This window comes from Furipterus horrens, unplaced genomic scaffold (genome assembly GCF_987537825.1).
Source record: "Furipterus horrens unplaced genomic scaffold, mFurHor1.1.pri manual_scaffold_5, whole genome shotgun sequence".
Taxonomy (NCBI): domain Eukaryota; kingdom Metazoa; phylum Chordata; class Mammalia; order Chiroptera; family Furipteridae; genus Furipterus; species Furipterus horrens.
In genome coordinates, this window is record NW_028327175.1 from 80,534,030 (window position 1) to 80,660,481 (window position 126,452).

At 38.2% G+C, this 126,452-nt stretch overlaps 2 protein-coding genes across 2 annotated transcripts in view; both read left to right on the forward strand.

Moving 5' to 3' along the window:
• Nucleotides 1–37,343: 37,343 nt before the first annotated feature.
• On the forward strand, nucleotides 37,344–96,910 carry LVRN (laeverin). Its single transcript, XM_090279034.1, has 20 exons — nucleotides 37,344–38,127; nucleotides 47,612–47,754; nucleotides 49,508–49,647; nucleotides 52,878–53,004; nucleotides 56,565–56,719; nucleotides 58,140–58,253; nucleotides 66,338–66,481; nucleotides 67,250–67,315; nucleotides 67,407–67,472; nucleotides 67,885–68,057; nucleotides 69,891–69,967; nucleotides 70,295–70,434; nucleotides 72,404–72,459; nucleotides 75,285–75,438; nucleotides 77,080–77,174; nucleotides 79,015–79,122; nucleotides 79,753–79,920; nucleotides 80,357–80,494; nucleotides 92,827–92,902; nucleotides 96,436–96,910. The coding sequence occupies exons 1-20, from the start codon at nucleotides 37,430–37,432 to the stop codon at nucleotides 96,574–96,576; spliced, it is 2,979 nt and encodes a 992-aa protein (XP_090135160.1). The 5' UTR covers nucleotides 37,344–37,429; the 3' UTR covers nucleotides 96,577–96,910.
• A 26,575-nt stretch (nucleotides 96,911–123,485) lies between these two features.
• ARL14EPL (ARF like GTPase 14 effector protein like) overlaps nucleotides 123,486–126,452 on the forward strand; it is a 13,690-nt gene continuing 10,723 nt past the window's right edge. Inside the window, exon 1 of the mRNA XM_090279035.1 lies at nucleotides 123,486–123,581. Coding sequence (XP_090135161.1) covers nucleotides 123,486–123,581 — 96 coding nt within the window. The remainder of the gene's footprint in view (nucleotides 123,582–126,452) is intronic.

The window sequence follows — 126,452 nt, forward strand, 5'->3', positions numbered from 1 at the left end:
TGTTGATTTTAATAAAAATCTTTGCACCCAAGCGTCACCTCAGCACCTGCTTCTGGAGAACGAACCTGGCCACAGTCAGCTTACAGTATTGCATATCCAGAATGTATCAAATTTGTATAATGAATTGAAAAGTTAGGCCATCCAAAATCTACAACTTGGATTTTACATCCCACCCCTGGCCCCAACTAGCCTCAAGGAAAATAGTCCTAAATCTATTCCAGTGGTGTCAATGACAGCAGTACATTTCTGATTCTCACATTGGTAACACCACACGAACCCCAGAAATTTCTGCTATTCAGCACACAAAACAGTGTCTTTGAAGCATCACCATACATGTTACCTCATGTATACTGAAAGATTAGGCATATCCAAAGTCCAGGACATAGCGGTACATTTATGTTTAGTAGTTGGTAGCTATAGAATATCTGAGCCTTCATTTTTCCTCTCTAGATTGTTTACCACTGTCCTGGCTCCCATATTTATTAGACCAAGTGAAAGATAGAGAGCCCCATATCCTTCTTTTCTTCCCCATTTCTGCTGCATTTGTATTCCAGTGGCTTAGGGAGCCATGGGAAGCTTTTGTGGTAGAGATCGAGATGATAGGCAGTAATAGAACATTTGAACTGATGATTTGTAATTCTGCTTGCCCACATCGGACACTGTGGGGTGACATGATAGGGGACACACCTTGTACAGAACCACACTCTACCTCCTCCCATGAATGAAACTCACACAGTACATGAAGGGCATGCTTATGTGCTCTTGCATCCATACATTCCCACATACTCTCCTTAGGAGGGTCCTTCTTTCCCTCAAGTTGTACCTGAACTCTCTGTCAGCCTTCTCTCCCAATAAAAATAATATATCCTCCTTTAAAGAAAAAAGGAATAAATAGTTGAGAACTGAGCATCTTTTGGAACCACCTCTTCTCAATTTCCATGTTACTCAATTCAGACTTAGTGTAAAATGATGCAGAGACACTGACAGGAAGCTCCCTGTTTGCTCCATATGATAGGCTAGGCCTGATGTGATGTGTGTATTCCTTCCATCTCCTGCCCTAACTGTTGATTCACTTTTTGGAGTTGGGAGCTGTTGGGAGATCACCAAATTAATTCAGTGAATTAACAAGAAATGAGGCCGACGAGACCCAAAGGAAGACAAAGTAAAGGCACGGGTAAGTTATGTGCTATGGCAGAAACAATTAGGGCTCACCAACCATCCATGTACTTCTCTACATTTCCTAGTCTTCCTTGCAGTCAAATTAGGTCTCGTAACTAATTCTGCCCAATAGACTATGAGCAGAAGGTATAGGTGGCACTTCTGGGTTGAGGTAGTTAATAGCTGATAGACCTCCAACCATAATCTCTTCCTTTTACTCCAGTGAGCTTAAAGACCACAGCTTCCAAGTGGTGGAGCAACAAAACATAAACACCACTGTGCCATGATAGACATATTTTCTCTTCCTCTATCCCTTGGTTCCTAGAGTCCCCTTGGGCTTCCTGATCTCCCTACTCTCCTGCCCCCATTCATTACATTGCATCTTTCCTTGTTAAGGAGGCTAGCAGTAGCAGTTGACAGAGACATACGCTTATGTGTGAGTAAAGTGAGACTCAGAGACATATCAACCAATGTAGAATTTGTCTATGAGGCAATAATTTCGTGTTCTATGTCGCCCATGTCTCTGTGAGTCCCATGCTGTCACAGAAAAAGCCCATTATGCCTTTTTTTTATTGTTACTTTTGTAACTAGTCCTTTAACAAGAAATCGTGTAATTTTAATTTTTGTCCAAGAAAATGCCCATCTAGTCAGATTTCATATAGTACTCTTTGTCTTCCATTACCTATAATTAATGATAGAAAATATTTATATTTCAATAAATTGAAGAATAATTTATTTGCTCTTGTTTTTTCAAGCTAATCAAAATATTATTTTCATTTTTCTGATGGTTATTTACAACTGAGAAAATTCTTTCTAAATCAAGATCAAAATAAACATATAATAAGTTACTACAAAATATAGGTCTCATCAAGAGAGTTATTGTTTAATCCACTGGTTATGAAAAATTAGTTTTCTATACTATCTTACTTGTATCCCAGACTGAGATTCTGCTATAGCCCAACAGAATTATAAATATTTTCATATGATATTTGAACAAATAGAAGCCTCCAGGCCCAGCCACAGATTTTTAGTTTTTATATCAAATATGGATGTAAGTCTTGGCTCTTGTTTTGAACCATGAATTCCCTCATGGCTCCTGGTGTGTTCTTCTGGCTGCTACTGCCATTGCTAACTCCACAACAAGAACATCAGGATTCCAAGGACACTGTGTCTCCTTGATTTGTCAAGGGACTCTGCCTGGCCTGGCTTCTTGATGGCATCCACATCAGTCATTGTCTTCTCCTCTCATTCCAACCTCCCCACCCCCCTTTTCCAGCTGTTCGTGCATTACCACTTGCCAGAGCCTTGTTATTATTGTTCTTTGGGGGTCCTTATGGAATAAAGAGTGGGAAAGTTTACAAGTTGAACCTTATGGGATTGCATTTTCAAGTTGTAAACCTAAACCTTTTAGTGATTTTTTTTTTCAAATGCAGCTTCCTGCCCTCACGAAAAACAAAAAAAATTGTTTCCTAAGACATTTGGACATCTAGTAGCTATTGCAAAAGAATGTATTGTTGGTGACTTAAGTGTAAAGAAACCAGAAACATATAGATTACATTCTCTTTTAAATGAGTGAGCATGGTCTTCAGAAGGAGGGGAATAAATGAATTATTTAGCAATATCCAGTTTAGAGGTGGTGAATATCAAAGAATTTGAAAGGTAAGGCAGAGAGCCAGGCCTACTTTCAGGATTTTACTTCCTTGAGGAGCAAGGAGCTGCAATCATGGTTCTGCTGAGGCCACTCCCCAGCTCTGAGACCTGTCATGCAGCACAACTACTGGTGTGGGCTAGGAAACTGCCACTGTCCAAAGGCATTATGAGTGATGGCTCATCACTCAGATGCATGTAATACTCATAAATACATGGTTCATAACTGCAGGACATAACACTAATGGAGGAATTAAGCATTTGAGGCCATTATAATATATCAGTTACCAGTCTAGTCTTTGTAAACAGAAAGGTCTGGTTTCATATCCCAGCCAAGTGACCTTGAGCAAATCCCTTTGCTTTTCTGGGCCTGTGTCCTCCCTCAATAGGAGCATTAAATAAGACAATGTATGCAAAGTGCCAGGTTCAGACCTTGAAACATTCATTACTCTGCAGATTTATTTGATCCTCAGTAGAGGACAAACTGAGTTTTTGTCACTATAGCAGGAACAATGCATATAGCATTTCTTATATCAGACCCAATCTGACGTAAGTGTATGCTTCTAAATTTTACACAGTGTATAGAGGTTGGTCAGTGATCTGATGTAACCAGCATCTTTAGATCATCAGGGTGTTTTTTTCAAGCTAACCAAATTTTATTTTCATTTTCTGATGTTTATTTAGTTATCCTCAATTATAGGTTTTCCTTAGATTTTTGTCACACACACACACACACACACACACACACAAAAAAAAAAAAAAACAGAAACGAGACAAAAAATGCCACAAACACAGGGGATGAAGTCATCCAAAACATATGATATTGTTCCATGAATACAAGTATCTCAGAATAAGTAAGAACAATTTTACAGAGGATGTAAAAATCACAAAAAGGCTACCAATATGTCTGTGCAGAGTTGTATGGAGACACAGATGGAGTTAGTGGGTGAGAGGTATAGGCTGATGGTGTGGGCTGTCTTTGTATTTTAAACATTTGGTCGACTAGTGAAAGTTAAAATCTAAATTTGAAGTTATTATAAGAATTATTGAGCAGCTCTTAAACGCAGGACAGGGAGCTAGCTAGAGTGGGGAGTGCAGACATTGAGATGAACCACCCAGCACCTGCATTCAACAGACAGAATTCAAGAAAGTCTTGTAATAAAAGCAACATTATATTATGAGTAACCTGCCATCTAGCCCTGGTAGGAAAAGGGAAATGTTTCTTCAACTTCTAAGCTTGTGTGAGTTGGCAGCCTTTTTGACATCTGGTCTTGGTGCATTTCTCTGTCGATCTAAAACAAGCCCAGGTCTCCAGCAAGAGGGACCTTAGCTGGCCCCAAAACATTCTCACATCATTTCTTTCTTGGTTATTTTAATTACCTATATAGTACACGGCTCTTTTACAGTCATTACAGACTCAACACGCATAACAGGCAATATAATATTTCTTTCTGCTACCCAACCAGGTTCTTTCTGTCTTCCTTCTCTTTGTCATTATGCTATCCTCTCCTTCTGACCCAAGCAGGAGTCTAAGGTGTGCCTTACAACTATCTTGGACTTATTTCTCTACTTCATTTCCCATGATGCTAAATTGCCCCATCCTGTTGACTTTTTAAAAAAGTTTTATTGAGATATAATTCACGTATACAATTTGCCTATTTAAGGTGTACAATTTAGTGGTTTTTAGGATAGCCACAAATATGTGTATCCATCGCCACAGCCCAGTTTAGAACTTTTTCATTAACTCAAAAAGAAACAGTTTCTTTCTAGCTATTGCCCCTGCACTCTCGCAACCCCTATCTACCCAACCCCAGGCCCTACCCCCCAACTCTAAGCAACCACTACTCTCCTTTGTGTCTCTAATAGAGTTGCTTATTCTAGACTTTCACATGAGCAAAATCATGTAATATGTGGGGGGGGGGGCTGGCTTTTTTCAACTAACTTAATGTTTTCAAGGTTCACTCACGTTGTAGCATATGTCAGTAATTCATTCCTTTTTATAGCCAAATAATATACCACATTTTGTTCCATTCCTGAATTGATGGACATTTGGTTTGTTTCCCCTTTTTGGCAGTCAGGAATAATGCAATTATAAACATTCGTGTGCAAGTGTTTGTGTGGACATATACCTTCATTTTTCTTAGGCATATTTGTGGTCATATAGTAACTCTATGTTTAATTGGTTTAGCAGCTGCAAGACTGTTCTCCGAAGCCAAAGCCGCTGCACCCCCATCCATTCCCACCAGCAGTGTATGAGGGTTCCGTTTTCTCCACTTCCTGTCCAGTGCTTGTTACTGTCTGACATTTTTATTCTAGCTATCCTGTTTACTTCCAAAATATTCTTTTCCTCTAAAAAATGTCAACATCTCCCTTACCTAGTCCTTTTTGTTCTTCCCCAATGTTGCCACTTTAGTCTAGCACTTTGTCACCTCATGCAGAATTCTGGAGTCTAAACTGCTTTTTATTTCTCCCCTTTTCAAAAAGTACACTGCCTGGTCCTACCAGACTCTACATAGGAAGCGTGCATTCATCTCTCTTTAATATTCCTCAAGTTCTTTTAGTGGCTTCTGTTTCTATCTTATGAACTCTGACCTCCTGTTGTTGACTGTCTGGTACCTGTGGAAAATCTGATCTTACCTCCACCTACCACCACCTCACCGCAATCCTCATTTTCCCTGACCAGATTCTCAGGCAGCTCTCACTCTCTTGCTAGCAGTGCTGCTGCCTGCTCAGTTTTGCCTCCTCAGCCTTAGACTTCTTGCTGTGAATGTCCCTTTTTCCCTTTTTCCTGACCCCAAACACCAGAGCTTCCAAGGTAATTTCTCTTATTCTTTATTGGGTTCCTTCCCATGTTCAAGAGGTGGGTGTGACCAGTCGGGTTTCCAAGATGTAAACCCCCCTTATACTTTCTCCTTGGAATGTACATCTCATTCAAATGATATTAAGATTGAAAAATGGTGCCAGTGATCTTCTCAAAAGGCTCTTCTTTCATTTTTATTAGGCAGACCCCTTATTCAGCCTTGAATTAGAAGCCTGTCCCTTTCATGAACTGATGCTTTAACTCTTTTCTTGAGTCTATAATCTATCCCCTTGAATTACCAATGCATACCTTTATATTTATTTGCTTATGTTAGCCAAAGTCAGCCTTTACTGATTAAACATGATAATCCTAAAAGATGCATCAAGCACAATAATACTAGTATGAAACATTTCTCCAGCACTTGCTCTGGATCAGGTACTGTGCAAAACTCTTCACGATCACACTCTGAAGTAAGTAGCATTTTGCCTACATTTTTTGCATGAAGAAATTGTATCAGTGAGTAGGCAAGAAACCTGTCCCGGGTGATACAGCTGATTAGAAGACAGGTTGATGCTCACTTCCCAAGTATGTGCTCTGACCTCTTATGCAGTTAGGCTGCCTGTGCCATTCATCTGGCACCCATTGAGGGCTCTTCTCCACTGAGTGCCGTATACAGTCTTTGGTATTTAGGATAGTTCATATTGTTCTGATGGCACTTAACCACACTCTATCTTGTATTTTAATTATTTGTGTACATGTCTCAACTTCCTTAGCCCAGAATCTAGTATACATGAGAGGTGAACAATAAGTAATTCTGAATGAATAAATAAACATATAGTTGCATCTGGAGAAGACCAAGTGAAATTTTCAGTTTTAATTGAAGAAATAAATTACTTCAGCAGAGCATATATAGAGACCTCACCCTGGCAAAGATGACAGCAACCGCCTTTTTCCCATGAACATATTTATATGTTTTTACTTAACAAGTTTGTCATGTTATTACAAAATAACTGATCTCCTTTCCAGTACTTTACACACAAACCTTTAATAGTGGATTGTGGTTTTGGTCGCCAAAGTTATTTTAATTAAATTCAGGAGTTAGCAAATAGTTATGACAAAACTTCTCCCAAGTTATATAATCAGCTAGTGGAACAAACTGTGTTTTACCAGGGTCTCTAACCTGGGATGCTTTTTCCTTTAAAAAAAATTTTTTTTCTATTTTCTTCTTTTTCATCTTGCTTCTCCTAGAGCTGAACCAGCTGCCTTTTTTCTTGTGACCCTAACATTATGACCTGGAAAGAACTGGAGGAGAAACAGTTCCCCAAGTAAGGACTGTTTGGCGAGAATAAGAACAGAGGGAGTGAGCAGCCCAAGTGGACAGGCTGATGTCAGATGGGCTGGTTGATCCCGGGTAGAATTAAGCAGATGGCACAGGCCAGCACAATGTTGGTAATAACCTTGTAATGTTCCCACAAACCATATGAGTTGTCTAATTGAGTCAGTTTTTTAAAACTTCCATGGAAAAGATGCAAAATCTAACTTTTCCTTTTAAGTATTCCCAACTGCTACCATTCATTCTCCAGGCTTCAGTGCTCTAGGATTGCTGCCTCTAAGGCCATGGAAATCACTTGCATGTTTCATGTCCCCTATGTAATATAGAATGCTTTAAGATGCTCCTATCAGATAAACTATGTGATAGAAAACCAACAAGAACTCTGCAGAGATGAAAGTGGAAGCGATCCTGTAACTGGAGACAGAAGCGAAAGGCTGATGGAGACCATGGAATCTGGTAACTTCAAGGAAACATGAGATGAGTTAAAGATCAATAAGGAGAACTAAAGAACTGAAGATAGCAGGAAGTATCCTTCATTTCAAAAAGTGAACCTATTATATAAACTGGAAAACTTTCTTTTTGTTTCATTTAAAAATTTTTTCCAACATTTATGTAAGCAGAGTAGTTCATAAGAGAGGCATGCTATATATTAGAAATATCATGTACTTCAGGGCACAAAGACCTAGATTTTAATCCTGACTCTGATACTCCTTAGCTCTGTGTTCTTGAGCAAATTGCTTTTGTTTATTATATAACAGAGATAAAAACAACTGCCTGCAGGGCTATTATAAGGGGTAATAAGGTACATGTACACAAAGTACTTGATTCAGTGAGTAGCAGATAGTAGTTGCTCAACATATGATAGCAATATAAGTGTCTTCTACCACTACTGTGTTGACTTGCTCACCGGCATCTCCTTCGTGATCAGTGAAATGAACATGATCAAGTAACCATGTCTGATGCAAAGAGAGATGGTAAAGGAAGTTTAAAAGATTAGGTAAAAAGCTCCTATGACAAAGAAAATGTTTTTTAAAAAGACATTATATTTCTCTAATGTTAAGTATTTATGGCACTGCAAAAGTAACTGAACATGTCTTTTGTAAGATTTGATGCAACTATACACATTTCAGACACAATTACAGATCAAGTACATCAAATAAAGTAGTGGCCGACCAGTTTGTAGGTATATAATGACCTCATACAGTTCTAACAATTTTAATTCTTGCTAACTTAAGCTTATTTGATATTTATGAAAGCCAACTTGAATCTCAGAAAGAAAAAGAGTGTATGAAGCAGTGGTGAGTTTATGTTATGCTGAAAATAAAACGGACAGGGTAAAATGAACCAATTATCTAAACCAAAACAGTTGGAGGAATCACAATACCTGGCATCAAACTATACTACAAAGCCACTGTAACCAAAACAGTCTGGTATTGGCATAAGAACAGACATATAGATCAATGGAACAGAATAGAGAGCCCAGAAATAAACCCAGGTCTATATAGACAACTAATATTTGACAAAGGGGGGAGGAACATAAAATGAAGTAAAATAGCTTCTTTAACAAAGGGTGCTGGAAGAACTGGACAGGGACATGCAAAAAAATGAAACTAGACCACCAACTTACACCAGACACCAGAATAAACTCAAGATGGATCAAAGACTTAAATGTAAGACATGACACCATAAAAGTCCTAGAGGAAAACATAGTCAGGAAAATCTCAGATATCTCACATAGCAATATTTTCACCGATATATTTGCTAGAGCAAAGGAAATAAAAGAAAGAATAAACAGATGGGACTACATCAAACTAAAGACTTTCTGCTCAGCAAAAGAAAACATCAGCAAGATGAAAAAGGAACCAACAGTATGGGAAAACATATTTGTCAATTATACCTCAGATAAGGGTTTGACCTTCAAAATATGTAATGAACTTATAAGACTCAACACCAAGAAGACAGACAATCCAATTAAAAAATGGGCAAAGTAACTGAATAAACATTTCTCCAAAGAGGACATACAGAGGGTCTATATCATACAAAAGGATGCTCAACATCACTAGCCATCAGAGAGATACAAATTAAAGCCACAATGAAATACCACCTCACACCAGTCAGAATGGCCATCATCAACAAATCAACAAGCAGCAAGTGCTGGTGTGGATGTGGAGCAATGAGAACCCTAGTCCACTGTTGGTGGGAATGCAGACTGGTGCAGCCACTATGGAAAACAGTGTGGAATTTCCTCAAAAAACTAAAAATGGGAACTGCCTTTTGATCCAGCAATTCCATTCCTAGGATTATACCCAAAGAATCCTGGATACCAATTCAAAAGAACCTATGCACCCCTATGTTCATAGCAGCACTATTCACAATAGCCAATTGCTGGAAACAGCCTAAGTGCCCATCTGCAGATGAGTGGATCAAAAAACTGTGGTACAATTTCTGCAAAGGAATACTATGCAGAAGAAGGAAAGAAGGAACTTCTGCCATTTGCAACAACATGGATGGAACGGGAGAGTATTATGCTTAGCAAAATAAGCGAGGCAAAGAAAGAAAAATACCATATGATATCACCTAACACAGAAAACTAATGAACAACACAAACAAATGAGCAAAATAGAACCAGGGGCAAGTAAACAAGAAGCAGACTGAAAGTGACTGGGGGAAAGGAGGAGGGAAGAAGGGGAGAAAGAAGGAAAATAGTTTAGTCAAGGAACTAGTATAAATGAGCCATGGACATAGACAAGGGGGTAACAGGGTGGCGATGGACTGGAAGAAGAGGTGGGCAGGGTGGAAGGGGGAGCAATGGGGGGAAAAGTGGGATAAATGTAATAGAAAAAATTTTAAAAATAAACCAAAGCTCTTTAATAACCTGCAATATAAATCAACAATCAACCTTATGAGTTATGAAACCACTAGATAATAGTTGGAAAACTGGTTACATAGTCATAGCCAAAAGTCATAGGGAAAAATATAGACCTTAGATGTTATCTTGAAAGACCGATTTGAGTTGGATTTGCATATTTAAATTATATGCAATCATTTCATCTTCTCCAGCCCTCTAGTGTTTAGAAATTATTCTTGACCTTAGTAATAATATTCTTAAAGCTGGTTCTATGTTAGTAAATATAACTTTCATGGAAATAAGTTAAGATGAAACATAGAGGAAGAACCAGTACTCTTCAAAATTGTTTATCAAATTTGCAACTTTTTTTTACACGATAATTTATGGAGGACCCCCCCCAAAACCCAGAATTATCTTCTGGAAGGCAGACTCCTTATAGTACAGGCTTCCCCCACTAGGTGAGTATTCTAAGAACCTATCTGTATCAGTGTACCAGCTGGTGTTGTGAGAGGCTGCGTTTGGCCTCAGTGAATTTTTTTTTTTTTTCTTTGAAGACTCTTTCAACATATTTACCCATGTCATGATGGGTGATTTATAAGCACACCTGCCCACACTGTGCTGAGGGTTCAGCAGCTTTTGACCAAAAATGGCATGAACCCTGTGCCCCACCCTCCCTTTTCACCCGATCTCCCCCCAAACAATTTTTTTGCTTCCCCTGATGAAAAAAAGTCCTCCAAGGGAAATGTTTTGCTGATGTGGAATAGATGAAACAAAAAAACAATAGAAGCACTAAAAGGCATCAAAATTGATGAGTCTAAAAACTGTTGAGCAGTGGAAAAAAATCTCAATAGGTGTATTGCATCAAATGGAGAGTACTTAGAAGGCGACTGAAGTTTAAATATGTAAGAATAAATACACATTTTTTAATTTAAAAATTCTGTTTGGGGGGGGAGTCCCCCTGGATGATTTATCAGGTATTGCCAGAAAATGAGCTGCTCCACCTAATTTTGTAGGCAAAAACCAAACAATTTTTTTTTAAAAACTTAACTACTTATTGAGGAAATTTGTTAAATCTGTTGATTTTGACCTGGATGGCTCAGGGTAATCATTTTGAATATCTAGAAGGTAGAGAAGTGATACATTAGAAAAAGCACAGGACCAGGGGATCTAGTTATAACTAACTCTGTAAACTTGGACAAATCATTCATCTGGGTCTTGATTTTTTCACATTTAAAATTAGGGGTAGTTTTCTAAGGTCTGTCAAGAACTGAAATCCTTTACTTCTGAGATCAATTATGAGATAATTCTCTGAAGTTTCGTGCCGTAGCTAAATCCACGTCCTCATTTTACTTGACTCATCAGCAGCATTTAAAACAATTTATCACTCTCTCTTCCTTGAAACACTTCATGTGGATTCCAGGACTCTATACTCATCTGGTTTTCCTCTTAACTTTGCTGGCCTCTCCTTTTCTGTGTTTTCGTTTGAATCCTCCTCTTCTTCCAAAAGTCTAAATATTGGAGTGCACTCATCTTTCCTAGCTTATTTCACCCAGTTCTATGGCTAAAGCAATAAAAAATTATCCCAGCTGTTGACAACTCCCATATTGATATGCATAGTCCTAAGGTCTCCCTGGAATTCCAGACAACATACTCAACATATCCATTGGAATATTTATTAGGTTAGCCAAGATGTTCATTTGGTTTTTCCTGTAAGATGGCTCTGGCAGCTCTTAGTTGTCTTTAACTTCATTCAAAACAATTTTATTAGATTTTATGTGACAATGTCATATCAGTGCACATTTAAAAAAACTTAAAATTGGTGAATTTTTGTGTAGCCATTTCACATTGAAGATGGAAGAAAAATACACAACATTTTCAGGGCATACCAAAGTCTCTCCAGAAAGTATCCAGCCTCGTGCTATGAAAAATAGAGACACTTATTGAAGAAGATACAAAGTACAAGAAACATTGTTCCTAGGACAATGATGCCTCAGTCCCCTTCAAAGTAGGCACCTTGGGACCTTACACAGTTCTCCCAATAACCATCAGCTGTCCCATTATATTTCCCTGAATCTCATCGATGATCTGAAATCTCTTCCCTTTCAAAGGTGATTTTAGTTTTGGGAAAGGCCAGAAGTTACAGGGCACCAAATCTAGGCTGTAGAGGGGTTGAGTCACCTGGGTGACTTGATGTTTCACAAAAAATCTCTGCATGAGATGTTATGCATGACCAGGCATGTTGTCGTGATGAAGCTGCCAATCACCAGTTGCCCATAGCTGTCACCTTTTGAATTATTCAAATAGTTTCCATGGAAGAATGTTCAAGCTTAATGCAAAATTTGATGCAGATTCATTGCTCTACTCTCTTTGTCATTCTGAATGTGATGGCCACACAGTACACATGCTCACTCAACAGCAGCTACTGTCTTGACTGACTAGTACAGTGAAGTCATCATTGTTCATGCACGGGCATTCCAGTCCACTCTCCTTGGCTGCAGGTTACATCGATGTTGCGCAAACCATTCTCGCTATATTAATAATGGCTGGACTTTTCATGGATAGACCACATATTATGCTTTATTATTTTAAGAAAGGTAAAAACACAACTGAAACTCAAAAAAGATTTGTGCAGTGTATGGAGAAGGTGCTGTGACTGATAGAACATGTCAAAAGTGGTTTGTAAAGTTTTGTGCTGGAGATTTCTTGCTGGACAATGCTCCTTGGTCTAGTAGACTTGTTAAAGTTGATAGTGATCAAATCGAGACATTAACTGAGGACAATCAATGTTATACCATGCAGGAAATAGCTGACATACTCAAAATATTCAAATCAATAAAGTTATTGGTGAACATTAAAAATGTGTGTTTTGTTTTATGGAATCCTATAATAAGCATACCAAAATCAATGATCTAAAGAGAACTTGTGATTTTCCTTCACACAGCTGATCTTACCGGAAATTCTAGATGTCAGTAAATGGCACCTTCTTTTATCCTGTTTCTCAGGTCAAAGGTTTGGAGTCAGTCTTGGCTCCTCTCTTGCACTCACATTCTGTATGTCCCCCCATTAGCAGATCGTCTTGACTTCACTTTCAAAATATTATAAATCCAAAATCCAACCGCTTCTCAACACCTTCAACTAATATGACCCTAGTCCTAGATACCATCATCTGTTGCCTTAATATGGTCTCCTAACTAGTTCCATCAGCAGCAGAGTGAAAATAAACCTGATTATATCTTTCCCTGCTCACAACCCTCCAATGGCTTCCTGTAACAAATAGAAGAGGATCCTAAGTCCTTACCTAGCCTAAGATGACTCCATTCTGGCAGCACTCAGCTCTACCTTCTCTCATCTCTCACTCCACTCCAGCACACTCACTTCTTTGCGGTTCCTTAAATTCAGTGAGCAGACTCCTTGCTCTACCTTCTGCCTGTCCCTCCAGCTCTTTGCATAGTTTGCTTCCTCACTTGTTTAAATGGCACTTCTTCAGGGACATCTTCTCTAGCCATTATATCTAAAATTGTAACAGTCCCAATTACACCATTCTCTTTCTTTACTGACTATTTCTTTAAAAAATTATTTCTACCCAGTTATTGATTTGTTTGTGGGTATACTATCTGTTTCTCCTGATTAGAGTGTCATCTTCATGAGTGCAGGGACTTTGTTGTTTTGTTCACTACTATATCTCCAGCACTTCCATAGTGCCAGGCATTAAGTAGGAGCTCCATATGCATTTGTTAAATGGATTATGAAGATATTGGACTGTTTACATCTAACTTAATTTGTCCCAGAATATTTGTAAGCATGTTTGACAGCTCTGCAAACTGCTTACATCCCACTGTGCTAGCTTCTATTCCTACTCCCACCTTTTTATAGTCTGCTTGTGAACTGTGGTTATAACCTACAAAAAAAATCCAGTGTTTCCAGGGAATAGGCAAATAAGCTTGTTAGGACAGTGAAATTAATTTTATGTCTGATGCTGCATTAATAGGTTCTGTTTGTGGCAATGTGGAAAAAGGGATTTGAATGGGAGCCAGAAACTTGGAGTTCTGGGTATTACTCTTTGACCAACCAGCTGTGTGTTGGGGGAGAGTCACAATATCTTCCATTCCCTCCTCTGACCTGAAGATACCTCATATGGCTGATGACAAGCAGAGTACATAAATTTGTGACATTTATTTCTATCACTATTGGGAAGGCCTCTTTTTTTTTTTTTTCTTATTTCAGATTTTGGGATGAGTGAAAGATATGTTTGCTTGAAGTGATATAGTATTTGATTGGAATTCATAAATCTTATATTCATTAATTTTATAGATTTATTAGGTATATATTATGCCAAGCAGCCTATTAGAAATTATAAATAAAGTGGTGAATAAAACAGTCCTTATCTTTGCTGTCATGGAGTAAACAATCCAGTGGTAAAACAGCTTTCAAACAAGAAGTCACAGCCCAGGAGACCAGTTAAGAGGCTTTTGCAATGCTCCAGGTCAGGGATATCAGCCTGGCCAGGGGTGTAGACAGGAACTCAGGAGAAGGATATTAGAGAGATATTTTGGAGGCAAAACTGATAAAACCTGGCAATTGATTGGATGTGAGGAATGCAGAGCAGGGGCAAACCTGGGTAACTCCCCAAATTTAGTGATTGATTGGATGTGAGAAATGAGGAACAGGGAGGAAACATGGCTAACTGCCAACTTTCTGGTTTGAGCATCTGGGGTTTGGAGTGGTGATGCCATTTCCCAAGACAAGAAACACTAGAAAAGGAGTAGATGTGGGGGCAGGACAAAGAATGAGTCCAGTTCAGGCCTGTGAGACAGTCAATGGGCATGTCAAGGAGTAGGTAAGCACCTGGGTTGATATTGGGGACACAAATGTAGCATTCGTCAGCATATGTGTGACATTTGGGCCTATGGGACAGGATGACATCACAGAGGAGAGAGAGCACAGAATCAGAATAGAATAGAGCCCAAAACCATGCTTGAGGAATACCTATACTTAATATTCAGGTAGCAGAGAATGTTGAGCAAAGGAGTCTGAAACGATCAGCCAGGGCAGAGAAAACCAAGGAGAGCTGGGTCCCAGAGTGGTCAGCTGGAATGTGTGCTGCAGAGAGAGAATGTGGCAGCAATCATGTTGAAAACACAGGTGATCGTAATATGCAGCCAGTGTTGAAACCACTGCTCTGATTCTTGTATATCAGGCTTATTGACTGGGCTCCTGCTGAGTTTAGGTTCTGATGCATTTCAGTCCACATCTTCAAGTTAACATATTAAATATGGAGTCTTAACTTAGAGCATCAAAATAAAATTTGACCTGATTCGATCTTATATGTGGTCTAACACCATTGAATCTTTTCCCTTCTATGCTCCCCAGACTTCTATTGATACAAAATAGAAAGATTGTAGGTGTGTAGGCTCTCTTCCTGGAGGAGACCTGTTTTGGGATCTCATTTTGAGCTTAGAGGCAATGAGTAGTGGGTGAGTGAGACCTGATAATAAGTATCCCTTTTCAAGGCAACTGCTTCAGAAGAGGTAGAAAGGTTCTTTTCTGCAACAGTGGTGTTTCTAAAATAGAATAGAGAGCTCCTTCCACAGGTTAAAAAAAAGGGTGGGGGGTCAGAGGGAACTAATAGTTTGAAATTCTCAGCTTTGTGTATTTCTGTTCAAAAATCTCCATCCCTACTCAGAAAATTACAAGACATTGAAACAGAAAACCGAGAAGATACAAATAAATGGTAGCATATACCTTGCTCCTGGGCAGGAAGAATTAACACTGTTAAAATGTCCATACTACCCAAAGAAATCTAAAGATTCAATGCAATTCCTATCAAAATGCCAATGATGCATTTCACAGAACTAGAACAAACAATACAAAGATTTATAGGAAATCTCAAAAGACCCAAAATTGCAACAGCAATCTTGAGAAAGAATAACAAAGTTGGGGGAATCATGCTACTTGATATCAAACTATATTACAAGGCCATAGTGACCAAAACAGTATGGTACTGGCATAAAAACAGACATACAGATCAATGGAATGGAATAGAGATCCCAAAAATAAAGCAATGCCTTTATACTCAATTAATATCTGACAAAGGAAGCAAGAACGTACAATGGGATAAAGAGAGTCTATTCAATAAATGTCATTGGGAAAATTGGACAGATACATGCAGAAAAATGAAACTAAACCACCTTCTTACACCACACAAAAGAATAAACTAAAAATGCATTAAAGACTTAAATATAAGACTCAAAACCATAAAACTCCTAGAAGAAAACGCAAGCAGTAACATCTTGAACATTTGTCATAGCCTTTTTTTTTCTGATATTTCTTCTTGGCTAAGGGAAACAGAAGAACAAATAAACAAATGGGACTACATCAAACTAAAAAGCTTTTGCACAGCAAAGGAAATTATCAACAAAATGAAAAGACAACCCACTAAATGGGAGAACATATTTATTTGCCAATGATACATCTGATAGGGAGTTAATTTCGAAAATTTATAAAGAACTTACACAACTCAACACCAAAAAAACAAACAATCCAATTAAAAAATGGACAAGGGGCTCTGATCTGTATGACTCAGTTGGTTTGGCATCCTCCTCAAAAGCACAGGGTCCCCAATTCAATTCCCAGTCAGGGTACATACCTGGGTGGCAGTTTTGGTCCCAGGGTCGGGGCAAATACAAGAGGCAACCTATCAATATTTGTTTCTCACATCAATATTTCCCTCCCTCTTTTCCCTTCTCCCTAAAAACAAATTAAAAAATATTTTTAAAAAATGGACAAAGGACCTGAATAGATACTTCTCCAAAGAGGACTCACAGAAGGCCAACAGACATATGAAAAGATATTAAATGTCACTATTCATCAGAGAAATGAAAATTAAAACCACAATGAGATATCACTTCACACCTGTCAGAATGGCTATCATCAATTAATCAATAAACAACTAGCGCTGATGAGGATGTGGAGGAAAGGGAACACTTTTCACTGTTGGTGGGAATGCATCCTGGTGCAGCCACTGAGGAAAGCAGTATGTAGTTACCTCAAAATATTATAAAGGGACCTGCCTTATGACCCAACAGTTCTAATTCTGGGTATATATTCAAAGAAACCCAAAACATTTGGAAGAATATTTGCACACCTATGTTTATTACAGCATTATTTACAATAGTCAAGACTTGGAAGCAGCCCAAGTGCCCACCAGTAGATGAGTGGATAAAAAAGCAGTGGTACATTTACACAATGGGATACTACTCAGCTATAAAAAAGAAGTAAATCTTACCTATTGCGACATCATGGATGGACCAAAAGAGTATTATGCTAAGTGAAATAAGCCAGTCAGAGAAAGACAAGTGCCATATGATTTCACTTATATGTGGAATCTAATGATCAAAATAAACTAAAAAAATAGAAATAGACTTATGATACAGAGAACGGACTGACAGCTGTCAGTGGGAGGCAGGTTAGGGTCTGGATAAAAAAAGTAAAGGGATTAAGGAAAGAAACCTCATAGACACAGACAACAGTTTGGTGATTACTAGATGAAAAGGGTGGGGTGGGGAAGGCAGAAGAGGGTAAAGGGAGGATAAATGATGATTGAAGGAGACTTGACTTGGGGTGGTGAACACACAATACAATATAAAGATGATGTGTGTGGCATGTCCAGAATGTATCCAGCCATGTGCTATGAAAAATAGAGACATTTATTGAAGAAGATACAAGTGACATTGTACCTAGGACAATGATGCCTTAGTCCCCTTCAAAATGGGCACCTTGGGACCTCACACAGTTCTCCCAATTGCCATCATCTGCCCCATCATATTTTCCTGAATCTCCTCAATAGTCTGAAATCTCTCCCCTTTCAAAGGTGATTTTAGTTTTTGGAAAAGCCAGAAATCACAGGGTGACAAATCTGGGCGGTAGGGTGACTGAGTCACCTGGGTAATTTGGTGTTTTGCCAAAAAACTGCACAACACATGATGCATGAGCAGGCATGTTGTGGTGATGGAGCTGCCAATCACCAGGTGCCCATAGCTGTCATCTTTTGAATTATTTGAATAGTTTCCACGGAGGAATGTTTGAGCTTAATGCAAAATTTGATGCAGATTTATTGCTCCACTTGCTCAGTCATTTTGAATGCCATGGCCACACAGTACACATGCTCACTGAATGGGGTCTCGCACCCCCACTGACTAGTACAGTGAAGTCATCATTGTTCACACATGCACATTCCAGTCCACTCTCCTTGGCTGCCAGGTTACATTGATGTCTTGCAAACTAGTCTCACTACATTAGCAATGGCTGGCTTCTCCTGGACAGACCTTGTATTATAGAATTGTACATATGAAACCTATATAATTTTATTAACTATTGTCACCCACATAAATTCAATAAAAAAGAAAAAATTTTTTTAAAGATTTAACAGTGATTCAGATACAAAAAGGTGTTGCTATAAATACTCTTCTATATGTGTCTTCTGGTATAGATTTTTGTTGAATATGTATCTAGGAATTAAATTATTAAAGCAGAGGAATTTTGTGTTCCTTCAACTTAAGTAGATGATGCAAAGCTGTTGGCAGTACCAGTTTGCACTTCTACCAGCTGTGTATGAGTTCCCACTGCTCCATAACTTTACCAATACTCGATATTATCAATCTGTTAAATTTTAGCCATTTTGGTATGTTTTTAGTTTTAATTTTCATTTCCTTGATTTATAATGAGGCTAAGGGTTTTTCACATAATCACTATGTCTTTGGATTTCTTCATTTGTGAAGTGTTTATTCAATGGTTTTGTACACTGTTCTACTGATTTTTTAAAGATATTTTGTCTTGTATACTTTCTAGATATAAGTCCTTTGTTGGTTATACATATTGGAAATACCTTTTCTGATATTAAGGCAGGATAGAGACAGCTGAAGAGAAAATAGTAGTAGCCTTCTGGGAAAAGAAAAATTTCCTTTAAATATTTTATTTTGAAGTTTCAAAATGTAGCCTTCTCTTCTAGAGCCTGGTTAGGAAAGCAATCTCTATAAACAACTTTTTTGTTTTGTTTTTTGCTGTCCTCTACTAATTCTGATAAACTTTTACAGTGAGTAGATACTTATCATTTATGGAACTCAAGTTTAAGGGTTTGGCTGATTGCATGTGAGGACCATGAAAATTATCATTCAGATCTCTTGCTGGAGTACAATTGACAGCCTCTCCGTTGTGCTCTGAGTTCACCATCCTGTTCACGCTGAGGCCAAGCATCCCATGGATTGCTCCCGGCCAATGAATGAGTGAGTGTGGCAGAAATCTTAATCAAGATCCTAGGAAAGGATTCTGCTGATAGGCATCTTTGGTTGGAAGACTTCCCATTGGCCTGCCAGAAACTTTCTTAATACTGCACTGCAGTCTGACATCTTCTTATCCAGCTCTCCTCTTCTCCCTCCCTACTACACAGTGGTCAGACCAGCATCACAGTGTCACAGCACTCCCCACCCCCTCTGGCTCCCTGCCCTTTTCCTCTCAGTCGTTTCCTCCCAGTACATCCTTTCCACATCTAATCCCATCCTGGAGTTTCTTCCTGGAAGACCCAAACTAGCATACTACAGACAAAGTACTGTTTGAAATTCTGTTACACTCTGTCAGGATACATGAATAATTTTTTCTTTGTCCTTGTAATTCAAAAATTATTGCTAGGATATATTTAAAAGCAAACCTCTTCCATTGATTTTGTTGTTGTTGTTGTTAGAACATATGTTCTTTTGAGGTTTGTAATCAGTTTTTTTCCAGTTTAAGCAAGTTCTTTAGACTTATGTTTTTAATTATTGCTTCTTCTGTTTCAATTGTTCTTGTTCTTTCATCAGATATATCCATAATTCTTAGACTGAATCTCTTTCATTTGTCTTTATTATCTGTTATGCTTGTTCTCTTTATTTTTTGTAATTTATCAGGGTGACACTGGTTAATAAAATTATATAGGTTTCAGGTGTACAATTCTATAATACATCACCTGTATATTGTATTGTGTGTTCACCATCCCCAGTCAAGTCTTCTTTGTTACCATCCCCATTACCCTCTTCTACCTCCCCCACCCCATTTCCCTCTGGTAATCTGTGTCTATGAGCTTTTTTTTCTCTGCTTAATCCCTTCACTTTTTCACCCAGCTCCCAACCCTCTTCCCCTATGACAGCTGTCAGTCTGTTCTCTGTATCTATGAACTTTTAAAAAATATTTGATTCTTAGTTAATATTATTTTTAAAATTTTTATTTACTGATGAGAGGGATGAGATTGTTCCACTATTTACACAATCACTGGTTGTTTCTTGTATGTGCCCTGACCGAGGATCGAACCCACAGCCTTGGCATATCGGGGACACTAACTGAGCTACTCAACCCAGGGTTCTTTATTTCTATCTTAAGTCATTTTTCTCTGTAGTTATTGAAGAATTTATCAAGTGTTTCCTCCCCACAATAAAGCTGCACAAAAGGAAAAATCTATTAAGTATTGACTTGGGCAAGTACAGTAACCATGCTGAGTAGTGACAAAGATATTTGACCAAGTAGATAGAGAATGAAACCAAGAGTCCTGCATACCTGTGGATGGTGAGATTGGGTCTAATATAAGGCTGTATTCCATATGACCAAAATGACATCTCCACTCCTTGTGCCCACTGCTGTCAGCACCTGACACCGAGTAGATGGAATATAAGGTAACGCTAAGGCCCAAAGGCTTCGCTGTCTTTTATTTCCATCCCCACTTAAAATAAGTTATTTGGGAGAACAATACCACCTCGGATGCAACATGTCACTCCCTGGATACCCTCCTTGACTATTGTGGAGTTGTAATTGCTCTCTTCCCTTCTATATATTAAAGGTATTTGTCACAGAAGCCATGGCTTCAGTGTTAATGAAACACTGAGCACAGCGCACTTGCAGCATATTATGTTCAATGAATGTTTGTGGAATGAATAATAGGATTCAAATGATTATTCCCAAAGATTTTATTTCTTCTTCTCTGTCATATTACATATAGTATTTTAGTTACTTTCACTAAGTTAATGAGTTTAAAATGAAGATCAACTGTGTGTAAATCAGCACTCTTTCCTAAATTAGAAAGCACACTACCTAACTTTGTCAGTACATTTCATAATTGAAAACGAGCGTTAGAGAAGAGGATAGTCTTGTTTTCTTCTCCATAATACCTTGCGCATAATCTCACATAGGAACCATAAGTATGGAAAACAGTATTGAAAAAGGAAAGGAAGAAAAATACAGAGGAGAAAACCATCCTAGATGTAATGCTAGAAAACATACAATAAAATATGTGCTCGTTTCTTTTTTCAGCTCTTCATTTAATTACATGAAGTCAAATCAAAAACCTGATTTTCAACAAAATATGTTGTTTGGTTACCTGTTTGGATGGGAAGTTAGGAGTTATAGAAGAACCTCAGACAAATTTGCACAAAACGGTCAGTTGGGATAGGCATGTTACTTCCAAAATGAGCCTTGACGTAGTAGTTAAGGTTTAGGCTTAACTGTTGTGACAGAGAGATCTCAAAAAAGCAGAGCTGCAGCAAGACAAAAAGTTCATTTTTTTCACATGATAATCCAGAGGCAAATGGAGGATCCAAGACACGCAGGTGACTCTTCAAAGACATCATCCATACCCCCAGGGGGAAGTTCTTGTCCACATGCTCAATACTCACTCCCACCACATCTGCATCCTGGCCTATAAAACAAGTACAAGTGGGAGGCAAGTGTTTTTTTTTTAAGTGATGCATATGTGCTTCACATGTCTTTTTTTGTTGTTGTTCATATTCCAATGCTAAGGAAATCATATAGCCATATCTAGATCTAAAAAAAACTAGATTTGTCTCTAAATTTCTGTAGGGGGATTTCTATTATTAAAAGAAGAAAAGAATGTACAGACATTGGAATACAATCAGCAGCCTTTGTTATCCTTAAAAAAAAGTTCAGTACAGTCATTCTTGCCTCAGGATGTAAATAAAACACAAACAAAGAGGAAGTTCAAAGCTAAACCTCAGGGAAAATGTGTAGAGTCAAACACTATTTTTATCTAAGAATGTAGAGAAAGCACTCTGAGTGTGGTTTGCATTTGCCACATATTTATGAGCCACAGAAAAGCAATGAAGTTTACCCCCAAATGGAGCTCAGATCTGCCAACTGCACCTTCACTTCCCTAGTGTTTTCTCTAAAATTACCACTCAATCCCATTTCCCATGCCTCTAGGAGGTGGGAGTTTTACTGAGCACTTCCCTATAATTAGCATCTTAACCAGCCTGCTCAGAGGCCAAGTCCCTTAGTGGGCATCAAGTGAAGCCTCAGCATCTGTGTCAGTCAGGATCACTATACATAAGCAAAACAGAAAGTTCTGGAGTTCAGGCAGAGAACTGAACAGCAAGCAATGAGTTAGATCATTTTATTTCCCTTCCTGGTTCTCTTACTATCTCACTAAAAAGCTTTTCCGATGGGCTAACAGTATCAAAATAAGATCAAGAATAATAATACTTTTTTAAGAATTCCCATTTCCTGGGATCATCCCCTCAGTGGCCAAAGATAACTTCATAGGTAGCAAATGCCAAGATCAACAGAGATTTCATAAAGATCTGTTTTGTTCCTCTAGCAGCTTTTGAGAGAGATTGATATCTTGAGCTAATTATTCTCTGTTCCCCATCTCCTAATTCAATCTTTGCCCTTTTCTATGTTCTGAAAGGCTGCTTTTTATTAACTCCATCAACCAGCCTCTCTTGACCTCTGAGTCCAGTCGGGTTTGATCAATTAGAGGCATGGTCAAGAGATCACAAAGCAGAAATTGGGAAAGGTTGAAGTATTTCTTCCTGGCTTCATCTGTACATCAGCGCTATGATTCTGGCAAGAGCTGAGCTTGTCTATGCCACAGCTCCTGCTGATGGCTCTCATGCACAGCCCAGCTTTCTCCACATTCTGCTAAAAGCATCTACTCTTGTCCAATTCAGGTCTAAGTATGGTAGTAATTTCTCATCATTGCTAGTCTCTGGGTGTATATCAATTCCTTATTGTACCCCTTAATCCTGCCACCAGAAACAGCCCCTTTGTTAAACAGTCCCCAGTTAAACCCATTGATTGTGTGAACTGTTTTTTGTTGGGATCTGATACAATAATTTTATTAGGAATTGTCTCAGAAAATAGATGCCCAAAATGTGACTATGGATTGGGCAGCCCATATATCTGAAGAGCACATGAATATCCACCTTGATGAAACAGTGCTTACTCAAATTCTCCTAATGTCATAGGATGGATTGTAGGCAGAAAGCAAGGCATTGGGAAATGGAGTGGCTGTAAGATTTAGCAATTATAGTGACAATGGTGATTACGAGGACTGTGAATTATTAGGTCATCTTCTGACTGCCATGGGGAGAGCCAAAAAGAAAACGATTAAATTAAGACTTAAACTCCCATCTCAAGGAAGCAGACAGCCAGAAATTTTTTGTTGTCACCTTAAAACAGAAGTCTCTTCAACTTAACATAGTTTATGTTACAGAACCCCTGGGCTGCTCCAATTGAAAACAAACCCACGAGCTCTTTAGTTAGGGGTCCAACTGCCTGCCGCCAAAATTATAACTCTCAATACCAGAGTTTAGTGAAAAGAAAAAGAATTGTTTATTTAACAGTTATTTACGGATTTCTGTTGTTAAGTCTTATGTTCTTTAAAACACCCATAAACACATATCCTTGCCTTCCCCCTACCAAACCAGGCTAGTTTTAGAAAAGTTAGAGAAACCGTTTCTCTACTTTCCAAACACAGTTCAGCTTTATCAGCAGCTGCCAATCATTCAATTCTGATTGGGGAGGTCCTTTCTGTGCTGTGGTGCCCTCCAGCTCTCAATGCAGAACCGCCTGGATTCTCAACCTCCTTGCAAACTGCCTTCTTCCTGCAAACCACATGGATCTCCTCTCCTCAAAACTGCATGGCGAGAGCCTCTTAAAGCAGCCTGGAGACCCCTTCTCCAAGCCACATGGAGAACTTAGCTTCTTTATTCCGCATGGAGAAGGCCCCTTCACCAAGCCGCATGGAGGGGACGAGAGAGCGAGAGCGAGCAAGAGAGAGCTAAAATGTCCGCAGCTGCTTATATATCCCTGACTGCGTCCTCTGACGCAGTGGGCATTGCAAAGAGTTCTGACCATTCACAGAACCCCACGCAGGCTCTGTGTGCTTTTTCCATACCATCCCCTGGTTCAAGACTCCTCCCATCTACCTGAGGCTTTGGATGCATTAAAGCCATTTTGCATAAGAAAGACACTAGCCACCAGCCTCAGGCATGTGGAGGCATTCTGAAAAGATGCTTCCTTCTTCCCATCCCCCAGCAGCAAACTCTGGGGATTTTTGGACTACCCTGTTTCTGTAACATTTAGATTAGGCCCAGAGTTGCCATGTCAGTTAAATGTGCATTATAGACCCACTAGGTCTATAATGCTAGGTAAGGGCACTGTTTGGAAAGGAGTGGGATGCTGAGACTTGGGATGGGGATACTTGGTGGGGGAGTTGTTTGTCAGTTTGTTTGTTTAGACTTAGACTTTGATAAACTTATTTTTAAATTAACAGTTTACATTTAATGTTATTTTGTATTAGTTTCAGGTGTACAGCACAATGGTTAGACAATCATATACGTTAGAAAGTGTTCCCCTGATATTTCCAGTACCCACCTGGTACAATACAGATTTATTACAATTTTATAAACTATATTCCCTATGCTGTACTTTATATCCCCATGACTATTTTATAGCTACCAATCTGTACTTATCAATCCCTTTACCTTTCTACCCAGTTCCCCAATGAACCCTCTCCTCTGACAACCATCAGTCCATTCTCTGTATCTATGAGTGTTTCTGTTTTGTTTGTTAATTTATATTGTTCCCTTTTTTCCCTTGCCAGAGGAGATATATCAGAAAAAAATATTGCTATGAGAAATGTCCAAGATTTTACTGCCTGTGTGTTTTGTTTTGTTTTAGGATTTTTATGGTTTTGAGTCTTACATTTAAGTCTTTAATTAATTTATAGTTTATTCTTGTGTATGGTGTAAGAAAGTAGTCTAGTTTCATTTTTCTGCATGTATCTGTCCAATTTTCCCAACAACATTTATTGAATAGATTCTCTTTACCCCATTATATGTTTTTGCCTTTTCTGTCAAGTATTAATTGACAATAAAGCATGGGCCCATTCTGGGCTCTATTCTGTTTCATTGATCTATACATGTCTGTTTTTAAGCCAGTGCCATGCTGATTGATTACTATGGCCTTGCAATATAGTTTAATGTCAGGTAGCATGGTTTTTCCAATTTTGTTCTCAAGATCACTATGGCAATTTTGGGTCTCTGTGCTTTTATATAAATTTCTGGAAAATTTTTTATAATTTTGTGAAATATACCATTGGTAGTTTGATGGAAATTGCACTGAATCTATAGATTGCTTTGGATATAATGGGCATTTTAATAATGTTAATTATTCATGAGTATGATATATGCTTCCACTTATTTGTATCTTCCTCGATTTCTTTCCTTAATATCTCATAATTTTCCAAATACAAGCTTTTACATCCTTGGTTAAATTTATTCCAATGTGTCTTTTAAAAATTAATTGTAAATGGGATTCTTTTCTTAGTTTCCTTTACTGATAATTTATTATTGGTATAAAAAATGCAACTGATTTCCGGATATTTATTTTGTATCCTGTTACTTTACTGAATTCATTTATCAGTTCGAGTAGTTTTTTGGTGGAATCTTTAGCGTTCTCTAGACACAGTGTCATGTCATCTGCAAATAGTGAGAGTTTTCAATTTGGATACCTTTTATTTCTTGTTCTTGTTTGATTGCCATGGCTAGCACTTCCAGTACTATGTACTATGTTGAATAATAGTGGTGAAAGTAGATAGTCCAATTGTGTTCCCATTGTTAAGGAAAATGTTTTTAGTTTTTTCCCATTGAGTATGATGTTAGCTGTGAGTTTGTCATATATGGCCTTTATTATGTTGAACTATGTTCCCTCTATTCCTACTTTGCTGAGAATTTTTATCATAAACGTGTGCTGGATTTTATCATATGCTTTTTCTGCATCTATTGATATGATCATGTGTATTTTATCCTTCATTTTGTTTATGTGGTGTATTATGTTTATTGATTTGTGGATATTGTACCAACCTTGCATCCACAGAATAAATCCACTTAATCGTGATGTATGATCTTTATAATGTATTGCTAGATTTGGTTTGCTAATATGTTGTTGAGGATGTTAGCATCTATGTTCATCAGGGATATTGGCCTATATTTTTCTTTTTTTGTAATGTCTTTATCTGGTTTAGGAATTAGAATAATGCTAGCCTCATATAATGAGCTTGGAAGTCTTTCCTCTTTTGAATTTTTTTGAATAACGTGAGAAGGATAGGTGTTAGTTCTCCTTTGATTGTTTGGTAAAATTTACTCATGAAACAATCTGATCCAGGACTTTTGTTTGTTGAGTTTATTGATCATGTCTTCAATTTCACTAGTTGTAATCTTTCTATTCAGATTCTCTGACTCTTCCTGATTCAGTTTTGAATGATTGTATGTTTCTAGGAATTTATCCATTTCTTCCAGATTGTACAATATGTTGGTATATAGTTGTTGTAATATTTTTGTACAGTTTTTTGTGTTTCTTTGGTGTCAGTTGTTACTGCTTCTCTTTCATTCTTGATTTTATTTATTTGGATCTTTTTCTTTCTTGACGAGTCTAGTTAATGGTTTGTCAATCTTGTTTATCTTTTCAAAGAACTGCTCTTGGATCCATTGATTTTTTATTATTATTATTTTTAAGACTCTATTTTGTTTATTTCTGCTCTGATCTTTATTATTTTCTTACTTCTACATACTTTGGTCTTTGATGTCTTTTTCAAGTTCTTTTAAGTGTAAAGTTAGGTTGTTTATTTGAGATTTTTATTGTTTTTTGAGATAGGCCTCTGAGGCTATGAATTTCCCTCTTAGGACCACTTTCGCTGTATTCCATAGATTTTGGGTTATTGCGTTCTCATTTTCACTTGTTTCAATGTATGTTTTGATTTCCTCCTTGATCTCATTGTTAACGCATTCATTGTTTAGTAACATGTTATTTAGTCAAGTCTTTGTGTGTGTTTTTCAGTACTTTTCTTGTGATTGATTTCTAGTTTCATACCATAATGGTCAGAGAAGATCCTTGGTATAATTTGAATTTTCTTAATTTTTTTGGATGTTTTATAATATATTTTTATTTGCCTACAAAATATATTGATAATTACACGTTTATTATATATTTACAAAATAGAATTCAAATACATGCATATGAAAAAGAAAAACACTGACAACCAATAGAACAAATGTTAACAGTAGTTACCTCTGGTTGATGTAGGAATGATTTGGGTATTTAAATTATCTTTTTTGTCTTTCTGTGTTACTCCAGATTTTTCACAAAATGTATGAGTTACTTTTTTTTTGTATGTTTTATTGATTATGCTGTAATACTTGTTCCAATTTCTTTTCCTGTGGGGGACAGACAGACATGGGGAGATGTGGGAAGCAGACAGGCCTGGTTTAAAAGGCTCTGACCACTGTGCGGAGCCGCCCCCAGCTGGGCCCTTAGCTGGCAGGTTGTCTTCCAGGCCTGCTCTGAATCCCACCCTCCGGGGGATTTTAAAGATAGAATAGAAATACAAAGTGGCTTTTAAGGAAAAGGGAACCTGCTCTGTTTTTCTCTGTAAAGCCTCAAATCCTTGTCAGTAAAATGTGAAGAACATAATGATTAAGTAAGAGGAAGTGCTTTTGACCTTATGTAAAATACCTGGTTGTTTCAACCCTGTATTGATATGCATTTCCCTTTCACTCCCTGCCATTTGGGGAAGTGCTGCATATTTTCCTTAAGTATTTCCGCATGTGAAAAGTGAATAAAAACCCTGGCTAATAAAGAAACGGGGCCAATTTTCCACTATAGAAAACCCCCTCCCTTCCTTCCTCAGATGGAGAGTGTCTGAGTAGTTTCTTCATCCACTCCGAGGGACCCAGAGTCTCTCTCATTTTCCCTTTGCTCCCCTCCACCCAGCAACACCTCTGCCTCCAGCAGCCCCCTCCCCTTAGTCCATGTCCATGGGTCATGCATATAGCCCCTTCTCAACATCCCCCTGTCCATTCTGCACCCTCCTACTATGCTTCTTAATTTCTGCACCATTTCCCTCCCTCTCCCTCCTTCCAGCTCCCAGCTGACCTCCCCCCACACATGCTCCCCATACCTATGATTCTGTTCCCGCTCTGGTTGTCTACTTAGTTTCCTTTGTTTCCATTCCCTAGCTCCTGTTGTTGATAGTTGTGATACTGTTGTCATTTTAGTATTCATAGTTTGGACTTCTTTTTCTTAAATAAGTCCCTTTAACATTTCGTATAATAATGGCTTGGTGATGATAAATTTCTTTAGCTTTACCTTGTCTAGGAAGCACTTTTTCTGCCCTTCCATTCTGAATGATAGCTTTGCTGGACAGAGTAATCTTGGTTGTAGGTCCTTGCTTCTCATCACTTTGAATATTTCCTGCCAGTCCCTTCTTGCCTGCAAAGTTTCTTTTGAGAAATCAGCTGACAGTCTTATAGGTACCCCTTTGTAGGTAATTCTCTTCTTCTCTCTTGCTGTTTTTAAGATTATCTCTTTATCCTTAACCTTTGGCATTTTGATTATGATGTGTCTTGGTGCAGTCCTCCCTGGGTCTAGTTTTTTTGGGACTCTCTGTGCATCCTGCACCTGTATATCCATTTCCTTCCCCAAATTAGGGAAGTTTTCCTTCATTATTTTTTCACATAATTTTTCAATTTCTTGCTCTCCTTTTCATCTTCTGGCAACCCTATGCTTTGGATATTGGCATGTTTAAAGCTATCCCAGAAGTTTCTAAGCCTCTCCTCATTTTTTTTTAAATTCTCATTTACTCCTTCTGTACTAGTTGACCGTTTATTTCTTCCTTATGTTCCAATTCATTGATTAGAACCCTGGTTCCCTTTCCTTCACCACTTGTTTCATGTGGATTTTCATTTCACCCAGGATAGCCTTAAGTTTCCCCCATCCTGCTTAACCTCTGCTGTCAAGTTTGTGAGCATCTTTATCACCAATGCCTTAAACTGTGCATCTGTTAAGCTTGCTATCTCCTCATTCGTTAAGTGTGCTATCTGCTCATTGCTTAGTTTTGTCACTGGGACCTTGATCTGCTCCCCCCTTTCTGGGCCAGTCTTCTCTGTCTCCTCATCTTGACAGCTTTCTGTGTTTGACTCTGTGATTTGGGTAGGGCTGTTGCACCTGTTACATTATAGGGGGCAGAGCCTTAGGTATTCCTTAGTGCGGGCACCTGTTTACTGTGTTTTGGTACTGTGGAGGGGGAGGGGTCTGAGAGGGAACAGTGCTGGCACTTCTCCCCCTTCCTGCCTCCTTTTTCAGACTGGTAGCTTCTTTCCCTGCCTCAACCACCTCTGGCTTTCACAGTCAGAAGCAATGCAGCTCTATTTTCCCCAGCGCTGGAACCACAAGCTTCGTGGTCTGGTCTGGGGCTGGGATCACTTCTTGGGTTTAAACTATATTACTGTGTTTTTCACCATGGCTACAATCACTGTACTGCTAGCCACGCCCGCCAGCCGCTGCTGCCTCTAGTGGTGCAGCCAGGCATGCTGCCTGCCAAGCACTGTCCCCACAGCCACTGCTCTGCTCCTCTTTCTCTCCATCCCAGCTCTGCCATTCCTACCTTTCTGGCTGATTATTTCTTCTTTGTTTGTTTTTTTTTTAATTTATTTGTTTGTTTATGTTTAGAGAGAGGGGAAAGGAGAAAGAGAGGGAGAGAAATATCACTGTGTGGTTGCCTCTCACTCGTGCCCCCAACTGGGGACCTGACGTGCAACCTAGTCATGTGCCCTGACTGGGAATCGTCTTCTTTATTTCTTTGCTGAACTTCCTTGTAGTTTCAATTTTCTGGGAGATATATATATATATATTTTAGTTTTGAAGTGGTTGTAAATTCCTTCTCAGATGTGAAGAGACACAGCATGTGTATTTATGCCTTCATCTTGGCTGGAAGTCCTCAATCTTCTTAAATTTATTGAGACTTGTTTTTCATCCTAAAATGTGGTCCATCCTAGAAATTGTTCCATGTGCCCTTGAAAAGAATGTATATTCTTCTCCTTTGGGGATGAAATGCTCTGAAGATACCAATTAAATACATCTGATCTAGTGTGTCATTTAAGAATGTTATTTTCCTGTTGATTTTCTGTCTGAAATATCTATCTATTGATGTCTATGGTGTTAAGATACCCTACTAAGACTGTATTAGTGTTGATCTCTCCCTTGATGTCCATCAAGATTTTCTTGATATATTTAGGTGCTCCTATGTTGGGTGCAAAAATTTTTATAGATCGTATATCCCCCTGTTGGACTGCTCCCTTTATCATTATGTAGTTTTTCTTTGTCTCTTACTATAGTCTGGTTTAAAGTCTGTTTTGTCAGATACAAGTATTGCTACCCCAGCCTTTTTTCATTTCCATTTGCATGAAATATCCTTTTTTATCCCTCTACTTTTAGTCTGTATGTACATATACTTTATTCTGATATGGGTCTCTTGCAGACAGCATGTATGTGGGTCTTGCTTTTTCACTCATCTACCCTGAGTCTTTTGATTGGAGCATTTAAGCCATTTACATTTAAAGTGATTATTGTTATGTTACAGAACCCCTGGGCTGCTCCAATTGAAAACAAACCCGCGGGCTCTTTAGTTAGGGGCCCGATTGCCCGCCGCCAAAATTATAACTCTCAATACCAGAGTTTAGTGAAAAGAAAAAGAATTCTTTATTTAACAGTTATATAGATTTAGTTATTTGCAGATTTCTGTTGTTAAGTCTTATGCTCTTTAAAACACCCACAAACACATATCCTTGCCTCCCCCGCTTCCAAACCAGGATAGTTTTAGGAAAGTTAGAGAAACCGTTTCCCTACTTTCCAAACACAGTTCAGCTTTACCAGCAGCTGCCAATCATTCAATCCTGATTGGGGAGGTCCTTTCTGTGCTGTGGTGCCCTCCAGCTCTCAATGCAGGACCGCCTGGATTCTCAGCCTCCTTGCAAACTGCCTTCTTCCTGCAAACCGCGCGGATCTCCTCTCCTTCTCAAAACCGCATGGCGAGAGCCTCTTAAAGCAGCCCGGAGACCCCTTCTCCAAGCCACATGGAGAAGGCCCCTTCACCAAGCCACGTGGAGGGAGCACACGAGAGAGTGAGAGAGCGAGAGCCCGAGAGCGAGCCAGAGTGAGAACGAGAGAGCTAAAATGTCCGCAGCTGCTTATATATCCCAGGGCGTTGCAAACAGTTCTGACCATTCACAGAACCCCACGTAGGCTCTGTGTGCTTTCCATACCATCCCCTGGTTCAAGACTCCTCCCATCTACCTGAGGCTTTGGATGCATTAAAGCCATTTTGCATAAGAAAGACATTGGCCACCAGCCTCAGGCATGTGGAGGCATTCTGAAAGCTGCTTCCTTCTCCCCATCCCCCAGCAGCAAACTCTGGGGATTTTTGGACTCCCCTGTTTCTGTAACAGTTAGGTACATATTCATTGTCATTTTATTCTTCTAACTATGTTCCTTTCTTGTCTTTCCTCCTCTTCCTTCTCCTTCTTAAAGCAGGTCTTTTAACATTTCTTTTAATACTAGTTTGGTGGTAATAAACTTCTTTAACTTTTTCTTGTCTGAGAAGCTCTTTATTTAATCTTCAGTCTTAAATGATTGCCTTGCTGGTAAAAGAGTCTAAGTTATAGGTTCTTGCTTTTCACCTCTTTTGATATTTCATGCTTATCCCTTCTGACCTGAAATGTTTCTGTTTAGAAATCTGCTGATAGTCTTATGGGAGCTCCCTTGTAGGCCAGTGTCTTTCTCTTACTGCTTTAAGATTCTCTCTTTGTCTTTAACCTTTGCCATTTTAATTATGATGTGTATTGGTGTTCTCTCTAATTTTTTGGAACAGTTAAGAAGGCTTTATTTTAATTCTTTAAATGTTTAGTATAATTCACTGATCAAGCCATCTGGTCTAGGGCTTTTGTTTTAGGGGAGGGTTTTTTGTTGTTGTTGTTGTTGTTGTTACTTATTCAATCTTTTTACTTGTTATAGGTCTGTTAAGATTTTCTGTTTCTTCTTGAATTAGTTTAGATAATTTGCATGTTTCAGAGAACTTGTCTATTTCAGAGGGATAACTAATATATTGGCATATAACTGTTTACATTATTTTGTCATGACCTTTTTCTCTTTGTAAGATTGATAGTAATGTCCTTGCTTTCATTTATGATTTTAGTTACTTGTGTCTTTTCTCTTTTTTTTCTTTGTCAATCTACCTAAAGGATTGTCAATTTTGATGTTCTCTTCCAAGAACAACTTTTAGTTTCATTGCTTTTCCCTATTGTTTTTCCATTCTTTATTTTGTGTATCTCCACTTTAATATTTATTATTCCCTACCTTTGAGTTTAGTTTGCTTTACTTTTTCTAATTCTTAAGGTGTAAAGTTAGGTTATTGATTTGAGATTAAAACCAGAAAAGTCCGCATTCATGCTGTCTGTCACTACCAGAACCATTGAGTAGAAGAAACAAGGATTGACTCTTTATGGGTGTTTTATTCAGATCTGGCGATCTGAGAAGACAGTGGGTTATGTACACCCCCCCCCCCCGAAGACCTCTTTAATATCTCATCTCAAGCATATGTTTTTATAAGGAGAAGAAAAGTGTAGGTAAGGGGTTTAAAAAAAAAAAGATTAGTTAGATAAGTGTTGCAGTCCAGTAGTGATTTTCCTAGTATGTCTTTATCTGCTGATCAGCAATTCTTTATCTGCATCACCATGGAACACAATGGCTCACATATAATCTCAATAGTTTACAGGACTCCTGGGGCACAAAGATTGAATTGGTTGTTGACCAGGAGTCAAGTAGGTCATGCATTCCCATTTCTGGAATAACAGCTTTCCACTTGCATTAATCACTTAAGCCTGTCAACTATAACTGAAGCTAAAATATTTAACTTTTTAGTTCCTCTATCAATATCTTTCAGTTTGAGCAATGCTAGATGTGAGAGCTTAGGGCCTTCTCAGGTCCTTTCTGAGATATGTATAGCCTTAGTCATGTGCATTGCTCTATGCATGCATTTGTTCTTCTAGATTATCAGGAATATATTGGAGTTTTTCAAAGCCTGCTATAGAAATCTAATTCCTGAGCTTTTCATGTTAAACTTTGATGAGCTTAGTATTTGCCTCAATTGTTTGACCTCAGGCAATTTCAATTGCTATAATTGTTTTCAATCAATGCTCCTGGGAAAAGGCTGTTCATACTTGGTGAACCCTGAATCAGGTCAAATAGAGCCTTGGGAGTAGAGTCTTTTTGGGAATCACCAAATAGTTCAATCACCATGCTAGCAAGCTTTTGATTTTTAAGGCTATCACAGAGCCAAGAAGAGAGCAATGAGAATAAAGCAAGTTAAAATGCTATAAAGCGCAGCCCTGGCTGGGTGGCTCAGTTGGCTCAGTTGCATGGAGCTTTGTTCTATACACCAAAAGGTTATGGGTTTCATTCCCAGGCAAGAATCCTCTGCTGGGTGCATATGGGAGGCAACTGATCCAACCAACCAATGTTTCTCTCTCTTTCCTTCCATCTCTAAAAAAAAAAAAAAAAAAAATCCTCGGGGAGGGTTTAAAAAAAAAATGTCATAAAGCTCTGTGTGGTTTTGATTATTTGTTTGTTTGACTGATATTTGGCTATTATTCTTGAATAAACACTCCCTGGACCACTGTAAACTTTTGGTCACTTTCCAGAGTTCTCATATAGTTAATTCTGACAATTTTTAGAGTGTTCACATTGTTTTTGTGGAGAAAAGGGTTAATGATCTTTACTCTCCCTTCCTTCTGCATATTTTTTTTTATTGTCACCCAAGGATATGTTAAATGATTTTAGAGAGAGAGAGGGAGAGACAGAGAGAGAGAGAGAGAGAGAGAAAGAGAGATGAGTGAGAAACATCAATTGGTTGCTTCCCATATGTGCCCTGACCTGGAATCGAACTGCAACCTAGGTGTGTGCCCCTGACTGGGAATCAAACCTGCAAACTGTTGGTGTATAGGACGACACTCCAATCAACTGAGCCACACAGCCAGTCCTGGATATCTTGTTTTCTGGCACTTAATCAATTAATGATGTGCTAATTAAGGTCTGAAATTCTCCCTGAAAACCCGGTAAGGTTAGTTTCTTTACTGATGATTTGCAACTGGATTTATGGGTCTGACAAACCTGGCTTAATTATTTAGATGCAGTCTGGAAGAGGTTCTCCTTTGAACTTTCTGTAAACAAGATCCCTCTCACAGACTTTGGAGATTAAAGGTGGTGACACAACATGGTCCATTTATGCAGAGAAGGGCCCTTGGGGATCTTGCACATGGGATGTCTCTCTGTCTTCTAATACTTGCCTGTATTCTCTTTCTCTTGCTGCACCACATCCTTTCCCTTTAAATAAAAGGCTATGGATATTCTGTGGAATTTGGTGAATCAAATAACCAAACTGGGAAAATTTTTGCAATGATATGTCCATACAATATAGGACTATGCAGCTGTAGAAAAGAATGTGAAATATATCTGTGAACTGATATGGGCAGATATTCTGGATATATTGTTAAATAAAATGCAAGGTGCAGAATTACATTTTAGTATACTTTTTTTATGTAAGGAGAGAAATTGTATTTGGATAAGTAAACACTGAAAGGATACACAAAAAAAACTATTAAAATTATTAACTATGTAAGTGGTGGAAGCAAGATAACTCAACCTATAAATTTTCATATTTTGACCTAAAAATTTCATGTTTTGATTTTGAATCTTATGAATATATTACTATTCAAAAAATTTTCAAAGTAAATGAAGAAAAATTGTCATGTAGCCCAAGAGGAATAATAAAGTATTATAGAGGTTCATAATATGTACCAAGAAATAAAGATGGAAACACAGTAGACATGCGAAAGCAAAAACAAACAGTGAAAGTAAGTAGTGACACAAGATACAAAGGCAAAATCTCACTTAGGTAGCATATAAAAGGCTTAAATAATGGCTTTAGCTTAAGACTTCTAAATAGCACATTTTGGGCAGGATATTTCTTTGTTGTGGCTGTCTTACGCATTGTAAGATGTTTAGCACTATCCTTAGCCTCTACCCAGTAGACACCAGTAGCAATTCCCACAAAGTTGTGACAACCAAAATGTCTTCAAACACTGCAAATGTCCCGGGGACAAGGACACCAAAAACTCCCAGTTGAGAATCACTGCTTTAGCTGATGTGAATATTAAGTAGAAAAGGGGAATCCTTTCCTGCGCAGCTCATTAAAAGATTAAAAAAAAACTTTTTAGTAGGTTGTTTTTTTGTCAACTGATCTATGTCTTTCATTGAGATGCTATTTCATATAATAGTATTTTCCAATTCATTTTTTATTATTAACATAGGCATAACTAAGCCAGTATATTATTTTATAACTTTTGAGTGATATTAATGATTTATCAGAAATATTTTCCCTTTTGATATTTAAACTGAGGAATCATTTGGGTGTTATTACTTTGAGACCTTTTGTATGGTAACTAATCTTTATTTCTTTAATGATATTAGAGAAATTGAATTAAATATTCATGTCCATGTACTCACTTTTCAGTAGTTTCTTATGTAAAATTGAGGGGAGGCATACGTCTAACATGAATTTGAAATAATTTTTTTACTTCTTTTTCTTTTTTTTTTAACCTTGGGAGTCTGGAATCCTTCAAAATCTTTCAAGTAATTGTCCAGGGGCTCATAAGGACAATAATTAATTAGGACTGCATCTGTGACAGTCCCATCTGAAAATGGCCTAACCCAGAGGCCCTGCTAGCTCAATAGCTCACAATTCTGACAGCCTGACTTGGGGCAGGTTTTGCAAAGAGAAATAGAAGGAGCGTCTCTACCCAGCTCTACCCAGGATCTTCTGGGAATGATGCATGTGGTCATAATTATTTTTAAATATCAGTTTTGCTTCTGAAGAAAGCAAATCAAACCTGGAATCAGGAGACTGGTCCACAGATTATAGCACAACCATCTGTGTGAACTTGGTGTCAAGTCTCCCTTCTCCACTTTGTCCTGGAAAGGTTTTTTTGTGTGTACGTGTGTTTGTTTTTGTTCTGTTGTTGTTGTTAATGTGATTAATTTCAGTTTCAGAAGCGGGGAGGTTAACATTTCCCAAAGAATCACCTGGGTTTACCCTGTGTCTTAACGTAGGTGGGAGGCTTTTCTCATTGGAAGGGAGATACAGTTAAGAGAAGTAAAGAGAAGACAGTTCTGTTGCTGTGACGGAAAAATTCCCTCCGTTCTGAAATAATTGAAGGAGTCCAACGACGGAATACACTCATAAATCTTCAGCCAGCAACAGGATCTTTAACCACCCCTTTCCTCCCTCTTCCGCAGCGCTTCCATAGTACTTGCAACCTATCCCCAATTCAGCCGAGAGCGCGTGCAGACTCGGAACTTCGCTCACAGGCGGGGACTCTCCCAGGAGCATCGCTAAATTGCAAACAGATGCCCGCATGCCTAAAGCCTCATTGACTACCGCACCGCCTGGGACACAAGTTCCAGCTCGGCTCTTGCCGAGTGGAAAAGCTGGCCCCCGGATTCTTTTATTCTCTGTACTTGAAAAGGCCGGTTTCGAGAGCAGGATTCCCCTTTCCCCCGCGCAGGGTTGCGGAGAGCCAGACCCGGCTTCAGGACTAGACACCCAGTCCCTGGCATTTGCAGATCCAAGTGGCGGCTTCTCGCTCCGTCCCGTCTGGAGGTATAAGGGTCTTCCCCTCTCCTTCACCGAGGAGAAGCAGACGCCACGCTCCTTGGGGTGTTTTGCCCCTGCCTCCAGCCCTGCTTACGAAAATGTTCCAGGACGCCAGACCTTGCTTTCATCCCAGTACTCTCAGCCAGTGCTGCGTGAATTTCGTGCCAAAAATTAGGCTCGAGAAGTTAGTTCTGACCGCGCCATTGTCCTTCGCAGGGTTATTTCTGAATGCATCCCCAAAAGTCTAAATCCTTAAGCCTCCACCCCAGCTCCTAGCGCACGAATATCCGGTGATGCCCAGCAGGTGGGCTGCCAGCCCGCTCCTCACTGCAGTCAAGGAGCTGAAGGTGCTTTGTGCCTGTCTCTCTCCCGACAACACCTGAACTGCACCGTGGCCCACCCAGCAAATCCCATGAATCCAAATATCCCTGCCAGAAGTGTCCAAATTCGAGTTTGTTCCCACGGTCTCCTCCTCGCACCAACTCTGGAAGCCTCTTCTGCGACGGCTTTCCCCTCAGACCCGAAGGGGCTCACGCGTGGCTTCGCCGGGTCCGCCTCTTCCCCGGCCTCTTACGGGAGGGGTGGGAAGGCAGGAACCTGGATCTGATTAGGTGGGAGGGGGAAGCTGTGGTCCCAATCGCCCACTCCTGTCTCCCAGCTCCTCCGGGAGGAGGAGGGACGGCACAACAAGGGGGGGTCCCACCCCCGAGCACTCGGCCCAGGGTACCGAGCCGTCGCCACCGTCTCGGGGCTCTCACCTCATCCCTGCCACAGGTCCCGGCCATGGGACCCTGTTCCCGCTCCGGGTTCTACGTGAGCCGCGCGGTAGCCCTGCTGCTGGCCGGGCTGGCAGCCGCGCTTCTGCTGGCGTTGGCTGTGCTCTCCGCCCTGTACGGCCACTGCGTGCGCGTCGCGCCGTCGGAGCTTCACGACTGCGGGATCCCGGACGCCGGGCCTTCCCGGCCGGGCGAGCAGGGGGAGTCGCCGCCCTCCCGGAAGCCCGACCCCACTCGTGAGCCGGCCGTGGAGGCCACTCCGCACAAGCGGAAACCCTCGGGGCCCTGGGACCAGCTGCGCCTGCCGTCCTGGCTCGTGCCACTGCACTACGAGCTGGAGCTGTGGCCCCGGCTGCAGCCGAAGGAGCTCTCGCCTCCTGCGCTGCACTTCACTGGCCGCGTAAACATCACTGTGCGCTGCACTGTGGCTACCGCGCTGCTGCTGCTGCATAGCCTTTTCCTGGACTGTGACAGAGCCGAGGTGCGGGGTCCTCTGTCCGCGGGCACCGGAGACGCCGCCGTGGGCCACGTGCCGGTGGACAACGTGTGGTTCGAGTTGGACATGCAGTACATGGTGCTGGAGCTCCGCGAGGCCCTACAGCCCGGGAGCCTCTATGAGCTGCACCTGAGCTTTTCGGGCTCGGTGCACCGGGACACTAGGGAGGGACTCTTCCTCAATGTCTACATGGACCAGGGTGAGCGCAGGTAAGGGCAAGCCGGCCCGGGCCTCCTCGGTCCCCGCGTCGGTCTCATTAGCTGCCCACCTGCTTCCAAGCGCGCGTGTTTCCTGCCCTTCCCAAGTCAGCGGGAAAACGCCTCCTTCCCTAGCTTCCTTCCAAAGGTCCTGCTTGGAATAAAGGCTTGGAGATCGTGGCCAGTTTTCATTCCCATCCCTGCCCATCCAGTTTGTTTCTCTCGTTGTCTCTTTTAAGGTCGCTGCTACCTTCAGAAGTTTGTCCTTCTCTTCAGAAAGTCCCTGTTTCCTCTAACCCTCAATTTCTTCACCGCAGTAAACAAATCCCTTGGTAACTCAATGTTCGGTCCGCGGAGCAGCAACAGCTGTAATGCTTGGGAGCTAGAGGGATCAGAATTTGCGTTTTAATGAGATCCGCAGGTGATTCCAGGCATAAAGTTGGAGAAGCCCTGAGCCATCGCACCCTTGACCTCCCCGCTGCTCGCTCCCCAGGCGCCCCTCGGTGCTCAGCAACATGCACTGCCTCTTTTTCCTCCGTGCTCTGTAACTGCTGCTCTTCCAACAATGGACTCTCGTCGGGGCTGTTTGTTCTCGTAGTTTTTCTTTTTGCTAAAGTTCTCCAAACCTTCGGAATCTCCTTTAATTCATCCCCTCCCACTCCCTGCCTGGGGCCTGCATCTGGTTTTGCTGGTGGGCAGCCGCATCCCCTACCCCACCCAGCTCTTTGAACAGCTCTGCGGAGTGTTCAAGCCGGCGCTTTTGGGATTCTCCTGCTGGAAAAGTAAATACAAGTGACGGTAGACCTCCTCTCTGACTTTGCAAGCTCACGTAGTGTACATATGTTCTTTTTATATTCATTTGAGATAATGCCTCCCACACGTAATATTTTCAGTTCAAGAATTGCCTCTTGCGACGGTCTGCGACCACATTACTTAACCTCCAGCGAGCACCGGGAGATAAATGGTTTAGGTGAAAGATACCAAAAAAGTCTTGTCTTTTCTTTTCTTTTAATTGAATTTATTGGGGAGACAGTGGTTCGCAAAACCATACAGGTTTCAAATGTACAACTCAATAAAACATCATCTGCACTCTGCACTACTACCCCAAGTAGTCTCTTTCGGTCCCCATTGCCCACCTCCACCTATTCTACTCATCCCTCCACCCCTCCTTCCCTCTGGCTATCCCCCCACTGCTGTCGGCGTCTATGTGTTATGTATACATGTTGGGTTTTTAAAAATCCCTTCACTTTTTTTCATCCAACCCCCCAATTCCCCCTCCACTCTGACAGCTGCTAGTCTGTTCCATGTATCCATGCCTCTGTTTCTGTTTTGTTCCTCGGTTTATTTTGTTTATTAGATTCCACACATAAAAGTTTTTTTTTTTTTTTTCAAACTGGCGATCTCCTTCACTCACGCACTGGTGGAGCATTTGCGGTTTACACAACTGCATGTACTTTACCCTTTATTATTAGAGAAAATGTTCTCAGATGTTCTCTAAGAGAAAGAAACCCACTAAATTACCCCCTAAATCATCTCCTGTGCTATTTTAAAAACTTCATGGGTTTTAAAATAAGTTTAATAAGCTGCTGTAGTGGATGTGTAATCTGTAACTTTTGTTTTTAAGGACAGTATGGTTTTTCTCTTTCAAAAATGCACCAGTGCTTGAAAATTTGTTTTGAAAAGTTTCACATTAGGATGCCATGTAACCAGACCATGAGCACTGGAAACCTTTTGAAGTAACTGTGTGTAGTTCAGGGTGCAAGCTTTTTCAAAGGAAAAAAAAATGCCCATTCTGTGCATATGAATGAGATAGTATTTCCTGCTGTCAGTAAGTAAATCATATGTTCACCCATCTCTTTCTTCTTCCTTAACAGGAAGTCTTAATGAGGCTGTGGCTCAGATAAACTGCTCTAGCAAACATGGGAAAGTCCCTTTTTCTATTGTGCTGCCAACTTTAGAGGTAACTAGAAACCATATTTTGAGAATATTAAAATTCAAACAGGCAGAAATCTTAATAAAGTTTTACAGATGTTCATAGAGCAAGGTGGAGCTCCAGAATTGTGGTATCTTAAAGGAGCTGTTGCCTCAAAATTGTTTTTTGAAGTCTCTGCTTCTGAAGCCACAAGCTTCTACTTCTGAGGGTGGCTCTGTCTTTGTTAAAAAGGAAAATTAGAATTAGATATTTAAGATAAATAACACCAAACCAAGACTTTTGCTTGACCCAATCAAAATGATTCACAAAAGGAAAAGGACTGACTTGAAGCCACGGTCACAAAGAACCTAGTCAAAGTGATGAGTTGTAGTGAGACAGATTTTAGAAACCCACAGGCCTGAGTGTGACACTGAGCCACGTGACTTGAGCCAGTCTCTCTACCTCTCTGAGTTTGTTCATGAAATACATGCAATAAGTGTCAACCATTAGATAAGTTGTGAGAATTAAATGAGAAAGAGGGACACCGTGATCGACAATGTGTGTAGTGGTTGCTACTATCATTAACTCAGGGTATTATTGTTAGGAGCATCCTCCTATTGTTTAAACATGAAACCTGCCAAATTCCTGGTAGATATGAGTTTAAGAAGAAGATTCCCATATGGGAAGAAACTGCCTACAGATTTCACATTTTTCTTAGGGTGTCTATCATTTTAGATGCAGCAGTCAGAACATGTTTACCTCTCTTCTTTGGTGACCCTTTATCATCACAGTTTTGACAGGCTAATATTTTAAAATAACTTTACTCAACCCTAAGGGAAAAGAGAAAGAAAATCATTCTAGAAAATGATTTTCAAAGAGCATCACTGTCTCCCACTTTTAATGTTTAGGTTTGATTTTCTACTCTCAGAGGTTTCTGGGGATGATTCCCGCCTGTTCTTGGCCTTTCTCCACTTGACAGGGGCCATCACATTTCTCCCATATAGGAGCCACCTCCTGGATGCCTTGGACATGTGCTTCTGTGTGTCAGTGTCTGGTTCCCTCCTTCCATGTGCAGAAAGTTGAGAGCAAGATCAAAATGTTAATGTCCCTTAAAGCAGTATTTCCCCAACTCCATCCATTGGCATATTGCTATTTCAGGTTGTGTCATATTTACCAGTAAACCCATCTGGACCTTGTGCTTTTTGTTTTGAAAGATTACTAATTGTTAATAATTATTTGATGAAAATTATTAATTACTGATTCAAGTTCTTTAGTAGATACAGGCCTATTCAGATTGTCCTTTTTTTTTTTTTCTTGTGTAATTTTTGGAAGATTATGTCTTACAAGGAATTGATTCATTTCATCTGGGTTATCAGGTTGTGGACACAGAGTATTACATAGTATTCTTTATTATCCTCATAATGCCCATTGAATCTGTAGTGATGTCCCTGCTTTCATTTGTGATATCAATATTGATATAGTTGAATTGGTATCTACCATATTCATTACTGTTTTCTATTTGTTGCCCATATTCTTTGTTCCCATTTTGTCCACTCTTTTCCTTTCTTTGCTATGTTGAATTTTTCAGTCCATGAACCCAGAATATCCATTTATTTAGATCTTTGATCTATTTCATCAACATTTTATCATTTTCAGCATACTACCCTCTGTTTTGTTAGATTTACATATAAGTACTTTATTTGAGTGATTTTAAGTGACATTGTGTTTTTAATTTTAGTTTTCATGTGTTTGTTGTTACTAATAGGAATACTGAGTTTTATATGTGTATTTTGTATCCTGTGACTTGCTGACCTCACTTACTAGATCTAGTAGGGCTTTTTTTTTTTTTTTTTTTTTTTTAATGTGTGTGTATGCATGTAGATTCCTTGGGATTTTCTATGTAGAACATCATGTCATCTGTAAATAGTTTTATTTCTTCCATTCCAATCCGTATGCCACTTATTTTATTTTATCACCTTAATGTGCTGGCTAAAGCTTCCAGCACTATGTACAGTGGAGTAAGAGTGGACATTCTTGCCTTTTTCCTAAGAGGAAAATTTTAGCCTTTCACAGATAAGTAGGTTGTTAGGTGTAAGTTTTTGTATATATTCTTTATAAAGTTGAGGATTCTCCTCTCTATACATATATTTCTGAGGGTTTTTTCATGATGAATGGGTATTGGCTTTTACAAACACTTTTCCTGCATCAGTTGATGTATCATTGTGTGATTTTTCTTCTATTGTCTATTAATATGGTATATTGTATTAATTGATTTTTGCATACTGAATCAGCTTTCATGTCCCCTCAGTTTTTGATGAGAGCAGTTGCTATATAGTAAGCGAGAGGAGTATAAAGCCCTTCCAATGTGGGGAGAAAGACTGGGAAGAGTGAGAGAAGGACAAATGGACACTCTCCTTCTGACATGGTATGACCCTGACCCAAATTTTCTTGTGAAAATAATTTCTTAGGAAGTATTCCCAGGAAAAACCAACTGGAGAATGGGAAGTATGACTTGGAAGAGAAGGAGACCAAGCCAGCATATGAGATCAGTCAAAGTCCCATGGAGGGGAGTTTTGGAGAGATTGTGAACCATACCTCAAAATTGTCCCCACCAGGAGCGAAGGAGTAGGAGCAGCTTGCTCATATGAAATGGCTGGAGAAGACTGGGATCTTTATTCTGGACAAATTAAGGAGAGAACAGCATGATCAAAATCAATCACTTTGTGCAGGTGTAGAAAGAGTGTACAGTGAATTGAAAGACTCCCTCCCAGTTACTGTTTATGCTAGGAAATCTGGCACAGACCTCAGGGTATGACACACAAGAGAGAAATTTGAGTAATATTAGGAAAGAATTGAGAAATCTCAAAACAAGATTGGCGAACTCAAGTGTCAGGTGCATGATGTCATTGGTGTCACAGAGAAAATAAGTCATTTCATTATCCTATAGCAGTGTTGTACCCACACACTTCATGTGGCTGAGCAGTTTTTTCTGGGAGATGGTTTTGCCCTTCCAAAATTTAGCTCCCATATCTTGAAAACCAGTGTAATGAGCATATTGAAAAAGCACACCTCATGGCTCATTAAAAAATGTTGCTGTGTTTGTTCCATGGTCATTTTATAATCAGTCTCTGGGGTAATCTTGCCTGCTCATTCTTAGGTGGCAGATGATCTGTGGTCACTAAGTCACAAACATTGTCCAGATACAGAAATTAGAAAATCAAGTCCTTCCTGATACATTGAACTTAATTTACTGTGAAATCTCCTTCTTTGCCCGTTCAGCCTCACTTCTCCAAGTTTGAGCTGGCTTTAGGAAGGAAACCTGCAGTAAGGTCGCAGGTAGTGGTCCTTCCATTTCTCCACCTCATGTTTCTAGTCCTCCCCTTCCCTCCTGAGAGCTGCTGTCTCAACCCCATCAGGTCCAGTGGGACTGGGGAAGATGGGGGGGGGGGTGACACACAGGGACATTTTCACTTAAACCAGTACTCTTGTCATTTAATCTTACTTGGGTCTAGTAGATGCCTTTTTCCCTTGAGATGTTATTTTCCTGGACTTCTCGGAGTTTTCTCACTGTTTTTCTTTCTCCTACAATTCCCTTGACCCTGCTTGATGTTTTTCTTATTTTTCTGTTCTGATGGTCATTTGTGATTCTTTCCTCAGCCCCTAGACATTGAGTAGTGTATCTCCAAGCTCCTCCAGGTGGCTCTATTGGACAGAACCCAAGACAGTTCCCATAGTGGCTCATTTTGTCTTTTTGTGTCTCAGGGCCCATAGCTCTTCCAAGGAACACTTGACAGGGACTGATGTGGGTCCCAAGGCAGTCAGTTCTGGTTCTGCTTCCAAAGCAGTCAGTTCTCTTGCCTTTCAGACTCCCAGCTTGTAGCAGTTAGACTCTGGTCAGTGTCAATTTCAACTTTTTCAAGACTCAGTTGGGCACTGGCCTCTGAGTCTCAGAAAACATATATACTTCTCTCCAAGGAGTCTTGTACCCTTAGCACAGGGTTACAGGGTTGTACCTCCTTTCAACTCTTTGAAAGCAGGAGGCTTTGGCAAAATAACCATCAGCTCCCCCCATTCCCCCTGCCAGGAAATGTCCTTTTTGATCTTTTTGGTCTCCATTTCCTGACAGTTCTTTTCTGTCCTTGATGTAGCTGAGGAGTTCAAGAGGAGCCCACAGGTTCTTAGACCATTTACTTTGAAAATCTTCATAACATGGTTTGGCACCTTTCTTTGGAATTTTACAGCTATTATGTTTTGTTGCCCGGTGGAAACTTCAGTTTTTAGATCTTATTACACAAGTAATAAACAAACATCATTCATGGGCCAATCCTTGAACCACAGTCCAGTGGTATAACATCTGTCTTCACTAAATATTTTGATTTCTGAGTGTGTCATGTAAAAAAAATTGAGGACAGCTCTGCAAAGAATCTTATTTAATCTTTCACCAGCTATGTTATTTAGCACTTATAAACTAAAGCTGTAGACATACGGAGTTCATAAAATAATTTGGAATGGAATCCCTTACTGAGTGGATATTTTTTATATGGTAGTAGATTTATTCCCAAGAGCATCAAGTGGTCTTGACCACTAAGACCTCTTCCAACACAAGAACGTGGTGAGTCCATGATTCTCCATCTGTACAAGAGGGCAGGAAAGAAAGTGGTGTTGCAATACTGAGCTGTTTGGAGACAAACTCTCCCAAATTAACTCCCTCACCAGCTGAGCACTCTAAACCCTGGACTTCTTGGGCATCATAATAGCATGTTTTAGTGAGGTTTGAAAGGAGGAGAGAGTGGTAGATGGTTCTATTTTCTGAGGTCAGGATATCTTTGCAGGACTGCTTGAGTCCAAGGAAGAGAACTAAATATCAGTTTTTGGTCCTCAGATGTGGCATAACCAGATTGTATATGTTGCTGGTTGGCTCTGACCGTTGTAGTTAAGACTGAGATCCAGAAAGACACTGTATTGTAGGGATTTTTCCCATTCTGTTTGTTTGTATAAAACCAGGGAGGGAGAAATAGTTGAGTAAAATCCAAGTGGATTTCTGTAATTTCACTTCTCTGGAGACCTGAATCATGAAATTGAAAGGTACTTGCTTGATGTTTGATTTGTTAAAGTGGTGACTCCAAGCTGATGTTCTCAGCCTTTTGGCACCTGTAACCCATTTTGATGAGCATAAAAGTTTCCCATTTCCTGAAAGAGTCTGATTTTTCCCTCCACCCCATCTTGAACCTCCTTGAGATTTATATGGTTTGTGTCATGGCAGCAGAGATGTTATCAAGCTTTACTTTATATAGTTTCTGCTACACAATCAATAGGCATTTGTTGGCTTTCCAAATATGTAAACATGTATTATATAATTGGATGTGTTTTTTCACTCTACATCACTCCTTTTCGTGCTAATATATCACTGTTAGTACAAAATGTCCTACAGTTTCAGAGAACTCATAGATCTCCTGAAGCTTGTGCATGAGCTCTCTGGGGACTGTTTCTCCCAGCCCTAGATGACTTCTTTATTCTGTCCTGTTGGATGTCTGGAACCCTGTCAGAATCACTTTTAGAGCTCTAAGTGGACTTAGAGATCATCTAGTCCCATCTGTGCATTTTCTAGAAATGGATGCCTAAGGAGTTTAAGCAACTTTCCCAAATGTGTAGCACTGTGCTTACACTCCAGACCCTGAGCAAGAACTCAGGTCACTGAATTCCCTGCTCAATATTCTTTCCACCAGATTTTCAGTTGCTTGAATCATTTCTGCTTTATTCCATCCCTTTTAAGGATAGCAACCAATATGACAAAACAAACAAATGACAATGTAACAAACTCTGCAAAAATACTTTGTAGTCTTTGTATATACTAATATCAACCTGCCTTTATTTTATAGTACCTCCAAAGCTGAGAAAACATTTATTCAATTGCTATGAACTCACATTTTTGCCAAGTATTATAAATGATACAGAGGAAAAATACTTAACTCCTAATGTCTGGTAGTTTAAAGTTTATTGTGGAGACAGGCTTGGTTCATATTGAGCTGTGGTCAACTGTGACCTCTGTATCCTCTTAAAATGCATTCATAATTAATGATTTCCAGCCTTCTACCTCTATGCTGTAACTTATTCCTCATTGAATTCTTCTGTAGTTCACTTATATCAAAAACAATTTATGAGATTGGCAAAAATATAAAATAATTCAAAGGTCATTTTTTGGTTAATTTAGTTACTAATAATATGGAAGCTCAAACAACAATAAAAGGTAGGTAGTATCATTGTCTTCTTTTTAGATGAGGAAACTAAGGCTCAGCAAGAATATGTGACTTGTTCAGGATTGCTCCATTGATAATAGATAGAAGGGAGTCTTGCAGCCAAAGTTGCTAGTGTCAGAGTCTTGTATGCCTAGTTCAAGTCCATGCTAGCAAGAGTATAATAAAGTGGGAAAAAGAAATAGGACAAAATAGACGGTTGAAATTGCATTTTCATCATAGGTTATGAATACATCAAATTAGCTGACTGTGAGAAGTTTGTGAATGTGCCAGCTGTTCTGCGTGTCCTTCCTAAAGCTGTGTGAGTTTCTAAGTGAGCAAGGGCCTTGTCATGGCAGAGGAGGAATCCAAAGCGATAGGTAATGGATGGGCCATGCTCTCTAAAGATATCTTTGTTGAATTCACCTTTTCTTTATTTAAGAACTGGGCCTGCAGCAAGGGTAGACACTTCAGAGACATTAAGTCTCAGGACCCGAGGAGAAAAAGAGGAATTTAGCTTCCACAATAGTCATCTAAAAGCAGGTTCCTAGGTCAAGGAGTCTTGGAAAATGGGAATATGAGACTGCAGGTTTATTCTGAGGAAAAAGTTGTTTTCTAGGACCCATCTCTTGTCAGACTCAGGCAGTTTTTACAGAGGGTGAACCTGACCATCTCCTTGTTTGCTCAGGGTACTCTTGTCCCTAAGTTTTCCCTATATATCACCAGTGCACAGTGGGGTAATGTCACTTTTTGTATTTTTCCATGGAGATTGGGGAAAGGAGCAACAGGGATTTGATAAATCTACGTACATATAATGTAATTCAAAAAGTGAAATACAAGTTGTTTTGTTCAATGGCACTTACCCACTTTGTTTATCCCCCAAGAATGTGCAAAATAAAACGTCTTATAAGTTTTCAACCAGGAAGAAGAGGGAATATGTGAGCAAAGGTAACAATGTAGGCATTCTTCAGATGACTTGCATTTTGATGGAAGATAAAAGCAATAGACCATTCCCAAAGTAGTAACTTTATTTTTAAAAAATACTTGGTTTTTAAAAGCCTGGCATTGCATATTGGTTATATTTGTTCTATTTTGTTTGTAAAAGGTTTTAAAGGCATATGATGTAATGAAGTAAATATTATTTTGTGGTTGACAATTAAATAGTTCTGTTGTATTTTAGGTCTTGTGAGAATTGGAGTGTGTGTGTGTTATGGGGATGGCAGCAAGGAAAATGAGGGGAAACCATTCTAGCTTCTTCCTGCATATAATTATAAGCCATAATTCCTTAGTATTTTTTCTTCTACTGGTTTGAGATAAAAATAAATAGATTTTTCCCAAAAATGTATTTTAGGGCCCTGCTAGCATCTCAGATGGAACCAACTTCTGCCAGGAATGTTTTCCCTTGTTTTGATGAACCCGCTCTGAAGGCAACTTTTAATATTACAATTATTCATCACCCAAGTTATGTGGCTCTTTCTAACATGCCAAAGCTAGGTAAGTAACATTTTCTGTCTATATATATATATATATATATGTGTGTGTGTGTGTGTGTGTGTGTGTGTGTGTGTGTGTACACAAGGTCTCTCCACAGAAAGTCCAGCCAATAGTTAATATAACAAGAATGGTGTGTGCGACATCAATGTAACCTGTCAGCCAAGGAGAGTGGACTGGAATGCGCATGCATGAGCAATGCTAGCTTCATTTTATTAGTCAGTGGGGGTGGTAGATGCCGTTGAGTGAGCATGTGCACTGTTCCATGTCTTGAATCCTGTTTCTTTTTGTATTAGAAGCTGAGGACAGTATGCTGTCCTTATACATTGGCAGCCTGTCTGCCCATTAGTTTGGGCTTCAACTATTGATCCTAAGTGATAATAAGCTAGTGGTCTTAGTCTGAAACTGGAGCAAAGAGGTGTTTTCTTTGACTCACATGAATCTCTTCTTTTGATCGAATTAATACCTAACTTTAAAAAATTCAGAGATTTCTCATAAAAATAAAAATTCTTATTTCCTTAAAAACTTAAAAGATCTAACAACACTAAACCTGCAGTTCTTACATGACAGCAATAGTTACAGCTGAAAAGAGGTTGCCACCTACAGATTGGGCTTATGTTCACTAGCCTGCTATGATCTGGCCAGTCCCTGGTAGTGTACATTGGCCTTTTTCACATTAAGTATTTACCTGGCCCTTGCAGACATTCAAATTTGTGATTTTAGGTTAAAGACCCCAGCCTTCCTCTATGGCGGAGGTGCCACACACACCCTAGGCTTGGTTGGAAGTTGCTCTGTCCAATAGAGGCTTTGTGACCACGGCAGAACAAACTTTTTACCCAGGACTTTATTATGTCTGGGGGAAGGAAGGTGACTGCCTCTCTAGTGGAGACCAGCAGTCAAACTTTCATCCCTTATGCCTTTTATTGAGGAGGATACATATAAGAGATACAAGGCTAAAATTCATAAACCATCCCTAGCCATTAGGCGTTTGGCAGTAACAGATTACACATACCAGTACAGGGGCCGCAGTGACCAGTCTGTGTCAGGAGCCATAAAACATCTTGGTGCCACACTAGCACTAAGTGCAAGGTTTCACACACTCCTCGCTAGAGACTATTTATGTTACATTACTGATAAAGAAAGCAAAGTGAGTTCTAAAATATAATGAGCATGATGAGCATCTTTTGATCCAGTTCCCATGGCAACCCTCTGAGTGGTTGTCAGTCATGTTCCACACGCAGCCTTATGTTGAGACTTAGAGACAGGCACGATCAGAATGCTGGCTGCAGTCATGCTCAGGCCGGGGCTACGGTTCCTTAAACCATGAGATGCAGTTGCCCACATTCCTCCACTGAAGACCTAACTGAAACCTGAAGTGGGCAGAATTGTACCTTGTTGACCTACCATGGGCCTGGGAAGCTCTAGATTAAGTGTTGTGAGAAATGAGCTGGACTAGGAAATGGTACAAGTGGATGGAAAAGAGAGGAAGCAGATCATGGGCCTAACTTCCAATGCTCATGGATGTGGCCCGCAGTCAAGACTATATTACTCAACACACTAATTCAGAACCAAGGTGCTATCCTTACATCTTCCTAATGTGGTTTTGATAGCTTAAGGGTAGAGAAACCCAAACTGCTAGACTGTGGGGAGTAGTTGGGAAGAAGCAGCCAGGTGATAATCAACTTGACAAATTAATTTAAAGGTAGATATTATTGCTTAGGTTTATAGTGATTTGGACTAAAATAAATCTCTCCAGATCAGTCTGGAAAAGAAGATGGGAATGGAAACAAATGGACTGTTACCACCTTTTACACCACACCCCACATGCCAACTTATTTAACTGCGTTTGTTATATGTGACTATGACCATGTCAACCGAACTGAAAGGGGCAAGGAGGTGAGTAAAGAAGATTCTCCAGGTAAGGATACATTTGTACTGGCTGCAGATTGTTCATCCACTCTTTCTGCACCGAAGGGTTATGGCTACCTATCCCATCATCATCTCCTGGTTCTCATTCCAACTTTTTCCAAGCCTTTTTAAAGCTCTTCATGTGGTTTTGAGGAATGAAACACAACAATTTTCACTGTAGCTTTATGGAGGGGTTTCCCCAGAAGGGCACACATTAAGCCCACTCAAGGCAGGTTCTGAGCCCCCTCTTCCCAGGCTGCTGCTGCCTTTTGGAGGACAAGAGAGAATAGGGAAAGCTGATGTACTGGCACCTTGAAGCTCAGGTCTACCTGTTGTTTACTTCACCTACAATGTTAATACAGTCTTGAATCTGGGTGATACTCAGAATATCTAGGAACCAGTGTAGCATGAGCATCAAACAACTAAAACAGACACCAACAGGGAACCAGTGCTGTGGCTGAAATGGTGTGGGTTAAATACCATCCCTACTGAGAAGCAGGACTACTGGGTTCCTTGGCTCTGGGGCATGCAACACTTCCCCAGAGTTGTATAAAGTAGGTGCTCTGTCCTGAAATACCTAGTTTTCACCCAGTTATATCCTCATTACATAGTAATCCTTTAGGGAAATATCCAGATTATTGTGCCAGTACTTTGTAAACTGCTTCACTCCCTATGCTAGAGTGTGGAGGCAAGTAAGGCCATTGCTGTAGTCCCAGTTCCTTGTGGTCAGATCAACTTCATGGGGCCGAGGAAGATTAGGCCCCACGGCTGGCTGAGGCTCTCCCCTGGGCCCAAGATCTTCTGGGCTCCTACTTTGTCTCCTACTTGTGGAGACAAGGAAGCAGTGGATGAGTCAAGTCTGCCATCAGGGGGAGAATCACTCAAAGTTACTCCTCTTTTACTCCTGACCTAATGATGAGCTACAAATACTGTGCCAGATACAAACAGGGGCTCATTATCTTCTTCAGCTATTGGCTCCAGCCTAATTTTCCTGCCTGAAAAATCACTGCTAAGTCCTCGATATTCACAGAGGTAACACTGGCCAAGTCAAATATTCACGACCTATGTATTGATAAATATACTCAGGCATGGTTTGAAAGCACATGCATTGTGCCTGGCATGAAGGAGCGGGCCCCGGAGCTCATGAGTGACCCACGGTGGTCTGTCAGCATCCACACTTCAAGCGGCTTGTTGCTCTCAATGCTACTGCACATGAACAATTCTTATAAAAGGAGCAAATATGTTTGTCAGCGAAAGATCACCCTGTAAAGAAAGCCAGCTGCTGTAGAAGCAAAGAGGCGATGGAAAATGCTTAAGAAAGTAATGTTGTTAGCCAGAAAACTGAAATTTGGGATGAGTTTATCAGTGGAATGTTGCATTTGGCTCTGGCTCAACTCTATGAAATGAAGGAGTCCACAATATACTCTACAGGGGAACTAAAATGTACTCTTGGAATAACATCCAGACTACATAAAAATTGCTCATTAAGTAGGAGGAAATTTAGTGAAAATGCAGTTAATGTGTGGCATGAGGATAAACAGAGGAAACACAAAACTAAGGTTGGAAATAACATATTTTGAGTAGGAGTTAGCACGCACACACGGGCATGTGTGTAGATATTCCTCTCTTTTAGATGCTGAGGTCAGCTGTGTCTCGGGATGGCCACAAGAACACATGGGTGAACTGAGTGTGGTTTTGGAGGAACTTTATTGCTGCATCTCCAAATGCTCCTTGCTGCCCTAGTAGGGGCCACCCACCTCTTCCACCCAGCTTGAAATCTCCATTATTTGCCTGCATTTTGGCTTATAGAATGGTAGTTTATGGGAGGAGCTTTATAAATTGAAAATTAACATACAGACTTTGTTATTGCCATTACTTTCCAAATAATCAAGTGAATTAAAATGTATTTATTATCTTGAACATGGGGACAGGAGCCTATCCTTTATGCTCAGTAGTGTGGGCTTTGGTTTAGCAGTCTTCCTGTTACCTCAGAAATTAGAACTAGATTTGGGGAGGGTTATGGGCTTGGTCCTGGGCACCTCTTTCCCAGGGTAATGAGACCTCGGAAGAAAGGGGAAGGTTGGAAGGAATGAGGGATCAAGGCAGGAGGCTTCAAAAACAGGTGGTTGCATTTTGTGAAAGGGGAGCATTCCTGAAGACTTCACATAATTCAAAGTTCATATAATTCAAGACAAATTTTCTAGCAGAAATTAAAGCAAAGTAAGGTGAATGTGTTCTTGGAGTGCAACAATCTGCAAATATTGTTGCGCTGTTTTTCATTTCCTTAGCATTTTCTGTAATGTTTTGCAAATAGCTCTCTCAAATTTACTGTACTCACATCAGGACAATTATATTAATTCCCCCATCTCGCTGTAACTTCTGTTCCAGGGTTATTGAGTTTCATATATGTTCTTTAGCATTCACACTAGCAACTACATTAAAAACGCTTAATTGGCATTGTTTGGGAGTATAAAATAATTTCACATTAAAATAGTAATGAATTTTAAAGCAACAGAAAATTATAATAGTCACTAAAATAATGAAATAACTTCCAAATGCCCAAACAACATGGTTACATTAAACTAATAAAATATTTCAGGTGTTTCTTTTTACCTACTAAAGTGGAAGCATCATAAACAGAGAATATAATTTACTTGCTTCAACAACTGTAAAATCATAAGACTTTTGATGAACTTCTTAAAGTTAGACAAATTAACCATATGTATTCCAAATTTTGAAAATAAAATAGAACTATTAATGTTTTCATTAACAAACCATTTTAAATTGGTATGATTCAAAATTATTTAATATGTACCTTACTGTATGACCCTCACTAACTGCACAGTTCTGTTTTGGAACATTGGAAATATGTCCAGAACAGGGAAATAAAAGCCCAACATACCCATTTACTTTAACATAGAATCTACATTTTCTGTAAGGGTAGACACATCGCTTTTGGATTACAATAATTATACATGTTATTGAAAAAGATTGAAATAACACACCTTCTCGGGGAGCCACTGTTCATGACTTAGTGAAGATCCTTCTGGGCTTTTCTCAATGCGTACCATATATCCATTTAAACATTTTGTTTTATAGCTTCTTTTGAAAAAGTGTGACTTTGGCTCGAGAGTATCAGAGAATTGGATCAGGCAGGCTGTCACTTTCCAGTATCAATTACTGCTTTTCCTAATCACTGCTTAATTGTTTTGATTTAGATTCGCATCTGGGCCCGGAAAGATGCCATCAGTAATGGAAATGCAGACTTTGCTCTGAACATCACAGGTCCTATCTTCTCTTTTCTGGAAGATTTATTTAATATTAGTTACCCCCTTCCAAAAACAGGTGAGTCATCTTCCCTTCCAATGCAGGTGATTTCCTGTTATGGGGGCACTGAGTTGAGGTCAAGTGTATCCAGAGGAGCCTCCAAGGACCCATTGTCACCCTTTAGCTGCTATTTTGGAGTTAGTTCATCCCCTTCCAAATACGTAAAAGCCTGCCTGCTCTTTCTCTGTGTGGTGCCTTGTGCCCAGCAGGTATCCAGAAAGCTCTCAGGCTTCAGATTTCTCATGGGTACTCCCATCCTCCAGACCCCGCTGTCTCTCCTGCATTCTGTCCTTTTCTGTCATAATGCAAGTGTGCAATGCAATGTTCTGGATCCTTTTAGCAGACCTGCATGAGTTACTCCAGTTCCCTTCAGTAAGGTTTTGTTGGTTTTTTAAAAATATTCTTTAGCTGTGAGTCATTAGATTAGGACTTACGGGTCCCATCTGTGAATTTTTGTTACATGAAATTGGAATCATGTGTGAGTATAATATGATCCTTGAGGAAATATGTAAACACTTATCTCTTATAGATCTATGCAGTATGTCCTTAAAATTATGTGAGCCATTCAGCACAGAAGTTGTTCAATGTTTTTTTCTCTCTCTCAAGTGTGGGTATCATGTAAATGTATTTTGTTTCTCTGGCATGGGTCGGTGGGTAGGATGGGAGTGGGTGGAGGATAAGAAAGGTTAGGAGAGTGAGAAACCTAGGCTAAGTCAACTAAGTTTGTCCCAAGATAATAGAGCATTATCTATGGAGGCTATGTAAGGACCTGGATACACTCTCTACTCCACACTGTCAATTTCAACCACGTGTAAAGTTAACTTAAATTATTGAGCATAGCACAGCATAGAACATTCACTAGGCAGATGTAGCATGGATTATAAGAATAATATTTCTTCAATTAGCAAAAGAAAATTTTAAAACATTTATTGTTCATCTAGTTATACAAGTAATAAATGATCACACTGTAGAAAATTTGGGAAAATGGGGAAAAGCATAAAACAGAGAAGAAAAAATCCCTATAATGCTACCACACAGATATAACCATGGCTGACCTTTGGTTTATATCACAATGCTTGTCTTAGTCTAGATCTGTCTTTCTCTGTATTTGCTTCTTTATTTTTAACAAAGATGATGATATGGAGTTAACAATGTTCTTTTGCATGTAGCAACATGATACAGATAACTATTCTTTTTTGTTGTCATTTTTAAGCGGTAGGTTACCTACATATCAATTTGACAAAATACTTTATTTACTCCTCAGTGGTTGAATATTAGAACTGCTTCTACCACTGTTTTTGGTGGGAGGGTAGTTCCAGAACACTAAAGAAAACCATTATAAGGAAATGTTTACAAATACCTGTGTTATTTGCCTTAGTATAAATTCCAAAAGTTGAGTGATTTAATCGAAGGGTAAGAACATTTCTAAAGATTATGAAGCATTTTGCTAGATTGCTTCAGAAAGACTGTACCAGTTCACACCCTTACCAGCAGGCCATGTGCCAGTTTTCCTAGAACTAATTATTAATACTAATGCTAACCAATACTAACTATTAAGCTTCTCATAAATTTGAAAGATTAAGTTATACCATTGTTTTAAAATTTTTTTGATAAAGAAGTTGAACATTTTATATAAGATTTTTAGCTGCTTGAATTTTATTTCTTTAGTGAGTTGTTTGGTTTATTTTGTTGGTTTGTTTTTTTAGTTGTCAGAGTTCTTTACTGAAAAAAGTATTTTCTGGTTGTGATATGAGGGTGGTACTCCCCAAACCAGAATTTATTTATAAAAATTTGTGTATTTATTCTTACATGTTTAAACTTAAGTCATTTTCAAGTACTCTCCATTTGATGTAGTACACCTATCAAGATGTTTTTCCACTGCTCAAAGAAGTTTTTGGACTTGTCAATTTTGATGCCTTTAGTGTTTCTGCCATTTTTTGTTTCACCTCTTCCACATTGACAAAATGTTTTCCTTTGAGGACTTTTTTCATCGGGAGAAACAAACAAAAAAGTTGCTTGGGGTGAGAGCGGGTGAATAGGGAGGGTGGGGGCATAGGGGTCATGCTGTTTTGGATCAAAAACTGCTGAACACACAGTGCAGTGTGGCCAGGTGTGCTCATAAGTCACCCATCACGAAATGGGCAAACACATTGAAAGAGTCTTCAAAATAATTCACTGAAGCTGAATGCAGCTTCTCACAACAGTGCCAGTTGGTACACTGAATCAGATGGGTTCCTAGAACACTCACCTAGCAGGGGACACCTGCACTACAAGGGGTCCACCCTCCAGAAGATAAATATGGGATTTTCTTGGTCCCCTCTCATATGCTACAAATACTTATCGTAGTGTGTAGTTTGCCTTTCAAATTTGTTTATGGTGTTTTTTAGGGAACTAAAATATTTAGTTTTAAATAGATTTTATTTTTAGAGAGTTACTATATACCTCTTATTCCTCTCCCCATCCTGCCCCCAGTTTCTGCTATTAACGTCTTCCATTAGATGAAGCAATGTTGATGTATCATTAACTAAAGTCCATAGTTTACACTAGGGTTCACTGTATATTATACATTTCTATGAGTTTTGATGAACGTATAATACATGTATATGCCATTATAACATCATACAAAATAGTTTCACTACCATAAAAATTCACTGTGCTCTGCCTATTCATCCTGCCTTCTCCCCTAAGTCCCTGAAAACTGCAGATCTGTTTTACTGTCTCTATAGTTTTGCCTTTTCCGTAATGATGTGTAGTTGGAATATACCATGTGTAGCTTTTCTAGACTGGCTTCTTTCACTTAGTAATGTACATTTAAAGTTTCTCCATGAACCTCCATAGCTTGATGAATCGTTTATTTTTATCACTGAATAATACACTATTTATCATATGGATGGCCCACACTTTGTTTATCCATTCACCCATTGAAGGACATCTTGATTGCTTCCCCTTATTGGCAATTACAAATAAAGAAGCAGTAAACATTTGTGTGCAAGTTTTTGTATAGATATAAATTTTCAATTCATTTGGGTAAATACCCAGGAGCTCGAGTGCTAGACTGTATGGTCAGCCTATGTTTAGTTTCATCAGAAACAGCCAAACTGTCTTCCAAAGTGGCTGTACCATTTTGCATTCCCACTAGCAATGAATGAGAATCCCTGTTGTTCCAAATCTTCTCCAGCATTTGGTGTTGTGTTTTGGATTTTAGCCACCCTAAGAGGTGTGTAGTGGTATCTCATTGTTGTTTTTGTTTCATTATTGTTTTAATTTGCAATTTCCTAGTGACATATGGTGTTGAGTATCTTTTTCATAAGCTTATTTTTCATTTGTATATCTTCTTTAGTGAGGTGTCTATATTGGTCTTTTGCCAAATTTATGAAGTTGTTTACTGTTTATTGTTGACTTTTAAGAATCTTTGTATATTTTGGATACAAGGCCTTTATCAAAATTATTAATTTTTATATAGATAAAATTTATTTTCTGTCTTCTGCCTTTGGTATTTGTCTTTAAAGTCTTCTCTCAGATTATTCATACTCACTTGTATTTTCTTTCTATTTTCCCCTCCATTTAAATTCACTTAGATATAATTGCCTTGCCTACTTTTGACAACCGTGCAATGGAAAATTGGGGACTGTTGATATTCGATGAGTCATTATTGCTGCTGCAACCGGATGATCAACTAACAGAAAAAAAGACGGTGATCTCCCACATTGTCTCCCACGAGATTGGACATCAGGCATGTGGTAAAATGTTTTTTCTTATTTCACAAGATGCTCTCCTGGTGCTCTATCAAAAATAGCAAAACAAAACAAAAATCCAACGCACTGCATACCAAATTTTTAAAAATTACTCAAAAAATAGAACAAGAGAAAAATAAGGAGCTCTGTGTAATTAGATCCTGAGTGGATTTGAACAATCGGTGGTGGATCATACTGATGAGACCTTACCGTCCACTGGAGGGTCAGGTATTTACATCCAAAGATTAACTTTGCTCCACAAAGTCTTCTTCAGGAAAAATAAGCCAAGCAGAGCTATGATTATTTGTTTTCATGCCATCTCAAAATAAGGTACATTGCAAAAGGTCACTCAAAGATATCCACATTTCATTAATAGATTGTTACAAACTTATTTTTTTTTTAAAGAGGTTAGAGGGATATAGGCAACATGTTCATGAGATGAATGTTAATGGACCATTGAGCTGCGGCCCCAAAAGTGGTGGAAACAAAGATTCATTTCAATAGAACTATATGCTTTCATGTTGTGATTTTAGAAGTTTAGTTACTTGATTTGATAGAAATTCTCACACATGCCTTTTGACCTTGACTCTATTAATACAAGCCTGTCAGAAAGAAATTATCTAAATTATGAAATTATCTTGTTATATGGATCCATAAGAAATTTGGAGAAAAAGTGGTTTACTGGGATTGAAAAAGAAACACCATGTTACACAGTCAACACACACTTCCACAAGTTTTGATCAGTTCCCCTAAATGTCATTTTTTATTATATACTAAGTGACACATTGTTTTGGAACACAGGCTGCTAACTATGAGTACACAGCTGTTATAAGAATTTGGTTAAATACCAGGGTGTGGGTTTGTTGGTTTTGGACAGTATTGTGTTTTTCTTTCCTGATTCTATTCATCATCTGTTTGACACTTTCTTTCTGTTAAGTTCATATAGAAAATAATTAGAGCTGAATCATCTTGCAGAACATGATTACTTGAGTGATTTGTATATTGCGCAGATGAAATCATATTTTTAAAACATAATAACTGCTTACAGAAAAATCCTGACATAGTCTATTTAGAGTATAAGATGCTATAATTAGGTATGAAGTGAACATTAGAGCTGCTGCTTTATTTTACTTATGGGCATAGTGGACAGTTTAAGAAATGCTACTCTAGTTTTCATTATTTTTGAACATTACAGTTTTAAAAGAAAAATTGCTTTCTATCACTAAATGTGAAGTAATTATTTCAGAGACATGCATGAATGATATCCCTTCATGTTAAAACAACATGCTTTTTGAAGTCCTATTTTAATTATAGCAAATACATTTTAATTATGTCTCTGACTCTATATTTATTTAACGTGCAATTACAGTAAATATTACTTAAATTTAAGAAAGCTTCTTTTTCTTTCATTTCCAAAAGTGGTTTGGAAACTTGGTTACCATGAGTTGGTGGAACAATATCTGGCTCAATGAAGGTTTTGCATCTTATTTTGAGCTTGGAATAATTAACTACTTCAATCCTAAACTCCCAGGAGTAAGTATGTCTATTAAATTTATTTATTATTTTTTCTCCTACTTGTAAAAGTAATGCATAGTCATTGTTGAAAATGTGTAAAATACAGAAAAATACAAGGAATAGTACATTATGTAAATACCAGCGATTATCAGCATTATCATTTTAATGTGTTTTCTTTTTCCAGGCTTTTTGTAAGTATTCATAAACATGGGAATTACACAGAAAAGAATAATGCCTTTTCTACTTCATATTATATCAAAAATGTTTCCACAAATCACTAATTATTTTTAAAAACAAGATTTTTAAGGGTTGCCTAATACTTTATTGTATTACCTTAAAAGGTATTGTTAGAGTTTAGGTTACTTTCATTTATTTCTACCTAGCCTAAATTTTAAAGCAGCAGATCTCCACTAGCCAGATCTTCCTTACAGGCTAAATTTATTCACTTTGAAGGAGATTGCAAATTATGTTTTATTATATTGGTAGTAAAATTTCCTATTTTCTTTTATGAAAAGATATTCATGGTAGATAGATGATATTTGGTTTCTGTTGATTAAAAGATTGAGAGAATAAAAAGTTGACAAACTTATCTTGGCCCCACAGAAACGAAAAAAATTTTTTTTTATCTGTTTGTAAAATCACAGTTTCTGGGAAGCACTGATACAGCAGCCTCTGAATGGCCCAGTTCCATGCCAACCGCCCTACCCTTTGCAAACATCCTATAAAATGCCCACCACCCCACAGTCCAGCTGCTCTGTGGTGCCTCTGCTCTTCCTCCCCTGGACTGTACATCATTATGTAGGTCAGAAGAATGAAGTGTCAAAAGTTTAAGAGACTTGACAAGGTCATTCTCCTGATTGGACAGAACTGTGATTATAACCCAGTTGTCTGGATTTAGTCTGATAATGAGGATAATTATGATAGTAACAATAATCAATATGGTATTTACCATTAACTGAGCACTTAGGACTTAAGTGCCAGGTAGTGTGAGTTCTAGATACACATAATCTTACTCGATCCTCAAACAATCATCTGAGTGTAGTTGTTATTTTTCCTATTTCATAGTTGAGGAAATAGGCATAGAAGCATTAAGGAAATTGTTTAAAGTTTCAGACTTATTAAATATTAAAGATGAGATTCAGTTTCAGTTTCTCTGACCATAAAACCCATGCCTTTAACCACCATGTTCTGCAGAGAAAGCACCTAGGAGTGTACTTGCTCTCAAGGAGCTAGTGTGTGTTTATGTATGTGTGTAAGTGTGTGTGTGTGTCTATTATATGACTTTTCATATATATAAACTTTATACACATATAGTAAATCTTAGTTTTCTTCAAAATCCCTTAACATATACTCTTTACCTCTGAGCTTAGAGTCAATAAGGAAAGAAGTTCCATTCCCATAAAACAATTAGATTCATTCTCTAGGTTCTTTTTTAAATTTTATTTTTCAATTACCATTTACATTCAATATTATTTGTATTAGTTTCAGGTGTACAGTATAATTGTTAGACAGTCATATACTTTACAAAATGTTGCCCCCAATACTTCCAGTACCCAGCTGGCACCATACATAGTTATTACAATATTTTTTTTTTTCAGATTTAATGTGTTTTATTGATTAAAAATATTACATTTGTGCCACTTTCCCTTCCCTCTGCTCCCCTCCACCCGGTGGCCCCCTCCCTCCAGTTGTCCCCCCCTTTTAGATTATGTCCATTAGTTGTGCTTACAGTTCCTCCCAACCTCTCTCCGTCTATTCCATTCCCTCCTACCATGATCCCCAATTCCTATATCATCTCCCTCCCTCTCCCCACTCCCCCTCCCTGTTGGCCTCCCCCCACTATGTTTCCCTTACCCACAGTTCCTTTTCCACTCTCGTTGCCTGTTTCGTTTGCCTTTGTTTCATCTCCCTAGCTTCTGTTTTTTAAACCAGTCCCTTTAACTTCTCATATAACAGTGGTTTGGATCTAATGAACTCTTTCAGTTTTATTTTGTCCTGGAAACACTTTCTCTGTCCTTCTATTCTGAATGACAATTTCGCTGGATAGAGTATTCGTGGTTGTAGGTTTTGGATTTTCATTACTTTGAATATTTCTTGCCAGTCCCTTCTTGTCTGTAGGGTTTCCCTTGAGAAGTCAGCTGATAGTCTAATTGGGACCCCTTTGTACATAATTCTTTTCTTCTCTCTTGCTGCTTTTAAGATTCTCTCTTTATCTTTAATTTTTGACATTTTGATTATAATGTGTCTTGGAGTGGTTCTCCCTGGGTCCAGTCTCTTGGGAACTCTCCTTGCTTCCTGGACCTGCAAGTCTATTCCCTTCCCCAAGTCTGGGAAGTTCTCCTTTATTATATTTTCACTCAATTTTTCAAGTTCTAGTTCATCTTCCTCATTCTCTGGCAAACCAATGATTCTTATGTTGGGCCTTTTATAGCTGTCCCAGAGGTTTCTGATCCTCTCATTGTTGCTTGCCATTTCCTCTCGCTGCATTGGTTGACTGCTTGTTCCTTCTCCATATTCCAGTTTGTTGAAATGGACTCTGGATTCCTCACCATCTGTCTCGTATGTGGTTTTGTTCCTTTCGTTATGAAAGTTTTTCGCTTCTTTCATATCTTTTTCCTGCTCTTTTGTGAATTCTGTAAGCCACCTGATAACAATGGCCCAGAACTGAGCCTCTGTTATTACAATATTATTGACTGTATTCCCTGTGCTGTACTGTACATTGCTGTGACTGTTTTGTAACTACTAATTTGTACTTCTTAATCCCTTCAATTTTTTCACTCAGCCCCCCAACCTCTTACCATTTGGCAACCATCTGTCTGTTTTCTGTTTATAAGAGTATTTCAACTTTGTTCATTTGCTTATTTTGTTACTTAAATTCCACATATAAGTGAAACCATCTAGTGCTTGTCTTTCTTTGATTTATTTCACTTAGCATAGTACCCTCTAGGTTCATCCATTCTGTTGCAAATGGTAAGGTTTCATTCTTTTTTATGGCTGAATAATATTCCATTGTATATATGTACCACTATTTTTTTGTCCACTCTTTTATTAATGAGCACTTGGTTTGCCTTCATATCTTGGTTATTGTAAATAATGCTGCAATGAATATAGGGGTGCATATATTCTTTCAAATTAGTTTTTTGGATTCCTTCAGATAGATTCCTTGAAACAAAATCACTGGGTCATAAGGCAGTACAATTTTTAATTTCTTGAGGACTGTCCATAGTGTTTTCCATAGAGGCTGTACCAATCTGCCTTCCCACCAACAGTGCACAAGGGTTCCCTTTTCTCCACATCCTTGCCAACACTTGATTTGTTGAAGATAACCATTCTCACAGGTGTGAGATGATATTTAATTGTGGTTTTAATTTGCATTTCTCTGATGATTAGTGATGCTGAGCATCTTTTTATATATCTATTGGCCATCTGTATGTCCTCTTTGGAGAAGTCCCTTTAGGTTTTCTGCCCATTTTAAAATTTTACCCTCTCTCTCTCTTTGTGTGTGTGTGTGTGTGTGTGTGATTTTTCTCCTTAAGATTACCCTCCTTGTCATTAAAAGGACTGCATTAAGTCCAGTTTTAATTTATCCTGTTTGTTTGTATAAACACAACAAGAGCAGCAAATGATCACATATGATCTCTAAGTTTGCTTTGCTGGAACTTATACAAGGAACCTTTAGTGCAGCGGTTTTCAACCTGTGGGTCGCGACCCCTTTAGGGGTCGAACGACCCTTTCACAGGGGTCGCCTAAGACCATCGGAAAACACATATATAATTACATATAGTTTTTGTGATTAATCACTATGCTTTAATTATGTTCAATTTGTAACAATGAAAATACATCCTGCATATCAGATATTTACATTATCATTCATAACAGTAGCAAAATTACAGTTATGAAGTAGCAATGAAAATAATTTTATGGTTGGGGGTCATCACAACATGAGGAACTGCATTCAAAGAGTTGTGGCATTAGGAAGGTTGAGAACTGCTGCTTTAGGGTGACCTTCAGTTTGCCCTTCAGGGCACAGAAGCTGAGCCACATACCTGCCATTCAGCCTTGCCTGTAAACACTGGTCTTTTCCAAGTCCTTCAGGTTTTCTTTTCTTTTTTTTCTTTTAATTAATTTATTTATTTGCTTGTTTATTTATTTATTTATTTTTAGAGAGAGGGGAAAGGAGAAAGAGAGGGAGAGAAACATCACTGTTTGGTTGCCTCTCACATGCCCCCAACTGGGGACCTAATGTGCAACCTAGTCATGTGCCCTGACTAGGAATCGAACCAGAGACACTTCGCTCACAGGCCGATGCTCAATCCACTGAGCCATAGCAGCCAGGCCTTCAGGTTTCCTATTGTGCCTTAAGGTCCCTTCTAGCCATCATTCAGGAAAGCAAACTTTGTTCTTTCCCTGAAAAGATTGCCATGAACCACCCAACCAACCAAGGTACCAGGCCTTTTTTCTTGTGGGCTTTTATTACCTTTGAAAGTCAATCCCAGTTCCTCAGGGCTTTTTGTTAATAACCAGAGCTCAGGCACACCTCCTTTAGGCATGACATTCCAGTCAAAGTCCTGGTTAACAAAACCTCTATTAACAACTGGTCTTATTAGTTTTATGCAAAGAAACTTAGTCATTACTTACTTCTTCAGAGTGCCAAATTCTGAAGGGATCAGATAGGGAGAAAGATATACAGTGTGAAGGAAAATCCTTATCCTTCTAGTATTCACTAAAATTGCATTTCCATAATTTATATTTTCTTTTGTTCACTTTCCTACATGTGAAGGTTTTTCTTTTGGGTGGGGTGGGTGAGAGGATTTTTTGGCTCATTTATTTATTTTGCTTTCATTTTTTTTTCCACTAAAATTTTTTCTTCATTTGTTTTTCTATTACAGTTTTCCCACTTTTTGCTTCCCCCCACCCTGCCCACCCCTTCTCCCACAATCAATCCCCACCCCATTGTCCATGTCCATGGGTTAGTTATACATGTTCTTTGACTAGATCCTTCCCCTTCCTGCCCCCCTTCTCTACCTCCCCCCTCCCCCCTTTTTACCGTTAGTCTGCTCCTTGTTTACATGCCTCTGGTTCAGTTTTGCTTGTTTGTTTGTGATGTTCATTAGTTTCCTGTATTAGGTGATATCATATGGTATTTTCCTTTCATTGCCTGGCTTATTTCACTAAGCATAATTCTCTCTAGTTCTATCCATGTTGTTGCAAATGGTAGAAGTTCCTTCTTTCTTTCTGCTACATAGTACTCCGTTGTGTAAATGTATCAGTTTTTTGATCCACTCATCTACAGATGGGCACTTAGGTTGTTTCCAGCACTTGGCTATTGTAAATAGTGTTGCTATGAACATAGGGGGGCATAAGTTCTTTTGTTGTTATTTATAGGTACTCATTCATTGTCATTTTTCCCCTTTGTACTTCTGTTCCTCTCTGTCTCTCTCTGTTTCTTCATCTTCTTAAAGCAGACACTTTAGCATCTCTTGAAATGCTGGTTTGGTGGAGAGGTATTCTTTTAGCCTTCTTTTGTCTGGGAAACTCCTTATTTCACCTTCCATTTTGAATGAGAGCTTTGATGGGTAGAGTAGCCTTGGTTGTAGGTCTTTGTTTTTCATTGCTTGGAATATTTTTTTTGCCATTCCCTTCTGGCTTGTAGTGTTTCTGCTGAGAAATCTATGATAGCCTTATTGGAACTCCCTTGTATGTTACTAGCTGTTTCTCTCTTGCTGCTTTTATGATTCTCTCTTTGTCTTTGAATGTTGCCATTTTGATTATGATGTGTCTTGGAGTGGGCCTGTTGGGGTTCATCCTCATTAGGAGCCTCTGTGCCTCCTGGACTTGCGTGACTTTTTCTGTCATCAAGTTAGGGAAGTTTTCTGTCATTACTTTTTCGATCAGGTTTTCTATCCCTTGCTCCTCTTCTTCTCCTTTCTGGTATTCCTATGATATGGATTTTATTAGATTTCATGTTGACCTGCAGCTCTCTTAAAACCTCTTCGTTCTTTTTCAGTCTTTTTTCATTTTGTTGCACTGTCTGGGAGTTTTTGTCTACACTGTCTTCCAGCTCGCTGATCTGATCTTCTGCTTCCTCTAGCCTGCTTTTAATTTCTTCTACTGTGTTCTTCAATTCAGAGATCGTATTCTTCATTTCCTCCTGGCTCTTATTGATAGCTTCTATGTCCTTTTTTATGCTGGTGTAATTCTCAGTAAGTTCCTTGTAGTTTCCCTGGAGTTCTTTGTAGTTTTCTTTGTGCTTGCTGAGCTCATTGAGCTTCCCTATAATCCATCTTTTGAATTCCATGTCTGATAGTTTGCTTTCCTCTATTTCATTTAGCACTCTTTCTGGGGATTTTTCCTTTCCTTTCAATGGGGGTTTGTTCCTCTCTCTCCCCATTTTTGTGACTCTTCTTGTTTGTTGCTGGTTCTTAGATTGATCTGCACTTCCTTGATCTGCCCCTGGTGGCGTCAGATCGTGTCCCAGTCTGGGCCTAGGCAGCTTGTTGGAGACTACCAGAGATCTACTGCCTTTGTTTGTCTCATTTAGTTATTAATCTACCCTCTATGTTCTTAATTGAAGAAAATATACTAACATCAATCAATACCTCTAAATGCAGCTAAAATGGCTAACATATTGTCATATCTGGGAAAACTTGATGAAAACATATTACTGGTGTTTTTGAAGCTCAGATGGTAAGATTAGCCTTTTTGTACCATTTAGTTACATTTTTCATCATTGGTTATTAACCTCTCTTTTCTGAATCTACATTTCTCAATTGCTTGTGGAGCTGAGTGAATATAACCTTTGCTGGAAGAGCATCAGATCCTGGCACTTGAGAAAATTAGCATAAGCTTTGTTTTCTAAAAGCCTTAAGGCCTTATTTCAATGATCTTTATAAGATCATGGACTTCTAATCTAGTCATCAGATTGAAATTGAGTAAGAATATCAGAGAACCATATGCAGAAACAGAACTCTTGAGGGTTAAACTAATAAAACCTGTACTTAACAAGATCAGACTTATGCAGATATCTCCCCTAAATTTTTACTGCTCAAAGTGTGATTCTTGAACTAGCAATATCAGCATCATCTGGTAGTTTATTAAAAACACAGGTCCCAAATCAGACCAACTGAATTAGAATATGAGTTTGACAAAATTCCCAGTTATTCTTTATTGACATTAAAAATGGTCTTTACTGACATGCATTGCTTTAAATGACAGGCTTTCTCAGATTGATAATAGCCTCATCAATGGTATTAGTAAATCTAAAAACAATGTGCTAGTAGGAGAGAGTTGATCAGAGCATTGGCTAATGGAAGTGGAAGAGAATTTTAAGTTTATTTGACACTGCAGGGGTGAGAGATTCAACCTGGAGACCCCTAAGAGAGGCTTAATGTGGATTAATAGGGGCTCCCCCAGCTCTCCAGTGAGCTTTCCCTGCAGCTTCTCCACTGCCCCTTCTGTGGCTCATTCGTTCCCATTCATCTCTTGTCTATACTTTTGTTATCCTCCTAGCTTTCCTTCAGAAAGAAATGGCCCTTCTCATGTGTCAGTGAGATCTAATCTTCTGTAGAGTTCTGTACCTTTCATTAAAATATAACAAATTGCCTTCTCTTAACACATAGTTATAAACTGTTGTATCCAGTCTGTGGATACAATTTCAAATTATTACATTGGCAATGTATAAATATGGCATGCTTTTGGTTTATAAATGTCCATGTAAGAGAGATTGATCATTTTAAGGGGTTACTAATAAAATTATCTGTAAAATTCTAGAGGTTTAAAATGACCAAGAGATTCTATTCCCCCAGGGACCTCCTTAGGGCAAATGTAGCTGGCTCTCTTGGAAATCACATTACCTTTTGTAATTGATTTTTTAAAAATTGAAATAAAAATGGACACCAAATGGGAAGGAAAGAATCCTAGAGTTTCATTATTCACAGAATCCTTACTTATTTGGCATATTGCAGCTCACAGAGTACTTTGCAATTATTGTTTTGTTTTTCTTTCCCTCTTCAGTGTCAGTTTTTGAAAGCATTTTGGGAACATTGAATTTTGTGTTTCTGTGACACCTCAGAAGTTAATGTGGCTCAATTTTTTCCTTTTAGAATGAGGTGTTTTTTTCTAACATTTTACATGATGTTCTCAGAGAAGATCATGCCCTGGTGTCTAGAGCTGTATCCATGAAGGTGGAAAATTTCACGGAAACAAGTGAAATAAATGAGCTCTTTGACTCATTTACTTACAATAAGGTAAAATCAGTCATATATTTCCTTTTGTTCTGTACTCTTGCAGAAAGTTGCATAAAATGGATTCTAGGGGTCATAGACTAATATGCTACTGTACAACTTTTGATACAAATAACCTTAATTTTATTCAGTAGATAGATTTCAGAAAATGTGGTTAAGTCAATTCTTATCTAGTAAATATTAATCAAGCCCATATTAGGTGATCAGTACCATCTATCGTTATAAATAGACTAAGACACTTGCTATTTTTAAGGTAAATGCTTCTGCTTGGTGCAAATTTATTCTTGCCATGGAAATACAGTATTACCTCACTTATCACAGGTATTACATTCCAGACCCCCCACGAAGTAGGAACCTTACATTTATTCTACACTCTTAAACCTACATAACTTTAACAACATATGTATACAGTACTGCAAAATCCCATGATATAGTGAAAAATCTACGATAAATAATTATATATAATATTTTTTAAAATCCCACGATACAGTAAGGCTGCGATAAGTGAACCGCCATATAGAGAGGGACTACTGTATATCAATTTAAAACATTTTGTATACTCTGAACTCTTTATATGTAGGAAATTAACTCATCTTTTACCTATTAACTAAGACAATCTACTATTAAAATATTCTGGAATAACTGAAACATTCAGCTAAATTGCACAATGCAATCAGGAGCACAGCCCAGAATAATGCTAATCAAAATGGAATGTGTCAGTATTTAGATATTGAATTTTGTTCAAATGATGGACAGCTTCTTATGTCTTAGGGAGCGTCAATGGCCCGGATGCTTTCTAGTTTCCTGAATGAGAGTGTATTTATCAGCGCACTTAAGGTGAGTTTACAAAATTGTTACCTGGATGGCAGTAAACATAAATTGCTTTTGGATGTGATTTATTTTAATCTTAACTTTTCTATTTTTATAGTCGTATCTGGAGACATTTTCTTACTCAAATGCTGAGCAAGATGATCTATGGAGGCATTTTCAAATGGTATTGTCCTACTTCTGACATGTTTCTCTTGAGTTGTATGATAGAGTTCAACAAGATGGAGTGGCCATGTGTGTATGGCAATGCCACAGGGAAACAATTTTGCCTTGTTTGTGAAACTCCTTTAAGTCAGAGCTCTTTCTTTAGTCTTCGCCACTGTATTTCCAGTACCTAGAACAGAGCCTGCACATATTACATCTAATAATATGTGTTCAGTGAATGAATGAATGAATGAATGAAAAAATGAACTGAGGAACTATTCTGATATAGAGTTAAACGGAGTTCTCAATTTGGCTCAGAATATTACCCACTGGGAATTACTGTATAAAACAGTCATACAGTTTCTTTTAGGAGATTGCTACCTCAAAAGATTTTCATGACAAATATCTGCTTTTCTGATGATTTTTAAAAATAGGCCATAGATGACCAGAGTAAAATTGTTTTGCCAGCAACAGTAAAAAGCATAATGGACAGTTGGACACACCAGAGTGGTTTTCCAGTTATCACCTTAAATGTATCTACTGGCGTCATGAAACAGGAACCATTTTATCTTGGAAAAGTTAAAAATCAGACTCTTCTAACGCACAAGTAGGTAGATTTGCTCCTCTGTTTTTACCTTCCCTGGGCTAGAGTTCTGAACAAATGGAAGCCAGCCTGTGGATGAGGAAGCATAACCCCTGGTGGCTACACACTCTCTTGCTATGTGACTCTGGGATGGTGGCTTAGGACTCTATGCAGGATGTTACTTGGGTGTTAGGATGAGATAGAGCCCCTGATGTCCTGAGCCAGGCCAGAGATCTGCATTTAAGAATTCAAGGCAGTGCCCCTCCCCCACACCAGTGACCAAAAGCTTTGGGTGTTATATATTCCTTTTTGTCCTTCAGACAGAAATAATGAATTACTCCCAACTCTGGGTGTCAGGCAATATCTTAGACCTGTGCACGACCTCATGCTAGTTAGGAGAAAAGGAGATCCTATTGCAAGGTCATCTTCTCTTCCCTAGAAATGGTACTGAATTGCAACTATGTCCATGAGGATTAGTCCTGTGCATGTCTACCCATGCATGTAGCCATACCTATAATATTAGAGTTATTAGAATTAGGGCCTTTAGATACTGGGTTCAAATATTGACTTCATCAAAACTGAAACCTTAGGTTAAGTCTTATATAAAATCTCTGAGTTTCAGTTGCCTTATCAATAAAATAAATACTTAACAGGAGACTGTTGTAAAAATGAAATGAAATGAGTATAAAGTGGCTTAGCATTTATCACTTTCTCCTTCCCTTCCCTTCTATTTCTTAGTTTGTTAGATAATCCTCAACTGTTTTTCATAAAATTTTGATCCTTACAACTTACTGCTATATTACCACAAATGAGTAATTAATTTTCAAATACCACCACCAAAATCTGCAGGTTGTCGTATTCTTTAAAAAAAAAAAAAAAACACAGGTAAGAGGAACAAGAGACCTAAAGGTCTCTTTTCACTGTGATATTGTGTCTTTTGAGAAGAGGCATGCCTTAGCTATCAGGTAAAACACAAGCCCTCAGTTTATTGTCTTTGAGAACCTAGACTTGTAGGCATTTGAGCAAGACTGGAAATTTTGCCCAAACTCCAAGTAACATGTCCCTTCAGATGACTAATGTCCTCTCTGTGGTCAGCTACTTCATCCAGGTCATGATCACCAAGAATGTCGGCATTCAGTAAATGTGAATAATCATGCTGAACGTTTTTCAGATGGGGAGAAAGCTTGACACCGAAAAAAATATTGAAATATTTGCCAACCCTTTTTTTTTCTTAAATGTTTTAAAGATTTTATTTATTTAGTTTTATAGAGAGGGGAAAGTGGGGAGAAAGGGAGGAAGAGAAACATTGATTGGTTGCTCCTAACACGCCCCCAACTGGGAAGCCGGCCAGCTACCCAGGACCTGGCCAACTATCCCCTGCATGTGACCTGATGGGGCATCTAACCAGCAACCTTTCAGTTTGCAGGCCAGTGCTCAATCCATTGAGCCACACCAGCCAGGGCCATCAAGCTTTTTCTTCTTAAATTACCCTTTACCTCTCTTGGCAAGGATGGATTTGGATCTGTCTGCAGCATTTGAACGACCTCTGAAAAGGCCAGGTGGCTATAATTTATCATAAACAGGCCTTTAAAGTTTCAAATGTAAGACAGTCTTAGTAGCTACCTTAAATTATAAGAAGTAAATCTGTAAGATACAACAAGAAAGAGTAAACAAATAGCTAAAGCAAAATTGGCTTGTAAAAACAATAGTGAATAATCATAAGAGTAAAGTCCTACATATCCAGAGGGAATGAACAAAGATTTCGAGTTCTGTTATTTTTATCATCTCATGTAATATTGGCTCAGTGCTTACATTCTTATGTGTGGAAATTAACTGAACTAAATTTTTTTCCCATAGTAACACATGGATTGTACCTATTCTTTGGATGAAAAATGGAACTACACAGTCTTTAGCCTGGCTAGATAAAAGCAGCAGTAAGTAACAAATTTGTAAAGTATCTTTCACATACACATAAATATATATTATAAAAAGTTGAAATATTAAGCTTTTGAAAAATTATCCTGTTTAAAACTAAAGTATTATATTATTCTTGTTGAACATAGAGATCTAAAGAGAAGTTTCAAATCAAAAGCTATTAATGTGAAAATATATAATTATATGGTAATATAGATATATATATTAGAATTCCTTTAATTTTTGTTTCGTTGGGTTTAATGTTTAGAACTAGGAGGCTATCACAGAAATATATTGAAGTGTTTTTCAAATGTACCATTTCAAACATTTCACATATTCCTTTGTAGAATTATTCCCTGAAATGCAACTTTCAGATTCTGATCATGATTGGGTGATTTTAAATTTGAATATGACTGGATATTATAGAGTTAACTATGATAAATTAGGTTGGAAGAAATTAAATCAACAGCTAGAAAAAAATCCTAAGGTAAGATTATTTTCATACCTTTTATTAAATAAATGTCATTAATATTTCAATCTCTAGTCTTTTAGTATTGAGCTTTTATAAACCTGTCTGGTGGGAGAAGACTCTCCCCTCTTTTCTTATTCTTAAAAAGGAGAGATTTTGGTTGAATGTATTGTGTATTTGAACATTAATCTCACTTTTCCACAATACATTTTCCTATTAACCTTTAGTTTTATGATGTTAAGCAAGTTACTTAAATGTTCTGCTTTCATTTCTTCACTTTAAAATGAAAACAATATTATATTGTTTCTTATTTATCATGAGGATTAGAGACAATGTCGGTAAACACATACTTAAGATTTCTAAGCCCATAATAGGTCTGCAGTATCTGCTAGAAAATATTAATTTTATAAAAATTATATTCTTACTCTCTCAGAGGGGAGAATTTAATCCACAAAATATCAACAATAATCTAATATCACTTTAAATTGTGAAACAACTGTAAATCATTATACAATATGTTGACTAGCTCCAATCACTAAGATTTTGATTGGTTGAATTAAACCAAATCTCCACTGGTGGAGATGGATCCAGGATTAGAATTCTATAGAGTTGGCACAGCTGTGAAGCCTTGGGCAGTTCACTCAGACACCATTTACAAAACTAGAGTGTTGAACTAAAAGAAATCTTAGATATCTCTCTCTTTGAAAGTTCTCTGAGACACGCATGCAGCATCCTCTCTACCAGAAGAGGCAATAAAGAACATTGGTCCAGACCTTGGGTTTTGGATTCGGTAGATTTGTGTTTATATTTTTGTTCATCATTTACCAGGTGTGTGGCCTTAGGCCTCTTATTTGGCCAGTCATGCCACAGTTTCTTCACCTGTATAATAATGGGTATAACAGACCAACCTTAAAGGGTTGTTGCAAAGATTAAATAAAGTGATGCATGTGTTATGTTTAACAAAGGACTGACAATTTGGGCATTCAAACATGTTCATTAATTTTTAAAAATTATTATTGCACTTTTGAGTAAAGCTACAAAAAGTACTTATGAAAATATTTTGTTCTAAAATCTTTTTCAAAGTAGCTAAATTCTTGTTAATCTCTAAGGGCACTCTTGACTAGGGAGGCACTAAGTCATGTCACTATACCAATGATTTCTTGAAACCACTGTAGATTTACTTATTTAAACACTGAAGTCAGTTACTCCTATAACATAATTGGTGAGAAAATAAAAAATATTTCAATTATTAATATTAAATCTAAAAAATGAGTGATTACTGCCAGGAAAGAGATGAGACTACTACCAAGGAAAGAATTAAGCTTGGCTTGCTCAGATGTTCATAGGGATATAGTGAAGATACATTTTCTAGAACTAACTATACAAAAATGCTGGGAGGTGTTGAAGGAATACTGTGGGAGGCTCTGTCCATGCTTAGGACACTAACGCAGAGACAGAGTCACATGGCCTGGCAATGCCAAGGAGCTCAAACAGAAGCCTAAGCAGTTATGTAGGCAATTGACCCTTGCCTTTCCTTGATTCACAGGGCTCCCTGTTCGTGGTGTTGTGTCAAAGTAGTAAAATCTCGAGGAGAGATATATCATTTAAAGAATACTTAAATATTACCAAAATAGTGCTAAATAATATTTATTTAAGGCCCCCTATGCCAAAAAATTCTCCTGACAATAATTTGGGCATTGTAATATAATTTAATGTATACTTTCTGTTTTGGAGGGGTCTTTTAAACTTGGCTTCCTGTTTTAGTTTTTTAACATGCTGTTTTCAGGGAGTATTTGGGAAAAAACATGTATAATAAATAAATTATGGGGACTACATTTAGTAATTATTGTTTCTCTGCGCATGAGACAATTCACATGAAAGTGCTTTTTAAGCAGCAATAATCTTTAAATGTTATCCTTTTGAAAATTATTTTTTTACTAAAAAAAGTTCTCATCTTTTTCTGCACATATTGGCATCTAATTTGTAGGCTATTCCTGTTATTCACAGACTGCAGTTGATTGATGATGCCTTTTCCTTATCTAAGTGAGTATATTTTCTTTTCTCATGGTTTTAGACTATACCTTGAGAACTTTATCATTATGAACTTCATCACTATGAAGTTGGTTCTTTAGTATATCCAGGCCCTAATTTATCAAGATTAGGATCAAATTCTGTGGTATAGTGGAATTTTATTACATAAAAGTTCCTGGAATATGCAACAACATGGATGAAACTTGAGGGCATTATGCTAAGTGAAGTAAGCCAGTCACAAAAAGGCAAACATTATGATTCCACTTACATGATGTCATTAGAGTCGTCAAATTATAAACACAGAAAGTAGATTGGTGGCTGTCAGGGGCTGGAGAAGAGGGAAAAGAGAGAGATACTATTTAATAGGTACAGAATTTCAGTTTTATAGATTAGAAGAGTTAAGGAGACACAACCTTATGCATGAATTTAATACCACTGAACCGCACACTTAAAAATGGTTACAATGCTGAATTTATGTGTATTTTCCAGCTAAAAAAGATAAAAAAACACAATTTGAAAATTATTATCAGAAAAGAGCAATAATGTCTATTAAAATTAGCAAGCCACAGAAAACAATGTTTTTTTCCAACAATTTGAGAGGAAGAATATGTTCTTTCTGAAATCAAAACATGGTAGTCAGTTATATCAAAGTCCTATATATTTTCAATTAAATTGACTTTGGTGTAATAAGATTTAAAATGACTATGGAGAATTTTCTAAAGGGTCTTAAAAGATCAGCAAACATGATTCAATGTTTTAAAAGGAATCCTATAAAGGAAGAGTTTGAAAAGGATGCAGTAGAGGAGATATAAATAGAAAAAAAGATAATAGTGTTTAAATATTTATAGGATTATTACAAAAAAAAGTATAAGAATCATTATTTTTAAAGTATCAATCAGGAATAAAAACTTAGGTAAACTACAAGTGATTCAGGCTTACCTTTGTAAACTTTAGTAAATGTTAAAATGGTAAATTTAGTAAGTTTGTAGATGTGTTCATATTGCGGGTTAAGGAAATCAAGTAGCTGCGTTTTTTAAAAAAGAGTTGCTGGAATAAATAGATGGTGACCTGAGATTTTGAAGTGATTTATGTTACCCAAGGGTGATGGCTGTAGGTATAATTTTAATGAGATACAGCCTGTATTTTAACATATTATAAAATTGTTTATTTGATTTATATCATACTTATTTAATATAAACTGCTGGTAAGTACTTAGCCAGGTAAATTAATATATGTTCAGAATTTAAATTTTCAGACCATAAAACTAAGGGAAACATACATGATAAATTAATTATCTAGTGTGTTCCCTCCTTTTTTTTGGCTTGTCATATTTCTTGAATGAGTGTCTGCTTTTCTCATCTTTCATTTCTTTATTACTTTTCCCTATGTGATCTGCAGCACACTTCCTTGCTCACTACTTTTGTTGAAACTTCTCTCTAAGATTACTATGACTTTCATACTGTTGACCACATCCTCCTGGAAACTTTCTTTTTGGCTTCCTGAGACTCCAATATACAAAAACAATTCTCATGTATCTGATTTCTCTTCTTCCTGCTGCTGTGAGCATCCTCAAGACCAGTGATGGCTATGTTATTTTGTTCTATCATTCCTTTGGATAACACAGGCATTTTTCAATTTCAGTGATTATTCCATTCTGTACATGTATGGTGCCTAGAAGATATAAGGTACTCAATAATTGTTTGTGGAAGATATGTCAATGACTTCTAATCTACATATCTACTTGTCTCTTCATGACTTCTGTTTATCCTGTGGTCATTTAAATTCAGCACCCAAGACACTCAACTTCTTTTTGTCTCTAAATTGTTCCTGCTATCATTTTTTTCCTCTGTGTCAAAAGTATTACTATTCTTCCTGTCACGCAAACTTAAAACATCAGAGATATCCTGAACTCTTTATTTCCCAAATAGTCACCATGTCTTCTTGTTAATTTGTTCTTGGAAAAGTCTTGGATTCTCAATATACTTATTATCTTTACTGCCTCATACTAAGCCAAGCTTTCATGATCTTTGGCTTGGCCTATTGCATTAGCTTCTAGCCTTTAGTTCCTTTGAATTCCATTCTATCTTCTTCAGCCCAATTGAAATAACATTTTTAGGCACCAATTTCATATTACCCAGTTGTCTAAACACCTGTAAACTCTTCATCCTGACATTCATAGCTCTCCAAGGTTTTAATACACCTTTCCTATTAGGTCCCACCTCTCAACTATACACAAAATAAATCCTCTCCTTCAATTAGCTTGGTCTGCCCATCATGTTAATTCCCACTTTGTCTTTGTCCCAAACTGTCTTTCCTCTTTTTCACTACCCATTTCAATCCTATCCATCCTTCATTGTTCTCAAATTCTTCCTCCTCTGACTTCACTGACTTTTCCATCACATGCATATGTTTTCCTTCTTTGTTACTTTATTATATTGACTGCATTTTTTAGGACTTTTTAACAACTGCTTATGCATAAATCTCAGCTCCTCACTGAAGAAGTAAGCTCCTCAGTGGTAGGCAAGGTAATGTCCTATATTCTAGTTTGTGCTGATAGAACATTAGCTAGAGAATGATTTTTAATTAATACTTGTTGAATGGAAATTACACTCATAAGGATGCATACTAAATGCACAGATATTCCTTTGCCAAATTGAAGCGGAGGCTCTGTCAACATTTCTTGGTTCCCATCTAATCAATGAGGGACTTTTACCCTCTCGCTTCCTGATTTCACATACCTTATTGAAGTCAGGCCTTGAAGCATGGAACAAACATGGAAAGTGTACAACTCATTTAGCAAGTGAAGGTTTTTTAGTTTTTGTTTTTAAACCAAACAGAAACAATTATATTGAGATTGAAACAGCACTTGATTTAACCAAGTACCTTGCTGAAGAAGATGAAATCATAGTATGGCATACAGTCTTGATGAACCTGCTACCCAGGAATTTTGTTTCTGATGTGAACAACTATGATACATACCCATTATTAAAGGTAATTTTATTCTTTGTTATGTGGTTTTAAAAGATTTACTTTTCCTTTTTCTATATTCTATAGAGCATCTGTGAAACAAGCCTTTCAAAAGTAATAGTCTATTATATTAGTTCCATACATATATTCATTTTTTTAAGGAATGACTGATTATTCTTTTTAAAATAAGTACTTTAGTCATAAACCTGGTCTGGTATATGAGTATGATAGAAGTTTGAGCCCTAGCTGGAATGGCTCAGTGGATTGAGTGCCAGCCTGTGAGTTGAAAGGTTGCTGGTTCAATTCCCACTCAGAGCACATGCCTGGGTTGTGGGCCAGATCCCCAGTTGGGGGCATGTGGAGAGGCAAATGATTGATGTTTCTTTTTCTCCCTCCTTTCACCTCTTTTTAAAAAATAAATAAATAAAATCTTTTTAAAAAAGTTTAGAAAGGTACTTAATTCTTATTGAAGTAGTGTGTCCTAAGAAACGAGAAGGGAATAGAAATAGCATACCTTTTTTTTCTTACAATATTGTTAATCAACAGAATGACTTTGAAAAATCCTATATTCATAATTGAAATACTCTGATTTATAGGGCCAGCACTTAAAACCAGAGAGGTATATTCCAGAAAAAGTAGAAGTTTCAAAGCTGCTTTTGATGTTGCAAAGAGAGAGAGGGAAATTAGAATTAATGAATGAAGAAATAACATGTCATCATAACAAGCAATGTAAAAGGAGAACAGTTCCATTATCAGGTTTTAGACAGTGATCATAAAATAGACAGCACAGGAAAAATCAAAGCAAAAGTTAGGGAGCAACCCTTTGGAGCGTTAAGGGCCACAAACAAACCAGAAAGTAAGTTAAGTGGTGATGATTTTAAGTGAGTTGCTGGGGCAGTTGGAGAGTGAGATCACAAATACCTCAGGGTTCCAGACTTTCTTTTCTCTACTGTCCAAATTGCTGGTGGCAGCTTACTTGAATGTGGGGATGGTAACCAATGGAAAGCTTAAATGTTTGTGGGATGGAGGTTGCTCATTGATAATATCTGATGACTGGATATGGGTAAATAAGTAAAAATTAGTTTTGGTTTTAAAAAATTTCAATGAATAACATCTAGTTTATTCTCGGAGATGTATTGTAAATGTATACATTTTACAATTTTATTATTTACCAGCTGAGAGCTCAATGGAAGAAACTATTTCAGGTTTAGGGCTTAAGTTTGTTCAAGGCGTAAATCAGGTCTCCTTACATTTTTGGTGGTATATATATTAAACATGGATGTTTTAAGGTAGAAAGTTAAATAGTTTTAAATTTTTACATTTTTCTTTCCTCATTTTTGAAGACAACCAGTAATGGATGGGGTGTTAGTAAATGATAATAATACCTAACATTTATTTATTTATGTGCCAGGCACAGTGCTTACATATACTGTTTAGTCTTCACAAAACTGTAATATTGGTATTATTGTAAACCCTGTTTTTTGTTTTGTATAAAAAAAATTGAACCCAGGGAGGTTAAAAAATCAATTACACATTACTAACACATAAAGATAATTTTTGAAGAAATATATCTAACTATTAATGTCTTTTCAGATAAAGAGAAATACAGTGCAAATTCAGTGTTGTGAGCCAAAACTAACACTATATTTTCTTTATTGTTTATAGAAGTATCTATTAAAGAGATTTATCTCAATATGGAATATTTATTCAACTATAATTCGTGAAAATGTGGCATCATTGCAAGATGACTATTTAGCCCTGTAAGTATTTTTTGAACAATGATAATTACAATGATTCATATTAATAAATAGGCTTCCAGATTTACAAAATAAGATCTTAATATCTACGATGCATTGAGAGGTTTTGTGCTATTTTAGAAGAGTAGCTTGAGATTGGTGAGCTACATGTATTCTAATAGGAAATAATAGTTTGAGATCTTCATTTACCTGCAAAACACATATGTGTATTCACAGGAATTTATAGCTTTACATTCTCAAATCTAAGGCTACTGGTTGAAACTGTAAGTGTGTCATACTATTGGTGAAGGGTTGTGCTAAGCAAAGTCAGCCTGTGCCAATTAATTGAAGGGCATGGGAAGGCCACAGGGGGAAAGGTGCCCTCTGTATATTATTGCTGACAACTTCTACCATTGCGCAAGTTTGGTGAGAGAGGTTGGCAGTGAAATATATCAGTAATTGTGTGTGATCCGAAGCATTATAAATGATTTTCACATCATTGGTTCGGTGAGGGGATCAAGCATGTTGTTGTGATGGTCTAGGAAGGAAGTGAAAGTCAGAATACAGCTGTGGTATCGCTGGTCTCCCTGGGACCCAAGGTTTGTGCGTGTATGCTGGGTTTCTAGATTTAGAGAGGGAGGTTATAATCAACAATGGTATAGGGGTTAAATTTACATTGCTCGTCAAATGAAGCTGAAATCAAGTAGACCAAAAAAGAAATACATAGTACACAAAATGTGATTATCTCTCCTGAGTATCCTTCTGAGAGAGGAGAAAATTTGAGTGCCAGGGTCTGTGATTGGAAGGACAGGGTTGAATGGACAAGTAGATGGAAGACAAGGAAGTAACCGGGGAGTAAGCATGTAGGCATGTGTGAATAAACAGGAAGGTAAAGTGTGCTCGGTCAGGCAGCACACCCGTTAGCCTGCTGTGTTCTTGGGCTAGTTAATCAGACTGAAGTAACCTGCTTTTCCTATTATCCCACAACTTGCTCCAGCCAGGTTGGGATGGGTGGGGAGAGGGAGTGTGTGTGTAAATGGATTCTCAGAGCAGTTTCTCAATGGGCCTCCACCCTTGACATTCCACTTCTTCTTATCAGGTCGGGTCAAGCTGGATTTAAACTAGAGGGTGGAGCAATAAAAATTTAGCTCTTGCATATTCTAGAAAATTATGGACAGTTTGAATTTCTTTGCCTCTGACTCCAAACTTGGGGACTGGAAGACACATCTCAGGCACTGCTTTTCTGGACTTACTATTGTTCTTCACTGTAGTCTTTTGAACTTCATTTTAAACCATAATGTGTACCCCTTCTCAGCTATAAAAACAAAACAAAAACCTCTATTCTTTTTCTGTCATAAATGTAATAGCCAAGAGGAGTTGAAAAAGAAACAGAAATTTAAGGAAGGAAAAGCACATTGTTAAGGAGAGAAACAACCCATTTCCTTTCCTTTCCATCTCTAAAAAAAACTTTGTTTTTAAGGGTATTAGACCAAATACTCAAGTCATTTTTTTAATCCACAAGGCAATAATTGTAAAAGGGAGGAAAAATAAATTGATAACAGATGTGGAGTGTGTTGTACACTGTATGTGATTGAGGGAGATGAAGGATGGCAGTAATTAATTTCTAACTTTTCAAAAAATACTGTCTTAGCAGTTTATTTGGTGTCTGAGAGCTTCTTAGCAAACATTTCTCTGAATCTAAAACATGTCATTATCCAGAATGGTTTTTGTTTTTTTCCAGCAGACCCAATGTTATTGGAAGGATATTTTAAAATACCCATAGTTTTATGAAACATATTCTTGGAGGCAGAAAAATAATGTAGTAATGCAAAATAAAATGTTTTTCTTTGACTTTTCCTTCAAGAATATCACTGGAAAACCTTTTTGGGGCTGTATGTTTCTTTGGCCTTGAAGACTGTCTTCAGCTGTCAAGAGAACTCTTCAAAAACTGGATGAACCACCCAGAGAATGAGTAAGAGTAATATTGTAATTGCCCTTGTTTTCGTCCTATTTCAGCATCATCAATTTCTCTACCTTTTTGATGCTCTCACTCTGGGAGTGATTATTTTTGTTTTCACTTGGTTCATCTCTCTCCCCTACTATCTGTTCAAGTATCCTTTTTTAAAAAAGTTGTCTAATGTATGTCTATGCATAACAATTCATTAGAATTTATACGCTGATTGTCACCCAGGATCTATCATTGCCAATGTATTCCTATCATTGCCAGGGCCTTTTTCTCTGTGAGTCTGCTGTCTCGCTGAGAGCTGAGACTAAGACCCTGTTATTTTGGTTTTATTATATTACCTTTAATATATCACTTCAGATAGACTATTAGGAAATGTGATAATAAGATATAAGACCAAATATTATCAGCATATACTTACTGTTTGTACTATTCTAATTTACTTCTTCTTTAAAATCCATTAGTTTCTAAACTAATTTGATGATCTCATTTCATGATAGTAACACTAATGATGGTTCCCACAGTTGCCTTTCTAGATCCCTCCTTTTGAGGTCTCAACATTTTCCCTAGATATATAGTTCTAGACAAACATATAACTTAACTACTATGAGAAATATCACTGCATATTATACTTTACAGAATACCGTATCCAATTAAAACTGTGATTTTATGTTACGGCATTGCCTTGGGAAGTGATAAAGAATGGGACTTTTTGTTAAATATCTACACCAATAACACAAAGGAAGAAGAAAGGATTCAACTTGTTTATGCAATGAGCTGCAGTAAAGACCCATGGATACTTAACAGGTGATTATGGTCAATTTACCGTGAAAGTTCCTGTTGCACCCTGACACGGTTGCCCAGTAGGTTGGAGAACCATCTCATACTCCAACATGTTGCTGGTTCGATTCCTGGTCCAAACACATAACGTAGGTTGTGGGTTTGATCTCTGGTTGGGGTGTGTACAGGAGGTAAACCAATTGATGTTTCTCTCCCACATCAGTGTTTCTTGCTCTAAAATCAATAAAAACATCCTTGGATAAAATTAATTTTAAGGAAGTTCCTGGTGGAAGAATACAGTTAAAAAACCAAAGGGAGAAAAATAAAACTGTGTTAAGAATTAATAATTATTTGTGCATCATTAACTTAGAATCATATGGGATTTTGATTCCATTTATTTAAATTAACCTTTTATATTGGATGATTTTTACATATTTATTTTTTGGAAATTCATTTTTTTCAGATTTATGGAATATGCCATCACTACATCTCCATTCAATTTTAATGACACAAATATAATTCAAGTTGTGGCAGCATCTGCAGTTGGCCAATATGTTGCAAAAGACTTTTTAATCAACAATTGGCAAGCTGTGAGTGAAAGGTAAGAAGGAAATGTGAGACCGCTTTTTCATTTTAGGTCATGGGTTAGCTTTCCTCTGGCTAGGTCACAAAAGTCCTTTGCACTGACTAGAAAAGCGATGATGTTTTTCTCCATGCAGTCTCACCACAAACTGGCTATGTTATGGAAGAAAAGGTCACCTATCCTCAGGTTTGGCTTTCTATATGGAAATGGATTTTCCTGGGACAGTTTTATACCACAATGCCCCATTGTGCCCACTAAGAAGTTTGAAACACAGATCAGAGCCAGTCACGTTTTTTGGTATACATGCATATTACCTGCTCATCTATTTTGGGATGTACATCACCATATCTTTAAGAAAAACAATGTGCATTATTACTTCAGCTTGGATATTGCTCATGTGTTTTATTTGTCACATTCCTTTTATATGTTTGGATTCCATATTCTTGAACTTTTTTATATTTCTCATCATTTAAGGTATATTTGCTTGCTTCCTAGACCTCCTATTGGGTAAAATATATATTGACATGCAAATATCAGACAGCATGCCCTAAATGGCTGGTCTTTCTAAAACATTATTTAATCATACATCCCTAATAAACACATAAATAGAGTTAGCAGATACAGAGTAACCAACAGTTCAGGTCCAAATACCTGTAAAGTTGGAAGATACTTTTTATAAATAAGTTCTTTTGAAACAAAAAGTATATTTAGAATAAAAATGTTTAAGAATGTGAATGTGGTTTTCTAAAAGAGCAAAATAATGAAATAGGATAGGTTTTTTGGGTTTGTTATTTTTGTGGATATTTATTGATCACCTTTGCAATACCAAATAATATGGTTTTAAATCATAAATTTAAAATGTGCAGATAAAAACTTATTTGTACAGTAACATTTACTGGCTCATCAGTAGAATACACATAGGCTACTCACATATTGAGAAAATTGCCTTCATTTCTTGTTTTAAACTATTTATCATTCTAGGTTCATTACTTCAGAGGGCCTTATGAATTCCTTAAGTTTCCTGGGATCCCTAAGACCTTGGGGGTAATTGGTGTTTCCATTTTTTGCTTAAAATCATTAAAAGATAATCCCCTCCTTCCTAGGTCCTACTTCTCACTAGGAATTTGGGACTTGGGATAGAAAGCAGCATTATTTCCATAGGTCCCCTTGTCCCATGAGGTTTCAGCGGTTCTCATAGGATTGTCTGTTAGTTTCTGTTCTCTCTCCCTTGAGCTTGGAACAAAAGCTCCATCCCCAGGTTCACTCTAGGTCTGGAATGCCTGGCTTTCCCAAGTCTGTGAAGGGTCATTCACTACAGTTACGGGCCTCAACCATTTTCTTCCAGAAGGCCTGCTGAACAATCTAATAGTGATTTTTGGAATTAAAATGTTGAGAGAACAGTCTCTTCAAGAAATACGGCACAATGTGCCTGAGGGCCTCGCAATCGCCATGGGCTGTGCCCTTCTCCATTCCTTTGGAAGCACTGCGGGACCCTGAGGCAACAAAGGCTCAGCTGCTTCCAGGCTTAGTATTTACTAGTACCTGGCACTTGGTGTACACTCATAGGTATTAAAGATCCTTACATATTGTTGTGACTCAAGGTTACACGGTGTCTTTCAGCCACAGGTCATTTGCACACCAGGCACAAACCAGACACTTTCTAATGTGGCAGAGCTTTGGAATCACCTGGAGTGGCTAAGTAACCTAAGACTACTAAGCCCACCTAACCTTTTAAAATCAGAATCTGCCCAAGTAGTGCAGGAAATCTGTACCTTTCATTCGTTTTCCAGGGGACTCTGGTATAGTTTCACATGGAATCAGATAACACTAGATTTAAAAATTACCTAAGGCTGCATTGTTCAACATGATAACCACAAGCTAACGTATGGATATTGAAATTTACATTAATTATAGTTAAATATAATTTAAAATTCAGTTCCATTGTTGCACTAGCCCTGTTTTAAGTGTTCAGTGTAGCCAGTGGCTACATATTAGATAGTTCATGTATCAAACATTTCCATCATTGCAAAAAGTTCAGCTGGATGGCATTGCTCTCAGGAGTAAACCAGCCCTCAGTTCAGTTTTTCCTCTCTTCTTATTCCATACACAGCACATGGGCCAATTAAGCCCCCAAGTGGTTTCGGGCAACTCATGGAAAAGATTGCCCTTAATTTAAGGGAGTTCAAGTGTGTTTTAATTTTAAACAAATAAAAATTAAAAATTCCTCAGAAGAACATTTTTCCTACATATAAAAAACAGAAACTTGTTGGCAGCACTCTCTGAAAAATCCATTGCCTAACAATTTACTTAAATAAAGAACTAATATAAATGATCCATGGACAGGACAACAGGATGGGGATTGACTGTTGGGGGGGGGATGTGGGCGGGGCAGGGGAGAGCAACCGCGGGGGGGGGGGGGGGGGCGGGGGAGGAATATCGGCAGCCGTCCGTCTCGAGAGACGATGGTGTAGCTTCTTAAGAGTCTATCTGCACCGCCGAGAATGGCTGTGCAGTCCGACTCGGGAGTGACACGGTATCTGTCTCCTCCCATGTTGAATCGACATCTTGCGATGACGCTGGAGTGTCCTCTCCAGTGAAGCTGAAGCTACAGAGCCTGGGCAGGGTGATATGGAGGGTCTGCTGTTGCCCATGCAGCAGACCCCCCCTCTCTTCGCAGCTGAAGGGTCCAAGGGAAAGACGGAGTCAATACAGCTTGGCTTCAGGTGCGCCGCAGGAGTTGCCGGTGTTGACTACAACGTCAAACCGCCTTAGGGACTCCGGCTCCGGATTTTCTGTTGGGGTTTACTCCCTTAGCCTTTCCCCTGAAGAGGTATGCCGCAAGGCAGCGGAGGTTTTTTGGAGTCAGAGTTTTCCTTCTCTGATGTGCCCTGACTGGAAGATCGAACCAGCGACACTTAGCTCGCAGGCCGACGCTCAATCCACTGAGCCAAACCAGCCAGGGTAATGACATTTTAACAATAAATTAAGAAGCAGGTACAACTGTAATAGAATAATTAAAAAATGGAAATAAATAAAAAATAAAAATTGTAAACAAAAAATAAAAATATAATAAAATAATGAATATTATAAAAAATAAATGATCTACATAACTGTATGAAATAAGAGTAGAGAAGAGGAGAAAAAAGATGGTGGCAGAGTAGGTAGCAGTGTTGTCTGCTTGCTCCTATTGCGGAAGGACTTGGAGTACAAACACGGAGCGGAGTGAGTGAGTGCGGATTTCAGAGGTGAACAGTGATGGGAGTATGGGAGCGGTGTGAAAGAGGGCAGGAAGCTCTGCCCGCGTTCTCCAAGGGGAGTTGCTGGGCTTCCCAGCCTGGCGCCTCTGCCACACCGCACCTGAAAGGGGCAGCTGCTGACTGGCTCATTAACTGGGATCTGCTTGGAAACTTCTTCCTGCCATAGGCGTCCTGACCAGCAGAGTCCCGGAAGAAGTCAGCTAGACGGTTTGGTTCAAACAGCTGGAGGTGTGGGAAGACAGAGAGCGCTCCAGACTGTGAGAAACTGTGTGAACTGGGTCTTGGTGTGGATCCCCTGGGCTGGCAACCCTGTGCCCTGGGGTGCTCACATCAAGGCTCCGCCAAACAAAAATACAGAACTGAGCCATGGAGAGGGGTCCATATGGGAAAGCTGTGACAGAACCCCAGACTCAGTAGGGAACCCAAGCAGGCAACTCTGTACACGCAGAAACACAAGTCCCTGCCAGGCATGGACGCAGGCCGGTGCTACAGCTTGGAGGCAACACAGACATTTTTGGAGGCAGAGTGGAGACAGGACAGAGGCTGGGAAGGGGCTATGGGCATGTGCACTGGCTCACCAGAACAGCATTGCTAGACAAGCCTGAGGAGGGCTGGAGGGTGCCTCAGGACAAGTGGGAGGGGACTCATCTCAGTGAAGCTCACAGCCGAGAGCTGCAGTAGGCCCGTGAGTGAGAGAATAGCAGCCTCAGAATCCAACCAGATCTCACAGACAGACAGCCAGAAAATAAGATTAGAAACCCATGGAATTTTGACCAGTGGCAGATCCAGAAAAAGAAGACAGCACCCAAAGTTTGTACTGGAGAAAAACTCTTTCTTTAATCTGTTTCCTACTTTCTCTCCCTCCTATTCTTCTTATTTAATTTTTTTTGTTAATCTGTTTTGTTTATCCTCCCTCTCACATTGAATATATAAGATATAACTGCTATATAAACCCAATACTATACAATTCTACTTTCTTACTTCATTCTGCATTCTTCCCTTCCTTTTTCAACCTACAATGTAAATATTACTTACTGTCTCACAGAGCCTTGACCCTACTTGCTACTATTATTATTCTACCATCTTCCCTCTCAAAAATCATCTTTCTTTCAGTTAAAACAACTCTTAACTGTTTTTCCTAGAGTATAATAGTCTTAACCTCTTTACATTTATATTAATACTGGCTCATTTGTTGCTGATAGTGTGATTGTGGGTGGGGAATATTTTTGAGGGTGTGGGTTTCTTGCCTGGGTTGTGTGTTCATGTTTTAACAGCATCCCCACAAAAGAACATAAGACATGGTGGGCAGAGTGACTCTCAATCAACTAGCCAGAGGGAAGGTTCCACCAAAGAATAACTGAAATACAACCAGACAGCTTAAACAAATGGCATAAAGGGCATCCCAAAAGCATCAAGCTCAGGAGATCAAAGAGACTGTATCACTGAATCCCCCAAGTCTTCTATACAGAATCTCATACCACAAAGGTGGGGAATCAAAGCAGACAAATCTAAGAAACAAGAAGAAGCATCCAACATGGGGAGACACAGAAACAACCTCCCAATGAAAGGAAAAGAGGAATCCCTAGAAAGTGCTAGATGAAACAGAGGTAGTAAGCAAACTATCAAACATGGAATTCAGAAGAACGGTTATGAGGAAGCCCAATGAACTTGACAAACTCAGATAAAACTACAATGAACTCCAGGGAAGCTACAGGGAACTTACAGAGAACTACACCAGCATAAAAAAGGACATAGAAACTATCAATAAGAACTAGAAGAAATGAAGAATACAATTCCTGAACTGAAGAATACAGTAGAAGCAATCAAAAGGCTAAACGAAGCAGAGAATTTGATCACTGAGTTAGAGGACAATATAGAAAAAAATTCCCAAACAATACAACAAAATGAAAAATATTGAAAAAGAATTAAGAGGGTTTAAGAGAAATGCGGGGTAGCATGAAATAAAACAATATTCATATCATAAGGATACAAGAAGGAGAAGAATAGGAGCATGGGATAGAAAACCTGATTGAAAAAGTAATGACAGAAAATTTTCCTAACTTGATGAGAGAAAAAGTCATGCAAGTCCAGGAAGCACAGAGGGTCCCAATGAAGATGAACCCAAAAAGGCCCACTCCAAGGCACATCATAATTAAAATGGCAACATTCAAAGACAAAGAGAGAGTCCAAAAAGCATCAAGAGAAAAACAGCAAATAACATACAAGGGAGCTCTGATAAGACTTTCAATTTATTTCTCAACAGAAACACTACAAGCCAGAAGGGAATGGCAAAAAATATTCCAAGTAATGAAAAACAAAGGCCTACAACCAAGACTACCCTACCCGGCAAGGCTCTCATTCAAAATAGAAAGTAAAATAAGGACTTTTCCAGACAAAGGAAGACTTAAAGAATACATCTCCATCAAACCAGCATTGCAAGAGATGCTAAAGGGAACACTTGAAGAAAAAGAAGAAAAAGAGAGAGGGAGAGGAACACGGGTACAAAGGGAAATGAATAAATACCTGTCAATAATAACCTTAAATGTAAATGGATTAAATGCTCCACTCAAAAGACAGGGTAGTGGAACAGATATGAAAACATGACCCACATATATGCTGTCTACAAGAGACACACTTCAAAACAAAAGATTTACACAGACTGTAAGTGAAGGGATGGGAAAAATTATTCCAAGCAAATGGACATGAAAAAAAGCTGGGGAAGCAATACTTATATCAGACAAAACAGATTTCACAGCAAAGGCCATAAAAAGAGACAAAGAAGGGCATTTCATAATCCTTAAGGTAACAATCCATCAAGAAGATATAACCCTGGTAAGCACATATGCACCCAACATTGGAGCACCCAAATATATAAGGAAAATCTTGGAAGACTACAAGAAAGATATCAACAGTGACACACTCATAGTAGGGGACTTTAACACCCTATTTCAACAATGGACAGATCTTTGAAGCAAAGAAACACCAAGGATACTGAGGCATTGAACAACACTCTAAATCAAATTGACTTAATTGATATATAGAACTTTTCACCTCAAAGAAACAAAATATACATTCTTTTCAAGTGCACGTGGAAGATTTTCAAAGATATACCACATGTTAGGACACAAAACAAGCCTCAACAAATTCAAGAAAATTGAAATTATTTATTTTATTTTATTTTTTTGGTTTTTCAATTACAGCTGTCCCATTTTTCCCCCATTTCTCTCCCCCACACAGCCCACCCCCTCTCCTGCAATCATATCCCTCCCCATTGTCCATGTCCATGAGTCATTTATACAGGTTCTTTGACTAAACCCTTCCCTTACTTATCCCCCTATTGACTGCTATTCTGCTCTTTGTTCTATTTAGTTCTTTTGTTTGTGTTGTTCTTTAGTTTCCTGTATTAGCTGATATCATATGGTATTTTTCTTTCTTTGCCTGCCTTATTTCACTAAGCATAATTCTCTCTAGTTCCATCCATGTTGTCGCAAATGGCAGGAGTTCCTTCTTTCTCTCTGCTACATAGTATTCAATTGTGTAAATGTACCACAGTTTTTTGATCCACTCATCTACAGATGGGCACTTCGGTGTTTCCAGCATTTAGCTATTGTAAACAGTGCTGCAATGAACATAGGGGTGCATAAGTTCCTTTGAATTGGTGTTTCAAGATTCTTCGGGTATAATCCTAGTAGTGGAGTCGCTGGTTCAAAAGGCAGTTCCATTTTTAATCTTTTGAGGTAATTCCATACTGTTCTCCATAGTGGCTGTACCAGTCTGCATTCCCACCAATAGTGCGGTAGGGTTCGCGTTTCTCCACATCCTCGCCAGCACTTGTTGTTTGTTGATTTGTTGATGATGGCCATTCTGACTGGTGTAAAATGGTATCTCATTGTGGTTTTTATTTGCATCTCCCTGATGGCTAATGATGTCGAGCATTTTTTCATGTGTCTATGGACCTTCTGTATGTCCTCTTCAGAGAAGTGTTTGTTGAGGTCCTTTGCCCATTTTTTAATTGGGTTGTTTGTTTTCTTGATGTTGAGTCGTATAAGCTCTTTATATATTTTGGAAATCAGTCCCCTGTCTGTGATGTCATTGGCAAATATGTTTTCCCATATGGTTGGTTTCCTTTTCATCTTGCTGATGTTTTCTTTTGCTGAGCAGAAACTCTTTAGTGTGATGTAATCCCATTTGTTTATTTTTTCCTTTATTTCTCTTGCTTTAGGAGATGTATCCGTGAAGAAATTGTTACGTGAGATATCTGAAATTTTCTTGCCTATATTTTCCTCTAGGACTTTTATGGTGTCACAGCTTACATTTAAGTCTTTGATCCATCTTGAGTTTATTCTCGTGTGTGGTGTAAGTTGGTGGTCTAGTTTCATTTTTTTGCAAGTCCTTATCCAGTTCTCCCAGCACCATTTGTTAAAGAGGCTCTTCTCACTCCATTTTATGTTCCTTGCTCCTTTATCAAAGATTAGTTGACCATAGAGGCCTGGGTTTATTTCTGGACTCTCTATTCTGTTCCACTGATCTATATGTCTGTTCTTATGCCAGTACCAGACTGTTTTGATCACAGTGGCTTTGTAGTATTGTTTGATATCTGGTGTTGTGATTCCTCCTGCTGTGTTCTTCTGTCTCAAGATTACTTTTGCTATTCGGGGTCTTTTTTGGTTCCATATGAATTTTTGGTGTATTTGTTCTAGGTCTGTGAAATATGTCATTGGTATTTTAATAAAAATTGCATTGGATCTGTAAATTGCTTTGGGTAGTATGGCCATTTTGATGATGTTGATTCTTCCCATCCAAGAACATGGTATATGCTTCCATTTATTTGTATCTTCCTTAATTTCTTTCTTCAATGTTATGTAATTTTCAGAGTACAAGTCTTTTATCTCTTTGGTTAAGTTTACTCCTAGGTTGACCCTGGCTGGTTTGGCTCAGTGGATTGAGCGTCGGCCTGCGAGCTAAGTGTCGCTGGTTCGATCTTCCAGTCAGGGCACATCAGAGAAGGAAAACTCTGATTCCAAAAAACCTCCGCTGCCTTGCGGCATACCTCTTCAGGGGAAAGGCTAAGGGAGTAAAACCTGACAGAAAATCCGGAGCCGGAGTCCCTAAGGCGGTTTGACGTTGTAGTCAACACCGGCAACTCCTGCGGCGCACCTGAAGCCAAGCTGTATTGACTCCGTCTTTCCCTTGGATCCTTCAGCTGCGAAGAGAGGGGGGGTCTGCTGCATGGGCAACAGCAGACCCTCCATATCACCCTGCCCAGGCTCTGTAGCTTCAGCTTCACTGGAGAGGACACTCCAGCGTCATCGCAAGATGTCGATTCAACACGGGAGGAGACAGATACCGTGTCACTCCCGAGTCGGACTGCACAACCATTCTCGGCGGTGCAGATAGACTCTTAAGAAGCTACACCATCGTCTCTCGAGACGAACGGCTGCCAACGACGACGACGACGACAGACAAAAATGCTATGCTTATAAAATAGATGCTTGTTCTGTTTATGGCAGATTTATCTCAGTTCACTTCTCTTGTACATTAATGCCTGGTACAAAAGGTCTTTCAGATTCAAATAAATGTGTTTTCTACATCTAATACATTTATTTTTACGGTTCAATTTATATTTACCAATCTTGCTGAATTTTGCAAAGGATTTTGTTTAAATAGACAGCGATATAATTTATGAATTGTTAGGAAATAAAAACAATTAAAAAAATTAATTAAAATATGATACACTAAAAATGGCATAAAATTCTTGTACATCAGACTATTTATCATTTATTAAACAGTGTATATGACATGAATATTTGTATGACACCTGTCTTATATAATGATAAAGGTAGTATAAAAATATAAGTAAATGCTTATGACAAATTAAATTTTATATTAATAATGTAGAAAGGATTTATTTTCAATTTGCTAAAATGTATGTGATTACTTGCAAGTTGGTAATGAAATTAGCGTTCCTTTAGTGTTTTCTGCTGAGCATGATGCAGGGAAGTTGTTGATAAGCCTTCTATTAACAAGAAGACAATAGCCCAATCAGTTTGGAAACTGTTTTAACCTCCACTTCTGCAAATTCACAGTATATGTTAGCATCATAAAGGTTCCAAGAAGCCTTGTAGAAGGAAATCTAGAGTTTTTCATATACTTTACCTAGCTTCTTACATCTGTACTCCTGCTATGTACTATATATGCTAATGTAAACAAAATGTCATTTTGCTAGTAGATCAGTTGTATCAAGAGAAAGACAGATGAGAAAGTTCTCCAACCCTCTCATTAAGAACTGAAACAGCAACAACATCTGTTTATTGTTTGCCTATGAACATTGAGGCCTTGGTTTCCTCTTCTATAAAATGAAAGACATGTATTTGACTAATCTAAAGTTCTTTATAGTAATAAATTGTTTTGATTTTTCTATGTGAAGGCACAGTTAAAGCTGTTGTTGGGGATATAAAGTGATTAGAATGTGGAGGTGGAGATGGGGAGGGCTTTGGGGATTCAAAAGGAAGAAAGGGAATTGAGTGAGATTTGAACAGGCAGAGTTGAAAAAGTCACTTTCCACTTGGAAGGACTGAAAGACTGACTTGGTGCTAGTTGTGATCACTGGCTGGAGCTTAGGGCACTGGAAAGGAGAAGACAGGGCTGGTCCAGTGGTATGGTTGAGCATGTTGCCAATAGCAGTTCAAGAACATCTGCTCCCTTCAACCAGGCCCAGGAATCTTCTCAACAGGCCTAATCTGAAAATATATTTTGAGTATCTGATTGAATAAAGCACATTCAGCTTGGTCCTGACCTCACTCTCATGTGTAGGCACTGCAGTGGTTGCTGAGGCATAATTAGTTAACTGTTGGACCAAAGATGTTGAGCACTGATCTAAATGAAGGAACTTGAGCTCACCATAAAGACATCTCTCAGGGTACAAGACAGTCAATATGTACATGCAGATGTGGATAGAGTCTGTGGAAGAATGTGTGACTTTTTATTGAATGTGGTAGAATTTATACTTGTGCCCTTATCATCCTTGTTAACTTGCTTTGGCTTTCTTAAATCAATGTGGATTTCACAGCCTACAGGAAAACCCTAGCTTTATTTGAAGATATAATATAAGGTATATAATCAGTTTCAAACTCAACTGGTCCAAAACGAATCTTACCCTTTTCTTTAACCAAACACTTGATGTCTCCTCCAAATATTGTTATATTGCCTGAAGTCCTAAGCTTGAAACCCACATTTACTTTCACTTCCACTCTCTTGTATTTTATGATTGGGAACAGAGAGTTGGAAGGTTTAAATAGGAGCTCAAGGGAACTGAGCAAGTTGAGATGTTGGAGTGGACCCATCCCCACCGCCTGTCACTGGATTGGCTGGATGCCTTGGTACCCGCATTCTTGCCACAGGAAGTCAGACAGGGCAGGCAGAAGGAGAGGAGGGGAGCGGAAATGTGAGAAAGGAGAGAGGCAGAAAGCAAGCCAGACTGGATTATCCAAATCACTGCATCCATGCTGGCATTGAATGCTATCAATATGTTTAAAAGGGTAACTATGCTGACACCCACAGGCTTTTGTCTTTATAGTAATTGAATGCATTTGACTACTGGTGAGATAAACTATTTTTAAAGTATATATTTTTGTACAGTAATATTTCAGAATGATTGCTCTCTGCACAAGAGTGACAAATTCTCTCTGTCTCAAAAATATGTCCTTTTGAAGCTTGCAAGGCCAGAAAGGAGTGAGGTTTTCCAGGGACTCTGATAGATGCCTCCACATACATTATGTCACTTACTCTCGAGAACAATGCTTCCAGCACAATGTTATTCCCTATTTTTACCATTTATAAGTTGCCCAGGATAACTTCAAATTGAGCCCTGCCTCTCGGGGTAATTTTTTCTCCAGGATATGGTAGAAAATCATGCATTTATCCTCCTAGGTAGTTTTCCTTTTTTTTTTTTTTTAAGGTTGAAAACTTGGTTTCTTTGCAAATTTTGCCAAGTTTTTTGAGTCATCTCACTGGCTTTTTATACCTGGCCAATAAAAATGAAGAACTGAGAAATATTTCCACTTCCCCATAGAAACAAGTTTGCTTGTCTGACTTATAATATATGTAGATTGTCTCTTGTCCTCTACTTCGTTCAAGTAGACACAGATTACATTATAGCTGGGAACTAAAAAAGAACAAAAGCATTGTTTTCTCTCACAGTTGTTTGTGTATTATGTCAACATTAACTCTTACAATTTTTAATTTCAAGTATACATTTTTGAAATAAAGCAATTGTGTCTACTATCAAGGCATTTCAACTATTTCTTGTTCCGTCCATATTAACCCTATTTTAATTTTCTTTCTTTTTTAATGCACCCAAAAGTCTTTATTTACTTTTCTTAGCTACACCACCACTGTGGGCAGGTATGTATATGCTTTCTCTATAGCAACACTTTGTGGCTTTTTATAAAAAGATGATTCTCCTTGGATATTCAAAAACACTAAACTAAGGAGGAAGTTTCTGTGACCATGCTTGTTTGAGGGAGCATAAGTAGAGTAGAACCAGGAACTTAGCCTTGAATGATCACCAGCATTTGGAGAATCTCAGAAGATATAGATCCTCTCTCCAAAAAGCACATGCAAGTTCAAAATTTTAAATGAGCTTTCAGGTATTTTAGTCAGTTTCTGAAATTGATCCCACATTAACTACTGTGTTTTTAAGGGGAATAATTTGCATATTTATTTACTCCCTTACAAATTTCATTAATTTTTAATATTTCAAATATGTGACATCTATTCTAACCACCTCATTTAAAAAGATAAAAACAGCTGTCTTTGTTATTGTTTTTAAGAAGAGCTTTTTACATTTAAGTAAACTATAAACTATGTTACACAAATCAGTATTTGATATAAATATTTTAGTGCTAATAGATTTTTTTATATAATAGATTTTCTATTAAAAAATGAAAGTAAATAGTTCATACATGTTTTCTCTTATATTTAGGAGATAAAAATTAAAAGGGGCTATATATTTAGCATTATTCTGGCACATAAAATATAGCTTTGTCTTGCCACACATTTCCTGACCCTAATTAGCATCTTGTTGCTTTGTAGGTATGGAACACAATCATTGGTTACTCTAATGTATATAATAGGGAGAACCATAAGTACAGATTTACAGATCGTGGAGGTAAGTACTTTAGATATTGTGAATTATTATAATTTAGAAGCCACTTTTTAAATGTTACTTGGAGTTACTAAAATTAAAAATAATATGATTATCTGAATTATTACATTCTATGCTTCCATTGTTGCTATTATAACTGTGTATAAAATGTTTTTTAATTCTTTCTCTTGAGGGTTAGATATCATTCTTTTTCACCTGAATTTATTGCAGTAGGTTCTGGCTCCAGCTCCCTGCCCCAGGCTGGTCTTGCCTCCATTCATTCTTCACATTGCTGCCAGCCATTGCCCTGCTCCCAAAGCTTCAGCAGTTTATCAGTTTTTAGGAAATTTTAAAGTCTTTTCATTAGCACATGAATCCTTTAATAATCTGGCCCCTACATTACTCCCTGGCTTCATTTTTGCCCAACTCACCAATGAGATCAGAAAGCAAGAGAGACAGACACTCCCAAACACTTTTCCTCTAGCTGTACTCTATCACTTAACAGATTTCTGAAATTATCATGTTGTTTCACATTTTCTAGATTTCAGAAACACTCTACCTTCCATCTGGGGTGCTCTCCCCAGCCCTGTCCTTGACTGGACAATTCCTAATCATTCTTTAAGACCCTGCTCCAACCACCTATTCTAGGAATTTTTATGAACCTATTTATACCCTATCTTCCTCCATACTCCCAAATCATCCTATCAATATTTTCATCATAGCATTTACCACATTCTACAGTAAACAGTGTGCAAACACATCTACTCCATGAGGCTAAAATGAGCTCCCTGAGGACTGAGACCATATTTTAATTTTATCTGTGTTCTAGAACCTAATATGGGGCTTGCTCTTCTTTCCTCTGGGCTAAATTTCTTCTTAGACAGGCATTCTCCACATGCATAGCTCCAGGCTTAAGATCCTTAGCACTCTCAGTTGTAGAAGGAGGAATCCTTTCTTACCCAGCTTCAAGTTCCAGCCCTGAAGGAAGTGCTCTGGTTGGTCCTACATGGGCCAAATGCACCAATCTCTGTGTCCAGGGGGAATGAAATACTCTGATCGGCCTAACCTGCATCATATGCACACATTAGGAACCAGCCCCACCCAAAACACAGGCACTGGGATAAGGGAGGGATCATTCTGGAAAGAACTATAACCTATAACCAAGGTAAATTGAGGGGCAAAAGCGAATGTCTACAAAAGCCACACACACACAAAATAAAACAAGAGTAAAATATAAATACAACCTCTATGCACCCAGTAGCATAGATAAAATTAGAAAGATTTACAATACCAAAGGTTAGCAGACATGTAAGGCAGCTGGAACTCTCTTACCCTATTGGTGGGAACGTAACATGGTACAACTACTTTGGAAAACAGGCAATATTTTAAAATATTAGTTAGACACATGTGACCCAACAGCTCTACTTTTAGGTTTTTATTCAAGAGAAATGGAAACCTATGTTCACACAAATACTTGTACATGAATGTTCATAGCTGCTTTATTCACATTAGCCCCAAATAGGAAACCATCCAAATGTCCATCAATAGGTGAATTGACAAGGAAAATATAATATATCCCCACAGAGGAATACTGCCCCCACAAAAAAAAAAAAAAAAAAAAAAAAAGGAACAAAGTTTGTGTAGTGACATGGATGAATCTCAAGATTATTATGCTGAGTAAAAGAAACGAGACACTTGCTAGGAAATGCAAACTAATCTATAGTAACAAAAGGTAAACCAGTGGCTTCCTGGGATAGAGGGAGGAATGGCCTGAAAAGGGCATGAAGAAGCATTTGTGGGTGATGCAAATAGACTGTACCTTGATTGTGCCTATGGTTTCACAAGTATATACAAAGATCAAAACTCAACTTGTACACTTTAAGTGGATAGAGTTTATTGTACGTATATTTATCTCAATAAAGCTGATTACAATTTTCTTTAAAATGCAAGAGTGCAAATTAACCATGGCCTGGAACTATATTAATAAAAATAAAAAGGGCTGTGTAAATAAAAAAGGAAAATCAACTCCCCTAGTCCTGCAAGTAAACAAATAAATGCTAGGTGTAAAGGCTAGAAATTTGATCCTGAGCAAGAAAACAAGCAGCAGTCAAGTAGTTGTTATAATGAGAGAGAGAAGAACTGGTAATTCCTGACAGAATTATCTTTGTTTCAGTTGGCCTTGCCTGAGGCTGAGCTGTCAGGACCTGACTTATTAGGGACTTCCAGGACAAGACAGTGCAGGGCACACCCAGCAATGCTGGAAGGGAAACTTCTAGAATCAAGACTGAGTATGTGTTGGTGTTTTCTAAAGTTCATCAGTTTATCTTTGTCTCCACAGAACCCAGTGAAGTTTTGTTGTTATTTAATGCATGAATGAAGGTTATATAAATTTAGTTGTTCTCAAAGTTCCAAAACTCTATAGTCACTGATAGTTTATTTTAAAAAGCAAAAGTGGATTTAGCAGTGATTAAATTTTTGCAACTTAAAAACAAGTAAGTTAGCTATTCTGAATATCCTTGTCAAAACCTATTAATGCCCAACAATCCTCCAATAATGAATTCACATGATAATATAAAAAATAATTACTAAAAAGAGGATGAAAAGAAAATTACATGAGTCCCTTTTCCTTCCCTGTCCGCACAGTTTCTACACACTCTTTGCTTCTTTTGCTCTGTTCCTTATACTCTGCCCTGCTAGAGCCTGGCCTCACTCATGCTCTCAAGGACACGGGAAACCCCAACTACAACACCAAAGACCCTCACTCCCCTCCCACCCACTGCAGGTGCACAATCATATGGAGCTTCGGGCATGTGGCTCCCACTGCGTGGCAGGTGTGAACAGGTGTGGGAGACGGTGGGTGGTTTGTTCTGGTTCCTTAACCTACTTTTCCCTAGAACCTTCCTTTTCTTTTACATTGTAATTAGCTTTGATAGCCCTATTACTACTCAATTTCAAGTGCCTTAAGGTTTAAGTGATACTTTGTGAGTTGGCATGGTACATTGTCATCTCTCATGTTCTGAGTTCTAATTCATTGATGGAGAAACATACTTGGAATATAAATAATTAGTCAATTGGGGTCTGGCTTGTACATAATATTGCATATGTTCCTATAGCTGAATTCTTGACTCAGTGAAGGAATTTAGCCAATGGAGAAATCCACTATCTAAATATTCTTAAATAAAAGAAAACATTTGTAAAGACACAAATGTTGTGTGCTAGTTTTGAGCTTTGAAAGTTGCAAAGTTTCTTTTGAGATAAGAAAAGATGTCATTGGATCTCTGCCCACAAATCTTGTCTAATAACCAGTATATATTCAGTAAGTCTTTATTGAGCATCTACTAGGAGCTTGGGGAATAATACAATGAGTAAAGTAAGTGAAGTTTCCACTTCCTGGAGCTTCCAGTCTGGTTCTTCAGGTTAGTTGGTCTTCACACATTTCTACCCATCCCAACTGTCATTGGCCATTTGCAAAATCATGTTGCAATTTAGCATGAATTCTGTCTTGCTTTGTCTAAATGAGAAATTAGATTGCCCTGACCATCTCTTTGTCCTTACAGCTGCAGCAGTTTTTCAGTCCCATGTTGGAGGAGCACCAGAAGCTTACAGTTCATGCCAAGTTACAAACAATAAAGAACAAAAATCTGAAAAACAAAAACCAAAGTGCCAGGATAGCTGCATGGCTACGGAAAAACACATAATTTAGTGGCCACTTTTGGCATTCCTCTTGCATATTATAAGGTAGTTTGCTGACAGTTTGTCTTCCAATACTTTGTGAGACTAGAAAACCACATGTTTTGTTATTTGTATTTCAGTCACATTTACTACTCAGAGTCTTGTTCCTCCCATGTTGTCATGTTGGCTCTGAGGCTATGTGATTGCTGAGGATTTTGCCAACACTGATGTATTTTGGGGGAAGACTTCACTTCATTTTGGGCTATTAAACCACAGAATTTACTTTGAATAACTTGTAAAAAATTTACCTTAGAAAGTCATGTCTTGCTAGAGTTTGCGGCTGGGGGATGGGAAAAAAAAAAAAAAGGAAGTCATGTCTTGCTTATTCTGTTGTGAAGGCCAGTGGAAGAGTAATCATTGGCTAAATGAGCACATTCTTTTCTGAGGGAAATACAGACTTGCAATACTCTAGTTTATTTAGTTCAATATTTAAAAGAATAATGAGAAACTAACACAACAGTGTAAAGAAATAGACACCAGAAGAATAATACTGCCACAGAAAAGCTGAAGAGCAAGTTTTTAAAAGAAGAAACCAGACAACTTTATCAGCCATGTGAAGTGTGTCTTCTGCCCCTTTCTCCTCAGAGTGCCTAAGGCTTTGTGCCACATTTTACTGGCTACTGAATCTAAGATGTCATAAAAAGACTCAGGAAGGAGGAATCCATGAAATGCCTTTAGGCTTGCTGTTGCTGAGGCCAGATGGAGAGGAGGGGCTCTGCCTTGCAGGTCTTGACTCTTCACCTGTGGGAAGGGACACTCTTTTAGCCAAAGCTTATGAGCAAAAATAATGATGTCAACATACAATAGCAATTATGGGCTAATCTTCAGCATAAAGGGAGATTGTCAAATAAAGAGAAATCAAACTAAAAGGTAGAACCTTTACAGCTTTGCACTCAGGGGATTAAGTTTGAAATGTGGTTGCATTTAACCAAATTGAACTTACTTGTAGTTTGGACAACTTAAAACATTTTCATCAGTCACAATGTATGGAATTAGCTTAGGCAAATCATTCTACTCCAGAGTTTGTGTATATGTGATTTAATTCTGTGTTTTAATTTTTGATTTTGATTTTGTTTTTGTAGAATAGGGATCTACCTCAGAGTGATAATGTAAAGACTAAGGAATATGTTAATTAAAGGTCTTTAAATATGCTATGTGAGCTCAAGACAATGTGCTCTAAGGCCCCCCTCCCAATTTCTTGTATAAGTTATTGCAGCCACAGATTAAAATGCACTACAAAAATTTACTTGCATATTCGCTTCACAAGAAGATGCTCCCTATGTGAGTGGTAATCTATGAGACTTGGCCATGAAGACAAACCAAAGCACAGCCTACTCAGATTTGACTATGGGTCACAGGTCAGAAAGTTTTTCCTTTAAATATAGAAATTAAAATATTAAGCAATAAAATATCCCCTTGTCTTCAAATTGTTGTGTATGAGATATCTTCATATGTTTTCTTAAACATTCTTTCTATATTTCCTGTATTTCCTCTGATCATCAATCTCATCTTTTGATAACCATGTCACATGGCCTCTCAACTGCTTTTCTCTTTCTCTTCTTCCTCTCTTTCACTTCCACCTCCTCCCTTTCTCCTTTGGGCTCCCCTGTCTTCCTTCTCTGTTTCCAGTGACCTCTGCCTGGTGTCCATGTCCGCTGTCCTTGGTCTTCCCACTTTACTGTGTTCTCATTCCACCCAGAGCAGTTGGAGGAAGTTGGAAAGTGTTTATCCAAAATCAAATGCTCAGATATTTGGTTAATAGTCTTTCCTCTAAACATGAAAGGGAATTTTGAATAATGTACTTTTTTTCTGGCTTGGATAAAGCCAGTTACTCCAGTCAAGAATTACATTTTATTATATTGTACCTTACACTTAATATAAAGAAGTAATTATTGATTGATTACTGTGATCACAGTAAGTCAGGGAGTGATCCGAGGCAGATTTGTCTGAATGATGTAACTATTAACTAATAAGCCAGCTTCTATATTAGAATCCCAACTATAAAACAATTTCTCTTTATACTCTTCATTCTAAGGAAAGTTAACAAGATATACAATATACTCTTGCTTTTTTTCAATTTGGTAATTAGAAATTAAAGTTTTCCTCATAATCTCATGCTTCTTTTCTGCTCAAACACATTCAGTGACTTAACATTGTTGACTTTAAGTGAAAGAACAAATAACTTAGTCTTGAAGACTCAAGACCCTCTGTAATTTTAAAACCCTAGGGCCAATCTGTATAATAAATAATTCTGAGGAACAAATGAGGAAGCAAAATAAGGTGAGATTTAAAAGGGAGCTCTACTTGATTATGTTTCTTGTTCAGCTCAGTAAATGCTGTCTTTGTTCCAGCCAAACTTTAGCAGGATTAATTTGTCCAAAGTAAAGTCTTAAAGGGGCTGACAACTAAATATAACTGCCTCTCCCGACACAAACTTGTGTAGTATAATCAGCAGCATTTGAAAGCACACACATACTGCCTCCAGTTTGACCTTCTAATTCAACAAAATTCAGCAAACGTAGTCTTCAGAACACACATATTTAGGAGTTATTTGGATTCTTCCTCTTTCCTTCTGTTCATAAAATAGTCCTAAAGGAGAGGCAGAGCAAGGTAGGCTTCTACACCAGTGGAAGCAAAGAGGGAGCAGTGCTGGCCCATGCCCTGGAATGAAGTGTAAGAGCTTGGGTGGGGCAAAGAGGGAATCCACAAAGTGGGAGAAGCTTGGCACAGGATGTCAGAGCCCAAGAAGAGTGAGTCAGGTGACCACACAGTGCAGAGAGGGACCGTATGACATGAAGCGTAGGAGCTAAACCGGGTAAGGAGGACATCTATGCAGGGGAGCCACCAGCAAATGCAGTCAAAGCCCAAACAGGGTGAGAATGAGGAATCCAAGTCCTGGTGGATGAAGAGGAGATATATAATAGACCAGGGGTGCATGGCCAAGTATCAGAGCCTGAGGAGGGTGAGGAGGGTATCCACATGGGGTGGGGGAAAGGCAGAGATGGGAGCTTGGATACCACACGATTATGAATCAAATAAAAAAATATGTAAGTGATGATAGGATTCAGGTTACTTACTGTTGGAAAAGAGAGTTGCAGATATTCAAAAGGAAAAAAAGACTAGACTGATCCCTTGGTTTTTGAATTAGAGCTGAAGGTATTGATGTGAACAGAGCTCACAGTTCTCAATATATGGATAGATTATACATATAGATGTAAATGTGTTTGTAGGTATATGCTCTTTCTATACATAGATAAATATATAGTAATAGTGATAGGTAGATAGATAGATACCCTAGTTTTTCAACTAAGAGATCCCGAGAGAAGCAAGATGCTAATAACAATGAGCACAGTTAGTATCCAGATCTTGGTTTCTGAATGCGATGTTCTGCTAAAAGAACCAAGGTTTCACACTGACCTGTGTGGCTCAGTTGGTTGGGTGTCACCCCACAAAGCGAATGGTTGCTGGTTTGATTCCTGGTTTGGCACATGCCTGGGATGCAGGTTTGGTCCCTGGTCCAGGCATGTGCAAGAGGCAACTGATAGATGTTTCTCTCTTACATCAATGTTTCTCTCCTTCGCCTTTTCCCTCCCTTCCCATCTCTGTAAAAATAAATAAATGAAATCTAAAAAATAAAAATAAAAGAACAGGGGTCTCTTGGAGAAATGGATGATCTTAGACCTGGGATAATTTGAGATGGAATGTCTTTTTGTAAAAGACAAGGAATTGCTCAAAAAATGATGTAGACATATAAAAGGGCACAAAAGCCAGCTTAAAGGGGCCCACAGTCAAATCTAGGAAAATTTGAGTACTATAATAAATAAAGACAGTAATGGAATAACATAGGGATTCATGAATCTATACTTATATGTCTAAGTAATGAAGAAATTGAAATTTTGATAAGGAATATATACATAATTGCAATGTAACTTTCCTCAAAATACTGATAAATTGCAAAGGAAAACTAATTCACAGTGGAAAAGAGGGCATACATCACCTTAATCAATAGTTCGATGTGAACATCATCACAGTGGGATGAATAAAAATTTTGTTCCATTTAATAAAATGAAATGACAAAAATACAGCATCACTTTTGTTATACCCCTGACAAATCTGCATAACATGAATCTAATGACGAGGAAGCATCAAACAAACTCAAATTGAGTTACATACTACAAAATATTCTTCAAAAGTGTCAAGATCATGAAAGTCAAGGAAAGATGGAAGAGTGTTTTAAACTGAAGGAGATTAAAGATATGTAATAACAAAATATAACGTAATTCTGAACTGGATTCTTTTGCTATAAAGGACGCTTTTGGTACAATTGGAAAACTTCAAATGGAGTTTGAGAATTAGGTACTAGAAATGTACCAATGTTAAGTTTTTGACTTTGATGGTTGTGTTGAATTTATATAGAAAAAAGTCCCTGTTGTAGGAAATACACATCAAGGGATGAATGTGGCATCATGTGTGACAACCTAATATTAATGATGCAGAAAAAAAATATTTTTACTGTAATCCTAACTTCTTTATACATTTGTAATTAAATAAATTAAAAGTAAATAAAACACGTTTTAGAACTGCAATGCATTTTTCTTTCAAATCTTTTTTTCTTTCAAATTTGGTAATGGCCATACCCACAGTCCTGAAGTTATCTATTAAGTATTTCAATAAGCACACAAAGTGAAAATACAGATTTTCCCCAAATAATTAATTTTTTATAGATATCAATAATCACTTTATTGTTTTATTTTACAAAATTGATTTTATTTATTTATTTTTAAGTATATCTTATTGATTATGCTGTTACAGTAGTCCCAATCTTTTTTCCCTTTGCTCCCCTCCACCCAGTACCTCCCTTCCCTCCAGCAATCCACCCCCCTTTAGTTCATGTCCATGGGTTATGCATGTAAGTTCTTTGGCTTCACTTTTTCTTAAACTATTCTTAACACTCCCCTGTCTATTTTGTACCTACAAATTATGCTTCTTAGTCCCTGCATCATTTACCCATTTCCACCCTTTCCCCCTCTCAGCTGATAGCCCTCCAATTGATCCCCACACCTATGATTCTGTTCCTATTCTCGTTGCTTGCATAGTTTCTTTTTGTTTTTATTTTTTAGATTCTGTTGTTGATAGTTGTGAGTTTGATGTAATTTTAATGTTCGTAGTTTTGATCTTTTTCTTAAATAAGTCCCATTAACATTTCATATAATAATGGCTTGGTGATGATGAACTCCTTTAGCTTTACATTGTCTGGGAAGCACTTTATCTGCCCTTCCATTCTAAATGATAGCTTTGCTGGATAGAGTAATCTTGGTTGTAGGTCCTTGCTTTTCATCACTTTGAATACTTCTTGCCAGTCCCTTCTTGCCTGCAAAGTTTCTTTTAAGAAATCAGCTGATTGTCTTATAGGAACCTCTTTTTAGGTAACTCTCTTCATTTCTCTTGCTGCTTTTAAGATTCTCTGTTTATCTTTAACGTTTGGCATTTTAATGATGATGCGACTTAGTGTGATCCTCTTTGGGTCTAACTTGTTTGGGATTCTCTGTGCTTCCTGGACTTGTACATCTATTTCCTGTGCCAAATTTGGGAAGTTTTCCTTCATTATTTTTTCACATAAGTTTTCAATTTCTTGCTCTTTCTCTTCTCCTTCTGGCAGCCCTATGATTTGGATGTTGGTACCTTTAAAGTTGTCCCAGAGGTTCTTAAGCCTCTCCTCATTTTTTTCAATTCTTGTTTCTTCATTCTGTACTGGATGACTGTTTATTTTTTCCTTATGTCCCAAATCATTGATTTGAACCCTGGTTTCCTTCCTTTCACCATTGGTTGCATGTGAATTTTCCTTTGTTTCACTTAGCTTAGCCTTTACTTCTTCCCTTCTGCATTTGCCATGCTCAAGCATATCTGTCAAGTCTGTGAGCATCTTTGTCACCAGTGTATTGAACTCTGCATCTGTTAGGGTGGCTATCTCCTCATCACTTAGTTCTCCCACTGGAACCTTGATCTATTCCCTCTTCGGGCCATAATTCTCTGTCTCCTCTACTTGACAGGCTCCTATGTTTGTCTCTGTGTCTTAGGTAGAGCCGTTGTACCTGTTACATTTAAGAAGCGGAGCCTTAGGTATTTGTCAGTATGTGGTGATACTTTTCACGATATTGTGGTGCTGTGTGTGGAGAAGGGGTCTGAGAGGGACAATGCCACCTGCTCAGCAATTGTCCTTTTTCCAGGCACATCTCCCACTTTCTGTATGGGACTGGCATCTCTCTAGCTGTTGCTCTGACCGTGGTTCCCAGAGTGGGTGTGTCTGCAGATGTTCTAGGACCATTGGGGCCCTTTAAACAAATGGACTCTGCTGAGAGCATGGCAGTTTCTTCCTCTGCCCCAACCCCCACTGTTTTCACAGTAAGAAGCAATGTGGCTTTATTTTTCCTGGTGCTGGAACCTTAAGCTGCATCGTTTCATTTGGTGCTGGGAGTGCCCCCCAGGTGTCCCTCCCTACTTATTTTAATGTATTACCACATTTTCTGCCAACCTGCCACTGCCACTGCCTTTGCCGCTGCTGGCACCACACTGCATCCTCTCCACCATGGCTCTGGCCATCTTACCTGTCCAGATGAGTATTTCTTCTTTATATCTTTGTTTGTTGGAGTTCCATGCAGCTTGATTTTATGAAACTTCTGGTTGTCTCTAGTTTTGAGATAGTTGTATTCTTATTAGTTGTGGAGGGAGATGCAGTGTGTTCACCTACACTTCCATCTTGGCTGGAAGTCTAATTTTTTGTTTAAGCCTATATTTTCCATCTTAAACCAAAGGGACTAAAAAATTAAAATACAAATGTATTATTCAAAATTTGGAAAGCTGCACAAATGTAAAATAAATGTAAGTCATTAAACTTTTAAATAGTTTATTTGAAACTTGTATGTAAGTGTAGCATTTATACTTCTGAAATTATTAAAACTTAAAACTGAACTCAGTCTTTTGAAATAAACCTAAATATACATGGATGACTGTAACCTTGAAAAGTCACTATGGCAACAACTTGACTTAAGCTATACAGAGTAACATCTAAAAAATATATTGCCATTTCACACAGCTAGTAATAAATGGAATATAAGTCTACAAGTTGTGTAGTATACGATACCTGCTATATAGCTATGTATTCTAAATACTATTATCTTGATAATGAAAACTCTTTGCTAGGTATATAATCCAGCTTCTTTCATTACTTCCTTCATTACTTCTTTCATTGGAGAAAAATCTAGATGAATGCAAATTATTTTTGCCTTAGGTGCTATAACGTGACTTCAAAATTCTAAATAGGATTTAGAGGTATAAATTGAAAAATGCAGTTGCACATTTATGTTTATTTTAAAAATTAATATCTTTAGATCAGGATTTTCATAAGAATTTTTCCTATGCATCCTGTAACCTTAAAAGTATGTTTTAACATATTTATTATAACTTGTTTGCTAGAGTTTATTTTGTGAGAAAAGACCATGTATGTATGTATGTATATATATACCTAAGTGTATGTATGTGTGTGTACATAAATAGGGTGTGTATAAACACCTCCCTGTCCTAGGCTGAACTACATGTTGATTCTTTTCATTGCCATGGAAAAGAAATAGCAACCTATTAAGTAGGACAAGTCAAAGGCATCCTTTCTCTGACAAATAATGCCACACTGATGAAAGTGGCCTATTTTGATGACTTCTTGATGAGTCCTGGACCCTAGGGCTTCATCAATATATATCAGAGGAGTAAAACCTGGGGTTTGCAGGAGTTTCTTTTTTTCTATCCTCTGTGTGGTGATCACTCTGTTATTTAGAATGGCCCCTGACTCTTAGTATATTTTAGTTGGGATCAACACAATCTGTTAGTTCCATCAGGTCCTATGACTTTGAGTAATTCTTTGTGATGCCAGGGTTCTCGGCCCCATTTAGAAAATTGTCCTAAGAATACCCCGTAACAGAAAATTAGTATATTTTCTTTCAGAAAGTTTTTTTTTGGACTTACCGATGGTGAACAGCAGGCCTTCCTAATTGCTAGCACCAGGTGGCGGCTTCAGTATTTATGAGCTCCTGTGAGCGATAAGTAGGATGAGAGTAATTATTTCTTCATGAGGTTGATGTTCTCCCTCATCTCCCCCACCCAAACACATGCTCCAAATGTTAGAGAAAATATACTCATTTATAAAAAAGTTCAGAGAGAAGTTATGACCAATCCGACTCAAAGTAGCATAATAGAGATGTGGTCAGCAGGAAATGGGTACTATCTGTTGAGTGTCCTTCACATAGGAATGTGCCACTTTATATCATCCTCAAAATAACCCCATGAGACAGTGTGTCCCTTAGGATCCAGTCAGAAAAACAGAAACCGGACCACTTTTGTTTGTCTTAAAGAGATTTTAATGTTAGGGAATTGTTTAATAGCTATCAGGGAACGGAATATGTGAAAGAAGACCCCTAAATTAGAGCACAGGAAATAGTTCTCTCCCTTAAGGCTAGAGAATAAAGGGCAAAGGTTGGAGTTACTAGAATGTGGAAACTTGGACTAGGTAGCACATGGTTTTGTGTTTTGTTTGGTCCACCAGATGTCCTCATTCCAAACCTCAGGGTCTCATTCCTTTCTAATCAATGCCTAACTCTCACTGTAGAGATTTAGCAAGTCTGTGAATTCAACTTGCATTGTAATGGCACATCCGACAGAGCAGCTACAAGAATTAGGAGATTTTTAGAACTGCCTTTGAAGTTCTTTGGTTCTTTATCACTTGAAATGATTTTTTTTCCTGTAATCATCCCATCGCAATCTTTGCAACCACAGTGGTTAAACATAACAGCCAGTGGGTCCCAGAAGCCACCTGCTTAGGTAGGTACGTCACTGTAATCAACCACAGGTGATTACCTGATTAACTAGGGGGTCAGCGCTGTGTTGAAGGACAGGGTGTGATCAGAGACTCACCTTGTGGTTCTGTTTCTTCAAAGTCAGCTGGTATAGTCAGGGACTGGTCAGGAAAACAGTAACCGGACTAGCCTCTTTTTTTTTTTTTTTTTTAAACTACGAGAATTTAAAGCATCGGTATTTAAGAAATTGAAAAAGGCAAAAGAGTAACACTAAGCTAACACCAAGATAAACACTGCAATAAATAGCACCCTTAGGGCAGGGGCAACAAAGGGAAGGGATGAGGTTATTTAAAATGTAGAAGCTGGTACTGCTGCCTCAGCAAGTCGGAGAAAGGGTCGGGCAGACCTTGAGGAGGATAACGGCTTGGGCTTGACCGGTGCGAATGCCCCAGGAACTCAGACTGTGGGCCTCTTGGTGTTGGACCCGGAACTCTGAGGAGCTGGCTCTGGCCACGTGCTGGTATCTGTGAAGGGACACGCTACGTTGGCTGGAAAGTTGGGGGCCCGGGGCGGAGGGTGAATCCTCAGAACTGGAATCCAACAGCCACAAGTCAGTGATAAGAATCACTGGTGAGGCTATGCTCAAAGCAGCCGGAAGCAGACAGGAAGGAGCAAGGCCCTTGGCCCTCCTCTAGTTTTCCGGTGTCCCTCAGCGCCCCCTGTTGCTAAAGCGGAAATGTGGTTTGCAGAGTCCCAGTTGTAACACGACCCAGCGGAGAACAGAAAGGTGGATTTAGAGTCCTGAGAGTGGCTGAATAACCAACTCAGGTCAGTATAATTATTCTGATTTTAACACATGGGAAAACAAGAGACTTAGGGCTGAGGAAGAAGCCAGATTTAAGACCTAGTCTGTTTACTGCCGACCCCCATTTATTTTGGATTTTTCTCTTACCTGTTAAATTAGGGTATGGTTAAGATACTGTTAGGATACTATTAAGATAACATAGGAAGCCTCGTCTGAAAGTTTTTTTTTTTGTTTTTTTTTTTAACATTACCATAGAAGGCATTAAGAAATGTTGGTGTGGTAATTAATAATCATTATACTTGAAATATTGATATGAAGTGCCTTTCAAGTACATAGTATACAATAAAAAGGATTACTAAAGAGCATGATGAAGAAAAAATCATATAATAAAAAATTATTAGCCACATGGTTCAGAATTTACATTAAGTATATTTTGGGTCCTAATATTCTTTGCTTAATTAAAAAAATTATAAGCCTACTGATTTATGAAGCCTAAGTGTCCTTTTAATAAGTCAGCTTGTCAACAGAACATAATAAATTTACAGTTTGTCATTTATGATCTTTAAATATAATAGAAGGGCAAAACTTTGATAGTGCTTTTAAAATGTTAATAATTTAAAATTCATAAAAAACTATTTTGGGGAAATTGTCACATAGCCTAATAGAGGTTGCAATTTTTTAATCCATACACATCTGTGGATCAGAGATATCGGGTGTCAAGTAGGCAGCTCTTGGAAATAACAGGCAGTGCTTATGTAGCCATAACCATTCAAAACAAAATTTCCTAAGAGTGATTTTTAAGAGACTTAAATTTGGACTTCTATTGAAAAGAAATGAGGTAAATTTATTTAAATAGATTGTTGTACTTACTTTGCAAACATTATTTAGACAGATTTTTTAAGGGACTGCAAAATTGTTTAGCTTATCAAATCTCCATTTGTATGGTTTATAGTTGCATTTAAAAATTATAGACTATACAGGCACTGCAGTCTAAGGACATTTTATTGATATAAGTAAACTTTATTGATATAAGTATAACCTAAGAATATATGTATTCTGCTAGCTTTAGCTAAATACTGAGTTCCTATAGTTTTCAAATACCATATACATAAAAAGGATTAAAGTGAATCCAGTTAAAAGATCAGAAACTTAATTCCATATAAATTCTAAATGCTCTAAAGGTCAGGTTGGTATTGAATTTATTGATGCATTGGAATGCTTTTACTGAATTGTCTTAAAATCAATTAACTTTTTATTTGCTTTTTACATAGTTTTACATTTCAAAAGGGGAACTCTTCTTCTCTGAGCATCTCTCTTATCAGTAGTGAAGTAAAAGTATTGCCATGCATTTGAGGTTTTCTCTAGGGCTTCTGGGAAGTATTTTATGGATTCTATAGATGTTGATTATGCCAGCCACCACAGAAGTAGTAGTGTAGAGTTTGGATAAAGAGAAGGCCAGCATGGCTCTTGTCCCAAACGCCCACTTCAATTAGATTGACTCCAGTTTTGTTGCTTTCATATATTGGGATTTTTAAAGACAATAATCTAAAAAACAATGTTTGAAAACTGATGGATGATATGATCTCCAAAGACTTTTTCTGGTACAATATCACATTAACAACTGTCTTCTCAATTCCTCAACATTCTTTTACACAAATCGTTTTACTCTCAAGTGTATGTAAGTCCACACATCCATTCTTCAAAGACCCATCACTTACTTCTCAAGTGACTCAACTTTGACTGTAGAAGAGGTCAAACAAATTATATTTAATAGACGTGAAAATTCTGGGGTCAGTGTTCATTTTGACTGATCCTTAGTCCCTTACAAACATATTCTCCACATTACATTCTTAAAGTAACAGGGTAATTCTTTTAAAGTCTCTTTTAAATCTGAATTAGTGAATTTGCACCATCTGCTGGACATATTTATTTTGTACATATTATGAGAGAACTGTGCATTTATTCTCAGATGTATCTTTAAAATATTTATTAATATTTTTTAAATTGTAAAGGTATATTTATTTATTACTTAAAAGATTTTATGTATTTTTAGAGAGAGGGGAAGGGAGGGAGAAACAGAGTGAGAGAAACATCAATATGTAGCTGTCTCTCACATGCCCCCAACTGGGACCTGGCCCATAACCCAGGTATGTTCCCTGACAGGGAATCAAACTGGCAACCTTTGGTTTGCAGGCAGTCACTCAATTCACTGAGACACACTAGCCGGGCTTTATTTTTTAAGTTGAATTTATTGGGGTGACAGTGGTTCACAAAACTATACAGGTTCAAGTGTATAATTCAATAAAACATCTGCACACTACATTGTGAGCCCATTGCCCAAAAGAAAGTCTCGTTCTATCCCCATTTATCCCTTCTTTGTCCACCTCCACCTAGTCCAACACCTTTCCCACTTGCTGTCATCACATTGTTGTCTGTGTCTATGTGTGTATATGTATGTGTATGTGTGTGTACATATATATTTATATAATATATATATAATGTTTTTTGCTTAATTCCTTCACCTTCTTTCATCCACTCCCCCAACTCCCTCCCTCCGCTCTGACAACTCTCAGTCTGTTCCATGTATCCATGCCTTTGATTCTGTTTTGTTCATCAGTTTATGTTCTGGTATTCTTTGGATATATTCCCAGAAGTGAGATTACTGGGTCATAAGGCTATTCCATTTTTAATTGTTTTGAGGAAACTCCATATCATTTTCCACAGTGACTGTACCAATCTGCATTCCCACCAACAGTGCACAAGAGTTCTCTTCTCCACATCCCCACCAATACAAGTTCTTCGTTGATTTATTGATGATAGCCTTTCTGACAGATGTGAGTTCATATTCCATTGTAGTTATAATTTGCATTTCTCTGATGATTGGTGACACTGAACATCTTTTCTCATATCTATTGGTCACATGTATGTTTTCTTTGGAGAAGTGTTGATTTAGGTCCTTTGCCCATTTATTAGTTGGATTGTTTTTTGGCGTTGAGTTGTATAAGTTCTTTATAAATTTTGCATGTTAACCCCTTATCAGATGAATTACTGGTGAATACGTTCTTCCATTCAGTGGGTTGTTTTTTCATTTTATTGATGGTTTCCTTTGCTGTGCAAAAACTTTTTAGTTTGATGTAGTCTCATTTCTTTATTTTTTCTTTTGTTTCCCTTGCCCAAGGAGACATATCAGAAAAATATTGCTACAAGAAGTGTTCAAGATTTTACTGCCTATGTTTTCTTCTAGGACTTTTATGGTTTCAGGTCTAACATTTAAGTCTTTAATGCATTTTGAGTTTATGCTTGTGCATGGTGTAAGAAGGTGGTCTAGTTTCATTTTCTTGCCCATATCTGTCCAATTTTCCCACCACCATTTGTTGAATAGGCTATCTTTACCCCACTGTATGTTTTTCATTGTTTGTCAAACAGTAATTGGCCATAACGGCATGGGTTATTTCTGTGATCTCTCTTCTGTTTTATTGATCTATATGTCTCTTTTTATGATAGTACCATGCTGTTTTGATTAGTATGTCCTTGTAGTATAGTTTGATATCAGGTGACATAATATCTCTGACTGGGTTCCTCTTTCTCAAGATTGCTGTGGGTATTCTGGGTTTTTTGTGTTCCCATATAAATTCTTGGAATATTTATTTTAGTTCTATGAAATATTCCATTGGCATCTTGATAGGAATTATGTTGATTCTATAGATTGCTATGGTTGGTATGGACATATTATAATGTTAATTCTTCCTATTCATGAACACAAAATATGCTTTTACTGATTTGTATCTTCTTCAGTTTCTTTCTTTAGTGCCTTATAATTATCCAAGTACAGGTCTTTTACCTCATTAGGTACATTTATTCCAAGGTATTTTTGATGAAATTGAAAATGGGATTCTTCTCTTAGATTCTCTTACTGATAGTTCATTCGTCGTCGTCGGCGGCAGCCGTCCGTCTCGAGAGACGATGGTGTAGCTTCTTAAGAGTCTATCTGCACCGCCGAGAATGGCTGTGCAGTCCGACTCGGGAGTGACACGGTATCTGTCTCCTCCCGTGTTGAATCGACATCTTGCGATGACGCTGGAGTGTCCTCTCCAGTGAGGCTGAAGCTACAGAGCCTGGGCAGGGTGATATGGAGGGTCTGCTGTTGCCCATGCAGCAGACCCCCCCCTCTCTTCGCAGCTGAAGGGTCCAAGGGAAAGACGGAGTCAATACAGCTTGGCTTCAGGTGCGCCGCAGGAGTTGCCGGTGTTGACTACAACGTCAAACCGCCTTAGGGACTCCGGCTCCGGATTTTCTGTCGGGGTTTACTCCCTTAGCCTTTCCCCTGAAGAGGTATGCCGCAAGGCAGCGGAGGTTTTTTGGAGTCAGAGTTTTCCTTCTCTGATGTGCCCTGACTGGAAGATCGAACCAGCGACACTTAGCTCGCAGGCCGACGCTCAATCCACTGAGCCAAACCAGCCAGGGCTGATAGTTCATTACTGGTAATTAAAAATGCAAAGGCTATCGACATTTATTTTGTATCCTGACACATTACTGAATTTACCAGTTCTAGTAGTTTTTTGGTGGAATCTTTAGGGTTCTCTATATATAGTATAATGGTATCTGCAAATAGAGTTTTTCTCCTTCCTTTTAACTTTATATGGCTTTTATTTCTTTTCCTTGTTTGATTGCTATGGCTAAAACTTCCAGTGATATGTTGAATAAGAGTGGTGAAATCAGGTGACTTCTGGCCAAGATAGAGTCATAGATAGACACTCTGTATCTCCATCACAACTAAGAAGGAATTTACAACTACTTCGAAACTAGAAAGAAAAAAAAAAAAAAAAAAAAACCAAGAAAAAACAGAAAATCCAGAAAATCTAAAGTACAGGGGAGTTCAGCAAAGAAATAAAGAAAAACTATTCAGCCAGAAAAGTAGGAGGGGCAGAGCCGGGATGGCGAGAAGGAGGTATGTAGCAGTGGCAGGGGCTGAGGGGGTGGTGCTTCGTGGCAGCAACAGGCAGCACAGCTGGCAGGGTTGCTGGCTGCACAGTAACTGAAGCTGCAACAAAAAGCGCGGTCATACATTTAAACCGGGGAAGCTATCTCAGCCCCAGACCAGACCGCACAGCTTTTGGTTCCAGGGCCAGGGAAGATAGAGCCACATTGCTTCTGACTGTGAAAGCCAGTGGGGGTTGGGGCAGAGGAAGAAACTGCCAGTCTCTCAACAGAGTCCGCTTGTTTAGTACAGGAAAGGGGAGAAATGCCTGGAGAAGGGGTGAGTGCTGAGCAAGCGGCATTGTTCCCTCTCAGACCCCTCCCGCACATACAGCACCACAAATGGGTCACCAGCACTGACAAATGCCTAAGGCTCTGCCCCTTTACAACGTAACAGGTGGGACAGCTCTACTTCAAACACAAAAGTAAATATAGAAAGCTGTCAAGATGAGGAGATAGAGAAGTATGTACAGCCCAAAAGTGGGGGCAGATCAAGGTTCCAGTGGGAGAACTAACTGATGAGGAGATAGCAAACCTAACAGATGAAGACATAGCCAACTTAACAGATGCACAGTTCAACGTTCTGGTGATAAAGATGTTCTCAGACTTGACAGAAAAGATTAACCATGACAGGGAAGAAATGAATGGTATACTAAGTGAAATGAAGAAAAATCCACATGAAACTAGTGGTGAAGGAAAGGAAACCAGGGTTGAAATCAATGAATTGAAACATAAGGAAAAAGTAAACAGTCAACCAGTACAGAAGCAGGAAACAAGAATTTTTTTTTTTTTTTTTTAATGAGAGGCTTAGAAACCTCTGGGATAGCTTTAAACATGCCAACATCCTAATCATAAGGGTGCCAGAAGGTGAAGAGGAAGAGAAAGAAATTGAAACATTATGTGAAAAAATAATGAAGGAAAACTTCCCTAGTTGGGGAAGGAAATGGACATACAGATCCAGGGAGCACAGAGAGTCCCAAACAAACTAGACCCGGGGAGGACTGCACCAAGACATATCATAATCAGAATGATAAAGGTTAAACATAAAGAGAGAATCTTAAAAGCAGCAAGAGAAAAGAAGGAAATTATCTACAAAGGGGTACCTATAAGACTATCAGCTAATTTCTCAAAAGAAACTTTTCAGGCAAGAAGGAACTGGCAGGAAATATTCAAAGTGATCAGAGGCAAGGACCTACAACCAAGATTACTTTACCCAGCAAAACTATCATTTAGAATGGAAGGGCAGAGAAAGTGCTTCCCAGACAAGGTAAAGCTGAAGGAGTTCATCATCTTCAAGCCATTATTATATGAAATGTTAAAGGGACTTATTTAAGAAAAAGAGGATCAAAACTATGAACATTAAAATGACAACAAAATCACAACTATCAACAACAGAATCTAAAAAATAAAAACAAATTAAGCAGACAACCAGAGTGGGAACAGAGTCATAAGTATGGGGAACATGTGGAGGGGTGTCAGCTGGGAGGAGGGAGGAGAGAGAAGGAAGGAAATGGTGCAGGGACTAAGAAGCATAGTAGGAGGGTGCTGAATAGACAGGGGAATGTTGAGAATAGTACAGAAAGGGGTAACATCAAAAAGCTTATATGCATCACCCATGGACATGGACTAAGGGGTGGGACTGCTGAAGGGATGGGAGTGCTGGGGGGAGAGGAGCAAAGGGAAGAGAAACTGGGACAATTGTAACAGGATAAGCAATATAACATACCAAGAAAAAGAATATAAAAAAGTTTAAAAATATAGCTTTTGCGACATAATAGTTATAAAAATTTAAAGACACGATGGGAATGCATTCCTGGAAGAGAGAATAACTGGAACAAGTTTAGGTACAACAAATACAAAATATGTCCTGAAAATGGGAAGTTGTTCATGAAGTATAATATAAATGACATTGGTAAATCAAATTAGTAGTGCAATATTTGCATAATAATTATGCTAATAGTAATATTAAATATTAGTAAAGTATAGTAATTATAGTAAATAGTCAATACAATAGTACTAATAGTAAAACATCAGAGAAGGAAAACTCTGACTCCAAAAAACCTCCGCTGCCTTGCGGCATACCTCTTCAGGGGAAAGGCTAAGGGAGTAAACCCCGACAGAAAATCCGGAGCCGGAGTCCCTAAGGCAGTTTGACGTTGTAGTCAACACCAGCAACTCCTGCGGCGCACCTGAAGCCAAGCTGTATTGATTCCGTCTTTCCCTTGGACCCTTCAGCTGCGAAGAGAGGGGGGGTCTGCTGCATGGGCAACAGCAGACCCTCCATATCACCCTGCCCAGGCTCTGTAGCTTCAGCTTCACTGGAGAGGACACTCCAGCGTCATCGCAAGATGTCGATTCAACACGGGAGGAGACAGATACCGTGTCACTCCCGAGTCGGACTGCACAGCCATTCTCGGCGGTGCAGATAGACTCTTAAGAAGCTACACCATCGTCTCTCGAGACGGACGGCTGCCGACAACGACAATAGTAAAACAATTCACCTACACATTATATACCTGATCTCTGTTCAGGTTAGAACTTGTGTAAAATCATCTTAATGTTTTTCCAAAATGGAGCTGCTAGAGGATCTGAAATTGCATAATTCTGTTTAGTCTCCTCTCTTTTGCCATATTTCATCTTCCTGTCAGACATGATTTTTGTCATTTGGAATGACATTTATTAGAGTCTCTATAAACACAGAGATACTATTGCAGTATATTGGGGTTCAGCCTTATCATAGCCTGAAAATCCCTCCCACTCCAAGTAGATTCTTCTGAAATACATGGTGGGGCAAAAATAGGTTTACAGGCCCTGGTTGGGTAGCTCAGTTGGTTAGAGTGTCATTCGGATGGGCCAAGGTTGTGGGTTTGATCCCTGTTCAGGGTACATACAAGAAGCAACCAATGAATGCATGAATGCGTGGAACAACAAAGTGATGTTTCTCTCTCTCTCTCAAATCAATAAAAAATTTTTAAGTAGTTTTACAGTTGTGAGTATGGGAAACAGAGTTTATTCTTGTATTTTTACTTATTAATTATTGTATTATTTTCTATACAAATGACTGTAAATCTTCTTATGCCCCATCGTGTACGTAGACTTCCCCCACATAAAACTCTTGCTCAGAGCAGTTCCATTCACCTAGAATGCCCTTCCCACTCCCCTTTTACCTATATTTCTCTGTTCATTTTTTAAGATTAACTCAATTGGGACCTCTTCTTGGGGTGCTTTCTTGATACCTCCCTTCCCAGGGAAAACCACCAGTCCCTCCACTCTTCTTACTGACCCTGGCAGTGTTCTGAGCACTTGTGATGCACATCTGGTATTTATTTGATTACATATCTCCTTCTACTAGAGTTTTGAGCTCTTGAAAGAGAAGAACCAAGTCTTATTTTTCTTTTAATCTTTCACACAGTGCCTGGCTGATTAGAGGTATTTATTCAATGCTTGCTGAGTGAATGATTCACAGTCCTGCTGATAGATATGCTTGAGCACCTCTAGTGATGGAGCCACACTGATTCTGGCTCAAATTACCAGCTTCCTTCACTCTGGACCTCCATGGTCATTCCTACTAGGAAGTCAGCCTTTCCGAAAGTACAAGTTTTACCATTTCACAGGGTAACAGAACCTGATATTTCCATTTAATAATATATTTTAGAAATCACTCTGTATCATAGACATCTTTCTTATTCTATTTTCATACTCCATGTTTATGGTACATGTGAATGTACCAGTTTATTCAACCACTCCTCTATGTATGGACATTCCAATATTTTGCAATTTTAAACAACATTTTACAATAAATATGCTTATGAGTTATGTTACTTTGAAGCATATAAACTTATATATGGATAGCTACAAACTGATAAAATAAGATAATTCAACTCATAAACATAGATTGTTACTCTCTAGGAACTGACAGGTAAGATTGAGGGACATTGTAGTATGTGAATGCTTCATTTGAAAAGAATCCAGTTCTAAATTACATTCAATGTGTTGTCTAGAAAAAACCTGAGAATATATGATGAGAAAGAAATATGTTTTCTTCATAAAAGTCATGTCAGAAGTGCAATAAATTTTCAACTAGTAAATTTAGCATGGTATTATTAACTTTGAAAAACATGCTTTCATCTTTCAAGATTAAATCATTATCTTTTAAAAACATGATATCAAGTTCTGAAGATACGTCAGTTGAACACCATTAATTTGGAGAGCTATTAGATTTTTCTTGAGAAACTTGGAAATAATAAGAATAATTATTTTATATGATTTATTTTCTTTTTTAAATTGAAGAATTAAAAGAAAGTAACTTGTCTGTGGTGCACTATTATTTCCACAACTTTAATTTTTTTAACAAGTTTTTAGTTGGGAATTTTCTTGGTTGGTCATAATTCTTATCCTTTAGAAGATTTTCCTCCATCCAGTGCTTGAGAGGATTACTGTCCTTGCATTGGGCCCTTGATATGTTTGTTCTTTTTGTAGCATCTTGTGTGGTTAGATCACTGAAGAGTATCTTCTCGCGTTGATTGTATAAGAACAAAGCCATACAATGGCCAAAGAATGTATATTTGTAAGGTCTTATTTACTGTGGAAAGTTTGGTAGTATTTTTACCTTCTTTGAGGTTTATCAATCCTTAATTGACAAGATGTAATTAATAATCCTTAAATGGCAATATGGCAATTTTTGACAAGCAGAATGTACTGAGTAATCTTAAAAATATAGCAATTACTTAATAGATATAAAGTTCAGGTCAAATATACTTAGTTCTGGTACCACCTTAAGGTTTCACATCATTGACAGCTGGGTTGCAAGCTCTTTTTTTGTTTCCTTTCTTTGTTCTATGCAACAAAAGTAATTAGGAATGAAATGGCTTTTACCTTATAATTCACAAATGAACAGGATGGGCATTAGCCTGCAGTAGAATGGACTCACAGCATAATATCTGAGCCTTAGTTGTGGACAGTGGTTAGAGGGTTATAATTTAGTGATTAATGTGCCCTAGACACAATTTATGAATATGGTTTAGTTCTCTCTTGGGAACAGTTTTTTTGTTAAATGGTTTTTAGCTTAAATATGTATATATATATTTAGTAACTTGCCAGGGTATATGTATATATTATTTATACTGAATACATACATTATTTACACAATAATGTATAAGACAAACATATTCCATAATCATATTATAATACATTGTATATTATGTATTTTACACTGAAGTATAAAAATAGCCAGGGGGCAGTTTGGTGTTAATATTAGTTGAACGTTTGAAGTAGAGATATGAGACTGAACAGTTGAGTCAAAACTTAACTCTAGATTCATTTCTTATTACAAATGGAAGATGAGTGAGCAGAGAAATTACCGTTTTCTGATTTCATATGATTTTTGAATAGACTCGTGTTGGAAGAAAGAGTTAATGATGTTTACATGTATAACTCCCCTACACTCACACACTCCAAACCCCTGTTTTTCCACCTTTCTGCCTCTTGGCCAATATTATTAAAGTGTTAAATTATAGAAGCACCTTAGGGGCCTATGACTTTTTCCCAGGAGGGTTATATGGTTTCTCAGCAAAACAAAGGAAACAAAGCAGTACAGTCTCTCTTTTTTCCAGTATTCTTTCCTTCTTTTTCATCCAAGTTAAAGGTATGTGGACTTCCCCTTTACGACCTACTGTTTCAGCTTGACAAGGCAACTCTCATTAAGAAGTAGGGAGTAATAGAACTGTGGAAGGTCATAATTAGAAAGGCACTTCTTTTTCAATAATGCATTTAAACTTGATTATCTCTGAGGTTGGCAGAGAAAGAAGAAGCAAAAGCAAGCCACTAAATGTTAACTCTGAATATATATTGCCATATTAGTGTGTTATAGTTAGGAATGGAAGAAAATTGGTGTTCTTTTGTTGCAATGTGGACGGAAATAAAAATGAAAGCAAAAAAAAAAAAAAAAAAGTGAGCATAAAAGGGCCTTAGGAATCTGAAGGAAATAACCTCACACTTGAAATTTGGGATGAGTGGTTTTGAAGTATTTTTTATCAAGGTAATGCTGACTGTATTTATCAAGGTAAGGTGGGAAATGGCCCAAGCATCTGGTCTCATAAAAGTTTTTTTCCTTCTTTGCTTTCCATTGATGCAGCAGAGCAGACAGACAGGTTTCTGGTTTTTACAATCCTTAAAATTCCAAGGAAGAATTCAAATGTATAATTCAAGTGACCCAGATTATAAAGAAGATGTGAGCAGAGACCCTCACGGATGCTGGTCTATGACTGGCTCAGATGGGCCCTGCAGGGGGTTTGGTTTCAGAGCAATGCCAGATTGCAGAGTTCCCGGCATTAACAAAAACAACTACGTGGTTGCATTGTGTTCCACATCTTGTCAAATGCTCTGCTGAATACACCTTCAAATTATTTTAAAAATATGATATCTGTCTTCACATTATTTTATATTGAGCCACAGAAGTGTGTGTTTGTGTGTACATGTATATATGTGTATGTTGGAGTATATAGCAATTAATGTGCCTTAAGGGAAATTTAAGTATTATAAATAAAGTTGCTTATTAAGCATTGATATTGTTTATCTAAAAACACTTTCAAAGGCTTAAATCAAAATTACTTTTAATTCTTATGGACAAATGGTAATGGAGATTTTGTTAGAGGTTATTGAGCAGTTTTTGTGACTTTGAACACAGCTGAATCAGCTGGGAGGGAGCAGCCAGAGAATGACTTACTTGATCACGTGCACAGCAGATATTTCTCTTTACCAAATATATACCTGGTGGGATTTGACCTACTTGTCAATTATCCCAGTGACCTGTCATTTTCAGCAAGTATAGAAACCAAGGTCACAGACAGAATGAGATTAAAATTGCTTGACTCTGTACCGTGATTCCTTTTGATGAACACTTTTTGATTAAGTTACTACTATATTGTCCATTTGAATGTTCTCTGTCAGCAACCATGTGTGTGTCTTTTACTTCTAAGTGTTTTTTGAGAGGTGCCTTATAGATAGTGTCTCTGAATAAACCTCTTTACCTGCTATTGAATAAAAGTAGAGACCAACTTTTGAGCTAGAATTTAAACCAAACGCTTTTCATGCTTTGATAATTTGCCAGTGTACTTAGGAATAAAAGTAGAAAAGCACTTATTCTACATTATGCAAGACACAACTCAACGAAATTCAACTGTCCAGTGGTAGGGGCATCCTAAAATAAGAGTAAGTGATTAAAGTTTGAGTCATTTTGCCTGCATTCCCCTTGATGACCTGCGCCTCAGAGTGAGCAAGAAGATGGACATCTGGGCCTCAGGCGCTCTTTATGTGACCCAGTTTCTGAGGCCTCCCTAGAGTGAGAAACATGCCAGGGTGTGTGATTCAGATGTTTAGAGGTAAACATAATTTAACCATTATGGCTCCCCTGTGTAAGCCAACTACTTCATCTGATGCTTAGTTTAAGAAACAATAACCTATTTCAACCCTGGAGAAATACCTGGCTGTATAAGGCTAGTCCTCTGCAGCATTTTCTGTAGGCATTTTTAGGGATAATTTTGTCCATATGCAACATTTTACTTTTATGCTGATATCTAATTCCAATCCTGAAGTCAGATGCGGTTCATGTGCCTGAATGGGAGCCTCTTCCCAGCACAGCCTTTGCGATCTGTGCTATGACAGAAGAGCTGAAGGAGGAGGCGAACTCGAGATTATCTAAAGTGCATATTCCTCTACTCCTCCAGGCATTCTTTTGAAAAGGTTCAGTGTGGCTGGCATTGATTACATCCTATCCCTCAGCGATATCTTGTTGTAGAGATGGTGCTCATCATTAAAACAAATTTTGAAGTAGTGTAACATCTTGCAAGGAGCTTAGTTTGAGGAGCCAGATGAATCTGGGTTTCAAATTCATGGGGCCTAAATAATTTTTCTGGACCTCAGTTTCCTCATCCATAAAATACAGATAATAATATCTAGTTCAGAGTGTTGTAATGGAATTAAATGAAGAAATATATTTGGAATGTTTAGCAAAATGCTTTGCACATTGTAGATGCCTAGTAATGGACACTATTAGCAAAATATTCATGAGGTATTTATTAAGCCTGACTATATATAATAGTCCTAGGCTTGCTGGGTGGGAGGGTGGTAAAGAAAGGTGTAAGACTGATTCCAGAGCTATTGGCCTAATAGAAATAGGAACTCACATGTGAAAATTGAACTAACTACAGAAGGAAAATGAGTGTTACAGACAACATGTATTCCAGTGCTACTCAAGGTTCCTGTCATGGTGAATCAAGGAACTTGTGCTAGAATGTGAATCAATGAACTGCCTCCTCCAGGAAGACAGTCTTCTATGAAGAAAATGTCAGGTAAACTACCCAATGTACTTAGTGAAGCAATTTATTTCCATTCTGGCACCATCCTTGATCCATACTTGGAGGATCACTGCTCTTGGAATCTTATATCTGCCACTTGGGAGAGTTTCTTCTCTTTGTGTTCAACTGTATTTTAGAGCTTTCATAGGCAATCTGGCATAATAATGTTAGGACAAAATAGAGTTTGTTAAATTGATGTCGTACATTTTTTGTTCCATTAAATGCAACAATAACCCAGGATATACCACATTGCTTCCAGCCTCATGCTTGAAGATGAGCATCTTCTATATATAGCCAGAAGTTGTTTTTCATTACCATAGACAGTGGAGGTGGTGACAGAGGGTTCTTCCTGTCTCTTTGCAGGGGTTCTTAATCATATTTTTTTGTGTCATGGACCCCTTTGGCCAACTGTTATATCTGTGGACCATTTCTTAGAATGATGTTTTTAATTATATAAAATAAAATTTGTAGGGTTACAAAGGAAACCAATAATATTGAAATACACTTATCAAAATGTTAAAAACAATTCGTGATAGTAATATGTATTTTATTATTAACATATAACAAAATCTAGCATCAAGTCTAAAAACTGTCATTATTTTGAAGACATGATAAGCACAAATAACATTTTGACCTACCTACAACAACTCTGATGGGTTATGAAAACATCTGAGTTTTCATAGGCAGCAAAATCACATGTACTGCTAACAGTGTTGTGGTTGGTTGGCTGCATTATAACAGAAGGAAATGACAGAATTTCAGTTAGAGGTTAGTGAAAATAAATATATATTCTTTATTCATTCAGGTTCAAGGTCCCCTGCATTCACTCTCTGATTAACAACCTTTGCCTTGGGAATACCAAACTGGGAAAAAGAGTTCTGAACCTTTGTATTACGTTTCCTGGAACAGATATTTTGGGCTTGTAATAAAATCCAATTACAATTTCAGTTCCTGGTGAGGTTCTATTATAATTTTCTTTTGCTTTATTTTGGATTACAAAGGAGCAAGTTTATCCTCTAATCTATTTGTGGAGATCTACTTTCTATAATAGGCTTAAACAAAAACATCTTAGGGAGAGATTTGCAGAAAATATTTATTTTTCCCAAAGCAGTTAAATGGATGCCTTTTTAGGAAAAGTTCTTGCTTGCGAAGATAATCGTAAGGTCAATATCTATTCCCAGGGTGGAGGGGTGGGAGGGTAGAATTTGTTACATGAAGAAGTTAGAGGACCAAAAGGCCCCTTTTGGAAGGATTTTCTGGAAGAAGCTATAAACAAAGCCCAAGAGAAAAAGGGATCTTGGAATTCTAGAGTGATGGGGAGGCTTTTTGGAGCAGAAAGATACACCAAAGGGTAAGGCTTAGTTAGGTAAGAGATGCAAGGTATGTTAATGCAAGTGGGGAGGTCAGATAGCTTTGTCAAAGTATGGTGGGATGTGAGCCTAGACAGGTAGGTAGATTGGAGCTGGTGGTGATGAATTTTCACCAATATGCCAGGGATATAAAACATTACTGGCAGAGGGAGTAAGCGAAATCTTTTAGTAAAAATGAGATAAAGAAATTTCTGGACCCTGGCTGCTGTGGCTCAGTGGATTGAGCATCAGCCTGCGAATCAAGTGTCACTGGTTCAATTCCCAGTCAGGGCACGTGACTAGGTTGCACATCAGGTCCCCAGTTGGGGGCATGTGAGAGGCAACCACACAGTGATGTTTCTCTCCCTCTCTTTCTCCTTTCCACTCTCTCTAAAAATAAATAAACAAACAAATAAATAAAATTATTTTTTAAAAGGAATTTCTGATATATGAATATTAATATGACTGCATGTTTTAGTTGAATTGGGTGTTAGAAGAAAATACGGACAGTAGTTTTAGAATCAGATGGCAACACTGGATGAAGAAAACTACGCTTACTTTCTCCATCCTAATGTCTTTCATAATTACCTAAGGATAGGATTCACCTGGAGAGCTTAATTATACAGGTTACCAAGATTCTGCTCTGAAAATTATAACCTCAGTAGGTCTGGGATTTCTCATTTTGAAAATGGCTCTATGTGATTATATCTTCAGACAACTTGAAAATACTCTGAAGGAAAGTTGTGCTGACCAGATGATAAATCACAAAAATTGCACTGCACAAAGTTAAACGGGCGGTGAAGACTTTATTCAAGGCTGTTGTAATAGGGGAGAGAAACCAGAACTCAGGCTGAACTGACCTCCGCTTAAACAAAAGGGAGGAACAAAATACTAGAGTGCAGTTCTTTATGGGAGAGAGAGATCCATGGGGTGTGCAGAGCACATTGACTTGTTCCCCAGTTTGTACATGTTTAGCTCTATGATTTGGCCATCTGTGTTTGCTAATTGGTGCCCACCAAATAGGGACACTTATCTTTCCAGCTGATTACATTTCTGAGGGATGACTCCTAATCCTTGGAAAGACACTGCTGGGTTGTAAAAGTGTGAGAGTCTGGGAGATGATTTACATCTCAATGGGGGAGAAAAAGAATTTACGATTACAAGTTTTCTGAACTACGTGAGAGACCTGTCTAAAGTTTAGTCAAGCTGATAGGAACATTAAGGATGTCTTAGTCAAGGGTGAGGTGCTGTCACTTGTACTACTATCTTCAGGGTGGATGACCCTTGATAGAGAGTGGAAAGGAAGAATCAACTTTAAGACTATTAGGAGGGGGAAATCAACATACCTCCTAAGCTAATGTTGGGAATTATTTGGAGAGGGGGATACAGAAAAGTGAGTAGTCAATGTCTAGCGAGCCTAGACAGAGGGAGATGGGGGTGCATTGATAGGAATGGAATTTCCAGTTGGCAGGCAGAGTAGTGGAGCCACATGATCCAGGCTAACTTGGTAAAGCATAACTCTTAGTTTCCTTTGCTAGAAACAAGACCCCTAGAGGGGATGCAACAGGGCTGTGGGAGCCTCCTCTAGAGCGCAGTCCTTTCTGACAGAGCCTGCAGAGCAGTCCAGACTGTGCATTTGTGGTTAGCATCCTGTATTAGCTTCACCTGACACACACACACACATACACAAATGCAGACACACACACATAGCCCAGACCATGCATTTGTGATTAGCATCCTGTATTAGCTTCACCTACCACACACACACACACACACACACACACACACCCCCCAGACCGTGCATTTGTGATTAGCATTCTGTGTTAGCTTCACCTACCACACACACATGCACGCATGCACACACCACATCCCCTGTATATATACTGAAGTATTTCAAAGGAAATTATAGGCATTTAAGCAACTGAGTTTTATGGAAAACTGATGACTTCCATTTAGCATAAGCTGTATTAGAAAATTTTCAGAAAACTTGAGTGAGGAGGACAACCTGGGAAGTGGTCTCCAAAGAGGAGGCAGCTGCAACCATGGCAGTGGATAAGGCACTCACAAATTTACTGGGGATATAAGACATTGATGTGTCTTACCTCTTTTTAATGAGGAAGCATAAAGGGGGAAAACAGGGGTCTAAGAATTCATAGTCCCCTTAAATAGGAGAGGATGGTCCCGGCGAGGTCTGCGATGCTAACTGTAAAAGGTGCAGTTGATTTGCTCATGGAACACCAGCAAAGAGTGTCAGTAAAGTGGACTGGGGAGCCAGATGCAGGGTTTAGGAGTGAGTGGTAGGACAGAGAAAGACAGATACCACATGATTTCACTTATATGCAGTACCTAAAAATCAAAATAAATCAACAAACAAAACCAACAACAAAACACGTGAGTGGTAGAAAAGAAACTGGGAGTGCAGGTGGAAGTCTGGCTTTGAAAGAAAGATGCAGGGAGAGAACAGGAAAGTCACAGGATAAAGTTACTGGGCATGTATGAGATTGATGTGTTTTGCTTTTTTCTAGTAACTTTCTTCAGTGGTCAGAAATGAGTGAACAATCAGAAAAAAACAATTCCACTGAAGAGGGACACACAAGTCAAAGTGCTCCTGAGAAAAACTGTCAAATTGGACCAAAGCAACTGGTATGGCATATGGATATTACTATTCCATGGTATTTGGGTTGCTCCCAGCACGGGGATCTCTGAGGCCTCAGACTTGGGAGAGAAGGTGGGCTCCATCAGGACTCCTCAGGAAGGATTTCTGTCCTTCTCCCCACACTGGTGCGCCTCTCTGTCCCCTAACTTTGCTCGCTGCTAAGCTGTCTCACCTTACACAGCTCCTCTGTGCCTCTCATTCTTCTGATTTTAGCCCAGTGTACTATGCCCTTGGACTAGAATATTTTATAGAATATGGTCAAGTGTTTCTATTTAACACACCCTTGGGTTCTTTTCCCTACAGTGTACTAGTCACAGTCCTAAAACTTTGTATGTATTAATTCACCTAATCCTTATCACAAGGTACTAATGTTAACCCCATTTCACAAGAGGAGAAACTAGGCTTAGGGAAGTAGGAACTTGCTGAAGGCACACCATTACCAAGTGGTGTATTAGAACATAGATAGGCTTACCCTGCTGTCTATATTCTTAAACTCTACCTATGCACTGAGAATAGTAATAGATGGAACTAAGTTGTACCCATTTCATAACACAAAACTGTTTCATAAGGTTAAGTTTGTAAAACAAATCCATACACACATACCAAATGAAATTTTGAAGATTTTATATTATTTATATTTACAATATATGTATATTATTTTGGACTGACTATCATTAAACTAAGTAAACTGTAGAAAAGCCTGAAATTCTGTTACTAATTTCTCACACTGGAATTCATATATTGAAAAATTCCCTTTTGTTTTCAGTATAGTATTTCATGTATACCGGGATTGGCAAAAGTAGTTTTACAGTTGTATGTGAAACAGTTAATTCTTGTATTATTATTTATTCATTATTATATTTTTTCTTTTATCATACATAGTTACAGAATTTTTATTTCTTTTTAAATTGAATTTATTGGGTTGGTATTGGTTAATAAAATTATATACGTCTCAGATGCACAATTCAATAATACAGCATCTGTATATCGTATTGTGTGTTCACTGCCTCAGGTCAAGTCTCCTCCCATTACCATTTATCCCCCTCCCTTTTTTACCCCTCCCCCACTACCCCATACCCCCCTTTCCCTCTGGTAAACACTGTACTGTTGTCTGAGACTATGAGCGTTTTTGTTTTTGTCGTTGTTGTTCTTTTGCTTAATCCCTTCACCTTTCATTGAGCCCCCCCCAAACCGCTTCCCTCTGATAGCTGATAGTCTTCCAGGTATTCATATCTCTGTCTCTAATTTGTTAGTCAGTTTATGTTTTGGGGTTCTTTGGAAATATTCCCAGAAGTGGAATCACTGGGCCATAAGGCAGTTCCATTTTTAATTTGTCGAGGCATCTTCATACTGCTTTCCACAGTGGCTGCACCAGTCTGCATTCCCACCAACAGTGCAAAACCGTTCCCCTTCCTCCACATCCTCTCAGTACTTATTTGTTGATTTATGGATGATGGCCATTCTGACAGGTGCGAAGTGGTATCTCATTGTGGTTTTAATTTGCAATTTTTTGATTAGTGACATTGAATATCTTTTCATACATCTTTTGGCCATCTGTATGTCCCCTTTGAAAAAGTGTCTATTCAGGTTCTATGCCCATGTTTTAATTGGATTTCTTGTTGTTGTTGAGCTGTGTAAGTTTTTTATAAATTTTAGATAGTAATCTCTTGTCAAATATATCATTGGCAAATATGTTCTTCCATGTAGTGACTTGTCTTTTCATTTTATTGATGGTTATCTTTGCTGCACAAAAACTTTCTAGTTTGATGTAGTACCATTTGTTTATGTATGTATGTATGTATGTATGTATGTATTTGCTTTGTTTCCCTTGCCTGAGAAGATGTATCAGAAAAAATAATGCTACAAGAAATATCTGAATTTTACTGCTTATGTATGCATCTGGGATTTTTATGGTTTCAGGTCTAACACTTAAGTTTCTAATGCATTTTGAATTTATTCTTGTATATGGTGCAAAAAGGTGGTGTAGTTTCATTTTCTTGCATGTATCTGCCCAATTTTCCCATCAAAACCATTTGTTGAATAGGCTATCTTTACCCCATTGTATGTTCTTGTCTTCTCTGTCAAATATTAATTGACTGTAGGATGTGGGTTTATTTCTGGGCTCTCTATTCTGTTCGACTGATCTATATGTCTGTTTTTATAACGGTAATATGCTGTTTTGATTATTATGGTGTTATAGTATAGTTTGATAGCAGGTAGCATGATACCTCCAACTTTATTCTTCTTTTTGAAGATTGCTGTGGCTATTCTGTGTTTCCATATAAAGTTTTGGATATTCTATTCTGTGAAATAAACCATTGGTATCTTGATAGGAATTATGTTGAATCTATGGATTGCAATGGTTGGTATGGACATTCTATGATGTTAATTCTTCCCATTCATGAACACAAAATATGCTTGCAATTATTTGTATCTTTTATATCATTGGTTAACTTTATTCCAAGATATTTTTTAATGCAATTAAAAATGGGATTGTGTTCTTAGATTTTTTTTTAATGTGTTTGATTGACTATAATGTTACAGTTGTCCCAATTTCCCTTCCCTCTGCTCCCCTCCACCCGGTGGCCCCCCTCCCTCCAGTTGTCCCCCCCTTTTAGACCATGTCCATTGGTTGTGCATATAGTTCTTCTCAACCTCTCTCTGTCTATTCCATTCCCTCCTACCATGATCCTTAATTCCTATATCATCTCCCTTCCTCTCCCTGTTCCCCCTCCCTGCTGACCTGCCCCCAATATGCTCCCCATACCTATAGTTCTTTTTCCACTCTCGTTGCCTGTTTAGTTTGCCTTTGTTTCAATTCCCTAGCTTCTGTTGTTTCTTGTGATACAGTTTTCATT

Bases quoted from the DNA above. Each gene is read 5' to 3' on its own strand.
- LVRN (XM_090279034.1), top strand. From the start codon at position 37,430: ATGGGACCCTGTTCCCGCTCCGGGTTCTACGTGAGCCGCGCGGTAGCC. The intron at 38,128-47,611 runs GTAAGGGCAAGC...AATGTATTTTAG, and splicing joins ATGGACCAGGGTGAGCGCAG to GGCCCTGCTAGCATCTCAGA. The intron at 67,316-67,406 runs GTGAGTTTACAA...CTATTTTTATAG, and splicing joins TATTTATCAGCGCACTTAAG to TCGTATCTGGAGACATTTTC.